The sequence below is a fragment of the Phyllobates terribilis genome, unplaced genomic scaffold, assembly GCF_046119375.1.
Source record: "Phyllobates terribilis strain yellow unplaced genomic scaffold, ASM4611937v1 Scaffold_4__5_contigs__length_816908805, whole genome shotgun sequence".
Taxonomy (NCBI): Eukaryota; Metazoa; Chordata; class Amphibia; order Anura; family Dendrobatidae; genus Phyllobates; species Phyllobates terribilis.
In genome coordinates this window covers 222,875,073-223,019,251 of record NW_027362764.1, presented here as the reverse complement: position 1 = coordinate 223,019,251, position 144,179 = coordinate 222,875,073, and positions in this window count along the sequence as shown.

Genomic DNA, 144,179 nt, shown 5'->3' with positions numbered 1-144,179 from the left:
ACAAGTAAATCACTAATAATACACAATAATATTGACAAAAATGGTGGTCCGTTGCTGGAAAAGTATCATAGTCTTTAGTAAGTGGGCAGTTCCTCACAGTTAGCATTTTATTGTGCATGTCTTGCCTTGTACTAACATCATTATATTTTGTAGCTCTGCTCTCCAATGCATATTTATTGCATATACTGTTGTGTTCAGGTTAGATAACTCTATAACTGCAGGGTAAATCATGGGGGAGAAACAGCACAACTGCCTTTGATCATCATGTAATTTGGGAAATGTAGAATTTTAAGGTTCCTTTACACATAAGTGTGTCAGCCAGAATCATAAATCATAAAAGTGCTAAAGTAAATAAGTATTTCCCAAATATATTGAAATGGATGGGATGTATGGACTGATTGTGGCGAGACTATGTTTCTTCGGTTGCATACATATTAAGTACAGCAGTGGCTTTTAGGCTGAAAATGAATTATGAGTCTTTGATACAGGAAAAATATATCTTTGTACCGTTTTAGCCAGTAGACAGAAAAATATTACAGTTTGAGAGTCCTCAGTGGTTGATACCTTTTAATGGCTAACTGAAAAGATGGTAATAGCTAGCAAGCTTTCCAGACTACTCAGGCCTCTTCATCAGGCTCAGTACTCAGACCTGAGTAATCGAAAAAGCTTGCTAGTTATTGCTTTTCGGTTAGCCATTATAAGGTATCATCCACTGAGGATTCTCAAATTTTAATATTTTTTATGAGTCTTTGGAAATGGTAACGAAGGGAAGGTAGGGTGATAAATAGCTATGGATGAGATAGCTGTAAACCTCCATACGTGCAGCCCTGTCTTATTCCACCATGTATTCCTGCAGACAGCTTTACACAGCATTTGATGACTTGCTTCCTTTAATGGATCTGAAATTGTAGAATAGCCCGGAGCTACAGACGTCTGTCCATGGCTCGTGAATTACATTAACACTTTGTAGAGCACATAGCTGAAATAACTCCAGAGCAGAGGAGCGAAAATAATAGTCTAAAGGTCTGACAAGTAATCATATGAAACATGGATATCAGGATGCCCTGGCCGACCTGAGCAGCAAGCTGAATTGGAAGCCTCCAGATTGAAGGTGTGATTAAATTGCTGGTGTATGCCGGAGCTGATTATACTCCAGCAGCTTTGTCACAATCAGCTGTGACATATCAGAGGAAGAAATACTAACTCGACGTGCACCATCCTGGAATTCTCCACAAGTGGGTACCGAAATTGCTTTTCGTGTCCATTGTACTGCTGATGAATTGCCAAACGTTTGCTGTATGATTGCTCTTTGAAAGACTTATGAGACTCACTTTTCCATTGATTTATTATTATTGGCTTCAAATCTGATTGACAAAAAATGTCATTTACTGAAAAAAATATGTTGTTTTGAAGCACTGTATGAAAAGTACGAATGCTGAAAATATTCAGTGGTACCAGTCGTTTTCTGTGGTCACCTTTGATCCCACTGTAGTCTAAGTCCCACTATGTAAGACTGTGTTCTGATCAAGTCAAAGCCCCATTTCTGGCTGTGATTGGGGTTTCAGTCAGTGCCACTGACTACAATTAGACATTATTATTAACAGCCTTCAACTCGCTCTCAAGCCATGGCGATTTGATGGATGAACACTCTGTATGAAGATCAATCTTGTGCAAGCCTAGATAGGTGCACCAGGGTCTTCTCCGCCACTATCTTGACTGTATCAAGCCATTAGGTTGCTGGACTTCCTCTTCGCCTTGTTCCTGGACTTCCTCTTCGCCTTGTTCCTGGACTTCCTCTTCGCCTTGTTCCTGGACTTCCTCTTCGCCTTGTTCCTGGACTTCCTCTTCGCCTTGTTCCTGGACTTCCTCTTCGCCTTGTTCCTGGATTTCCTCTTCGCCTTGTTCCTGGACTTCCTCTTCGCCTTGTTCCTTTTATTCTTCCGACCATGAAGTCCTTCTCCAGTGATTGCTCCACAGAGTCCTAAGCATGCAACTTTAGACTCCATTTTAATTTTTTTCTGGCAGCTTCCATCTTTTTAGCCCGATATAATAGCCAAGTATTAATCCTGTTTTTCAGTTATTCAGTCATAAGTACTTGGCAGAGTCAGGAATAAGGGCGCAGACATGGTATGATCCCAGCATGAGACTACCTGCATCATATCTGCAAGCTTCATTTTGTGGCTAGTTCTTAGACATGGTACCCTATATAGTTCTAAGCCTTGTTATACTCGACAAAAATAACCATTATTGTGGCACAACAACAATAGCCACTACAAACATAACCATTATTGTGTAGTTGGTAAGGATAATGAAAGAATGATGTACATACCTTTGAAATGAGATGGTGGAAGTCCAAATGAGGGTTTATGATAATCACCAGCAGCCAACTGCAGTTTGCTTGTGTTTATCCCCCTCCTTAAAATCTTGCACATCTGACACTTGGTACAGACAGCCTCAGGTGGAGCAATTTTAGTGCAGATTGACATGTTGTTAAGCTGATGTGTGTCTGCTGAGATAATTTCCTCGTTCATTTCCTCTGGCTTCTCATAATCATCTCCTGGATGTCTGTAATAATAGCAGGTGTGATAGGTAGACCACTTCTGCACCAAACTATATATAGTACTTTGTGCTGTAATATGAGGTTGCAGAAATTGACCAGCAGAACAGTCCTGTGTTTCTGAGAATGAGCCAGCATCTACGTAGGCCTCCACTATCACAATTCCTTATTGATTGAATATGACATGTTGGACACAACACTACTGCCCCCTGGAAAGACACCACTAGACTGGGAAGAATTTGATGGGCCTCATGTATTCCATAAAGGGGTCCTATGAGAAGTAATCAAACATGGCCACCATCACTTATTTTATGCTTGAAACCATCCTACACACACACTGGGATGGGGTGCAGCCTGAAGAACATGAGTTTCAACTGTGAGGCTGAGGACCAACATCCAGAGCAGACATGACTTATCTGCTCATTCAGCCTGACAGATTTACAATGGGACTTGGACTGGAAGGAAAAAAAGCTTCTTTGCTAGACTCAGTGCTCTGCTGTAAATAGCAGAACATGGAGGCTCACTGAGGAGAGCAGCTTTTTGTCTTCCTGATCTCAACTGTCAGGCTGAGGACCATCATTGTGATAAAGCTTAAGGCTACGTGCCCACGATGCAGAAATGCTGCATATTTTTTCCGCTTCTCCCTGGCAGGAAAAACGCATGCGGATTTTACATGCGTTTTTCCCGCCAGGTAGAAGCGTTTGTCAAGCGTTTTTGCATACATTTCTGCATGCAGGTTATCAAGCGCTTTTCCAAGCGATTTTAGCAGCACTTTTCTTGACAACTTGGTCACGCTATATAAATCCATGCAACCGGTATGAATTTATATACTGTGACCAAGTAATAGTTAAAAAAAAGAATAAAAATGGTAAAAAATAAAGATTATACTTACCTTCCGATGGCCCCCCTGTTTTCTCCGCCGCGTCCGGTGTGTTGTATTGGTCATGGTGGTGTGAAAGGACCTGTGATGACGTCATTGAGTCATGTGACTGGTCACGCGACCACCGACGTCATGGCAGGTCCTCACACCACCGCGACCCATACAACAGACCGAACGCATCGCTGAGGAGGCCGGGGGCCATCGGAAGGTGAGTATAATGTTTATTTTTTATTTTAAATTCTTTTTTTACAGGTACTATGGTACCCGGCTCTGGAGGAGAGTCTCCTCTTCTCCAGACCCAGGTACGATCCGCACATAGAATCGCATAATATCTGCATGTGTACAAATGTGCTGACACGGATATTATGCGTTTCAATGCAAGTCAATGGCGGCAATTACGCTGCGTGTCCGCAAAATTAATGGACATGCTGCGTATTTTTCCGCAATGATAATCCGCAGCAGAAATTTCCGCATCATGTGCACAGCACATGCGGATTATCATTGGGGACCATGGGGCACGTATTACCAAGCTTTTTTTAAGCGTTTACGCTGCGGAAATTCCGCGGCAAAAATGCTTGAAAAACGCATAGTGTGCACGCAGCCTAAATTATCTTTTCACTCAGCCTTACAAGTTTACAATGGGTCTTGGACTGGAGAAAAAAGGCTCCCTTGCTTATCACAGTGCTCTGCTGTAAACTGTAAACAGCAGAACAGGGAGGCCGATTGAGCAGAGCAGCTTCTGTCCTCCTGGTCCCTGTTGTTGTAAACCTGTCAGACTGAGTGAGCAGATAAGCTATGCTTATTCATGATGCTGCTCCTCAACTTGATAGTCAAGATTCATATCTCAAGCTGCATTTCTTCAGGCTGTAACCAATCCCATTACATGTTTAGGACAGGTTGCAGCATGATATAGGTAATGGCGGCAATCTTGGATTACTTCTCAGAATACAACTTTAAACTGCTCTGTTGAAAGAAAAGCTAAGTTGTGATTGTGTGGGATGGGCAACAAAGATGGGTACTGTAAACTGTTTTGGTTAATAAGGCCTGATAATAAGCATCACTTTGTGCACACCAAATAAAGACAGCATGGTCCTGTTTTTATCTTCCACTCTGTATATCTATACATTTGTTTCTTTGTATCTATCTCCTCGTAGTGTATGTAGTCCTTATGTAGTAGTAACACTTATCATACATTATTATATATTTCTCTAATGCTGTACATTGCACTGTTCTTTCCTGTAAAGAAGTATTCTTCATTCATCAAAAAATAGCAATACTGTGCACCAGCAGTTGTGCTCCATTAAAATACATTCCTCAACATTAAACCTGCAAAACTAAGAATGAAAAGTCATGTAATTATGGAAATCATAGGATCGATAGACATGTTAATGGTATGACAATGATGAAAAATGGAAACAAAATGTTCAAAACATGTTGATTTATTCAGTATTGAGTATGAACACTATGCACAAAAATGTGTCACGATTCCACACCTTAGTGTGTCTGGGATGCAGTTACTGATGGCTCAGCCGTCCAATCTGGTACAGGGGCGAGCTGAAGCTGTTAGTACTTTGATATGCCAGCTCAGTGTCCTGTCTGGTGCAGAGGCGTACTGAGCTGTCAGTACTTTGATATGCCAGCTCAGTGTCCTGTCTGGTGCAGGGGCGTACTGAGCTGTCAGTACTTTGATATGCCAGCTCAGTGTCCTGTCTGGTGCAGGGGCGTACTGAGCTGTCGGTGTTTTGATTGACAGCTCGGCCATCCAGTCTGAGACTGGGAGGTGCTGGCTATGTCCAGGTGTTCATTGTCCCAGGTGATTGCATGGCTACTCAACTGGGCTGTTAGTCCCAGACCTCTGCCAGATGTACATTCAACTTTTGTGAGGTTTGTCTTTCTGTGTCTTGCTTTTTGTTTGTTAATCTTTCATTGCCAGACCTTGGACCTCGTTCTGACCATCTGTCTGTTTAATCCCTTTATTCTGATCTGCTATCTTCCTGGTATTTTGACCTTGGACCGTTACATGACTACACTTTTGTCTCTTCCTTCTGTTTATGACTTACCCTCCTGGCTTTTGACCTCGGACTACTTGACTATCCCGAATCACAGCTTCTCCATAAGACTCAGTGTCTTATGTGCACTTACAAACCTTGTCATGCTATCAATGACGTTATTAATGGTTGTCTGATGAATGTTCTACCACGCTGAATGCACTTGGGCATGCAAGATCCGCTGATGGTAGCTTCCTTTGCAATTGCCAACCAATAATGACCCAGCCGTGCTTGATAAGAGAAGTCCGGAGATGCTGCAGGCCATGGTAACACGGGCCTTGATATACGTGCGGGCGGTGGTTCATGTGAGTGGTTGCCATTTGGCACAGACCTCATGGGAATGGGGCATTATCCCCCCTGTTTGCACTGAGCACTTTATCACTATCTCCACTGCCACATCTGAGGAGCAGTTTGCACGAGGCACCTTGCTGAGAATACCAACAAGATTCATCTAAGCTAAGTCTCTCTTATTAAGCATTCATATTATATTATGTGAATTTATAGGGTAAACATAGTAACATCGTTTTTAAGGTTGAAGGAAGACTAAGTCCATCTAGTTCAACCCATAGCCTAACTTGTTGATCCAGAGGAAGGCAAAAAAAAAACATGTGGCAAACACTAAGCTCCACATTGGGGAAAAAAATTCCTTCCCGACTCCATACGACAATCAGACTAGTTCCCTGGATCAACGCCCTATCAAGGAATCTAGTATTTATAACCTGTAATATTATACTTTTCAAGAAAGGCATCCATGCCCTTCTTAAATTTTAACAGTTAATCACTCATTACAACATCATGCGGCAGAGAGTTCCACTGCTCTTACAGTAAAGAATCCCCGTCTGTGATTATGATTAAACCTTCTTTCCTCCAGACGTAGAAGATGCCCCCTTGTCCCCGTCTCAGGCCTCAGAGTAAAAAGATCAGTAGAAAGGTCTTTGTACTGTCCCCTCATATACTTGTACATAGTAATAAGATCACCCCTAAGCCTTCTTTTTTCCACAGTAAATAACCCCAAGTGTAATAACCTGTCTTGGTATTGCAGACCCCCCAGTCCTCTAATAACCTTGGTCGCTCTTCTCTGCACCCGCTCTAGTTCAGCTATGTCTTTCTTATACACCGGAGACCAGAACTGTACACAGTATTCTAAGTGTGGTCGCACTAGTGACTTGTATAGAGGTAAAATTATGTTCTCCTCATGAGCATCTATGCCTCTTTTAATGCATCCCATTATTTTATTTGCCTTTGCAGCAGCAGCCTGACACTGGCCACTAAACGTGAGTTTGTCGTCCACCAATACACCCAGGTCTTTTTCAGTTACAGTTTTGCCCAGTGTTTTACAATTAAGCATATAATTATACATTTTATTTCCTCTGCCCAAGTGCATTACCTTACATTTATCCCCATTAAAGCTCATTTGCCATTTATCAGCCCAAGCTTCTAGTTTACATAGATCCTCCTGTAATATAAAATTGTCCTCCTCTGTATTGACTACCCTGCAGAGTTTAGTGTCATCTGCAAATATTGAAATATTACTCTGTATGCCCCCTACAAGGTCATTAATAAATATGTTAAAAAGAAGGGGGCCCAATACTGACCCCTGTGGTACCCCACTGTTAACTGAGACCCAGTCTGAGTGTTTTCCATTAATAACCACCCTTTGTTTCCTATCACTGAGCCAATTCTTAACCCACAAACATATATTTTCCCCTATCCCCATTGTTCTCATTTTATGTATCAACCTTATGTGTGGAACCGTATCAAAAGCTTTTGAAAAGTCCATATACACAACATCCACTGCATTTCCTTGGTCCAGTCCAGAACTTGCCTCCTCATAAAAACTGATCAGATTAGTTTGACAGGAACGGTCCCTCGTAAACCCATGTTGATATTGGGTCATGAGGTTATTCTTCTTCAGATACTCTATCATAGCATCTCTTAGGAAACCCTCCAGGGTTTTACCCACAGTAGAGGTTAAGCTTACCGGCCTATAATTTCCAAGTTCAGTTTTTGTCCCCTTTTTGAATATTGGCACATTTGCTATACGCCAGTCCTGTGGTACAGACCCTGTTATTATGGAATCTTTAAAGATTAAAAATAATGGTCTATCTATGACGTTACTTAATTCCTGCAGTACTCGCGGGTGTATCCCATCCGGGCCGGGGATTTGTCAGCTTTAGTGATTTTTAGACGCCGCCATACTTTCTGCTGGGTTAAGCAAGTGACATTTACTGGAGAATTTTTGTTATCACTAATCATGTTTTCTGTCATGCGATTTTCTTGTGTAAATACGGTTGAAAAAAAATCATTTAGCATATTGGCTTTTTCCTCATCCTCATCCACCATTTCACCCAGACTATTTTTAAGAGGGCCAACACTATCATTTTTTAGTTTTTTACTATTTATGTAGTTAAAGAATATTTTGGGGTTATTTTTACTTTCTCTTGCAATGATTCTCTCTGCCTCAATCTTTGCTGCCTTGATTTGTTTTTTACATAATTTATTTCATTTTCTATATTTATTTAATGCCTCATCATTACCTACTTGCTTTAGTTCTCTAAATGCTTTCTTTTTGTCATTTATTGCGCCCCTTACAGCTCTATTTAGCCCTAGTGGTTTCCTCCTATTTCTAGCATGTTTATTCCCAAGGGGTATATATTGTGCATAGGTCCTATTCAGGATGTTAATAAATGTCTCCCATTTGCTTTGTGTAGCTTTATGTCTCAGGATATCGTCCCAGTTTATTGCACTAAGATCATCTCTTAACTTTTGGAAATTAGCCTTCCTGAAGTTTAGTGTCCTTGTAACCCCTCTACTACACATCTTATTAAAGGTTACATGAAAACGTATTATTTTGTGATCTCTATTACCCAAGTGACCCCCAACTCGTATATTTCATATGCGGTCTGGCCTATTGGTTAATATTAGGTCTAGCAGTGCCCCCCTTCTTGTTGGGTCCTGAACCAGTTGTGAAAGGTAATTGTCTCTCATAGTAGTCAAAAACCTTTCCTTTGCTTGAACTACATGTTTCTGTTCCCCAATGTATTTCAGGGTAGTTGAAGTCTCCCATAATAATGACTTCTCCTTGAGTCGCTGCTTCATCTATTTGCTTTACGAGGATATTCTCCGCTACTTCCATTATTTTTGGAGACTTATAACAAACCCCTATCAGTAATTTATTATTTTTTTCCCCCTCCCCTTATCTCCACCCCCAGGAACTCTACATTTTCATTAGATTCACATATATCCTCCCGCAAGACAGGTTTTAAGGATGATTTTACATATAAACACACACCCCCCCCTCGCTTGTTTGTACGGTCATTTCTGAACAGACTATAGCCCTGTAAATTAACTGCCCAGTCATGGCTCTCGGCCAGCCATGTCTCAGATATCCCTACCATGTCATAATTATTTTACAACAAAATTAATTCTAATTCCTCCATTTTGTTGGTGAGGCTTCTGGCATTTTATGTATCTCTCTGTACCTCTATTCCTTCTTACTTTATTGACTGTTCTAACCCCACCCCCAATTTCTTTATTTGTGCCCAGATCATTATCTGCACTATCTTCCCCACCTATAAAATGAATACCCTCCCCCCAATCCCTAGTTTAAACACTCCTCCAACCTTCTAGCCATTTTCTCCCCCAGCACAGCTGCACCCTCCCCATTAAGGTGCAGCCGGTCCCTAGCGTAGAGTCTGTAGCCAACTGAGAAGTCGGCCCAGTTCTCCAGGAACCCAAATCCCTCCTTCCTACACCAGTTCTTGAGCCACTTATTTATCTCCCTAATCTCCTGTTGCCTCTCTGGCGTGGCACGTGGTACCGGTAGTATTTCAGAGAATACCACCTTGGAGGTCCTTGCTTTCAGCTTGCAGCCTAATTCCCTGAAATCATCTTTAAGGACCTTCCACCTACCTCTAACTTTGTCATTTGTGCCAATGTGCACCATGACCGCTGGGTCCTCACCAGCCCCTCCCAGTAATCTGTCAACCCGATCAGCGATGTGCCGGACTCGAGCGCCAGGTAGGCAGCATACTGTTCGACGATCCCTGTCTTTGTGACAGATTGCCCTATCTGTTCCTCTAATAATTGAGTCCCCCTCTACCAGCACCTGCCTGGCCTGCCCTACTCTCCTATTTCCCTCTTTACTCTAGCTGACACTCCTCCGGCTTTCAGGGGACATGCCTTGCTGCAGTAGTGCTACCCCTGTACCGTCACTCCCCTCATCTGCCAACTTTGCAAACTTATTGGGGTGTGCCAGATGAGGAGTAGCCTCCCTGGCACTCCTCCCTCTACCACCCCTTCTAACTGTCACCCAACTAGCGACCTCACTGTCCTGCAGCTCCCGACTACCACCCTCCCCCACATCTACCCCAGTGAGCTGCTGCTCAGTGAGCAGCAGACTCCTTTCCATGTTGTCTGCTGTATGTGGCTCCTGATGAGCCGATTAGCAGGAGAAACGTGCCCGCATCGAGCGATACATACCTGCATCTGTATTTGAACTTAGCGTTGTAGTTGTGGGGTTGGTCTATTTGCAATTCTGATCTTGTCCCAATGTATAGGAGGGTCCAAGGACACCTCCATACTTTATCTCTTGACTTTCTGGCTGACTAGTGAATCTTTTTATGCTTATTGTATTTGAAGATTGGTCTAATAAGTGACATCTATTTTCTGGTTTGGTGAGGGATGTAGGAATATTCCCTGCAATCATATTTGTTACTAATACACATATACTTGTTCTGTATTTACAGCCAGATTGAGATCTATATACAGTATTATTGATTGTTTGATGATTGATATCCTTTGAGTATCTGGGCCATTGAGATAACTGACTGTTAGGAAATAAATACCCATTCATTTCTAATGGTGGTGGCCCATTTGTCTTGGGGATTGAATGGTGATTACCCTCTTCCGTCCCCTTACACTGATAATTGACTCCCACCACTCTCACCTAATCAGGGACTTATAGGGTCCTTCACGGTGAGCCGACGAGGAGCGGGAGCGCCATTTGCGTTCAAGAGGGTGCCAACCTCCGCTGTGAGGTAGAGACAGATTAGGCGTCAGCTTAGGGCATTGCCCCTTCCCCATTTTATGAGAATCTCTTTTTGGGCTGAGAATACTTTACAGCCTTTTAACCATTTTTGGTGTTTTTTGTTTGTTTTTTTGAGGGTCAGGTACAAATGAATTTTTAATGATACTAATAAACATAAACTTTTAGGTGTATTTTTTCAGTGAAATTGGTAACACGGTTAGGCGACTTAGGCAGGAAAACATGCTGATTGAAGTTGCCTTGTTGAAAAATGGCTTCTGGGACACTAGAGAAATGGCCGTACCACTGGTTCAATGACCAAATCAATGTCACACCGAGCTGTTAGTGTATCTGGAATGAAGACTAGAGGGGTATATTATGCCACCTCAAACCATAATCCTGGAATTAGGACTGGTGTCAAGTTCCCTCATGCATGACTCTTTATGGCATTGCCATCGTCGTTTCCAGATGGACACCAGAGCCTGGAATGCAGACTGGAGTGGAGGTCTGACTTTTTCAGTGATGAGTCTCACTTTGGTCTTGGACCCAGTGATAGCCGGAGATCAGTCTGGAGACCACGTGGGCAACGCCATGAGGAAGCCTACACAAAAGAATGTCACACCAGTCCTATTCCCTGAGTTACTGTATGTGGCATTACATACGATGTTGAATTGATTTGGTGATTGAACACAGTTCCACCACCTGATCTGTCTGCAGAGTTCATTCAAAGACCATGTACATGGCTACCTAGAAAAACTGATACTTTAATGCTATCTTGAAGGCACAAAGTATTATTACTTGACAGCATTTTTTCCACACCCACTTAAAATTTTTGCACAGTATTTTGTATAATATATAGACTGTAACAAGGCACATAGTAACAACTCGAGGCTACATTGAAATACAAGTCTATGACAACATAGCTATCCAAACTGTGAAATTTAGACTGAGTTACCAAATACCCTTATGAATCTTCAGGATTATCGATAGACTGGAAAACGTGTTGAAAGTAAGATATAGGTGAAAATAAGGCAAAGTGTTTCTAAAATAGAGATGTGAATAAGATGGAATAGAAAATTGGTTACATTTACCAGACTGCAGAAAAACAAGATACACAGCATTTGGGAAGGGTTTACCCAGCTAGTTTGTTGATTTTTATATAAGTTGCAACTTTTTTAACTACTTTACATTTTTTTGCATTTAACACTTCTGTTAGCAGATATCTATCTATCTATCTACCTACCTATTTTATCTATGTGGGTATATTAATTACTAATTTTTGTACTATATCTGGTACTGCATTTTCCTTTGTGGCTGAACTAGAATACAATCTCACAAACTCGAGATTGCATAGTTGTTTTATTAGGTCAATGCTGAAAATAGTCTAATTAAAATGACATTGTTTCAGTGATATAACGCTCAGCGCTGACTATATTGTCTTTTTACTGATTTTTTTAAAAAACCTTGGAAATAAAAAGTTTTACCCACAAGAACTGAAAACTGATCTCCAAAGGTGGAAAAACTAGTTTTAGTGAGGTAACAGAGGGCACACATCAGTTACCACTGCTGTCATTTATCACAGAGTAATGCCCTTGGCTGAAAAAAGAAGATTAGAGGTACTTAAACCGGCAAGTAGCCATCAGGAGGATGTTGTAAAGAATATTAAGATCCTAGAAAGCATTCTCAGTACTAAGAAGGGAGCGTGGAAGAGCAGATTACAAAATGTGCACAATATATAAAAAGCTAACGTTAATCCAAATGTACATGAATAAGGTTCAATGACTGAATATGCTCAGAAAAAAGGAAAGATTAATCTCTTGGAAAGTTTCATCTTTTATTTGAAATCATAGAATCATGGAAAGTTAGAGTTGAAAGCAACCTCCAGGGTCATCGTATCCAACCCCCTGCTCAATGCAGGATTCACTAAATCATCTCAGACAGATGTCTGTCCAGCCTCTGTTTGAAGACGTCCATTGAAGGGGAACTCATCACCTCTCATGGCAGCCTGTTCCACTCATTGATCACCCTAACTGTCAAAAATTTTTTCTAATATCTAGTCTGTATCTTCTCTCTTTCAGTTTTATTCCATTGCTTCTTGTGTTTCCATGTGCAAATGAGAATAAGGATGATCCCTCTGTGTCATCCCTTCAGATATTTGTAGACAGCTATTAAGTTTCCTCTTAGCCTTCTTTTTTGCAAGCTAAACATTCCCTGATCTTTTAACCGTTCCTCGTAGGACATAGATTGCTGTCCGCTCACCATCCTGGTAGGTCTTCTCTGCACTAGCTCCAGTTTTCCAATGTCTTTTTTAAAATGTGGTGCCCAGAACTAGACACAGCATTCCAGATGAGGTCTGACCAAAGGGGAGTAGAGTGTTTCTTAATATAGCCCAGAACTGTGTTTGCCTTTTTTGCTGCCTCATCACACTGTTGACTCATGTGCAGTCTGTGATCTATTAGTATACCCAAGTCTTTTTCACATGTGCTGTTGCTTAAGGTACCGTCACACTTAGCGAAGCTACAGCGATCCCGACAACGATACGACCTGGCAGGGATCGTTGCTGTGTCGCTATGTGGTCGCTGGTGAGATGTCAAACAGTCAGATCTTCCCAACGACGCAGCAACGATACGGCGACCCGTAGCGACCTGTATAACGATGGAACGCAAATGCACGCCTATGTGTCTCAGTTCTGAGTCGTTAACGAGGTCGTTGGTAAGGTGTCAAACACAGCGATGCATGCTACCCAGCGGGACCTCAACGATTAAAAAATGGTCCAGGCCATTTCGACACGACCAGCGATCTCACAGCAGGGGCCTGGTCGCTGCTACGTGTCAAACGTAGCAAGATCGCTGCTGAGGTCGCTGTTGCGTCACAAAACTTGTGACTCAGCAGTGATCTCACTAGCGATCTCGCTTAGTGTGACGGGGGCTTTAGTTCTGTTCCTCCCATTCTGTAGATGTAATTTTCGTTTTTCTTGCCCAGATGTAGAATTTTGCATTTCTCCGTGTTAAATACCATTCTATTATTCTCTGCCCATTGTTCAAGCTTGTCTAGATCCTTCTGAATCCTTTCTCTGTCTCCTCTAATGTTAGCTATCCCTTCTAGCTTTGCATTGTCTGCAAATTTAATTAGTTTACCTTTAGTTCCCTTATCATTTACAAAAATGTTGAACAAAACTGGGGCCAGGACAGAGCCTTGTGGTACTCCAATTGAAAAACTCTTCCAATTTGATGTGCAACCATTATTGCCACTCTTTGAGTACAATCACTGAGCCAGTTATGAAACCACCTAACCGTAGCCTTGAAGAAGGCTGCAAACAGCCGAAACGCGTTGTGTATATAGTTTTTATTTGTTTTATATCAGTGTGAATAAAAATTTTACTTATAAGCAACCTGAAGTTCTTGCACCTTGATCTCACTCGGTCGCTAAGATAGAGACATGTCATTTTCCTTTTTTCATGACGCAGTTTGTAAAACCTTGTCGGAAAAAAAACTAAAAATATCAATGTGGTTCTCCCTTGGTAATCAATAGAAAGATTATTTGAAGAGTATTTGATGAGACTTTTGATGTGGCTTCTTTTTTTTTCGAATCCAACATATTGTTCCAGAGATGATATTATTTGGTGCAAATTTTTTATAATAATGTAAAATTATTTAATTTAGTAAATGCCATAAAGAAAATTAAAAACAAAACACCAGAATTGCATTTTTGCAGTCACCGTACTGAACTAAACACAATAAAAAACCATTGTACATATCCCAAAATGGAACCATGAAAGCTACAACTCAGCATGCAAAAAAATAAGCCCTCATACAGCTCCATCGCCGAAAAATAAAAAAGTTAAAGGTGTCAGAAAATGGCAACACAATTATTTTGTCCATTTTTTAAAAAGTTTTGTCATTTCTATATTTTCTCCTCACAGCTTAAATAAAATAAAAAGACTGTATAAGTTTATCACTGTAATCATGCTGATTTTGAGACTCATGTATGGATTTTTTTTACTATTTCACCGCACATCAATTTTTTTCCCCCTATTTTTCAGTACATTATATGGAAAAGTGAATGGTGTCATTCAAAACTACAACTTATCACACAAAAAAAGCCCTCATATGACTATGTCAAAGGGAAAAAAAAAGTTCTGACCCTTGGAAGATGGGAAGGAAAAAAAACAAAAATGGAAGGAAAAAGTCACTACCCCTTCCATCTCTAACTGCTTTATTTTATTTTTTGTACCTATTTCAATTTTGATGATGCTTCGTTAGAGACTCCCCACTGCATGCTGGGATACTCAAACGGGACATCATCAGGTGGCAAAGACTGCGATCACTGCCACAGTCTCTGTCCCCACTCTGAAATGAAACGTCATCAGTGACATTCGCTTCAGTTGCTGTGCTAGTACCTGCTGTACTGGGCATGCGTCAGTTGTCAATTCGGATGTATGCTCAGCACGAGCTCCCTTCTTATTGTGCAATATTCTCAGTGCACATTGACAGTGCGCTCTCTCGCTGGGTCTAATTAGATCTGACGAGCTGTCAGTGCGCATTGTAAGGAGATAACCTGGCAAGCAGAGACCACCACCACCCCTGAAAGTGACATCTGTTTTAGGGGCAAGCATGGTCACTAATTAGATCTGGCAAGGGAGCGCACTGTCAGTGTGCACTGAGAATAGGTAAAAAAAAATAAATGAATAAGGCAGTTAGAATAGAAAGGAAAGGGTAGGGAGTTTTTAATTAAACCATATTAGAAAAATTATTATATTATTAAATAAAATAGACATTTAGGATGAAAATTAATATTAGTTTAAGATCACTCCTCTACCTGCAAATTATGCCCACTAGAGGGCGTCACAGAGCATTGCAAAATGTAATTCACATGCTCATTTTACATATGAGATGTATAGCTACATAACAATTTACCTTTGTTTCAATTTGATATTTCATTACCTATTAACAAAATGCTTAAAGCATCAAAGTGTGGCCTGGCAGAGTATTCAGAAACATGTTTTAAGTTTAAGAGTTAATTATTTTGTATAATGATTTCAATCTTGGCCTTTAGGAGCAAAATGAAATGCTCAGCTCAGTCATGTTTAATGTAAGACATTGATTGTGCGAAGTTGGATCAAGCGGCAGGATAGAGGCGTTGTTTCAATACTAAATCATGCAAAGAACTAATTTGCAGAGTGAGAAATCCCCAGAGGACTGAACTAAATGTATAAATAAAACCGTAGCAGATTCACTGAACATGCAAAATAGTGAAAAGTAAATGTGATAAATAAGCAATAATGAGCACGTTCCATGCATGGCTCATCTTTGCAGCTTGCTTTGCCTTTACCACATTCGACTCTGTTCAAATTTCATTTTGCGAACACATCTGACGTGTATGTAAAGAGCTTTTCCAAACATATCAGTAGAGCCTCAGGCACCCAGTATATGACAAAAGTGTATCCTTTTAACATACTCTGGGCACACAGGAAAAAACTATACATCAGTTTTGGGTTTTAATGCATTGTATGCCACTTCCAGGCATATACAGTTGAATATGTATGCCGCAGATCTTAGCATTGATTTATTTCGGAATACTGGTAAAATAAAATACAAAAGTCATGAAGAAATGAACACAATATAAAGAAAAAGAAAAACGTACAGTATGTGTGAAGGACACATTGTTTTGCTAACGTGCTGCTTAGGATCGACATGATCTATAGCTGTGGTTTTAACATTGTAGCTCTCCAGAAGTGATCTCTGCAGGTTGGAAACCACTGCTGCAAAGTAATGTGACAACCCGAGATCTCTTCAGAAGCATGGAGATTTGCTGTTATTGTCTAATTCCAGCGCACCCAAAGTTAGGATGTATCCCTATCAACCTCAGAGCTTGTTAAAAAAAATAAAAAATAGTCATGGAGGAGATCATCTTTGCAAATTAAACATCATTGCAAATAGTTTTGATTAAAAAAAAATCATACCATTATGTGTTGCTGCTACTTTGCACACATTTGTTTGGCAGTTTGATGGATCTACTACTCTATTTACACCATCTACAAGGAAGAGGGTTTAAGAAAGACTCAGGTTAGTGCAGGCTCTACGATTGACTCTGAGCTGGTGGGAGGACACCAGCATCTATGACTTCTCCCATACACAGCACAGCATGCAACAATGGTTTTTGTTCTTCATTCCTTAGTTAGCACATCAAAGCAGCAGCATGGAGGAAATTAAACAGCAGTACTTTGCAGTGTAGATGTGAATTCAGCCATGATTGAGTTAAAAGACTTGTTGGAAAGCTTAGCACCATCTTTCTGTGTCTCTCACAATCTCTTTTCCCACTGTGTTTCCCACATGTGGTATTTTCAAACCAGAGGTATAGAGGAATTCAGTTGAATGGTTTATAAAACCAAGCATTTTTTAAATTAGGTCCCCTTCATATTCTATGAACTGCATAGTTCTACAGAAGTAACCAATAAATAGGACCCTTCTACACCACTGCTTTGGAAGTTCTGCACCAACCACTTATGGTATCCACTGTTTTATCGGTGACTATTATTTAGCTACCACTTCTATCTCCATCTTCCAGCACCAGTGATGTTGGCAGTGCACCATCAGAGTGATTGGAGTACCAGCAGCATTCTTCCTTTTATACCAGCTACTACATAATTTTGTGCCTATGCAGCGCAACCAAACAAGGTGAGCATTCAATTGCAATCACCTACCCCTTTCCTTTCAGGGTTCAAACATACTAACCCCATATAGCGCCTCCGTCTTTATCTTTTTTCCCCTTTCTCCTTTTTTCCTTCTTTTCTACATGACACTTCTACCTTCACAATACAGTATAATAGGAGTTGTGAACTGACACCTCACTGAGCTGGCGGTCACTCTTGTCTTGAGCAAGACAGATTGGAACTGTTTTTTTTTCAGAGTGAATGATGCATTCAGGAGGCAAGGGAGAGATGAAGAAGTGGCTAATAAGTGGAGAAAGAAGCAGCAATATATTACAAAGTCTCTCATATTCACCGGTACTATTTATTTATGTAAAGTTTGTTCCCATGTAAAAATAAAAAAAAATGTCATATGGAAATCAGCAGCATAGTAAAGCTGAATTTCTTCATTCAGGTACGAAGATGCACTATCTTCTGTTAATCAGAATCTTTAAGACACAAGATGCTAGATTACTTTTTTCTAGCACTGTGATAAGGATTAGCTTGTTTAGAGTTTAGGAACATATCAAGGTAAATGTATTGCTCATGTGTCTTTGTATTTTACGCATTGCTTCATTTATCAAGCCGCTGTAAGTGCCCCAGGGTAGACGCTCTGTAGCTGATAAGAAATGCAGAACTGCTGCTCTACAGTTTACTTACAGTGTGTTAAGTCTCAGACACTTAGATTTATAGTCAAGCTGCATTTTCCAGTTGGATGCATCTCCAGCTGACGATTTCTAAAAAATCCCCCGGCAATATCTAGATCACTTACTGCATGGCAAATGGTCTCTTACCTCAGCGTGGATGATCTTAATTGAAAAGACATGTGTTTGGCTTGAGAGCTGTTAGTATTTTCATGTTGCATGTATGATATTTCCTGTCCTGCAAAATAAAACACATTGTAACACGTGTAATTTTATTACTGAGTTCATCATAAACCTGAAATTCTGACACATTTCTATACTGTAAATTTCCTAACATGACACTTAAAACCAGATGAATCAGAAAATAATATCTAAAAAAAAAGTTGCTGTTTGAAGCCAGTGGAAGATAATTTAAAGTGGTGGTCTGGAACCTAAAATGTCCTTTCAAAATATCTCTTTTGACACCCTAATCACTTTTGTAATTAGGTTTTTTATTCAATACCCTACACATCCCCCTATCCTACTGGTCTCTAAATTAGTTGTTTTTTTTTTACTTCGCTTTACTTCACATTTCATTTGAGAGGAGTCTCAAATGGGAAGTCACAGCAGTCTAGGGCTGCACTTACTTCCCAACAGCTTCTATCGTTCCTCCAGGAATAGGAGGTCATCTTGGGGTAGTGCTGCAGCTCCTTACAACAGTCTCTTGTATCGCTGCCCTCTAACGATATCCAGGATTCACTGACAGACACTGAGGGAGAAGTGAGCGCAGCGCCGGCACTCTGCTTCTATCTCCGCCACCGCATCTTCTAACTTTGAAACAAGACATCAGTGAGTGATGGAAGCAGTGAGACACACCAGCATCCAGCATTGCCCCACAGCTTCTAGGACCACCCTCAAATGAATCGTCATCAGGGGACAGTGATAGAAACAGTTATACAAACAGAGTGTGAGCTCTGCACTCACCTCTGCCTTCCACAGCTTCTATTAGCACCAGGGAACTAGGACATGTTCAGAGGGTGGTGATGTAAGAAACATTTTATGTGCTGGACTACCCCTTTAAGGGCTCCGCACAGTATTATTTTTTATAGTTTGAACTGCATTAAAGCAGTCAGGCTATGTGAGTTTTTTTAGCAGGTTGAGTAGAAACTCTCCAAATCCTCCGCAAAAACTCCTCACAAACTTATAGGTTTTGCTCAGTTTCTGCTCCAAGACTCCGTGTACACATACCCTAAAAATACCTTAGGACATAATTATCCATCATGATTTAGAAAAACACTGTTAAAGATTTACTATTGTATCTGTAAAAGCAGCATCATAATCTTTTTTTTTTAATTATCATTATAAATAACAAATGTTGATAACATGCTTGACGCTTCCCAAAAGTGGCTAAAAAGGTGGTTGTGGTTTTCTTCAGGCTCAAAATTGTGTCAGATTTATTACTGACTTGCGATACTGATCTGAAGTATACAAGTCAATAGGTGGTATAAAAAGAGAGGAGAGTCTAATGTGCACCAAAGATGCTCCAAACCTATCAAACATCATGCACCACTGTAACAGATCTGATGCATATTTAGAAGGTCTCATCATTTAGACTAAGACTGTGTTCACATGGAATGTATTTACATCGGACCTCTTGTCCAGCAAGTCCAATGCATTTCACAGCCCCAGAGTAGTGGGTGTGATTTTCTGAAATCTCATCCACATTCTATGGAGAAAACCCAAATGTAAATTTATGCTACTGAAATCCTTCAAAGGCTGAAGCCGACTGTTAATGTGCACCATTTGCACAGTAGTAACCGTTGCAATATCTGCACAATTAATTGTGGGTGTTATTGTAAATTTGCGATGGGAATTCTGCTGTGGCAATTCTGTAGCAAATACATTATGTGTGATAATACTCTAAATATGAAGGTAATGATGCTAAATAATATCACACCACGGGGATAATGCACAAAATGGTGTGATGGTAAAGGAATAATGCGTATAGTTTCATCATGCACTCGACAGTGTCACATTACATGTATTATTCACATCAATGACAGCACGGAATATAGATTATACAAAATGTGATTCCACAGTGCGGAGATTAAAATCAAGGTGTTATTACAGAACCAAAATGTTTTCATCCTCCCATTTTATTATCCATAGTCATTACGACCTTCCCCTAACCTTTAAGTGAAGATGAACCCCTTTAATTGTCGTGCTCACTGGGGTGATCCAATCTATTATTTAGTATGTTGCCATCATACGGTAAATGAACTGAAAGCCAAATGATCTACTAAGTTAGCAATAATTAAAAGTATAGTTTAAGAGGACATTTTGTCATATTTTTCTTATTGATCTGGACACAAAATGTTATTATAATGGCTGCAAAGCAGAATATACATATTTTTTAGTTTACCTCTCTGTTGTGGAGATATTAGCAATCAAAGAATTGCCACCTAATGAGTTAACTTTTAAGGCCAAGTGGGTTTTATCAGACAGTTTTTAGTGGGGGCGTGTACTTCTTCACCCTCTATGATGCTGAACAATCATAAACAGGCAATGACAATCAGTGGGAAGAACACATCATAGCTTAGAGCAAGTTCCTCTGTGTGGTGTGTGAGGTGTAATCACACTTATGTCTGATGTGCTCAGGGCAACATGTAATCACTCTATAGTGAGATCAGGGCTGTCATTACATTTCACACAGGAGCAGTCTGTTCTGGGCTACTCCTATGTGAGATGTCATGAGACCTTGGTCTTCTCTCATTACAGATGGAGTACAAGTTGAGCACAACAGACATAACTGTTATACTGACAAATTTCCGGACAGGCAGTGTGGGGGGGGGGGGGTGACAGTATATCAGAGGTGACAGTGGATAAGGACAGTTATAAGAAGAGTTTGCAATATGACATAGCTAAACTCAGCTGTGCTGCCCCTCCCCCCACATGCACTTTATCTGAAAGGTGTAGTTATCTGTGCTTTGTAATCATGGAAGATGTTAGATGACTGACGAAGGATAAACACCGAAACACGTGTTGGGACCTGGCGCCATTCCAGCAGGAGGAGAGAAACATACAGTACAGACCAAAAGTTTGGTCACACCTTCTCATTTAAAGATTTTTCTGTATTTTCATGACTATGAAAATTGTACATTCACACTGAAGGCATCAAAACTATGAATTAACACATGTGGAATTATATACTTAACAAAAAAGTGTGAAACAACTGAAAATATGTCTTATATTCTAGGTTCTTCAAAGTAGCCACCTTTTGCTTTGATGGCTGCTTTGCACACTCTTGGCATTCTCTTGATGAACTTCAAGATGTAGTCACCGGAAATGGTTTTCACTTCACAGGTGTGCCCTGTCAGGTTTAATAAGTGGGATTTCTTGCCTTATAAAAGGGGTTGGGACCATCAGTTGTGTTGTGCAGAAGTCTGGTGGATACACAGCTAATAGTCCTACTGAATAGACTATTAGAATTTGTATTATGGCAAGAAAAAAGCAGCAAAGTAAAGAAAAACGAGTGGTCATCATTACTTTAAGAAATGTAGGTCAGTCAGTGCGAAAAATTGGGAAAACTTTGAAAGTGTCCCCAAGTGCAGTTGCAAAAACCATCAAGCGCTACAAAAAAACTGGCTCACATGAGGACCGCCCCAGAAAAGAAAGACCAAGAGTCACCTCTGCTTCTGAGGATAAGTTTATCCGAGTCACCAGCCTCAGAAATCGCAGGTTAACAGTGGCTCAGATTAGAGACCAGGTCAATGCCACACAGAGTTCTAGAAGCAGACACATCTCTACAACAACTGTTAAGAGGAGACTTTGTGCAGCAGGCCTTCATGGTAAAATAGCTGCTAGGAAACCACTGCTAAGGACAGGCAACAAGCAGAAGAGACTTGTTTGGGCTAAAGAACAGAAGGAATGGACATTAGACCAGTGGAAATCTGTGCTTTGGTCTGATGAGTCCAAATTTGAGATCTTTGGTTCCAACCACCGTGTCTTTGTGCAGCGCAGAAAAGGTGAACGGATGGACTCTACATGCCTGGTTCCCACTGTGAAGCATGGAGGAGGAGGTGTGATGGTGTAGGGGTGTTTTGCTGGTGACACTGTTGGGGATTTATTCAAAACTGAAGGCATGCGGAACCAGCATGGCTATCACAGCATCTTGTAGCGGCATGCTATTCCATGCCTCAAAAATCTTGTTGAAAGACATCCCAGAAGAGTGGAAGCTGTTATAGCTGCAAAGGGATGGCCAACTCAATATTAATGCCTATGGATTTAAAATGGGATGTCATTAAAGCTCCGTAGGTGTGATATGTGTTACGGGTCCGGGGGGTGGAACCTCTGTGCTACGGTGCAAGGAGGGACCCAGAGGGGCGTAACTAAGTATCAACCCGGACCGACCCTGGTCGTACGGCGGCTAACAACTCCGTGACCAGGGAGGGACCGAGCCGAGGGACCAGGTGGTACTCTGGGGACGACCTTGTAAGGGAGCAGGTGACTCCCACGGTACAGATGGCAGGGACTGACCGGAATTGCAGGTAGGCACAGCAGGCAGGCTGGCGAGCAGAAGCCTCCAGGTAGGCTATCAGGTAGACACGGCAAGTGACGGCAGGAGTCTCTAGGTGGGCTGGCAGGTGGTCACGGCAAGTGACGGCAGGAGTCTCTAGGTGGTCAGGGCAAGTGACGGCAGGAGTCTCTAGGTGGGCTGGCAGGTGGTCCCGGCAAGTGACTGCAAGAGTCTCTAGGTGGTCACGGCAAGTGACAAGCAGGTAACAGGCAGGTCACAGACATGTGCTCCCAGGTGAGCGGGCTGGCAGACACGGCAGGTAACAGGCAGGCAACAGGCAAGTGCTCCCAGGTGAGCGGGCTGGCAGGCACGGCAGGTAACAGGCAGGCAACAGGCAAGTGCTCCCAGGTGAGCGGACTGGCAGGCACGGCAGGTAACAGGCAGGCAACAGGCAAGTGCTCCCAGGTGAGCGGACTGGCAGGCACGGCAGGTAACAGGCAGGCAACAGGCAGGTAACAGGCTGGCGGGCAAGACTGGTAGTCAGGCTAGCAGCGGGACCTGAGGGCTGAAGCACAGGAAGACACAGTGCAAACAACTTTGCTCGGGCACCTCCATTTTGGAGGAGGTGCCTTATATATGGGAGGACCCTCGGCTATTGGCCGGGGACTCCTTAGGACGGCGCGCGTGGCCCCTTTAAGAGGGAGGGAGCGCGCGTGCGCCCTAAGCACAGTGCCCGGGGAGCTGCGCACGCCAGCAGCAGGAAGAAGAGCGCTGGTGAACGCAGAGCGGGGAGCGCGAGGAGCGAGGAGGTGAGTGGGACGGCGTCTCTGCCTGGCAGGGGGCAGATATGCCGATGCTATAGTACCCCCCCTTTACGCCCCCTCTTTTTTAGGCCAGAAAGGAATTTTTCAAGGAGAAGCGGGGCATGAATATTCTCCCTGGGTTCCCAAGTTCTCTCCTCTGGGCCAAACCCCTTCCAATCCACTAGAGAAAGGGTCTTTCCTCTTACCCTCTTAGTAGCCAGAATTTTCTCTACCTCAAAAATGTCCTCAGCGGAAACTGGAGCAGGGGGAGAACCTAGATTGGAAAAAGAGTTAAACACAACTGGTTTGAGGAGAGATACATGGAAGGAGTTGGGAATCCGTAACGTGGCCGGGAGTTTTAACTTGTAGGCCACTGGGTTGATTTGTTTGAGAACTTCAAATGGACCGATAAACCGAGGACCCAACTTATAGGAGGGTATTTTGAGTCGGACATGTTTGGAAGAGAGCCAGACTTTATCTCCCGGGCGGAATTGAGGCGGATCCAGACGTCTCTTGTCAGCATGTTTCTTCATCCGCTCGGAGGACTGAAGAAGTGCGTACCTAGTATTTTCCCAAATGGTGGAGAAATCGCTGACAAGAGCCTCCGCAGCAGGGTTGTCCAGCGAGGCGGAGATGGGAAACGGAATCCTGGGATGTTGACCGTGGACCACGAAGAATGGGGATTTAGAAGTAGATTCGCTCTCATGGTTGTTGTAGGAGAATTCGGCCCATGGTAGGAGCTCCACCCAATCGGTATGGTGATCGTTAACAAAGTGCCGGAGGTAGCTGGTAAGGATTTGGTTGATACGCTCCACTTGGCCATTGGACTGTGGATGGTAGGCGGAGGAGAAATCCAGGGTGACATCCAGTAGCTTACAGGTAGCTCTCCAGAAACGTGAGGTGAACTGAACTCCTCGATCCAATACAATGTGGAGGGGTAGGCCATGGAGACAGAAAATATGACAGAAAAAATCCTTGGCCAGCTCCGATGCAGACGGGAGACCAGGCAGAGGAATGAAGTGGGCCATCTTAGAGAAGCGGTCGGCGACCACCCAAATGACTGTACAACCGGCAGAAACAGGGAGATCAGTAATAAAGTCCATGGCAATGTGCTGCCACGGGGCAGCAGGTACGGGAAGAGGCAGGAGGCGACCGGCTGGAAGATGTCTGGGAACTTTGTTGCAGGCATAGGATGAACAGGCCGAGACGAAGTCTACCATATCCTTGCGCAGGGTAGGCCACCAGTAATGCCGAGTAATGAGTAGGAAGGTCTTCTTTTGGCCAGCATGGCCAGCTAGTTTAGATGATTGACCCCAGTGAAGAACATTCTCACGATCTGGTACCGCTACAAACGTCTTACCGGTGGAAGACGAGTCAGATCCAAGGGGGCCACATTCATCACTTTTGGAGGGGTCGATGATGTGCATAGGCTCCTCCTCTTGATCAGAGGACAAGAAGGATCGGGACAAGGTGTCGGCTTGAACATTCTTGTCCGCCGGGCGGAAATGTAGGACGAAGTCGAAGCGGGCGAAGAACAAAGACCACGGGGCCTGACGGGGATTGAATCTTTGGGCATTCTGGAGATATGCCAGGTTTTTGTGATCAGTATAGATGATCACCGGGTATAGAGCCCCTTCAAGCAGGTAACGCCACTCCTCCAGCGCCAGTTTGATGGCTAGCAGTTCTCGGTCTCCTATGGAGTAGTTGCGCTCAGACGAGGAGAAGAGTTTGGAGAAGAAGCCGCAGGTTACCATTCTCCCGGATGAAGATTTTTGGGTGAGCACCGCTCCGGCTCCGGAGGAGGAAGCATCAACCTCCAGGAAGAACTGTTTGTTGCTATCCGGACGGTGCAGCACTGGGGCAGAGGAGAAGGCTTGCTTTAAGGAAAGGAAGGCCTCCTCACCTTCGGGCGACCATTCCTTGGGATTTGCTCCCTTACGGGTGAGCGCAGATATGGGTGCAGTCCGGGAAGAGAAGTGCGGGATGAAGAGACGATAGTAGTTGGCGAAGCCCAGGAATCGCTGAATCGCCTTCAACTCCTCCGGATGGGGCCACTTTAGGACAGCAGAGAGCTTCTCGGGATCCATTCGTAGGCCTGTCTGGGAGATAACATAGCCCAGGAAAGGAAGAGAGGTCTGCTCGAAGAGGCACTTCTCGAACTTTGCAAAGAGGTGATTCTGCCTGAGCCTAAGCAGGACCTGACGAACATCCCTCTGGTGTGTTTGAAGATCCGGAGAAAAGACCAAGATGTCGTCCAGGTACACCACCACGCAAGAGTAAAGAAGATCACGGAAGATGTCGTTGACCAATTCTTGGAAGACGGCAGGAGCATTGCAGAGACCGAAGGGCATCACACGGTATTCATAGTGACCGTCCCGGGTATTGAATGCCGTCTTCCACTCGTCTCCTTGACGGATACGGACCAGGTTATACGCCCCACGTAGATCTAGCTTGGTAAAGATCCTAGCTCCCTTAAAACGGTCAAACAACTCAGAGATGAGCGGCAGGGGGTGTTTGTTCTTTACCGTGATTTGGTTGAGTCCTCTATAGTCAATACAGGGGCGTAATGAACCATCTTTCTTCTTAACGAAGAAGAATCCGGCTCCAGCCGGGGAGGTAGATTTCCGGATGAATCCCCTGGCCAGATTCTCCTCGATGTACTCCGACATGGCCCGGGTTTCGGCCGATGACAACGGGTAAATACGCCCACGGGGTGGAGTGGCGCCGGGTACCAGGTCGATCGGGCAATCATATGGCCTATGAGGTGGCAGTGTCTCTGCTTCCATTTTACCAAAGACATCTGCATAGGGCCAGTAAGGTGCCGGTAGACCGGGTAAATTAGCCGGGGTAGGTATAGGACGAGCCGGGCGAACCGGAACCAGGCAGGTCCTATGGCAGTCCTGCCCCCACCGGAGTACTTCACCGGATTGCCAGTTCAGCACGGGTTCATGTGTCTGGAGCCAGGGCAGACCTAGCAATAGGGAGTAAGAGAGTCCGGACAGCACATGGAAGGAGATCTTCTCAGAGTGCAGCATTCCCACCTGCAGGGTTATGGGTTCAGTGACGAGCAGGATGGTCACCGGAAGGAGTCTTCCATCCACGGAGGCAGCTGACAATGGTTCAGCCAGACGTTTGGTGGGAATCCGGTATCTCTCTACCAGGGACTGGGAAATGAGGTTTCCAGCAGCTCCAGAATCCAGGTCAGCAATTTCAAAGTGACGGTTCTCTCCCCAGGAGATAGAGACAGACAAAGTCAGGGACGGAGAGGGCTTACTTTTGCCTAGGATGACCTCTCCGAGCGGTCCTAGACACTGGAGTTTCCCGGCTTCTCTGGGCAGGAACGGATGAAGTGCTCCTTACTGCCACAATAGAAACAGCTCCCCTCGGCTCGGCGTGACTCTAGGCGAGATTTGACCATCTTGGTCTGGTCGATCTGCATAGGTTCGGGCGAGGGCGCCCGGGGAGTGACTGGTTGAGAGGCAGGTCTCTGGAGAGTAGGAGCAAGGCGGGGAAACTTTCTCTCCCGGGTAGTCTCTTTGGTACGTTCTTGGAAACGGATGTCAATCCGAGTAGCTAGTGACACTAGGTCATCCAGGGTGGTAGGAATGTCCCGACCGGCTAACTCGTCCTTAATCCGACCGGAAAGACCCTCCCAGAAGATGGACACCAGAACCTCGTTGTCCCAAGCAAGCTCAGAAGCGAGGGTACGGAACCGTATGGCATATTGGCCCACGGTGAGACTCTCTAGGCGGAGACGTAGCAGAGAGGAGGCTGAAGAGGATTTTCGTCCTGGTTCATCGAAGACTTTCCGGAAAGCAGCGAGGAAAGACGATAGGTCGGACACCAGGGGATCCCCTCTCTCCCAAAGGGGATTTAGCCATGCCAGTGCTTCCCCAGTGAGATGGGACATGATGGCCGGTCGGAGATGAACTGATGTGCCAAGAGTTCAAAGTGCAGGGTGCACTGGTTTATGAAACCCCGAGCTAAGACAGGGTTGCCAGCAAAACGTGGAGGTGCCGAGAGCCGGGGTTCATAGGCGGACGCCATAATAGGACTAGGTTGTGGTGCCGCGGAAGCAGGCACTGCCTGACCAGAGATGGACACAGACGGATCGAACAATGCACCTAGGCAAGAGTTAACAGACAGCAGGAAGGACAGGACCAACTCCTGTTGAGCCCTCTGACGTAAGACCTCCTGGTGCAGGTTGGAGATTGCGGGGGTCTGGTGGCCACCGGGTTCCATGGCCCGAGCAAACTGTTACGGGTCCGGGGGGTGGAACCTCTGTGCTACAGTGCAAGGAGGGACCCAGAGGGGCGTAACTAAGTATCAACCCGGACCAACCCTGGTCGTACGGCGGCTAACGACTCCGTGACCAGGGAGGGACCGAGCCGAGGGACCAGGTGCTACTCTGGGGACAACCTTGTAAGGAAACAGGTGACTCCCATGGTACAGATGGCAGGGACTGAACGGAATAGCAGGTAGGCACAGCAGGCAGGCTGGCGAGCAGAAGCCTCCAGGTAGGCTATCAGGTAGACACGGCAAGTGACGGCAGAAGTCTCTAGGTGGGCTGGCAGGTGGTCATGGCAAGTGATGGCAGGAGTCTCTAGGTGGTATGGGCAAGTGACGGCAGGAGTCTCTAGGTGGGCTGGCAGGTGGTCACGGCAAGTGACGGCAGGAGTCTCTAGGTGGTCACGGCAAGTGACAAGCAGGTAACAGGCAGGTCACAGACAAGTGCTCCCTGGTGAGCGGGCTGGCAGGCACAGCAGGTAACAGGCAGGCAACAGGCAAGTGCTCCCAGGTGAGCGGGCTGGCAGGCACGGCAGGTAACAGGCAGGCAACAGGCAAGTGCTCCCAGGTGAGCGGACTGGCAGGCACGGCAGGTAACAGGCAGGCAACAGGCAAGTGCTCCCAGGTGAGCGGACTGGCAGGCACGGCAGGTAACAGGCAGGCAACAGGCAGGTAACAGGCTGGCGAGCAAGACTGGTAGTCAGGCTAGCAGCGGGACCTGAGGGCTGAAGCAGAGGTCAGAAACACTGTGCAACAACTTTTGCTCGGGCACCTCCATTTTGGAGGAGGTGCCTTATTTATGGGAGGACCCTCGGCTATTGGCCGGGGACTCCTTAGGACGGCGCGCGTGGCCCCTTTAAGAGGGAGAGAGCGCGCCCTAAGCACAGTGCCCGGGGAGCTGCGCGCGCAGGCAGCAGGAAGAGGAGTGCTGGTGAACGCAGAGCGGGGAGCGCGGGGAACGAGGAGGTGAGTGGGACGGCGTCTCTGCCTAGCAGGGGGCAGAGACGCCGATGCTACAATATGCAGATGTCCCAATACTTATGATGGGTGTCATATTATGGAGCAAATATTTAAATTGTGTAAGCATATTATCTGTACACTAGATGTCTCCAAATTCCCTTGCATACTACACAAAATAGACATTATCAGATTTTTTTAGTCTTAGTTTTTACTTGACATTAATTCCATCATTAAAACAATATAGCACATGATGGAGTCATTTTATATGATTTATTTTCATAGATTTTTCTGTGTAACAGTAAAAAAGAGAAACATTTTGCAGTCCACATTTTTGTTATTTTTGTGTAAGGTTTATTGATTACAATAATAATCTTCCAACAGCAATGCAGCCATCCGTAAAGCCATGTGCATGCAATATGTCTTTGCGCTATAAGATTATTTGATTCTATATGTATAAATCATAGCTATCGATTTCAGCCAATTTCGCATTCCAAAACTCAAACGGTGCTCCTTCCCTTCCGATCCCTGACGTTTAACCAAACAGTAGTTTTCAACAACATATGGGGTATCACTCGTACTCAGGAGAAATCGCACAACACATTTTATGGTGCATTTTCTCCTGTTACCCTTGTGAAAATGAAAAATTTGGGGCTAAAGTAACATTTTTGTGGGAAAAAGTAAAATGTTAATTTTTTCCTTCCACATTCCATTAATTCCTGTGAAGCACCTGAAGGGTTAGTAAACTTCTTGAGTGTGGTTTTGAGCACCTTGAGGGGTATGGTTTTTAGAATGGTGTCACTTTTTTGTTTATTTTCTGTCATATAGGCCCCTCAAAGTAAAAAAAAAAAAGATGTTTCAAAAATTAAGCTGATGTAAAGTAGACTTGTGGGAAATGTTATTCATTAACTATTTTGTGGACATAACTCTCTGGTTTAAGAGCACAAAGATTAAAAGTTTGAAAATTGCAAAATTTTCCAAATTTTTGCCAAATTTGCAATATTTTCAGAAATAAATACAAGTTTTATCGAACAAATTTTACCACTATCGTGAAGTACAATATGTGACGAAAAACAATCTCAGAATCACTGGGATATATTTAAGCGTTCCAATGTCACATAAACAGGTTAAGGCCATGTTCACACATCCAGTATTTGGTCAGTATTTTAAATCATTATTTCTAAGCCAAAACCAGGAGTGGGTGGAAAATGCAGAAGTGGTGACATGTTTTTATTATACTTTTTTTTATCGATACTTTTCCACTTCAGTTGAAGTGTATTGCAGCGCAGAGACCCATCGGCCCATCAGAGGCCAGCAGCTGACGTCAGCGGGCACGTGACTGTTGGCCCATGGCATGGCCCTACCGTCACTTGCAGGCTAAAGTCAGCTGCTGGCTTCAAAAGAGACGCCTCACAGCGGGAGAGTGGAGGGAAGGTGAGTATAATTGTTTTATTTTTTTCTATTCATTAAAGAGCAGTGGCAGAATGGGAACATATACCAGGATGGGGGATATAATAATCAGGATAAGGGACATATATACCAGGATGGGGACCAGAATAAGGGACATATATGCCAGGATGGGGCCCAGGATAAGGGACATACAGTTAGGTCCATATATATTTGGACAGAGACAATATTTTTCTAATTTTGGTTCTAGACATTACCACAATGAATTTTAAACAAAACAATTCATATGCAGTTGAAGTTCAGACTTTCAGCTTTCATTTGAGGGTATCCACATTAAAATTGGATGAAGGGTTTGGGAGTTTCAGCTCCTTTACATGTCCCACCCTGTTTTTAAAGGGACCAAAAGTAATTGGACAATTGACTCCAAGGCTATTTCAGGGACAGGCGTGGGCAATCCCTTCGTTATGTCATTCTCAATTAAGCAGATAAAAGGCCTGGAGTTGATTTGAGGTGTGGTGCTTGCATTTGGAAGGTTTTGCTGTGAAGTAAACATGCGGTCAAAGGAGCTCTTCATGCAGGTGAAACAAGCCATCCTTAAGCTGCAAAAACAGAAAAAACCCATCCGAGAAATTGCTACAATATTAGGAATGGCAAAATCTACAGTTTGGTACATCCTGAGAAAGAAAGCACTGGTGAACTCACCAATGCAAAAAGACCTGGGCGCAGACGGAAGACAACAGTGGTGGATGATCGCAGAATAATCTCCATGGTGAAGAGAAACCCCTTCACAACAGCCAACCAAGTGAACAACACTCTCCAGGAGGTAGGCGTATCAATATCCAAATCTACCATAAAGAGAAGACTGCATGAAAGTAAATACAGAGGGTTCACTGCACGGTGCAAGCCACTCATAAGCATCAAGAATAAAAAGGCTAGACTGGACTTTGCTAAAAAAACATCTAAAAAAGCCAGCACAGTTCTGGAAGTACATTCTTTGGACAGATGAAACCAAGATCAACCTCTACCAGAATGATGGAAAGAGAAAAGTATGGTAAAGGAGTGGTACAGCTCATGATCCAAAGCATACCACATCATCTGTAAAACACGGCAGAGGCAGTGTGATGGCTTAGGCATGCATGGCTGCCAGTGGCACTGGGTCACTAGTGTTTATTGATGATGTGACACAGGACAGAAGCAGCCAAATGAATTCTGATGTATTCAGAGCCATACTGTGTGCTCAGATCCAGCCAAATGCAGCCAAACTGATTGGTCGTCGTTTCATACTACAGATGGACAATGACCCAAAACATAAAGCCAAAGCAACCCAGGAGTTTATTAAAGCAAAGAAGTGGAATACTCTTGAATGGCCAAGTCAGTCACCTGATCACAACCCAATTGAGCATGCATTTCACTTGTTAAAGACTAAACTTCAGACAGAAAGGCCCACAAACAAACAGCAACTGAAAACCACCGCAGTGAAGGCCTGGCAGAGCATCAAAAAGGAGGAAACACAGCGTCCGGTGATGTCCATGAGTTCAAGACTTCAGGCAGTCATTGCCAACAAAGGGTTTTCAACCAAGTACTAGAAATGAACATTTCATTTACAATTATTTAATCTGTCCAATTACTTTTGGTCCCTTTAAAAACAGGGTGGCACATGTTAAGGAGCTGAAACTCCTAAACCCTTCATCCAATTTTAATGTGGATACCCTCAAATGAAAGCTGAAAGTCTGAACTTCAACTGCATCTGAATTGTTTTGTTTAAAATTCATTGTGGTAATGTCTAGAACCAAAATTAGAAAAATGTTGTCTCTGTCCAAATATATATGGACCTAACTGTATATACCAGGATGGGGATATATATATACTGCTCAAAAAAATAAAGGGAACACTCAAATAACGCATCCTAGATCTGAATGAATGAAATATTCTCATTGAATACTTTGTTCTGTACAAAGTTGAATGTGCTGACATCAAAATCACAAAAAAATCATCAATGGAAATCAAATTTATTAACCAATGGAGGCCTGGATTTGGAGTCACCCCCAAAATTAAAGAGGAAAAACACACTACAGGCTGATCCAACTTTGATGTTATGTCCTTAAAACAAGTCAAAATGAGGCCCAGTATTGTGTGTGGCCTCAACGTGCCTGTATCACCTCCCTAAAATGCGTGGGCAGGCTCTTGATGAGGTTGCGGATGGTCTCCTGTGGGATCTCCTCCAGGATGACACATCAATGCGAGCTGTGGCAAGAAGGTTTGCTGTGTCTGTCAGCGTAGTGTCCAGAGGCTGGAGGCGCTACCAGGAGACAGGCCAGTACACCAGGAGACGTGGAGGGGGCCGTAGGAGGGCAACAACCCATCAGCAGGACCTCTACCTCCGCCTTTGTGCAAGGAGGAACAGGAGGAGCTCTGTCAGAGCCCTGCAAATGTGCATGTGTCTGCACAAACGGTTAGAAGCCAACTCCATGAGGGTGGTATGAGGGCCCGACGTCCACAGATGGGGGTTGTGCTCACAGCCCAACACCGTGCAGGACGGTTGGCATTTGCCACAGAACACCAGGATTGGCAAAGTCGCCACTGGCGCCCTGTGCTCTTCACAGATGAAAGCAGGTTCACACTGAGCACATGTGACAGAGTCTGGAGACTCCGTGGAGAGCGATCTGCTGCCTGCAACATCCTTCAGCATGTCCGGTTTGGCAGAGGGTCAGTAATGGTGTGGGGTGGCATTTCTTTGGAGGGCCGCACAGCCCTCCATGTGCACGCCAGAGGTAGCCTGACTGCCATTAGGTACCGAGATGAGATCCTCAGACCCCTTGTGAGACCATATGCTGGTGCAGTTGGCCCTGGGTTCCTCCTAATGCAGGACAATGCCAGACCTCATGTGGCTGGAGTGTGTCAGCAGTTCCTGCAAGATGAAGGCATTGAAGCTATGGACTGGCCCGCCCGTTCCCCAGACCTGAATCCGATTGAGACCATCTGGGACATCATGTCTCGCTCCATCCACCAACGTCACGTTGCACCACAGACTGTCCAGGAGTTGGCGGATGCTTTAGTCCAGGTCTGGGAGGAGATCCCACAGGAGACCATCCGCAACCTCATTAGGAGCATGCCCAGGCGTTTAAGGGAGGACATACAGGCACCTGGAAGCTACACACAATACTGAGCCTCATTTTGACTTGTTTTAAGGACATTACATCAAAGTTGGATCAGCCTGTAATGTGTTTTTCCACTTTCATTTTGGGGGTGACTCCAAATCCAGGCCTCCATTGGTTAATAAATTTGATTTCCATTGATGATTTTTGTGTGATTTTGTTGTCAGCACATTCAACTTTGTACAGAACAAAGTATTCAATGAGAATATTTCATTCATTCAGATCTAGGATGTGTTATTTGAGTGTTCCCTTTATTTTTTTGAGCAGTGTATATCAGAATGGGGCCAGGAAGGGGAATATATATACGAGGATAGATTATATGTATACTGTATATATACCAGGATGGTGCCAGGATGAGAAACATATATACCAGCATGGAAGATATATATACCAGGATCAGGGGGGGGCCCAGTCCAAATCATGCATCAGTGCCCATCAAACTCTGCTGACAGGTTCTCTTTAATATCAATGTTCGGTCCCCAAACACTTTACATATTTTTGACTGCACATTCCCAGGAAGATGAGCTGGCAAAATCTGTGAAATTTTTAGACTGCATAAAAGATATACGGTAATTAGCCAAAGATCAAGTGATTTGCTTATTGCTGGCAGCCTGCTGTTTTTTATGAATGCTCACTCCTGATTATTGGTACATGGAAAAACTTTTACTTACAGATCTACTGTAGTAAGACAGATATACTGTGATAAAATAATCCTATCTTCACATAGAAGTAAGGCAACATTGTTCAGGCACAGACTTCACTGTGAATTTGTACGACTTTCACAAAATAATGTTTTCACAAGTTCCATTGAAAAATCGTAGGTCAAGAAAAGCTACACAAACATATCAGCTGTATATCGGTCAAACTGACCAACCATATAGTATGCAGGTATCTGGCAACAGTTTACTCTCCTCACCCAAGAGAGGCTGAACCAAACCTTCATGTATTTGTATGTGGGGTTGGGAGATACAGTGACGTGACGAGCAAAAGGGTAACAATGTTTTGAACTTTTGACTTTCAGGCTCCATATCTCACCATCCACTACTGCTTCGAATGTGAGACAACTATCATTTTATAGACAATCATCTTTGCTATCTCATACATAAATTTGACTTGAAGCTATTTAGCATATGATTAGTTGAGCAGATTCTTGCCATGTCACCTCTTTGTTACTGTTCTGCTCCTAAAAACCTAAATTTTAATTCTTATTATTTTGTTAGTAATTTGTAAATCCACCTTTCACTTTCAATCCTTTTTGGCATGCTCTCAATCAGACTCAAGCATGTCTCTACCAAAATCTGATCCCAGGTCTCTTCTACACAATCCCAAAGTTGAAGCATACTGGTCAAGTCACTTGGGTATATATACAGCTTTTTCTTCAACTCTACTGTTATGGAGACCCTCTTTGTTTTAAGGAGAACTTTGGAATAGACTGCAAAGGGTCTTCACATTGCCAGTGAGATTCAAATTAAGATACTTCATCGATGAAGGGAGAGAGACAGAATACATGCGACATGCATTGCCAGCAGGTAGAGTCTTCTGGTGTGGCAACAAAGACTCACCATATTTATTAGCTAGACAAAAAAGGAAATACAATTGTTACATACAACTGAACAGGAAACCGAAATTAGACTATCAGTAATAAACACACTTCCCTTGGCCCAACGTAAAATCTTCTCAGGGAATTCACAGAAAACCAGTATCTTAGTCAGACATTCCACAATGTAAGTCTTAAACACTTAAGCAGACTTCAGACAAAGCAAAAATATAAATTGTTTTTCTAAATTAATAATGAATCTAGATATAAAAAAATTAACCATAACAATTCCTCCCTTTTTATTATTTTACAAAACAATTTATTCATCAGCTACTTCCCCATACTATAAAAGCCTGGAGGGAACGAATCCCGTTCACCGACAAATATCTTGCTTGTAAATCTCATCATATATGTTTATAGGAGAAGTGGCATTATATTTCGCAGGCCTGTGATGCTTAAACTTACGTGTTTTCTTGCATAGTCTCTTAATAGCAAATAAGGCATAGTATTAGAGGATATTGGACTATGGGTGCATATCTAACAGTTCTTAGGACGGTCATTAGAGTTCATGTCTTGGAGTAAGACTTAGTGATGCTTTATCAGTTTGTTATCCCAGTTCTCTTTAAGTACTTCATGGAGAGTTAGGGCAAGGGGTACAGTTGCTATCACCATAGTCCAAACAAACAGGGTCAAAATCTTTGCTGCTGCTGGGGTTCAAAACCTTTTTACAATGGCTGGCGTAGATCCAAGTGTCCTTGCCTTGAAGCTTGACAGAAGTGGCAGTGGTTAACAGCACTTGGAATGGTTCACTGTATCTGGGCTCCAGTGGTCTCCTCATATGTCTCTTTACTGCGACCCAGTCTCCTGGTACCAAAGTGTGAGTGCCGCAGAGGCAATTGGGGTCTGGGATAGAGGAAAGAACACGATTATGAGTAACAGTCAAATGTTTATGCAACTCCAGAACATATTCAGTGAGAGAACCATAGGAGGCCTGCAGCTGCTGTGGGAAATACAACCCTGTCTTAGGGACACTACCAAACAGTATTTCATGTGGGGACAGCTTCTCCCTCACCATTGGGGCGGTCCTCACTGAATACAATGCTATGGACAAACAATCTACCTAGGACAAGTGTGTTTCTTCCATGCACTTTTGGATTTTTAGTTTCAAGGTACCATTGAGGCGTTCCACCTTCCCACTACTTTGTGGATGATAGGGAACATGGAAAGTCTGTTCTATCCCAAGAGTGACCATGATTTGTTTCATTAGTTCCCCAATAAAGTGGGTTCCTCTATCACTTTCTATAGTTTCGTGCACCCAATATCTACAAACCACCTCACTGATCAATTTTTTAGCAGTAGTTTTTGTGTTTGCTTTAGTCACTGCCCAAGCTTCTGGCCACCCAGAGAAAAGGTCAATGCATACCAGGGCGTATTCATAATTTCCCACCTTAGGTAGTTGTATGTAGTCCACCTGCAGTCTCTGAAATGGGTAATCTGGTTTTGGTGTGCATTTCCGTGGGACTCGAATAGTCCTACCAGGGTTATGTTTTGCAAAAACTAGACATTCTTGAACATACTTTGCAGCCATATTCGGGAACTCTGAAGCACACCAGTTTTGTAGCACCACTGCACACATAACACCTTTTGAGTTATGCACTGGAGAATGTGCAAGGGCAGCCATCATGGGGAACAGGCAGCGTGGAAGGCAAATATGTTTCTTTACCTGCCATACCCCTGACACTGACTGTACGGCGCCCGCTTTGACCCATGCATTCTGCTCGTGGGGGGGAGCATGGGTCTGGAAGACCTGCAGTAGTTCGAGGTCCACGGCCACTGGGGCCGGTGCAGGGAATGTCTCCTTATTTTAAAGGGGGTTTCCTGCACTCCCTGACTCTGACTCTCCTGGGGTTCCCGCACTTGCGATAGCCAGTATCTCTGTCAGAGGTAATCGTGCTGCTTCCTTAGCCACCTGGTCAGCCAAGGCATTCCCTACTGCAAGGGGAGTTTGTTCCCCAGTGTGTGCTGACACTTTGACTATGGCTGCCCTTCGGGGAAGGGTGAGTGCTGTGAGTAGCTGCTCTACCGCTTGCGCATTCCTTATAGTTTTGCCAGCAGACGTCAAGAAATTACGGCTTTGCCAAATGGCGCCAAAGTCATGTGCAACACCATAAGCATATTGCGAGTCAGAAAACACATTCATTTCTTTACCTTTTCCCAGATTACACGCTGCAGCGAGTGCTTTAAGCTCTGCCTCTTGCGCAGAGCAGCTGGAGGGGAGTGGTTCTTGGTTCTGCCTTACCATTGTGGACTACTGCATACCCAGTGATGAATCGTCCTTGTTCACTGTCCCAAGCTCTGGAACCATCTACAAAATACTCAGCAGAGGGGTTAGTGAGTGGTACATCAGTAATATTTGCCAAGCCCTTTATTTCAGCTTCCATCAATGCCTGACAATCATGTTCATGTGCCATATCAAACTGAGCTTCCTCATCTGCTAATTTGAAAAACAGGGGCAAATCTTGGCTTATGTCTTGGCTTATGGTCTCTCCCTCTTCCCCATCCTGATACTTTCCTCCCTTTTCTAAATCCACTGGAAGTAGTGTAGCTGGATTTAGAACATTACAGCGTTTGATAGTTATATGAGGAGGTGTAAGGAGTGAGACTTCATATTTTGTCAACCTTGATGCTGAGCGGTGACGGGTCTGAGCCTGTTGAAGTATTTCAGATACAGCATGAGGAACTTGAAGTGTGAGGGGGCTTCCTAACACTATGTCCTCTGTCTTTTTAACAAGTTCTGAAGCAGCTGCCACAGCTCTAACAAAAGTAGGAGAACCCATAATGACTGGATCTAGGGTTACAGAGTAATACCCTAGAGGGAACTGCCTACCACCATGTTCTTGGGTAAGGACACCAGACGCATGTCCAGCCTGTTCGTGGCAGTACAAAGTAAAAAACTTGTCATAAGTAAGGGGTCACAGCCTTTCTGCAGAACTGTACATGACTAGTGTTCCTCATAGAGAACAGAGGCACCCTGGGTGTTGTCCCTGGGTGTGAAGACCCACAGGACCTGCAACAATTAACCCCAGGGGGATTCTGATGACCACAATGTCTGCAAGTCCATCCCATCGACCCAGCATAAGGCGGGGGTGATGAAGGTGATGCAGAATTTACATCAGGTACAGAGACTACAGGGGTCTGAGAGTTTTTCAAACTATCATAGATTATTACATAGACAGTTCCATGCCTGGTTTCCTCTGATTTATGTTCACTCATTGAGAGACGTTTTCCTACTTCTAACCACATCCTAGCCTGCTCTAGTTTGTTTTTATCTTTCAACCATCTTTCCCAATTGCAGATATATTTCTCCCATTTGTTCTCTTCCAGATTTCCCCACTTTCCCATACCAAATTTCCTCAATATTATTTCACATCCCTCTACTGCTTCTTTCCCCTTCAGTCTCTCCACGATCTCACATGCTGGAACTGGGGCCACGCCCTTTAGGTTAGTCAATTCCTTACTGTTGCCAGTCCCCATGACTGCAACCACTGTGCCAGAGTTACTGCAGAACTCTCTTCAGCACACCTATAGCCTTTCAGACTCTAAATTTGATCTCGTCCCAGTCGAACGGATCTGTTCCTGTCCCAGTCTCCTCTGAGCCTCGGAAGACAGATCTTCAAGGAAGTACTAACACCGATTTTCCAGCCCTGTGAGCTAGGGAGATTCTTACACACAACCAAACAAATAACAATACCAAGCCTACTGCTCCACTTACTATTCCAATTATTTCTGCATGATCATATAACATTTCCCAGTTCAAAGGTTTTCCTTCTACACCTTGTAAAGGCACTGCGTGACAATTATATCTGCAATAAGTGTTACTTTTTATACTATATGCTTCCCAGTCTGGGTATACAGGCTAAGCAAGAACTTCAGCTACTATGATTTTCCCTCTCTTGAGCTTACACAAAACAGAACACAGACACTGAGAACAACGATTCTGATTAATCAAAAACGACTTAACAATACGTCAATCATTCAATGCTCTGTGCACAATCGCTGATATTATTCCCCCTGCTGTATTCAGGCTAAAAACTGCATTCAGTTACCCCTTTCTTGAGGGTGCCCTTATAAATTTTCAGGGGAATTCTATACCCTCAGAGTACTACCTTACCGTGAAGGATTCCTCTGTTATAGGCAATCACACTTCCCTGATCCTCTTACGGACTGATTTTCCTCTCCACCACATGTGAAGGAACACACCTAACAGGATCCCTTATCAAGCAGAGACCGTAGTCCCTTATTAGTCAATCAAAAATCATTCAGTCCTACATTCAAGGATCCTCATAGTTTACAATATCATACCAGACATTTATGGCATAGACAAAACAAACAACATAAAACAATCCTCTGACTCCTGAAATATACAGAAGAACTGCGGAGGTGCCTAATCCCGACAAGCTGGGGAAGGTTGGTTACTCGTCACTTCATTCAATTATCATTCAATCATCATTCAGTCATCAATTATACATCTAAAAACCACATTGAAACATATAAGACAACAAATTCAATCACTGGCAAGGGTTCAAAAAATCATTGCCTTGTTAGGACCACCAATTACCGGTCGTGGAGCCCTATAGGTAGCACTGAATTATTAGTAATACAAGGGATTACATACCGTGGATGATATTCAGTAATTCCCAGAGAGATCCTTATTGATGGGTCTATAGGAGGTTTGGTTATGACAATCCCAGGTTTCAGGCACCATGTACTGTTATGGAGACCCTCTTTGTTTTAAGGAGAACTTTGGAATAGACAGCAAAGGGTCTTAACATTGCCAGTGAGATTCAAATTAAAATACTTCATCGATGAAGGGAGAGAGACAGAATACATACAACATGCATTGCCAGCAGGTAGAGTCTTCTGGTGTGGCAACAAAGACTCACCATATTTATTAGCTAGACAAAACGGAGATACAATTGTTACATACAACTGAACAGGAAACCGAAATTAGACTATCAGTAATAAACACACTTCCCTTGGCCCAACGTAAAATCTTCTCAGGGAATTCACAGGAAACCAGTATCTTAGTCAGACATTCCACAATGTAAGTCTTAAACACTTAAGCAGACTTCAGACAAAGCAAAAAAATAAATTGTTTTTCTAAATTAATAATGAATCTAGATATAAAAAAAATTAACCATAACACTACCTACAAGTGTTTGATTGGGTTGAGGTCTGGGTACTGTGGGGGTCAATCCAGTACCTCTACTTCATTGTCATTGAACCATTTCTTCACCAATCTCAGAGTATGCTTTGGGTCATTGTCCTGATGGAACACTATGTCTTCCTTTTCATACCCATAGTACTCAAGTATATGAAGTAACTCGTCTTGTACGATACTCACATATAGCTCAGCATTGAGACCACCAACGATCCTGGGCAAGTATCCATCACCTTTGGCTGTGAAACAAACTCATATCATCAGGCTTCCTCCACTGAACTTGACAGTTCCTTCAATTTCTCGATCTGTTAGGCCCTTTTTCAATTGTTTCTTCCAGACCCATTTGCACCCAACAAAGCCTAGTCTATTTACTTTCGTCTCATCGCTCCAAATCACCCGTTTCCAATTTTTTACTGTCCACTTTTCGTACTTATTTGCAAACTCGAGCAGACGCTTCTTATGACAATGTTGAAGTCGATGCTACTTCACCTTTTTCTGGGCCACCATTCCAGACTTGTGTAACGTGAGTCGCACAGTGCTTGCATGGACATCTGGGATCTCACTATTAAGAAGCATATGAGCCACCTCCACTGCCGTGTTTGTTGCTCCACAACTGATAGACCTTGTGATGAGCCGACTTGTTGACTCCAGTATATTGCCTGGACGTCCACCTCTTGGCTTTAGAATGGATGGACAGACTTCATTTCGTATTCTTCCAATTATCATGGCACTCACATGATGCAGTTTAGCAACGTTCTTGGCCGAGAGACCGCTATCGATGAGCTGGATGATGCTGTTTCTGTTTTCTTGGAAAATATTTTTAATGGCTGCTCCTAAATTTGAATCAGTGACCTTTCGCTTGGGAATCAACAACAATGAGCTATTAGGGAATGTGAAAATAGGTTGTAATTTGCAGTATACAGGAAGAATAAGATTTTTCTACCACCAGGAGCAAAACAGTAACAATGCAGTGACATGACAAGAATCTGCATAACTAATCATATGCTAAATAGTTGCAAGTCAAACTTATGTATGAGATAGCCAAGATGATTGTCTATAAAATGATGGTAGTCTCACGTTGGAAGCAGTAGTGGATGGTGAGGTATGGAACCTGAAAGTCAAAAGTTCAAAACATTGTTACTCTTTTGCTCATCACTGTATTTAAAACAGATGTGACCACAGCTTTCACAATACAACATGTGCACATTATATTATAGGTACTGTATATTAGAACTGATGAGGCCGGTGTTCTTACTTTCAAAATCCATGTCAAGAAGGTTGACTGCATGATCCTTTTTTAAAGTGTGCATGTCTAATACTAAAATGTCAGTTTTATGAGTCAACTTGTAGCTGGACTCTTAAAATAGTAATTTTAATTTGAGGATTTCACAACTATTCTGATGTAGATTTTCAAAGTCAAAAATACCCCAGCCTCATCAGAGAGCTATTTAATAACAATTATAAGAGAGCTATTTAATTATGTATGCAGCTCATATTGTGAAATCTGGTGATAGATCTGATGTAATGTGCATGGCCAGACTAACACTATTGATTTTTGTCAGTCCTTTTAACTGAGTTAGACCATTAATTGCTATTAGTTACTGGGCTTTATGTAATTATATAAGAAACATAAGACAGATGTATGAAAAATTTGATCTGACATTTTGGACCGTCACCTAACTGGTTTGTTGTCAGATTCAGTTATTGGTAATAATTGTGAAGTTGCTTGTGCCGAACAACAGATGTGCGCTCTATCAATAGAAGTTCAGACTATAGCTGAAGGAAGAAGCCCAGGTCGACAAAGTGGGTGAGTCAAAGATGAGCCTGTGTGTAGATTAAAACACAGCATACAAGGGAACTGCCTAATATATTTAGAGCACCAGAATAGCTCTATGTACGGAACTTATAATATTACTAATGTACAACGCCCTCTTTTATGTGAATGATCTCTGTTCTGCCCATCTTGTAAAGTAATACTTCTTCCAGTGCAGCAGCTTTTCCAAGCTTTTTTCAGCTGTCCATTTTCATTCTGGACTTTTCTTCTCAAACCTGGACGAGATAAAAGAAATGGAGAGTCCCTTTTATCCTACACATTCTCCTGCAGAGACCAGTCACTCATAGCCATCTTGGGTGGATCATAGGTTTTTCCCCAGTTCACAAACTGCAAAAGTCACTGTAGGTCTTTCCCTGCTACTTTTTTACAAAGTGTTAGGCTGTGTGCCCACTATGCGTTTTTTAAGCGTTTCCGCAGCGGCAATCCCTTCGCAGAAACGCTTAAAAAGCGCTTGGTAGAAGGCCTGCAATGTTCCCCAATGATAATCTGCAGCCGCGGAAATTTCTGCTGCGGATTATCATTGCGGAAAAATCTGCAGCACTACCAATTATTTTGCGTAAGCGTGGCATTTTTGCCGCCATTGACTTGCACTGAATCACTTAATATCTGCATGACTACATGTGCACATGCGGATATTAAGCGATTCAATGTGCGGAGAAGAGGAGACCCGGGTACCATAGTACCTGTATAAAAAAAGAATTTAAAATTAAAAAAAACATTATACTTACCTTCTGATGGCCCCCAGTCTCCTTAGTGATGCGTCCTGGCTCCCCGGCGGCTCGCAATGGTCTAAAAGGACCTTCCATGACGTAATTTAGTCATGTGACGGGTCACACGACCGCTGACGTCGGCGGTCGCGTGACCTGTCACATGACTAAATGACGTCATGGAAGGTCCTTTTACACCGCCGCGAGCTACCGGGGAGACCGGAGAAGGAGACCGAGGGCCATCGGAAGGTGAATATAATGTTTTTTTTTTATTTTTTACCATTTTTATTCTTTTTTTTAACTAACTTGGTCACGCTATATAAAATCCATGCCGGTTGCATGGATTTATATAGTGTGACCAAGTTGTCAAGCACTTTTTCAAATGATGCTAAAATCGCTTGGAAAGCGCTTCACAACCCGCATGAGAAATCGCATGTGCAAAACGCGTGACAAATGCTTGTCCCTGGCTGAAAAAATGCATGTAAAATCCGCATGCGTTTTTTCTACCAGGGAGATGCAGAAACGCTCAGGAAAAATCCGGAGCATTTCTGCATTGTGGGCACATAGCCTTACTCATGGAATATTCTCAGCAATTGCAGGCTGCTTTGCCAGCCGAAGACAAATTTTTAACCTAGTTCCTGATTGACAACCTGCCCTGGTGGGTCTTGGTGTGCAGCAGCCCCCCGACTCATAAACACACATTGCTCATTTCTTTGCAGGCCGGGAGGGGATGGGTATTTGAACCCATGCAGTCTAATAAAGCATGGTGTAATTTTAACGTCTTTTTTTTCTGTTTTATATTAAAGGGATGTAGTCACTTTCTTAAATTGCTTTAATTAGTCAGACAGCATAAAAACAAGTAAGTTTGCAATTGATTTGCTTTTTCTAACTGCTGTCATACTCCTGCATTGAAAGCTTTTGTCTTTTATAGTGCAGAACCCATTTACATGGAGTTTGGCCTCTTGAGCCAGGCAGTGTACCCAGTAGCTACATATCAAGAAAGAGGTTAACTCTTAACATACCAGCCACCTCTCTCCAGCACATTCTTTACAGCCATTTCTGCTAACCAACCTCCCTCTCTTGCATAATCACCAGACCGAAGCTTTCAGGGCAGGTCTAATCAAGGCTCTCTTAGAACAAGCCACTGATAGCTGAATTTGTTCCAGCAGAAGTTGTGCTTGGCTATATACCTGTAGTTCTACCAGTACTATAGTTTTACTCTTCACCAAATCTGTCACTCAGGGAGCAGACACACTCTGCTATAAACCAGGAAGTAAGGAAACGACAACGGTCTTAGCTGTTCAAGAGACAACTTGAGAATAACCTTTAATACCAAACCTTGGCTAAAGTTTCAATGTTCTCGATGTGAAGATGCTGTTTAAAAGGTTCACACCACCTAATTATCAAATTCTGTTTTGTAAGATGTTTGCTTATTACAATAAATCCTGTTTTTAAAGGGAATAATCTAATTTAATGAGTTTTTATTAGATCAAATAGGAGGTATCAGTTTGAATATGAAAGTAGTAATTAGCAGCACACTGAATAAATATTTTATCACAAGCAGTAGCTTTCCATGGTCAGTGGCAGATTGGCAAGATTGACAGTGATTTGGGGGGCACATATTTGATAGAATGTAGATATTACTTGGCCAATCAATAAATTATTCAATCAATCCTCCCAAAAACATGGTGTAAGGCAATGACTAATACTGTCTCACAAAGGGAGTTTACATATGATTAGTGATGAGCGAACGTGCTTGCCACTGCTCGGTACTTGCCCAAGCATCACGATGCTCGACAAGCTCGGTGCTCTGCAAGTATTTCCGGGTAGCTCGGGCGGGAACTCAGGTCCTCTCCCTGCATGTTTGGCGCTCTTTAGAGAGCCAATGAACATGCAGGGATTGCCTGCCACGCACTGTAATGCCGTAGCCATGTTGGTAGTGGGCATTACAGTGATTAGCTGGTCGCACAGAATCATCAGGTCTATATAAGACCTAGCGCCGCGATGCTCATCACAGTCTACCCTGGAAACAGGCAGAGTGGGGAGAGCTGCTGAGTCAGGGAGAGATTTGCTTGTTTATTGTTAGTATAGGTATTCCACAACATATATATATATATATATATATATATATATATATATATATATATATATATATATCCATCTGAATTAACAGTTCAGTGGTGATAGCAGGAGTTAGGCGAGCAGGCAGGGTATGTGGCAGACTGCAGTGCATATAGTGCAAGAGGGTCCATTGAACGTCCTGTTAGTATAGGCATTCCACAACATATATATATATATATATATATATGTAAAAAGAATACACATATATGTGTAGGTGTTTCAGCCCAGAAGTGACATGTTCTGTCCAGAGTTATAGGCTTGTAGCCCAAGAGAGGCATGTAGGCAGAGTAGTACCCATCAGATGGGAGGTCACCTTGCAGCGGTTGATGGGCACACATGAATTGGCCAATTTATGCGCTAAAAGCCTCCATTTTTTGTAAGTAAAGCTCATTGAACACACAGTTTAAATCAAATGTTTTTATTGTCTTTATGTATCTTGGCCATAATGGAGTGCTGCTGCGCTTTCTTTTTATATATATATATATATACATATATATATCCATCTGAACCAACAGACCTTCTGACGGCTAATCCAGCTGCATATAATCAGTGTTAGGCAGGAGTTAGGCAGGCAGTGTATGTGGCAGACTGCAGTGCATATAGTGCAAGAGGGTCCATTGAACGTCCTGTCTGCTGCTGCTGTAATAATTACAGATATTTGTAGACATAGCCCCAGATATCAGGGGCCAGGGCATTTCTTTTTTAATCTTAATCCTCGTTATTTGCTTAAAACGCAATCCAGAGTACACCATTTTTCTGCTCCATTTGCTTGTTAGCACTGCAGAATAAAGCCAGATCTGCTCCATATTTCAGTGATAAAAATCCAGAAATTTGAACTGAACATGGAAAATATTGGCCTCCTTTTCCATTCTGTTGCAGTGTGTCGGTCAAGCTATTCACACTAGGTGTCTGTGAAGAATAGTATTAGTAAATTACAGGCCTGCTATTTAAAGCCGTGGTTCTCTGTCAAACATATTGTAACATACCTGGTGGCATTCTTCCATCCCCCACTATGCAAGATCGCAAACTTGATCACCAGTCCAGTCTGCTAGCCTGGCTTCTTTCCATGCTGTCTGCTTGCCTCTGTTCTGGCTGCTTAAGGGCGGCGCCTGATCTCTTCCTGCTTCTTGTAGCTGCTGTGGGCACACCCCTAATGCGTCCTCAGCCTATTGCTGTCCGTCACTGGATATTTAAACCAGCTTCGCCTGGAAGCTGGTGCCTGAGCAACGTGTTAATTCAGTGTGCTCTTTCACTCTGAATGTGCCAGGTCCTATTCTGTGCTTTCTTGCCTGCCTGTCTGCCTTCCTGGAGGCTGTATTTCCAGGCCTGTCTGAACACGCTCCTAGCGTGATCGTCCCGACCTCTGGGGGCCGCATACCCAGACTCGCTCCTGTATCTCGCTGCAGTAACAGTTCCTGTCTGAACTGTCTCCTAACCTGCTTCCTGTTTTTCTCTATGTCCGTACCTTGCCTTTCTCCTGCATTGTCTGAACCAGCATTTGGCTTTACCTTGGCTCGTTCCTGTATTTGTTGCAGTAACAGTTCCTGTCTGAACTGTCTCCTAACCTGCTTCCTGTTTTTCTCTATGTCCGTACCTTCCCTTTCTCCTGCATTGTCTGAACCAGCACTTGGCTTTACCTTGGCTCGTTCCTGTATTTTGTTGCAGTAACAGTTCCTGTCTGAACTGTCTCCTAACCTGCTTCCTGTTACTGTAGCGTCGGCGTCCCTGCCCCCTGCTAGGCAGGGACGCCGTTCCCCTCACCTCTCCGCTCCGTGCCCGGCGGCTTCCTCCCGCTCTGCTGGCAGCACGCGCTGCTTCCCGGCCTCTGTGCTTAGGGCGCGCGCGCTCCCCCTCTCTTAAAGGGGCCGCGCGCGCCGTCCTAGGGAGTCCCCGGCCAATGGCCGGAGGACCTCTCCATATATAAGGCACCTCCTCCAAAATGGAGGTGTCCGAGCAATGTTGTTGCAAAGCCTTCACTCTGCTTCAGCCCTCAGGTCCCGTTACCAGTTACCTGCCAGTCACCTGCCAGATTCCTGCTTGTTACCTGCCAGTCACCTGCCAGATTCCTGCCTGTTACCTGCCAGTTTCCTGCTAGATACCTGCCTGATATCCGCTTACCTGCTTGCAAGCCTGCGGTCCGACGGTCTGCCTTCCGACACCTGTCAGTCTGTCTATGGACCAGCCTGCTCGCTCACCTGGGAGCACTCACCTGCTACCTGCCTGCTAGCCTACCTGGAGGCTCTGCCGTCACTTGCCGTGACCACCTGCCTGTCCAGAGACTCTTGCCCGCTCACCTGGGAGCGCTCACCTGTTACCTGCCTGCTAGCCTAACTGGAGGCTCTGTCGTCACTTGCCGTGACGACCTGCCTGTCCAGAGACTCTTGCCCGCTCACCTGGGAGTGCTCACCTGCTACCTGCCTGCTAGCCTACCTGGAGGCTCTGCCGTCACTTGCCGTGACCACCTGCCTGTCCAGAGACTCTTGCCCGCTCACCTGGGAGCGTTCACCTGCTACCTGCCTGCTAGCCTACCTGGAGGCTCTGCCGTCACTTGCCGTGACCACCTGCCTGTCCAGAGACTCTTGCCCACTCACCTGGGAGCGTCCACCTGCTATCTGTCTGCTAGTCTACCTGGAGGTTCTGCCGTCACTTGCCGTGACCACCTGCCTGTCCAGAGACTCTCGCCCGCTCACCTGGGAGCGCTCACCAGCCACCTGTCTGCTGCCCTTCTACTCAGAGACTGTCCCTGTCACTTGCCGTGACTACCTGCCCTTCTACCCAGAAACTGTCCCTGTTACTTGCCGTGACTACCTGCCCTTCTACCCAGAGACTGTCCCTGTCACTTGCCGTGAGTACCTGCCCGTCTTCCCTGGAAGCCACCCGCTTCCTTACAAGGACTGCCCCCTTGTATAGTTGCTCAGAGGTTCCACCTCCCAGACCCGTTACAGTTTTTCTCTATGTCAGTACCTTCCCTTTCTCCTGCATTGTCTGAACCAGCACTTGGCTTTACCTTGGCTCGTTCCCGTATTTGTTGCAGTAACAGTTCCTGTCTGAACTGTCTCCTAACCTGTTTCCTCTATGTCCGTACCTTCCCTTTTTCTGCAGAGTCTGAACCTGCTCCTAACTCCTACTCGTTGTCGCTGTACTTCCGTGAGTTTAGAGTCCACTCGCTACTTCATTGCAAGTATCTTGTGTGTATCTGGTTCTGCCTTTCCCTTCCAATCTGTTCCGTGTGAACAGAGCCCTGTCCCCTCTGCTCTGCCTTGCTCGCCGCTCCGGCGGTTTCTGCCCGCTCTGCCTTGTTCGCCGCTCCGGCGGTTTCTGCCCGCTCTGCCTTGTTCGCCGCTCCGACGGTTTCTGCCCGCTCTGCCTTGCTCGCCGCTCCGGCGGTTTCTGCCCGCTCTGCCTTGTTCGCCGCTCCGGCGGTTCTTGCCTGTTCTGCCTTGCTCACTGCTCCGGCGGTTCTTGCCTGTTCTGCCTTGCTCACCGCTCCGGCGGTTCTTGCCTGCTCTGCCTTGCTCTCCGCTCCGGCGGTTCTTGCCTGCTCTGCCTTGCTCATCGCTCCGGCGGTTCTTGCCTGCTCTGCCTTGCTCACCGCTCCCGCGGTTTCTGCCTGCTCTGCCTTTGCTCACCGCTCCTGCGGTTCTTGCCTGCTCTGCCTTGCTCACCGCTCCGGCGGTTTCTGCCTGCTCTGCCTTTGCTCACCGCTCCAGGCAGCCTCGCTCTGCTCTGCCTTTGCTCACCGCTCCAGGTGGCCTCGCTCTGCTCTGCCTTTGCTCACCGCTCCAGGCGGTCTTGCTCTGCTCTTGCTCACCGCTCCGGCGGTCTCGCCCCGCTCTGCTCTTGCTCACCGCTCCGGCGGCCTCGCTCTGCTCTGTTTGTCTACCGCATCTGCGGTTCTGTTCCTGAGTCCCTGTCTGTATTGGACATTATCCCGTCTGTGCTCCAACCTGTTAGTGCCTCCCTGTCTGCACTCTAGCCGTGCTTGCCTGTACCCCCTGCCTGCATACCCGCCTGCCTGCATGCCAGTCGTGCCTGCCTATACCCACCAGTCAGTGTGCCAGCTGAACCTGCCTGTTCCAGTATTCCCCGGTGTGGGTCAACAGCCGTGTCCGGGGTCTGACCTGGAGTAGCACCTGGTCCCTCTGCTCGGTTCCTCCCTGGTGCACTGGCGTCGTATGCCGTCGTGCGACCTTGGTCGGATCGGGCAGATACTTATTTACGCCCCTCCAGGCACTCTCTGGTTCATGGTCCAGTGGGATCACTAAACACGCACACACCAGTCAGTCCGGGCGTGTGCATAACACATATCACCTATAAGAGTGTTCCAAAATCAGCCATTTCTTCCATTTTCATTTCGTTGCAGTGTGTCAGTCAAGCATTCACACTAGGTCTCTTTGTAGAATAATATTAGTAAATTACAGGCCTGCTATTTAAAACCGTGGTTCTCTGTCAGACATATCACCTATAAAAGTGTTCCAAAATCAGTCATTTCTTCCATTTTCATTTTGTTAGGCTGCGTGCCCACTAAGCGTTTTTCAAGCGTTTTTGCTGCAGAATTTCCCAGCGAAAACGCTTAAAAAACTCTTGGCAATACGTGCCCCATGGTCTCCAATGATAATCCGCATGTGCTGTGCACATGCAGCAGAAATTTCCGCTGAGGATTATCATTGCGGAAAAATATGCAGCATATCCATTAATTTTGCGGACACACAGCGTAATTGCCGCCATTGACTTGCATTTAATCACTTAATATCCGCATGACTACATGTGCACATACGGATATTAAGTGATTCAATGTGCGGATGGTACCCGGGTCTGGAGAAGAGGAGACTCTCCTCCAGACCCGGGTACCATAAGTACCTGTAAAAAAATAATTTAAAATAAAAAAAACATTATACTCACCTTCCGATGTCCCCCGGTCTCCATAGCGATGCGTCCTCGCTCCCCGGCAGCTCGCGATGGTCTAAAAGGACATGCCATGACGTCATTTAGTCATGTGACTGGTCACGAGACCGCTGACGTCGGCAAAAGTATTGCAGTTGAGGGTTCAAAGTTGAGGGCCGCTGACAAATAGCATATCTGTGAACAATGTTGTCAGAGTATTACGCCACTTTTGCCGACTGACAGAAAAAAAAATACAAAAAACAAGCTAAAATGGAAAAAATGTTAAGAAACATTCTTTCCAGGGTAATGACTTCTATATAAGGCCAAATAAATAAAAAAAAATAAAGTTATGGACTGTGGAAGATATTTATGTGACCAGAATGAACAGCAGCAGCACCTGTTCCTACTGTAAATGCAATCTGATAGTGTTATCGATAGAGAATAGAATAGGTTTTAAAAATTTTTGGGCAGCACCAGCAGCACGCAGTATAAGGCAATAATACCTGGCTGGATCGACTTAATACGCTATCCATACTGCGATACCTCACCCGTAAAAGAATTTCAGATAAGACAGTTAATATTCTAGAACATAGAATCTATTTGAATTGTCCTTCCCATTATTAAGGAGTGTGTCTCCTATACTGTTATTGCATATGCAACAATTTCAAGGGCTGCCAAAAATTAGGACGCACTCCAATACACATTTCAAGAGAAGTAAAAAAAAAAATAAATAAAAACACAGTAGGATCTTTCTTTAGTATAAAAAAACAGACTCGCCATTGTAACCTCAATGTAATCACATTGTTCAGCTCCTGCACCTCCTCCTTCAGTTCAGCCTCCATCTCCAAAATGACCACATCAGTCACAAGCTGGAAGCACTGCAGCACTGCCTTGGCCAAGCGGCAACAGGCTGTGCTGAGGATAATATGCTTAATGATTAGGTGACAAAGCGCCCACCGCTGCAGAGTTGTTGAAAGCTGTAACACAGCAGCCTGATCTGTGTCTCTTACCGCTGAACATACAGCCAGGCATGGTTATGTGTGACAATGGGTGGAACCTGGTGGTGGAGAAATGACAGCCGGAGTAGATACGGTTTCCCTCTATGCCAGTCCTTTCACCTAGCTAAAGAATATGGCTGTGGTGAAATACAACTCTCACCGAGAAGCAGTGTCAGACTGAAAAACATTGGGCCCACCAGAGGATTTGATTCTGAGGGTCCACCTTTCCCCCCACTTAAGAGCCCCATAGCATCTGCAAAGTTTACGCTATCATGAACTCTCCTGATGGAGAAGCCAGGGCCCACCCAAGGATTATCTGATAAAACCCTGCCAAGAAGAAGCCCTAGCTAAGAGAAGTGTGTGGGAAGGTTCCTGGACTCGCTATGGCTGCTTTTTTACTGTGGACTGGCTCCAGCAATCTATAAAATTGTAATCTATGATCCCTTCACTGGCTCCCCATTGGCCAGAGACTTCAGTTCAAAACCATAACCATGACATGCAAACCTATCCACAACCTGTCTGCTCCATATACAGTATCTGTGACCTAGCCTCCCGATACATACCTGCACGCAACCTCCTATCCTCACAAGTTCTCCTTCTCTATTCCCGTCTTCTCTCTTCTTCCCACAATCGCATGCAAGATTTTTCCCGTGCATCCCTACTACTCTTGAACTGTGTACCCCAACATATCATACTCTCGCCTACTGTTGAAACCTTTAAAAGGAAGCTGAAGACCCACCTCTTCCGACAAGCCTACAATCTGCAGTAACCCTCGCTCCACCATTCCGCTGCATGACCAGCTGTACCCTCACCTACTGTATCCTCTCCATCCCTTATAGAGTGTTTGTGCGCCCTCACGGGCAGGGTCCTCTTTGCTGTTTTACCAGTCAGTGACTTCTTTTCATATGTAAAGCGCAATGGAATAAATGGCGTTATAATAATATATAATAATAATTTTGCTATTTGTACTCTGGGTCAATTGATGGCACTTTCCTGGTGACTGCCCCTAAATTGATGTGTTTTGGCAGCTTTTGGTCCCGTTTGAAGGTGTTGTGTATATGTTTGGTTTTGGCACCTATTGAATCCAATGGCGTTTGGCAATGTTCGGCGAATATTCGACAATTACATTGGCGAATATTGCAAAAACGGCAATTGTAATCCAAAACGAATATTGAAATATCTGCTCATCTCTAATCAGAAACACCCTTAAAAAAAATTATGTGGGTGTTGCATCACGGTCTCCCTGGTGATATGGTGGTGGAGGAAGATGAGAAGGAGGAAGGTGACATAAAATAGGATAATTCCTGAAGGGTATACCCATGACTGGGTGTGAAGGGTTGCATGGGAATATGACGTGCCCAGGGGATGGGGACGACTCGGTACTTTGCCTGGTTTTGGGGATGTCGCGGTGGTCGGCTCCCGGGCCCGTACCCTGGGGTCACTCTTGAAAAAGGGGATTGGAACTTGACTGTAGAGCCATGGGCACCATCCGTGCCACAGCTCCTGCTGGTGCGGCAACTGCTCCTGCCCGAGCAGCACCGGACGAAGTCACTCCTGCACGGGCGTTGTCGAGGACCGCGGCGTTCTGCTGATCATCCGCCATCGCTGCACCCCCCTAGTAAACCGTAGCCTACCTCCTGTTTCTTTAATCGGGTAGGCCGCAGCTCCGCAGACGACGGTCTCCTTCCAGGACCTGACGCTTCCTGGTGCTGCGTCAGAGCGCGAGGCGGGGTTTGAGCTTCGCGCGCTTCCAGCAGTCACGCCTCTCCGATTCCCGCGGTTACGCCCCTCTTCTTCCCGCACGGCGACTCGAAAATGGCGGACAATTGCGGGAAACAGCGGCAATTGGCGGGAAAACTTCACCACGGTATGCGACACAGATCTTTAAGGCGCACAGTACCCGGTGGCAACGGGCACGCAATCCTGTTCGTGACACCAGGAAGAGTATGACGCGCCCAGGGGATGGGGATGACTCGGTACCCGGGCCTTTGCCTGGTTTTGGGGATGTCGCGGTGGTCGGCTCCCGGGCCCGTACCCTGGGGTCACTCTTGAAAAAGGGGATTGGAACTTGGATAGAAATGAAAAATAAAGTAAATAGTTTGTGACGCCACCTGTGGTACCTGGTAATGATTACCAGCGCTGCTTCAGACCTCCGGGGGTGTTGGGATGGCAGCTGAGGTGTTTCTGCTCCCCACAGGTGGAGCGGCCCCCGGGGCTGGGATGGTGTGAAGGGATGCAGGAGAGATGGGACCCAGCCGGGTCAGAGGAAGAACAGACACAGACACCGGGGCTAGTTTCAGTGCCTTTACTGCAGATGGTAGTCAGGTACGGTCCGGGGTACTTGTAGGTGGTGTGCACTTCTGGACTTGCTCCCCAGAGAGCGGGTGTAAGGCCTCCTTTCTGTATCTTCCTGTCTCTCTCCCTGGAGCTTCTGACCTGCCTGGAACAGGGTCTAGCTCCCTTGATGTTTCTCTCACCCATCTTGCTTGGTGGCGAGGGCTTTCCCACTGGTTACCACGATCCCTGGACGCTGGGGCCTTCGTGGTACCTAGTCCTCTGAATGTGCGGTATTCACGGGTGGACTGAGGGATATGAAATCCTCCTCAGTATGCCGGATTCCCTACTGGGCATAGAGATCCCAATAGGCTCGGGCCCGGTGCCCGGCTTGCATCAGGGGACGAACCCTCTGTGGTTCCTCTGTCCCTCATGGCTCTTCTCCTCTCCTTGCCTTCTAGCCCACTCTAGGCTCTCACTGGCCAGACTAGCCCACAGCTTGGGCCTAGCCTGGCTTTTAGCCACACAGACTTCAGCTTGTCTGGTGCTGCAGCATCGTGTCACACTCACTGCTTCCCACTGACTGACTTCCTGAACTCCACCCTCCAGTATATATATACCTGAAGGGGCTCCATCTAGTGGACTTGGGTGGGGGTGTCTGCATGTATTGAGGCCACTGGGGAGAATCCGTCTGTGCAACACCCAGGAGTTCTGTGACAGCCTGCAGCCGCAGAGCGTCACAAATAGACTCCCCCAAAAAATATCATCTGGTGGTGTTGAGAAGTCTGGGCCAATTCAGCCCTTGTTCATTTTTATAAGAGTCAGCCTGTCAGCATTTTCAGTTGACAGGCGGAAAAGCCTATCAGTTTTATCAGTTATAATGCCCTCGGCGGCACTAAAAACTATCTCTGACAAAACACTAACGGCCAGGACCTCCAAGGCGTAGAAAGACAATTCATGCCACGTGTCCAGCTTGCAGCTTCCAAAACTTTTCCCTCCTTGTCAGATTGCCCTGTGTATCAGGGCCTGGGCGCTGGGAGGGTCTGAGAAAACTGTCCCAGACCTTTGATATCATTCTCCTGCCTCTGCCGCATCTGGTTTGTGTCTTCCTCGCTTGTACTCCTTGGTTGTCCAATGAACTGTCTGACTGTGACCTCTGCCGCCAGCGTTGACAGATTGGAATTTTTTTTGTTATAATTCTTCAACACGAGCCTGAACGTAATATTTCCAAAAATGAACTCCTTCGGTTTCCTCCCTCTACTAACCTACCTATACCTGACTTTGCAATTTCTTTAGGTGCTGCCACCACAACTCCCACTCGGCCTGCTATCTTGGAGTCATATTTGACACACAACTTTCCTTTATTCAACGTGGAAAATCACTCACTCGCTCATATCACCTGCACCTTAAAAAATTCTCCAGAAGTCGACCTTTTCTCACTTTTGATACTGCAAAAACTCTTACTGTCGCTCTTATTTACTAGTGCAACTCTCTTCTAATCGGTCTCCCTCTAAACAAACTGACTGTAGTAGCCAGGGTCTTCTTTCTATCAAGCCGCTTCACCAACGCCACTACCCTGTGCCAGTCATTGCACGGGTTAGGTTAAACAATCACTACAGAATGCAATACAAACTCATCTCTCTCACCCACCAAGCTGTCCACAGTTCTGCACCGGCCTATATCTCTTCCCTCATTTCTGTGTATCACCCCTCCTGTGCACTTCCTGTTCTGCAACTGATCTAAGACAGACATCCTCCTTAATCAAAACCTCACACCTCCGTCTCCAAGAATTCTCTCGTGCAGTACCAGTTTTCTGTAATGCCCAAAATGGGTACAACACGATGGTCACGGTAAAGGCAGGGGAAGATAAAGTTGGCCTTGTGTGCCAGACTGCCAACAGCCAAGACTTCCCTGTTCTCACCAAGAGTATGACTGTCTATGTTCTCTCCCTCATTATCACCCAATCCGCGTTGAGATGAGATGACGCTGGGCTGGGTAGCATCACCCTGTACAGTTCCTTGCTCTGCCTGCAATGCCTCCTGTTTAATTGTGAGCAGCTAGCGTTTCAGTAGACAGAGAAGCGGGATGGTGACGCTAATTATGGCATTATCGCCGCTCACCATCTTGGTGGAGTCCTCAAAGTTTTGGAAGAGGGCACAGAATTCAGAAATCCATGCCCACTCATCAGCTCTTATGTGCGGCGGCTGACCTGAATGCCGACGGACGTGTTGAAGCTGGTACTGAACAACTGCTCTCTGCTGCTCAAAATTATTTCAAACATCTGCAACGTTGATTTCCAACGCATAGTCACATCGCACACCAGTCGGTGAGCTGGAAGCTGCAAACGCTGCTGAAGCCCTGCCAGGGTGGCAGAAGCTGTAGCTGACTTTCTGAAATGGGCACACATGCGGCGTACTTTGACAAGCATAGTTAGGTTTTGAGAAATCGCTGAACCACGAGGTTAAGCACATGGGCCAGGCATAGTACGTGTGTGAGCTCACCTCGCCTCAGAGCCGCCACCAGGTTCCGGCCATTGTTTCACACGACCATGCCTGGCTGTAGGGTCAGCGGTGTAAGCCACAGATCTGCCTGCTCTTTCAGAGCTGTCTACAACTCTTCAGCATTGTGCGGTTTGTCACCTAAGCATATTAACTTCAGCACAGCCTGTTGCCGCTTAACCGAGGCAGTGCTGCCAGCTTGCGACTAATATGGTAATTTCGGAGATGGAGGCTGAAGAGGAGGAGGAGGTGTAGGAGCTGTAGAATGTGGGGGCAACCCTGATTGACTCAGGGCCCGCAATCCTCGGCGTTGGGAGGACATGTTCCGTCCAAAGGTCCGACTGAGTCCCGGCTTCTACTATATTAACCCAGTGTGCCGTCAGTGAGATGTACCGTCCCTGCCCACAAGCACTTGGACTTTCCCAGTAACTGCGTTGTTGAGGGCACAGCTAATGTTGTGGGACACATGCTTGTGTAATGCGGGGATGGCACACCGGGAGAAATAGTGGCGGCTGGGGACCGAGTACCAAGGGACGGCCGCCGCCATCAGGTTGCGCAAAGCTTCTGTCTCCACAAACCTAAAAGGCAACATTTTGAGCTCAAGCATTCGCAAAATGTGTGAATTTAGTAGTGTGGCCTGTGGGGAGTTGGCTGCGTATTTGTGCTTGCGTTCCAAGGACTGGGGTAGGGACAACTGAATGCTGCGCTAGGTCAAGGACGTGGACGTGCTTGCTGATGGTGTTAGTTGAGAGTGTTCAACGACACGTGCAGGGCGGGAGGCATCTTGGCATGTGCCATGGACAGGGGATTGGCGTGCACGCACAACAGCGGAAGAAGCAGTGTTATCACCCGCAGACTCTGTTTCTGAACTCTGGGGTTCGGCCCACTTAGTCGGGTGCTTTGCTGCCATGTGCCTGATCATGCTTGTGGTGGTTAGGCTGCTAGTTTTGCTACCCCTGCTGATGCTGGCCTGGCAGGTGGTGCAAATGGCCTTTTTGGGGTTATCTGCAAAGTCTTTAAAAAGCAACCAGACTTGGGAAGTCCTAACAGTTGTACTGGCAACTTCCGTCGTGTTGGCATTACAAGGAACGCTTTCCCGCCTTGTGTCTGCGGCCACCACACTGCTTCTTCCTGCCTGTTGGGGTGCTATGCCTCTCTCCCCCTGTGTGCTGCTGTCCTCGATCGGTATGTCCCCCTGCCAGGTTGGGGGTCAGTTACTATATCATCCACCACCTCATCTTCCACTTCTGTACCCTGGTCCTCCTCCTGACTTTCTGGCAATTGTGTCCCATCATCATCTTCCACCTCTTGCGACAATAATTGCACTTTCCCACCGTTGCCTTTGTGTGACCGCGGCTGCTCCAATATTTGGGCATTGCTACACACGTTCTCCTCTTGACGAGGAACGCTTTCCCGCTTTGTGTCTGCGGCCACCACACTGCTTCTTCCTGCTTGTTGGGGTGCTATGCCTCCCTCCCCCTGTGTGCTGCTGTCCTCGATCTGTGTGTCCCCCTGCCAGGTTGGGTCAGTTACTATATCATCCACCACCTCGTCTTCCACTTCTGTACTTTGGTCCTCCTCCTGACTTTCTGGCAATTGTGTCCCATCATCATCTTCCACCTCTTGCGACAGTAATTACACTTTCCCACCGTTGCCTTCATGTGACCGCGGCTGCTCCAAAATTTGGCATCGCTACATGCATTCTCCTCTTGACATGCTTGAAGCTGGCCGGGCAAGCGGCCCGAATCTACAAATGGAAAAGTGAACAGCTCTACTGAGTGTCCAATTGTGGGATCAGTTGTCTCTGGGCACTCGGCATGATGGGAGAAGGAGGATTAGGGTGAGGAATATGTGGTCCAGACTCATAGCTACTGAGACTTGACCGTGTGGAAGACAGGGTGGTGGTGGTACTGGTGGCAAAGTGACTGGATGCATTACCTGCTATCCAACCAACAACATTTTGACACTGCTCTGGGTTCAATAGTAGTGTACTGCGGTCCCCTAGTAATTGGGACAGGAAGGTCGAGCGACAATATGTGGGTGTTTGTTGTGGCACAATTTCAGCTTGCCCATGGCCACTTTCCCGTCCCGCAATGATAATGGAAGAAATGGCTGATTTCGGAACACTCTTATAGGTGATACGTCTGACAGAGAACCACAGTTTTAAATAGCAGGCCTGTAATTTACTAATATTATTCTACACAGAGACCTAGTGTGAATAGCTTTACCGACATACTGCAACGAAATGGAAGGCAGAAATGGCTGATTTTGGAACATAAGTGATATGTCTGACAGAGAACCATGGTTTTAAATAGCAGGCCTGTAATTTTTTAACACTATTCTTCACAGAGACCTAGTGTGAATAGCTTCACCAACGCACTGCAATAGAATGGAAATGGTGGCCAATATTTTCCATGTTCAGTTCAAATTTCTGGATTTTTATTGCTGAAATATGGAACAGATCTGGCTGTATTCTGCAGTGCTAACAAGCAAATGTAGCAGAAAAATTGTGTACTCTGGATTGCTTTTTTAGCAAATAACCAGGATTAAGATAAAAAAAAATTGCCCTGGCCCCTGATATCTGGGGCTATATCTACAAATATCTGTAATTATTACAGCAGCAGACAGGACATTCAATGGACCCTCTTGCACTATATGCACTGCAGTCTGCCACATACACAGCCTGCCTGCCTAACTCCTGCCCAACACTGATTATATGCAGCTAGATTAGTCCTCAGAAGGACTGTTGGTTCAGATGGATATATATATTTATATGTTATGAAATACCTATACTAACAGGACGTTCAATGGACCCTCTTGCACTATATGCAGTGCAGTCTGCCACATACCCTGCCTGCCTACCTCCTGCTATCACCACTGAATATATGCAGCTGGATTAGTCCTCAGAAGAACTGTTAGTTCAGATGGATATATATATGTTGTGGAATACCTATACTAACTATAAACAAGCTAATCTCTCCCTGACGACTCAGCAGAACCTCTCCCTACTCTGCCTGATTCCGTGGTAGACTGTGACGAGCATTACGGTGCTAGGTCTTATATAGACCTGATGACGCTGTGCGGCCAGCCAATCACTGTAATGCCACAACCAACATAGCTACGGCATTACAGTGCGTGGCAGGGAATCCCTGCATGTTCATTTGCTCTCTAAAGAGTGTCAAACATGCAGGGCGGGGACCCGAGTTCCTGCCCGAGCAACCCGGAAATACCGGCCGAGCGCCGGGCTTGTCGAGCACCATGATGCTTGTTCGCTCATCACTAACTCCTTCCCTTCCGAACCTTGCCGTGCGCCCAAATAGTGGTTTTCCCCCACATATGGGGTATCGGCTTTCTCAGGAGAAATTGCTCAGCAAATGGTATGGTGCAATTTCTCCTGTTAACCTTATGAAAATGCAAAACTGGGCACTGAAATACATTTTTGTGCAAAAAATGTGAACATTTTATTTCTACGGCTCAATTTATAAACTTCTGTGAAGCACCTAGGGGTTCAAAGTGCTCACCACACATCTAGATAAGTTCCCTGAGGGGTCTAGTTTCCAAAATGGTGTCACTTGTGGAGGGTTTCCACTGTTTAGGCACATCAGGGGCTCTGCAAACGTGACATTGCGTCTGCTAATTATTCAAGCAAATTTTACGTTCAAAAAGTCAAATGGCTCTCCTCCCCTTCCTAACCTTGCGTGCACCCGTACAGTGGTTTTTCCCCACATATGGGGTATCGACGTGCTCAGGAGAAATTGCACAATAAATTTTGAGGTCCATTTTTTTCTGTTACCATTGTGAAAATAAAAAAAAAATTGGGGTCCAAAGTAACATTTTTGTGAAAAAAGTTAAATATTCACTTTCTTCTATATTACAAAAATTCCTGTGAAAAACCTAAAGGGTTAATAAACTTGTTGAATGTGGTTTTGAGCACCTTGAGGGGTGCAGTTTTTATAATAGTGTCAATTTGGGGTATTTTCTGTCATAAAGGCCCTCTAAAGTCACTTCAATTGTGATGTGGTCCCTCAAAAAATGGTTTTGTAAATTTTGATGGAAAAATGAGAAATCGCTGGTCAACTTTTAACCCTTATAACTTCCTAAAAAAAAATAAAATTGGTTCCAAAATTGTGCTGATGTAAAGTAGAAATGTGGGAAATGTTATTTATTAACTATTTTGAGTGACATATCTCTCTGATTTAAGAGGATGAAAATTCAAAGTTTTAAAATTCTCAGAATCATTCTCAGAATCAGGGGGATTCGTTGAAGCGTTCCAGAGTAATTACCTCATAAAGTGACAGTGGTCAGAATTATAAAAATTGGCCTGGTCATTAACGTGCAAACCACCTTCAGGAGTAAAGGGGTTAATAGATCAATATATAGGAGAACTAAAAGAAAACTGTCTGAAGGCCAGTGTAGACTCATTGGATCGAATTTTAGAGAAATATACTTTATGAAATAAAGATTTCAGACATAATCATCACAGCCATAGGTATAATTACAGGGCTTATCAGAATAATAAATCCCCTTAACAAACAGTACACATTGCTACAAAATATCATTCAACAAATAAGAGGGGTTCAGTTGAAAAACAACAAACCTCTGGATGAAGTAAACTGGTAAAGAACGAAAAAGGCTTGCTAGAAAAAAGTGTCTGTACCCACATAAAAAGAAACTTAAAGTGCACCTGTCATCAGGATTGCACTCAGTAAACTACATACACTGTCAGGTGGGCGACATTACACTGATTAAAATGATACCTTGGTTGATGAAATCCGTCCTGTGGTTCTAGTGTAATCTTTCCTTTCAGTTTGGAGATAATGATATGCTCATGCTTCGGGGCAGCATGTGGGGTGGCGCTCTATCTGGTGCTCTGCTTATATATTCATCTGTATGCTCTTATGACAGCTCACTGTACCTTCACTGACCTGCCTCCTATTTTACATAATGCATCTAGTAGTGCGGGGCTAGGTAAAACAGGAGGCAGGTCAGTGAAGGCACAGTGACCTGTCATAAAATCATACAGATGAATATATAAGCAGAGCACCAGATAGAGCGCCACCCCACAGGCCAACCCGAAGCACGAGCATATCATTATCTCCAAACTGAAAGTAAAGATTACACAAGAACCACAGGATGGATTTCATCAACAAAGGTATCATATTAATCAGTGTAATGTTGCCCACCTGACAGTGTATGTAGTTTACTGAGCACAATCCTGCTGACAGGTGCGCTTCAAATCTAGAGGAAGTATAAGGAAGAGATCAATGGAAAGTCCCCACGCAAAAAAAAAAATTAAGGGGAATTGAGTGAAGGTTATAGTCTGAATGATCACAGCACACTGAGGATCTGTTACACTGTCCAGTTATATTCTTCAATCTGCTTAGTATATCTATATTATTACTTATTGAAGTTGGGCTTTGACCAAAGCCTTCAACAGCCTGCAGTGATGTAAGAAAAAGCTCAGTAACTTTTTGTGGTACATATTGTTGGGTTCGTCTAGCAAACAAAATAATTTATTTTAGTCAGAATATGATCTCACTGACCTGTTTCTCTGAATCACAGTGCAACTGTAAACTGATTTGGGCTAAGGTGGTGCATGCGTCTGTGTTTGTAACGAACAACGCAAGGATGTAACCAAGATGGCATCTATGTGCTTTCCATTTACATCACTGATCAACTCATTGTAATAAGACCAAAGTCAGACGTGACTTGACTTATTTTTGTGGACAATTGCAATGGCGGCCATATCATTAGTGCAATCTGTGCAGCCGTACAGAGGCCAAGAAGTATGGGGGCCCATTTCCACCTCCAAAACAGGTGAAATTGTGCATCATGAGGAACTATTGGGCCCATACACTGTTCTTGCTCACAGGCCTTTTTATGTCTGTGTCCGCCAGTGGACTGTTGGTAAGTAAAAACAAAAGGACCAGTGAAAACAGCCATAGGTTTAATGTGTGGGTGTATGTAGATATGTTACACATTAAAAAATAAATACCACATTTACTGTATGTGAAAATCAGATGTGTGTACTCAGTCTAGCAGACAGAGAGATGCCAAGCTGAGTATATGCCCTGGGTGCTGTCTGTGGGCTGTGTCTACTAATTAAAAAAGAATGAATGTTTAATATCTTGGCATCAAACAAAATGGATGTCCCAAGGCCATTGCCCACTTTGCCCATCCTTTAATTCATCCTGAGTTGTAAACACAATTATAGCACATATTAAACTATGTTGAAACATACGATTTCCTGCGGTAGGAGAAAAATACCGTAGAAATTATTTTCCATTGGAAAAATGATTGATGTTCTGGTAGATATTTGTTGTGTGTCCATTTCCCTACAAACGTTCCAAATCCCAAATCCCTAACTATGGCCAGCGTCACATGCTGCATAGTGTGTTTTCATAATTATCCAACATTTTTGCAATATAATAATTATTTTTGGAATGTTTTTAATTATCTCTCAGATTCCCTTTGCTTATTATAAAATGGAATTTCCTGCAATGAATTTGCAGACATCTGCCCCCACAAAATGTTAATTAATATCAATTTGTTTCACAACACAGATTATTTATCTCTATTTAGGAATGCATAGATTCGCAAGGTGTAAATATTAACTTTCAGAAATAGTCTTCTGTTTCCTTTCTTCAAAGTCTTTGTCTCACTATCCACTTCTACATATTGAATCTTTGTGTATTGTTTTCTTTGCAAGAACAGATGAAAATCCAGCTGGTAGAAGAAAATAATATGTGGAAATCGGAACATTTTTGGAGTCACAGTTTGAATTTATTTGAAGACTAAATTAAATAATGTCTCGTGATTGCTGCCAATACCATGAATGAACATGAGACCTCCACGCACCATATGGCAAGGAGGGGGGAGTGATCTGAGTTTCAAAATGAAATAGGCTTTTGACTTTTTAGTGATATGTCTAGCCTTCGTCGAGACATGCTTTCATGGACTGCCGAGTGAGCACTTTTTAACCCTACAGATTAGAGGTTTCTAAGGCAACTGCATGCGACTGAAACGCATATATTCACTATAGGGTCAATGCTGATAAATATTTAGCAATGTTCAAACCAAATGGGTTTTTTATTCATGTTGCTTCGAAGCATGTTCTATGAGCGTCCACTTATGACAATGATAAAGAATATTTCTGGAAGTAATTACGCAATTAAAGTCAGTCTCCCCACGGCTTTGAATAGACTGACTCGTTCCATGCAAAACACACACATACACAAAAAAAAAACAAATAAAGTAGCACTCCAGTGATTTTTTAAATTTATTCTGTAACAAGTCCCTTCGTATATATAATTATGCTTGTATTGTTTTATTTTCTTGTACCTTTTTAGATCAATAAGGAAATGTCGTCACTAGTGATGATCGAGCCTGCTCATTTAACCCTTTCGCCAAGCACGCTTGTGCTTTCCGACCTTCTGCAGCCAGATTCAGAGCGACTGTCTGTTACATCTGACACACCCTTGACACATGCAGAAGCAGGGACTCGAACTTAATATACGAGCACGCCGAAGATACTCGGAAAGCACCTGAGTGTTCTCGGCAAAAGGGTTAAACGAACACGCTCACTCATCACTAGTCGTCACACTATAGAAATCAGAGGATGGATAGACATGATAATGATATGCAAATGAAAAAGTGGAAACTAAATTTTCAAAACAACTTGATTTATTCAGTATCGAGTATGAGCACTGGCGCAGAAATACAGTCACTTATACACCTTAACTGCTATCAATGAGGTTATTAATCATTATCTAAGGTCAATGTCCAGCAATCATTGAATCCAAGAAAAAAGTGGACTCAGCAATGAGGAAAATAGACCTCCATTGCTTTGCTATACGATAATCTTTGAGAGCAGTGTCATGAAGTCAATGGAACACCTGTAGATGAAGGTCAAGCCTGGAGCCTAATGTTATGCAAATCCCTTCTGATGGTTTGTTTAAACACTGACACCTTAGGCTAGGTATGTGACATCCAATTCCACTTGAAGTACCGAATGGATCAATTGTGGAACCAGTGGTACAGTCATTTCTCAAAAGTATCCCAGGACCTGATTTTCAACTCGACAATGTTGCTCATGCTACTTTGAGCAGCCCGCGTGGCCTTAACTTGCTGCCACGGCTTGCAGCATCTTCAGACTTGTCTCCCATCGAGAACATCTGGGACATCATTGGTCATCAATTGTAAAGGGAGCTGCCAGCAGTAGATCTTGATGATTTGCGAGCACAAGTACATTCAGCGTGGCAGAACATTCCGCAGACTACCATTAATAACCTCATTGACAGGAATATAATTGTGTTAATTTCTGCGCATTGTGCTCATACTCGATACTGAATAAATTGAGATGTTTTGAATATTTTAATTCTATTTTTCATCATTTCCATACCATTAACATGTCTATCCATCCTGTGATTTCTATAATTCCACAACTTTTCCTTATTAGTGTTGAAATTGCAATGTTGAGGGGTGTATATGTAAATTAATGGATTCCTTCTCCTTAATTAGGTCAAGTGATCTCATAGTGACCCCAAGGGAATTACTGTACATGTCTTTAGGTACTCTGGAGTGGAAGGTCACTATTTCACCAGAATTGCCAGTATGATGAAACTGCATGTACTGTACAAATGAAGTTCTCCATGATGGGTTTTAAATTTCTATCACAGATACTGATAATGATTGCATGGCCCCTGTAACACAGTTATAATTTACAAGATTAGATTCAGTCTCCCTAACTGTATACTTATAGTACATTAGCTTGCTTAGAAGAATATTGAGGGGAGCATAATCAGTGTCCTCTCAGCAGATAGAGATGGAACTGGCTCCAGCTGTTCATGTGATGCATCATAAGATTGATAGCAGAGTATATAGGAATAGAACTCAGGATAAAATCTGGGAATCAAGATGAAGTCTGATTACAAGCAAAGAGGAGACTGGACTACAGGGAAGTGAGTACACCATGTATAAGAGAAGTGAGTGCAGATTGCAATAAGCAATCTAGTAGGGTACTGCTTGTCTGTTTCTTTAAAGGGAATCATATCAGCAGGATTTCAGACCTCAAACTCTTTATATCTATATGTAGCTCTTTCAAATACAAGTACAACAATACTTTTACCTAGACTGTCCAACAATTGATTACTGAGAAATCAGCATTTGAATTGATATACGATAAAGGATGGTATAGATTCTGAATATTTTGTCGCTACAGCTCTATTTACCACACAAGCCTCCTCCTTCTTGACTGACAGATCCTTTGTCTGAAGTCACACAATATACAGGGTTGTCCAAAAGTAGGTGGACAGAAAGTGTAATAAGGTTATGAAGGGGGAGATTTATCAAACATGGTGTAAAGTGAAACTGGCTCAGTTGCCCTTAGCAACCAATCATATTCCACTTTTCATTCCTCACAGACTCTTTGGAAAATGAAAGGTGGAATCTGATTGGTTGCTAAGGGCAACTGAGACAGTTTCACAGATCTAGTTTTCACAGATGGATCTCCCCCAAATCTGTTTTCTTTTCAGATAATTCAGATAACACATAATGGCAAATAATTTAAATACAGATCAAAGAAAATGGATTTTAACAGAGTATTGGAAATCTCAAAATGCTGAAACTGTTAGAGCAAATTGGGTTGAAACATTTGGTACTCAAGCCCCAAAGAGAAAAACCATTTACCGCATTCGTGACAAATTCAATGCCACTGGCTCAATCCTTAATGCTCCAAAAACTGGTCGACCCAAAACAGTCTGTACAGAAGATAATAAACAACTTGTTGCTGAAACATTTGTTCAAAATCCCAAAAAGTCCACCAGAAGAGCCTCTTTGGAATTGGGAATTTCACGAGCTTCTATCATGCGAATCCTGAAATCTATTGGGTGGAAAGCTTATCGTCCACGTCTAATTCATGGTTTATTGGAGGATGATCCAGACAGGCGGCTGCAATTTAGTGAGATTATGCTTAACGAAATTGAAGAAAATCCAGTAATTTTAGATAACATTATGTGGAGTGATGAAGCTTCTTTCAAATTATCCGGCCATATTAACAGACATAACTGTATTTACTGGTATAATCAGAACATGCATTTAACATTAGAACAACAACTAAATGAGCCTGGTGTCAATGTTTGGGGTGATATTTCAAGTTTTGGTGTTTTAGGACCAATATTTTTTGATGGAACAGTCACAGGAGATAAGTATCTCGAAATTCTAATGAATCAAGTTGTTCCCCAGTTACAGCAACAGCCTAATTCAAATGATCTTTATTTCCAACAAGATGGGGCCCCTCCACATTATTCAAGAGTAGTCCGCGAGTATCTTGATGAAACATTTCCTAATAAATGGATTGGCCGAAGAGGCCCACTTGATTGGCCGGCACGTTCACCAGACTTGACCCCAATGGATTTTTTCTTTTGGGGAGTACTCAAGGACAAAGTTTATAGTTGAAAACCAAAAAGTGTCAGTGATTTGAAAAATTACATAAGAGATGCATTTCAAGAAATTAATACCCAAAGAGACTTGTGCAAAAAAGTTTGTCGAGGCGTAAGAGGCGACTTCAAAGCTGTGCAAATTGTAATGGAAAACAGTTTGAGCACCTGCGTTGATAAAATTAAGGGCTTTTGTATTATTGTTCAGAATAAAATTTAATTGTCAATGTTATGCTTGTGTTAGTAAATATAATTTTATATATAAATCAAAATAAATGTTATTATTTTCTGGCCGCCTACTTTTGGACCACCCTGTATAGGCTGTCAGTCAAGCAGGAGGTGGCGGCGCTGGGTAAGGAATGGAGCTGGAGTTACAGAGGCTTCAGATCTTTAGCCTCATTTGTATATCAATTGAAGCACTGATTTCTCAGTAACAGAGGAGCAGACTGGCTATGTAGAAGTATTGTTGGACTTGTCTTTGAAAGAACTACATGGGCGTATAAATAGTTTGAGGAGTGAAATCCTTCTGACAGATTCCCTTAAACTTTATGAGACTGAGCTTCAAGATGTCATTCCAATGTAAAGAAATGATATGAAATAATTAAAGACATAATTAAAGACGCTTTACTTGATATGCCGTTTCTTCATCTATCATGTAATAAGATTAAAGGTTTACTTTTTCAGCTCTTAAAGGGCTTGAATGAGATTACAGAATCATGGCTACCTTTTTGGTTGAGACAGTAACACTTTTGTTCATGGATTGAGTTTTGTTTTGCAATTCATCCTTATATTCTTATGAAGCTGTAATGACAGACACTTCTTATTAACAATAGTACTGCTATATTCTTAATATCATACAACCTCTAACTGTAAAGTAACTCTGGTATGCCTTTCACTTCTCCTACCTGTTGGAGCTCAGATTATTTTTTATAAATAACAGAGCTGCTTCAATCTGATGCTTGCTATCCTCATCCTTACTCAGGGCTCCCCGATCTCACTAACACTGGTACCTTTTTGGTCATCCCTCCACACTGAAATGTAGCTGAGGAGTACAGGAGATTGGCTATAAGACTTTGTGGCTGACAATGAAAGGTGCAACTGACAGGACTAAAAATATGGCATACCAAAAATCTGTGGATGTCAATGTGGTGGAGGGGAACTGCAGAGGACTCAAGATGTGGCTGGCAGGAGTGCTGAGGCCTCAAGGTGCGGGTACTGATTAAACTAAGGAGTGACAAAAACTGGAGATGCCACGTACTACTTATGCGATGGACTCTAATCCTCCCATTATTTTTCTGGATTTCTGTAGGACTGAAGATTAAGCTGACTCCTGACTGACTTCAGGATAGTGGAAAAGTACCATATTGACCTGAATTTCTGTATTTCTAGTCTTCAGAGTCCTTTTCTGGAATAAGATAAATTGCAATCATTCTAATTGGAACATTGTCCTATAAAGACTATGATTGACTTTCTGGGGTTATACATTCAATTCTTAACCATAGTAGTATGGTTGATCGATCTATTTAGAGCTAGCAGATCATTTTTTTATTCTATTTTTCTTTCACAATAAGAAAAAGTTCTGGGAGGCCAGTTACGTTCTATATGAAATTGTCTACATCCTCCATACTATAAGCGCCAAGCACTGCAGGTCAGGGATCTATGTATGACTTCACTGTCAACAAAGTGATGAACATGTAGGATGTCTTTATATAGATGTTACTAAATTTGTAATTTCATGTGTTGTCTGATATTGTTCTGTGACCTGAGAGTACTGCCAGTAAACTTGTCATCAGACGGATAATTAAAGGGCATCTGTCAGTAGGATCAAACGTCCTAAGCCATCTATATGGGCACGCAGGTCATAGAAAATTTAATAAAATGATACCTTAATATCTGCAAACTAATCTCTTATTTCAGAGAAATCCACATTTTTCTTAATATGTAAATGAATGGTTAAGATCTATGGGTATAACAAAGATTTCCCTGAGAATCTGCCTCCATAGCTTATTTATAATGAAAGGGGGCGTTACCAGTGTGAGATGTGTAATAACTGACAGTCTGCTCTCCTGATCTACAAGTCTCAAACTGGTAATGCCCCCTTTAATATAAAATAAGCTCTGGAAGCAGATTTTCATGGAGATCTGTGCCCGGCCCATAGATCTTAACAGCTCATTTACATATTAAGAAAAATGTGAATTTCTCTGAAATAAGATATTAGTTCACAAATATGAAGGTATTATTTTATTCAGCTTTCTATAACTCGTATGTCCATGTAGATGGCTTAGGAGGGTTGATTGACACATGCCCTTTAAAATTAGAGTGCTTGAGCCCCAATGCAATATCTGTAACAGAACCCTACCTACTACTGTGGCGCAGGAATTCCAGTGGTGCTCAGTAAGTCAATGTGTCCACTGTGAAGAGAAAGAAAAGCGGCACTCACCACATCCTGGAATTTTAAAGTCCTTTAATCCAAGAAACAGGACATCCATGCAGTGTACAGGGTGTGTGCGGGAGAGAGGTGGATGACAGCCGTTTCACACTTACACAGCACTTCTACGGGTCTGGGACACATCTACCTACTATTGAGCATTCATGTATTATACTATTATTTGACTATGCCTCTGACGCTTGCATATTGGTGCCCCTCCTGCCACATAGCATTTTGGCCAATACTGCTCTAATTGATTTATTTTGGCAAAAAATCAACAAAAAAGGCAACAACATGATAAATACTGCTCTTATTCCAGCACAAACTTGGATAACCGTTAGTTAACAGCAAGAAGTTATTAGTTATGTCTGTGAATATCCATGTGAATTAACTTCAGCTATGCATAAAAAGCTGCAATATGTTAATTGTCTCTGAACTTACTTTTCCTTGAAAGTCAAGGCAATATCATCTACTACAGAAAGCATCTGTTTTGCGCTATATGGATTATAAATATACAAAATGTATTTTTGGTAGTTGCTAAACATTGAGATTTCCACCTGTTCATATCCCACCTGGGATCCTTCACTGCAGTTGTGTGCAGCTGCACTATACCCACTGGTAAAATCAGTTACTGTACATTATTTTGTTATTTGCCTTAACTAATGAAGTTTTTGCCTTTGGGAGCCTTGACTGCTTCTTGCTTGATGCTAGTCTCAGACTCTTATTTTATTACTTTTATACTTTCCTATGCATCATTGCATTATGCTCTCAGATATGTGCCTCAGCTTGTTATAAATCTGCGTCTAATACAGTTTCATTGTCTTATTTATCACATTAGACTTCTTTTTTGGACAGGATAACTTTTTCTAGCAATAAAACACTTGACTGTAATTTTGCAATTTTTAGTTTGTAGTTAAGAAATTAATTCATAGCTGTATAAAATTTTGGGTGACTGTGTGAAGGCACGAAGAAAAACAAATAAATAATATCTCTAGTGTGCTAGTATAGAAATTAGTATAGAAATTGTTCCTTTTCTTAAATAGTAACCGGAGACCTTTAGGAAATTCATAATATTCCTTGATTGCTATGCTGCTCTTCACCAGAATAAAAGCCGCTGCTTATGAAAACCTAAGATAGAAACAAAATGAGCATATACAGTTATATGAAAAAGTTTGGGCACCCCTATTAATCTTAAGCTTAATGTTTTCTTAAAATTGGTGTTTTTGCAACAGCTGTTTCAGTTTGATATATGTAATAACTGTTGGACACAGTAATGATTCTGCCTTGAAATGAGGTTGATTGTACTAACAGAAAATGTGCAATCTGCATTCAAACAAAATTTGACAGGTGCAGAAGTATGGGCACCCTTATCATTTTCTTGTTTTAAATACTCCTACCTACTTTTTACTGACTTACTAAAGCACTTTTTTTGGTTTTGTAACCTCATTGAGCTTTGAACTTCATAGCCATGTGTATGCAATCATGAGAAAAGCTACTTAAAGTGGCCACTTGCAAGTTGTTCTCCTGTTTGAATCTCCTCTGAAGAGTGGCATCATGGGCTCCTCAAAACAGCTGTCAAATGATCTGAAAACAAAGATTATTCAACATAGTTGTTCAGGGGAAGGATAGAAAAAGCTGTCTCAGAGATTTAACCTGTCAGTTTCCACTGTGAGGAACATAGTAAGGAAATGGAAGAACACAGGGACAGTTCTTGTTAAGGCCAGAAGTGGCAGGCCAAGAAAAACATCAGAAAGGTAGAGAAGAAGAATGGTGAGATCAGTCAAGGACAATCCTCAGACCACCTCCAGAGAGCTGCAGCATCAACTTGCTGCAGATGGTGTCACTGTGCATCGGTCAACTATACAACGCACTTTGCACAAGGAGAAGCTGTATGGGAGAGTGATGCGAAAGAAGCCGTTTCTGCAAGCACGCCACAAACAGAGTCGGCTGAGGTATGCAAAAGCACATTTGGAAAAGCCAATTTCTTTTTGGAAGAAGGTCCTGTGGACTGATGAAACCAAGATTGAGTTGTTTGGTCATACAAAAACGCGTTATGCATGGCGGCAAAAAAACACAGCATTCCAAGAAAAACACTTGCTATCCACAATAAAATTTGGTGGAGGTTCCATCATGCTTTGGGGCGGTGTGGCCAATGCCGGCACCGGGAATCTTGTTAAAGTTGAGGGACGCATGGATTCCACTCAGTATCAGCAGATTCTTGACAATAATGTTCAAGAATCAGTGATAAAGTTGAAGTTACGCAGGGGATGGATCTTTCAGCAAGACAATGATCCAAAACACCGCTCCAAATCTACTCAGGCATTCATGCAGAGGAACAATTATAATGTTCTGGAATGGCCATCCCAGTCCCCAGACCTGAATATTATTGAACATCTGTGGGATCATTTGAAGAGGGCTGTCCATGCTCGGCGACCATCAAACTTAACTGAACTGGAATTGTTTTGTAAAGAGGAATGGTCAAAAATACCTTCATCCAGGATCCAGGAACTCATTAAAAGCTACAGGAAGCGACTAGAGGCTGTTATTTTTGCAAAAGGAGGATCTACTAAATATTAATGTCACTTTTCTGGTGAGGTGCCCATACTTATGCACCTGTCAAATTTTGTTTGAATGCAGATTGCACATTTTCTGTTAGTACAATAAACCTCATTTCAAGTCAGAAACATTACTGTGTCCAACAGTTATTACATATATCAAACTGAAATAGCTGTTGCAAAAACACCAATTTTTATAAAACATTAAGCTTAAGCTTAATAGGGGTGCCCAAACTTTTTCATATAACTGTACCTTGCTGTAAGTAAGTAAAAAGCAATGGTACATATAAATAATATATGGTACTTAGTAAACACTGGTTTTGATCAAAAAAGCGTAAAAGCCATCCCATCAGCGTCAAGGTGTACCCAATCGGGACGGTCCTGCAGGGTATATGCTTATTTTGTTTCTATCTTAGGTTTTGTCTGCTAAATAGCCACAGTGTGAACATGCGCCTATATGTTTCATGTATACCGACAGGGTCGGGCTGGGCTGGGGGGCAGGGGGCATATGCCCCCCAGGCCGGTCACTAAGAAGCTGATTAAGGCCTACGTTGTTGTAGTTGCGCAGGCCAGCCACATCACAGTGGAGCAGACATGCCCACACTGTACCCTGTGTGCGGTTGTCTGCTGAAGTGGAGGGAGCTAATGGCTGCTGGAGAGGAGCTTGTGGGCGGGAAAGAGAGGAGACATCTGTGACTACTAGCTTCTGCTCTGTGCGGTGATGAGATGGACGCTGCTCACCTCCTGATAACTCCAGGGCTGGTTCTATATTGTCAGCTGCCGCTCTCCTGATGCTCACATATTTATTGCAGGAGTCTCTGAACTTTCAGGGTCGCTCTGTCAGTGCCGGCTCATCGGCTCCAGCATCAAACCACCGCAGGAAAGTTCAGCCTGCTGCAATAAATCTCCCTATGCTGAGAATGACCAGAGACACTGTATAGAATCCAGCACTGGACTGATTTACCCTGATCCTGGCTACTGGACATCACATGTTACTGTATGTATATGGCCCTGTATATATAGTACTGTATATACTGTAATATGGATGTGCTGTAACCAGGTTCAGGATTGAGCAATCCAGTGCATGTACCATTTTATATCTGTGCACATAGTATACTACGTGTAGTATACAGGATGATACATGACCGGTGTATGATACTGTGACTACAGACATCGCGTTATACACTATACACACTGTCACATATACTGTATATATGCACATAGATATTTATATATAACAATGTGTATACTGTATAGCATCTGATGTATGTATAATAGTGTATCATATGCCTGTCATATACTGTATATGGTATACTATGAGTACAGACATCAGATGTTATATACAGGATACTATGTGATGATATATAATATACTATGAGTACAGGGATCAGATTTTATACCAGTCACATAGCATCCTGTATACTGTATATGTGTGTTACGCTCACGCCCGGACTGACTGGCGTGAGCGTGATTAGTGATCCCACTGTACCATGAACCAAGGAGTGCCTGGAGGGGCGTAACTAAGTATCAACCCGATCCGACCAAGGTCGCACGGCGGCTTAGTCGACTCCGTGAACCAAGGAGGAACCGAGCAGAGGGACCAGGTGCTACTCCAGGTCAGACCCCAGTCACAGTTGTTGACCCACACCGGGGAATGCAGGAACAGGCAGGCTAGACTGGGATACAGGCAGGTGGGTATTGGCAGGCACGGCTGGTATGCAGACAGGTGGATACTGGTAAGCACGGCCGGTATGCAGACAGGTGGGTACTGGCAAGTACGGCTGGTATGCAGACAGGTGGGCACTGGCAAGCACAGCTGCTATGCAGACAGGTGGGCACTGGCAAGCACGGCTGGAGTGCAGACAGGGGGTGCTAGCAGGTTGGAGCGCAGGCTGGATAGGGTCCAGTACAGACTGGGAGACAGGTTCAGAGCCGCAGATGCGGTAGTCAAGCAGAGTAAAGCGAAACCGCCGGAGCGGAGGACAAGGCTGAGCAGAGAGGAACTGCTGGTGCGTTGAGCAAGCAGAGTGGAGCGAAAACCGCAGGTGCGGAGGGCAAGGCAGAGCAGAGCGGAACCGCCGGAGCGGTGGACAAGGCAGAGCAGAGAGGAACCGCCGGAGCGGTGGACAAGGCAGAGCAGAGCGAAACCACAGGTGCGGTGGACGAGGCTGAGCAGAGCGAAACCGCAGGTGCGGTGGACAAGGCAGAGCAGAGCGGAACCGCCGGAGATGTGGGCAAGGCAGAGCAGAGAGAAGCCACCGGAGCGGTGGGTAAGGCAGAGCAGAGGGAAGCCGCCGGAGCGGTGGGCAGGTCAAAGCAGAGAGAAACCGCTGGCACGGTGAGAAAGCAGAGCCGAACAGGGCTGAAGGTGCAGGCAGAGAGGACAGGGCTCTGTTCACATGGAACAGACTGGAAAACACAGGAAGATGGCTAGAACACAGGAGGAAGATACGGAAGAAGGGAAAAGGGACAAGCAGAACCAGATACACACAGGGTACTTACTATGAAGTAGCGAGTGGACACAAAACTCACAAACAGAAGTACAGAGACAATGAGTAGGAATTAGGTGCAGGTTCAGATACTGCAGGAAAAGGGAAGTGACGGACATAGAGACAAACAGGCAACAGGCTAGGATACAGTTCAGACAGGAACTGCTACTGCAATGTGATACAAGAACGAGCCTGGGTATACAGCCCCCAGAGTGGCGGAAACAGACTAGAAGTCACAGGTAACAGGCCTGGGTATACAGCCCCCAGAGTGGCGGAAACAGACTAGAAGTCAGAGATAACAGGTCTGGGTATGCAGCCCCCAGAGTGGCGGAAACAGACAAGATACAGGACAGGACCTGGCAATTCGGTTGCAAAGACAAACTGAATGAAGGTGTTGCTCAGGCACCTCCTTCTGGGTGGAGGGGGTTTAAATATCCAGTGACTCACAGCAATAGGCTGGAGACGCATTAGGGGTGCGCCCACAGCAGCTATAAGAATCAGGAAGTAACCGGGCCGCCGCCCTAAGCAGTCAGTCAAGAGACATGCACACAGCATGAACTGGAGCAAAGTTTGCAGGCTGGACTGACAGGTAAGATTGCGGTCTTGCATAGTGGGAGGTGGTGCACTATGCAAGCACGCCGCCAGGGATGTTACAGTACCCCCCCTTTATGCCCTCTCTTCTTCAAGCCTGCAAGGGTCTTCAGCAGAGAATTTGGAGGCCAATCCTTCTCTTCAAGAGGATTACCTCTTCTGTCCATTAGAGGAAACGAAACTGATCTCATCATCTTGTTGACTAGGATGCTTCCTCCTATCAAGCCATCCTCAGCAACAGATGAAGTGGGTGAAGTACCAGGAACAGCACACAGGAAAGCTTTCTCTCCATTTGTTATCAGGTAGCACCCTGGTGGATTTAGGAGACAACTGGAGGTCCTCCGCCTGGTTGAAGGGGTGCAGAGACTCGGGGGTAACCACAGCCTTGACGTACACTTTGCCAAGCTTACTGGATGAAGTGGGTGGCGTACCAGGTACCGGGTGTAGGAAAGTCTCTCTCCGTTTATCAGGTAGCACCCCGGAGGATTCAGGAGACAACTGGAGGTCCTCCGCCTGGTTGGAGGGGTGCAGAGACTCGGGAGTAAACACTGCTTCGATGTACACTTTGCCAAGCTTACTGGATGAAGTGGGCGGCGTACCAGGTACCGGGTGTAGGAAAGTCTCTCTCCCTTTGTTATCAGGTAGCACCCCGGAGGATTCAGGAGACAACTGGAGGTCCTCCGCCTGGTTGGAGGGGTGCAGAGACTCGGGGGTAAACACCGCCTTAATGGACGTAGGACCAGATTTATTAGAGACGGAGGGTCCTTGCTTTAGGACCATCTTCAGACTGGTTTCAGAGATGACAAGTCTGTAAGGAGGGACGGTACCTGAAGCCAGATCATTGGTACAATCGTCGAGACTGTGTTGGGACATCGCCTCCGCTTCTCTTCCTTCGGAGAGTTCAGCGCACAGCAAGTCAGCGACTAGCAGATCTGGTGAAGAAGAAGAAGAAACTGCTGACTGTCCTGAAGATATGGGGACTGGACACCCCTTGCACCTTAGCAGTCCCCCAGGATACACCATGCAGGATCTCCAGACCTGAGCGGGCACTAGATCTCTCGGCTCTGGACGACCTGTGTGTAAGCCAGTCAGCACCTGGAATGTGAACTTCTTCATGTGTAATGCTCCAATCTGGAGCTTAATTTGTACAGACATATTTTGACTGTTTCTGAGTAGGGCTCGTCCTTCTGCTGACAATGCCCAAACCGGCTTCTGGAGTTGTCGGATGGGAATCAGACACGACTCTTCAAGGCTTTAAGCCCGAAACTTCCGGTTAATCAGAGGCCTTCACTTGTCACGGAGACAGTCATGGTCATCTGTGGAGAGGAAACACTAATGCCAAGGGCAGCCTCTCCTACAGGCCTAATGTCTTGGGATTCTCCAACCTTCACTGGACAAAGACCGTCAGGGGGTCCCAAACCACCGCAGCGGGACCGCAATCCGAATTTGTGACTCACATATCATATACTTTTACCCTTTCCATATTGTGGAGTTCAGTTGTGAGTTGCTTGAGCGAGCAGGTTTAAAAAACACACACATAAAAATAGACATTCCTAGGTAACTCTGTCATACCCTTATACTATATACAGCACAGTGTACCTTGCTTTACTACACTTCTAAAAACGTATCCTCTGCCTAAGGCCTCATTCACACGTCAGTGTTTCCGGTACATGTGGTGAAAGTTTTCACATGTACTGGAGACACTGACACATGCAGACCCATTCAAATGAATGTCATGTCAGTGTGTTTCCATGGACTTTGTGTCCATGTGCAACCACACGCTGACATGTTCGGTTTTTGCACCCTGTTCAGGCCGCAAAACGTCCTGCACACATGCACACTGATGACACACAGATGACATCCCTGTGTCATCAGTGTGACACATACCGGCGCCTGGAATCAGCAGCACGGTTAGAGCTGTTCCCCGACACAAGGTGCTGGAGGCAACTTTCATCACTGTCCCCTGCTTGCACTGATATCAGCGGGAGCAAGTGACAATGTTGAGAGTAGTATTCTGCAGGGAAAAAAAGGGAGGAATGCCAGCTTCTGAAGTGCAACAGACAAAACTTTGTTCCATAAAAACAGATTCCATGATTAAAACAGGATTAGCTTGCGCGTTTCGAATGCTCCAACCAGCGTTCTTTTTCAAAGCTACATATAAAAGTGCTCACAATCTTTTTATACAAACAATAACCAATAACATCTCACAAAAATATCACGTGACCTGGAACAATTTGCATACATGAATAATTATTCAACAAACATGTCACATGGTTCAAAACAATTTACATACATGATTATTTATACGAAAAAAACAAAAAAGCAAGAAAAAAAAATTCTCTCAATACAATGTTTTTGGAGCAAACTGGGTTATTCTTTAATAATGAAACATTATTTCTCTTCGCATGTTTAGTCCATTTGGATGACATGTTTTTAGGTGGAACATTCAATATGCCTCCCGATCTAATAGGCGTTTTTTAATATCACCTCCTCTAGGATTGGCAAAGATTTTTCCAATACCATACACTCGAAGCTGAGAAATGTCTTTGATATGGGTTTGAATAAAATGTCTGTAAGCATAAGAAACATTTCTATTAGACTCATTCACATTGAATATATCTGTATATATGCTATATGTTCTGCTATACGTTTTTTCAACTTTCTCACAGTACACCCCACGTATACTTTACTGCATGCTTTACATTCAATTATATTTGTAACATAGTTACTATTGCAATTTATATAGCTTTGAACGTCAAACTGATGCGTATTCTCCCTATTGGAGAAGTTTTTTGTAATTTGAACCAAATTACACATGCCGCAACGACTTTGTCCACATCTAAAAAATCCTCTGCAGTTTAGCCATGTACACACGTGGTCAAAATTGTTGGTACCCCTCATTTAATGAAAGAAAAACCCACAATGGTCACAGAAATAACTTGAATCTGACAAAAGTAATAATAAATTAAAAGTCTATGAAAATGAACTAATGAAAATCAGACATTGCTTTTCAACCCTGCTTCCACAGAATTTAAAAAAAAATTAAACTCATGAAATAGGCCTGGACAGAAATGAATTAACTTAATATTTTGTTGAACAACCTTTTGAGGCAATCACTGCAATCAAACGATTCCTGTAACTGTCAATGAGACTTCTGAACCTCTCGACAGGTATTTTGGCCCACTCCTCAAGAGCAAACTGCTCCAGTTGTCTCGTGTTTGAAGGTTGCCTTTTCCAGGCGGCATGTTTCAACTCTTTCCAAAGATGCTCAATAGGATTTGGGTCAGGGCTCATAGAAGGCCACTTCAGAATAGTCCAATGTTTTCCTCTTAGCCATTCTTGGGTGTTTTTAGCTGTGTGTTTTGGGTCATTATCCTGTTGCAATACCCATGAACTGCGACTGAGACCAAGCTTTCTGACACTGGGCAGTACATTTCTCTCTAGAATCCCTTGATAGTCTTGAGATTTCATTGTACCCTGCACAGATTCAAGACACCCTGTGCCAGATGCTGCAAAGCAGCCCCAGAACATAACAGAGCCTCCTCCATGTTTCACAGTAGGGACAGTGTTCTTTTCTTGATATGCTTCATTTTTCTGTCTGTGAACATAGAGCTGATGTGCCTTGCCAAAAACTTACATTTTTGTCTCATCTGTCCATAGGACATTCTCCCAGAAGCTTTGTAGCTTGTCAACATGTAGTTTGACAAATTCCAGTCTGGCTTTTTTATGATTTTTTTTCAACAATGGTGTTCTCCTTGGTCATCTCCCATAAAGTCCACTTTGGATCAAACAATGACGGAGATTAAATAATCCAGTGTCCCATGCAGTAATCCATCTGACTGACATTTGTTCAACGGTGTGATCAGTGGCTTGAAGCTACCGCACACACTGAGGAGAATGACTCGATGCTGCCAGTGGGCCCCTGAACTGTGCTGCACTCACTGAGTGACAGGACACTGCTCACTGTGCTCAACGCAGATCAGGGGCCCGCTTGCAGCATCGAGTCATTCTCCTCCGTTCCTCAGCGTGTGCGGTCACCTCAAGCCACCGATCACGCTGATGAAGAAATCTCGCCCAGATCGCATGGGACACTGGATTATTTCATCTTCGGACAGGTGAGGGATATTGTGATTTTTTAATTTTTGGTTTGTTTACAGGGGATAATGGCTTCAGGGAATTAGGTGTAAACGTGAGTGTAATGTGTTTTTTATTTTATTATTTTTACACCTATTGGAGACAGCGAGGGCAGAATACTACTTTCAACATTGTCACTTGCTCGTGCTGATATCAGTGCAAGAAGGGGACAATGATGAGACTTGCTTTCAGAACCTGGCGCTTGGGAACAGCACGGACTGTACTGCTGATTCCCAGGTGCCGGTACGTGTGGTTCTAATGTGGCACACGGTTGTCACACAGTTGTCACATGTATGCCACACAAGGACACACAGAGACGGATATCTCCAGTACTGTTTTTTCCAATACCAGAAATATCAGGATGTGTGAAAGAAGCCTAAAACTAGTCATACATAAGCCTAGGTACAGCTGACCTACTACAGAGCATGGCTTTGCAGAGCGCTACCTCTCAATTCCTTTTCTGTGTTTATTTAACGCGTGCTCATTTGCCTGATATTTAGATTGTAACAAGGACAACCACCTTAATGTATGTGCACAGGTTGCGTTTGTGCTGCGTTTTCGCCTCATTTTTGCTGCAGAAAACCGCAGTGTTTTACAGTATCAACAAAGTGAATGAGATTTCTGAATTCTCAAGCACACGCTGCTTATTTTTTAATTGCAGATTTGAAGTAGTTTCAAATCTGTCACACGTCCATCCTTTCAGTGTTTTTCACCCATTCCAATGAGTGGGGAAAACAGCTGCATCAAAAAAGTGTGTATTTTATTCAGCGTTTTTCCTGCCAATGGACACGTTTTTGGCACTAAAATGTCTGCAGCAAATACTTAATGTGTACAATACAGACCAAAAGTTTGGACACACCTTCTCATTTAAAGATTTTCCTGTATTTTCATGATTATAAAAATTGTACATTCACACTGAAGGCATCAAAACTATGAATTAACACATGTGGAATTATAAACATAACAAAAAAGTGTGAAAAAAATGAAAATATGTCTTATATTCTAGGTTCTTCAAAGTAGCCACCTTTTACTTTGATGATTGCTTTGCACACTCTTGGCATTCTCTTGATGAGCTTCAAGAGGCAGTCACCAGAAATGGTCTTCCAACAACCTTGAAGGAGTTCCCAGAGATGTTTAGCACTTGTTGGCCCTTTTGCCTTCACTCTGCGGTCTGGTGACTGTGGAGGCCAGGTCATCTGGCGTAGCACCCCATCACTCTCCTGCTTGGTCAAATAGCCCTTACACAGCCTGGAGGTGTGTTTGGGGCCATTGTCCTGTTGAAAAATAAATGATGGTCCAAATAAATGCAAACCGGATGGAATAGCATGCCGCTGCAAGATGCTGTGGTAGCCATGCTGGTTCAGTATGCCTTCAATTTTGAATAAATCCCCAACAGTGTCACCAGCAAAGCACCCCCACACCATCACACCTCCTCCTCCATGCTTCACGGTGGGAACCAGGCATGTAGAGTCCATCCGTTCACCTTTTCTGCATCGCACAAAGACACGGTGGTTGGAACCAAAGATTTCAAATTTGGACTCATCAGACCAAAGCACAGATTTCCACTGGTCTAATGTCCATTCCTTGTGTTCTTTAGCCCAAACAAGTCTCTTCTGCTTGTTGCCTGTCCTTAGCAGTGGTTTCCTAGCAGCTATTTTACCATGAAGGCCAGCTGCACAAAGTCTACTCTTGACAGTTGTTGAAGAGATGTGTCTGCTGCTAGAACTCTGTGTGGCATTGACCTGGTCTCTAATCTGAGCTGCTGTTAACCTGCGATTTCTGAGGCTGGTGACTCGGGTAAACTTATCCTCAGAAGCATAGGTGACTCTTGGTCTTCCTTTCCTGGGGCGGTCCTCATGTGAGCCAGTTTCTTTGTAGCGCTTGATGGTTTTTGCAACTGCACTTGGGGACACTTTCAAAGTTTTCCCAATTTTTTGTGCTGACTGACCTTCATTTCTTAAAGTAATGATGGCCACTCGTTTTTCTTTACTTAGAATTTGTATTATGGCAAGAAAAAAGCAACTAACAGTCTATTCAGTAGGACTATCAGCTGTGTATCCACCTGACTTCTGCACAACACAACTGATGGTCCCAACCCCATTTATAAAGCAAGAAATCCCACTTATTAAACCTGATAGGGCACACCTGTGAAGTGAAAACCATTTCCGGTGACTACCTTTTGAAGCTCATCAAGAGAATGCCAAGAGTGTGCAAAGCAGTCATCAAAGCAAAAGATGGCTACTTTGAAGAACCTAGAATATAAGACATATTTTCAGTTGTTTCACACTTTTTTGTTAAGTATATAATTCCACATGTGTTAACTCATAGTTTTGATGCCCTCAGTGTGAATGTACAATTTTAATAGTCCTGAAAATACAGAAAAATCTTTAAATGAGAAGGTGTGTCCAAACTTTTGGTCTGTACTGTATACCCTTAGGTTATGTGCACACGTTTAGGATTAGCACAATCTTTATAGACTGGTTACTCTTAAGATGTCATGGTGTTTTTCATGATAACATCTTAAGAATAACCAGTCTATAAAGATTGTCTTCCTTTAAAGTCCTTACAAGTTCATATTATACCTGATGAAGGCCGTTGCTGGCAGAAACGCGTTGCTTGTTCTTAATATAGTGTCTGAATAAATCTGATTTTGAGAAAAAAAATTCATCTGTAACGATCCTTATCCTCTGGAAGCGCCGAAAAAGGGAAATCTTCTCTCCATTACAATATCCAACATGCAAGCCTTATACCAGGGCTGACATAGTTCCCGCATTTCTGCTGCAGACCAGAGGATTGCAAAGAGCTGATCCACTATACGGATCATTTGAGTGAAAATACAAGACATCTAAAGGGTGAGTGCAAAAAAACAAATATTGTTGTGGCAAATGCACATATTCATCTACACGTAGTCACAAGCAAGAATAGAAGGAAAGGCAGCACTCACCCAGTCTTCTTTAAAACGTTCCTTTATTTTTGTGTGCGGAGCATTTCAACGTGCAGCATTGGACTGAGACCCCGAAGGGTATGCGGGGGAGAGGAAAAAAGGGACAACGGCCATTTCACTGCCTTCTGGCGTTTCAACGGGTCCAAAGACTTTGAACCCGTTGAAGAGCCGGAAGGCAGCGAAACGGCCATTGTCCCTTTTTTCCTCTCCCCCGCATACCCTTCGGGGTCTCAGTCCAATGCTGCACGTTGAAATGCTCCGCACACAAAAATAAAGGAACGTTTTAAAGAAGACTGGGTGAGTGCTGCCTTTCCTTCTATTCTTGCTTGTGATTGAAATATTTCTTGGATGTGCACCACCGTTTAAGTCTTGAAGCACACAGTCTGAATTATGCCCTGGTGATTGATCCTCTGAAAAAACAGCGTGGTGCCGGAATGTTTCTCTTGCATTTGAACTCATCTACACTTAGACTCTGTGCCCCTTGTCTCCCCTTTTATCTTTCTTTATATCACTGAGAATACTTGGTAAAAATATCATGGCAAAGCTGGGACAACCGGAAATGCTAATGAAAGGTGTTGTTTGACTATGACTATTACTATATCTGCTGGCCCTTTTGGATCATTATTCAATTCTATAATTAAATCAATTAAAAATATGGGGGTCATTAATCCAAATGTTACGATACCGGTGAGGTGTAAAGAGAAGGATATGACCAACCATAGCCCAATAGATTTCACAAGAATTTGTCGCTCTATACTCCAGTAGGTCATGATCAAGATTAATGTATAAAGAACATGTCTTGGTAAATTTCCAATTTTGTCCTTTGAGAAATTTTATAGTATTACTTTTATTTCTAATGCACAAATACAATGTAGGTATTTCAATGTTTAGGCTATGCAAGTGCCCTTTATTAATTCCCAGATATAGAAAAAATGAACATGCTTAGAGCTACATGAATCATGGTAAACTTTTAACATTTGCTCTGATTTTCACTCCTAATGATATTTTAATGCTTTTACCTTGGGGTTAAAAGCAAATATCTTTAGAATGAAGCCTGTTTTGATCTAAGCAAAGTTATGCACTTATTTTTATCAAATGATGCCCTGAAAAAATATTTATTCATTAAATTTGCAGAATTTTCAAAACATGTCACCAAGAAGCAAATATAAAGAGAGATAAAAGAGCATAAATGATGGTTTTATAGGAGATTGCAATTTGGGGGTAGCATCTATGTTCAGAAATGACGATTATATTTATATAGTTTGAGATATTTTTCTTTACCCCCAGTAGAAAACAGAGTAAAAAATCTATACATGTAACTTTATGGGTAAAGCTATGGTTATTAGACTTACATTTATCTTACTCTCGTAATTTCTGAGTCTTTTTGTCCACCTGCTTTTTGAGAATTGACTACAAGCTCCCAATAAGGTTGAGACCTGGGGAGTTTCCTGGTTCTGAACCCAAAATTTCAATGTTTTGTTCACCAAGTAACTTAGTTTTCACTTTTGCCTGGTGACATTGTCTCCATCATGCTGGAAAAAGCACTGATCATCACCAAATTTCCCCTGGATGGTTGGGAAAAGTTGTTCTTGCAGGATGTTTAGATCCCATTCTTTATTCATGGCAGTGTTCTTAGGCAAAACTGCACACCATGGATGAAACACCCTACAGATAAATGGTCTCAGGATTCTTTACTGTGGACATGACACAGAACTCATGGTAGTGCTCAACTCTATTTCCCCAGACAATCATTCTTTCAGATGTCCCAAACAGTCTGAAGGGGGCTTCATCAGAGAAAATAACTACCCCAATCTTCTGTGGTCCACATCCTGTAAAGTTATTTTCTCTTTTATTCCCACTAATTGTACTGTGTTCATGAGACAGGTGTCGATGTCACACAGGTTCTAGGTCACTAAAGCTGTCCCTTATGGCAAAGTTTCTGACATTTATGAGGCTATGGCAGTTGTGGGGACGCTGTGGCAGACACTGTTATGACTAGCTATTACATCTATGGAAACATGGTGTCTGTCACTGTCAGGTTGATTAATAACATTGTAATGGGGTAGTTATGGCTGGTACTGATGGAGATAATGTCAGATTTTTTTTGTGGCCATTATTTCTTTCACGGTTAGTATGTTGGCTACCATTGTTTTTTTGGATTGCTTCACATTATAATTTTGGGTTCATATTTCCAGATGCATTGGTATAGACATATAAACCTATTTTAAAAGAATAGATTTTGCCCAGTTTTATAAATACTGTCTTGCTTCTAAGACTTCGGGCGTAATATATAGGAGTAAAACGCATGGGAAAGCAATCTATGTGTCTTATATCATATTTAAAACATGTAACAGCTAATTTCCCAATCTCTCTGAAATTACACTGTTTTATCCTGGAAGAAAGTACTTTCATTAGTTGGTTATGTATAATGCAAAGCCTTGGATCACTGATCTACTTACTATTCTATTTTGACCTTCAAAGTTAAAATATTTAACTACACATGAGAAGCTTATTAGAAGAGACCTTTGTGTGTGGATAGGTAGGGACGGCCAGTCACATCTGCGCTCTCCTCTTTTAGTTGACACAATATATTTTATTAGTTGTTAGTGGCCTTTTGCCGGCGTGCATTGTTTGCATTAAATATGCATAGCAGCAGCTGACTGTACAATGTTCTCTCACACTGAATTAGAAATAGAAAACTGCATTCTTGGAAGAAGAAGGATATCAGCCGGACTAATTTGTTTAAAATAACATTTGTTCTTCATATGCAGTATATTAATTGTGCTTGGCTAGAAGTCTGAAAGAATAAAACAAAGAACAGGCTTTTCTACGTTTTATTGTTTTTGAAATTGGAAGCCACTATTAGAGCCCTTTTTTATTTATTTTTCATGAGTATGTAGGAAATCATATGGGTTTTACTTATTCTTTGTTGAGAACGTTATATCACTGCATATTAACATTTAATATTGGAAAAGTTTCTTTTGTCAAGTTAGACTTATGATTTAAAAAATGTCAGACAATATTTTGAACTATTATTATTATTAAGATTGCATGATCATGAATGAAATTAGCAATTAAATCTTAAATGTATTTATTTAAACGGGTTTTCCCCTTTCATCATTTTTTTTTATAAATTTGTCCTGGTTGAGACAATCATAATAAAATCGGTAGGCACTCACCCTCCCTTCCAGTGCTGCCTCTTTGTCACTGCTCCAGTTTTTGCTGTGGTGATGTGACATCTACAGCACTGCAGCCAATCACTAAGCTCAGCGCCTTGTGCAGTCTATATCAACAGAGCTGCTGAGCTCAGTGATTACCTGCAGCATGGAAGACGTAATGTCACTGCTGCAGCCTGTACACAATTAAAAGAGCGACAGCAAAGAGGTAGTGCTGGTCTCCAAGAAGATCACCTACTGATTTTATTATTTTTCTCATGGCCAAGACAAATTTGTAAAGAAGGTTCATAGGGGAAAACCCTTTTATGGACACAGCCATTTCAGGATCAAGGACCAGACAGAATTTTTCTTTTTCTTATCTCAGCTTTCGAGACCATATACATTTTCATTATGTGTTTATTCTTTATGTTCTTGATTGTGTGTAACATCATCATACAATACTGTTTATTTTTTAGTTTTATTCCTTTATAATTATGTCATAATAAAGTTTTCTTTATGCCTTAACTGTGTTCTATTGTGATCATGTCACAATATTGTAAAGATATTATTTGGGTGTGTTCTATTGCGATGTAAACACAATGTTTGAGTTCTAGCATGGTGATATCAAAATAATGTTTGTTTTTCTTTATAGTTAAGTCTATTGTCATGAAGTCATATTTCTAGGCAAAATTCCATTGTGATGACGTCACAATACTGTTTTTAGGCATTGTGAAAATGTCACTGTGGCTTTTACTTTAAACATGTTGTGTCACAATAGTGTAGCTCTTTGTTCCTAGGCAATGTTTTATTGTTCAACTCCATGTATGTTTGTTCCCAACTAAGACAGAGTACCATTGTGATGACTTCTAGGATAAGGTCATGTGCCGACGTAGCGTTTTTGCGGCGTTTTTACGACCGCGCTTGTAAAACAGTCTGCCATGCAAAGCAATGTGAATTCGGATGTGCTGTGCACATGATGCGCTAATTAGCGCGCCGAATTTGCATTGCATTGCAAAACGCATCATGACCATTTCTACCGCGATTCCGCTGCAAATTCGCGGCCATTGAGGAACATTGAAATGCAGCAAACCCGCAGGTATATGTGGATTTGCTGCATTTCAAGTAAATTCAATGGCCGCGAATTTGCGGCATAATCGCGGTGCATGTGATACCCGGGATGATGAGCAGGCTACAACTCCTCTTCATCCCGGCTACCACGCTGTGAAAAAAAGAAATAAAAAAGTTAAAAATAAAAAAAACACCTGTATACTCACCTCTCCGGTCTCCTCCCGGACGCGTCCTCTCTCCTCAGCGTCCTGCGGTGTACTTGCAGGACCTGCGGTGACGTCATTTAGTCAGCTGATGGTCAGCGGTCAGGTGATGGTCGCGTGACCATCAGCTGACTAAATGATGTCACCGCAGGTCCTGCCAGTACACCGCGGGATGCCGACGAGAGAGGATCGTCGCCGGGAGCCGTTGGGAGGAGACCGGACAGGTGAATATGCAGGTTTTTTTAATTTTTAACTTTTTAATTCTTTTTTTTTTTTACTACAGATGCTGCATTTAAAGCATCTAAGTTGGTCACACAATATACAGTACAGACCAAAAGTTTGAACACACCTTCTCATTTAAAGATTTTTCTGTATTTTCATGACTATGAAAATTGTACATTCACACTGAAGGCATCAAAACTATGAATTAACACATGTGGAATTATATGCTTAACAAAAAAGTGTGAAACAACTGAAAATATGTCTCATATTCTAGGTTCTTCAAAGTAGCCACCTTTTGCTTTGATTACTGCTTTGCACACTCTTGGCATTCTCTTGATGAGCTTCAAGTGATTGTCAACGGAAATGGTCTTCCAACAATCTTGAAGGAGTTCCCAGAGATGCTTAGCACTTGTTGGCCCTTTTGCCTTCACTCTGCGGTCCAGCTCACCCCAAACCATCTCGATTGGGTTCAGGTCTGGTGACTGTGGAGGCCAGGTCATCTGGCGTAGCACCCCATCACTCTCCTTCTTGGTCAAATAGCCCTTACACAGCCTGGAGGTGTGTTTGGGGTCATTGTCCTGTTGAAAAATAAATGATGGTCCAACTAAACGCAAACCGGATGGAATAGCATGCCGCTGCAAGATGCTGTGGTAGCCATGCTGGTTCAGTATGCCTTCAATTTTGAATAAATCCCCAACAGTGTCACCAGCAAAGCACTCCCACACCATCACATCTCCTCCTCCATGCTGCACGGTGGGAACCAGGCATGTAGAGTCCATCCGTTCACCTTTTCTGCGTCACACAAAGACATGGTGGTTGGAACCAAAGATCTCAAATTTGGACTCATCAGACCAAAGCACAGATTTCCACTGGTCTAATGTTCATTCCTTGTGTTCTTTAGCCCAAACAAGTCTCTTCTGCTTGTTGCCTGTCCTTAGCAGTGGTTTCCTAGCAGCTATTTTACCATGAAGGCCTGCTGCACAAAGTCTCCTCTTAACAGTTGTTGAAGAGAGGTGTCTGCTGCTAGAACTCTGTGTGGCATTGACCTGGTCTCTAATCTGAGCTGCTGTTAACCTACGATTTCTGAGGCTGGTGACTTGGATAAACTTATCCTCAAAAGCAGAGGTGACTCTTGGTCTTCCTTTCCTGGGGTGGTCCTCATGTGAGCCAGTTTCTTTGTAGAGCTTGATGGTTTTTGCAACTACACTTGGGGACACTTTCAAAGTTTGCCCAATTTTTCAGACTGACTGACCTTCATTTCTTAAAGTAATGATGGCCACTTGTTTTTCTTTACTTAGCTGCTTATTTCTTGCCATAATACAAATTCTACCAGTCTATTCAGTAGGACTATCAGCTGTGACTTCTGCACAACACAACTGATGGTCCCAACCCCATTTATAAGGCAAGAAATCCCACTTATTAAACCTGACAGGGCACACCTGTGAAGTGAAAACCATTTCCGGTGACTACCTCTTGAAGCTCATCAAGAGAATGCCAAGAGTGTACAAAGCAGTCATCAAAGCAAAAGGTGGCTACTTTGAAGAACCTAGAATATAAGACATATTTTCAGTTGTTTCACACTTTTTGTTAAGTATATAATTCCACATGTGTTAATTCATAGTTTTGATGCCTTCAGTGTGAATGTACAATTTTCATAGTCATGAAAATACCAAAAAATCTTTAAATGAGAAGGTGTGTCCAAACTTTTGGTCTGTACTGTAAATCCATGCCGGTTGCATGGATTTATATTGTGTGACCAACTTGTCAAGCACTTTCCAAGTGATGTTCAAAATCGCTTGGAAAACTGCTTGAAAAAACGCATGTAAAAAAGCTGAAAAAACGCTTCTCTCTGGCAGAAAAAACTCATGTAAATCTGCATGCGTTTTTTTCTGCCAGAGAGAGGCAAAAACGCTCTGCATCAAATCTGCTATGTGGGCACATAGCCTTAGTCTTAGGTTGGACAATGACTTGTGCAGTACATTCTATTGATGCCCCCTGCCACGAACATCACTCGCTTGCTGCACACATGACTTGCATGTGACTGCAAAGCGGAACTCTGCTTCTCACACTCACTCGTCCACTCACCTATGGCATTTGGCTAATAGTAAGTTATGCTTACCCAATAGCCAGTTCACACATCCCCACCACACTTTTTGCCACTACTTGCCATTTTATTAGGCCAGCAAGACACCTGCCTATACATACACACTTGTACACATGCAGACTCAGCTTTCCAGCACCAGACAGTTACTTTTATAGCACCCTGGAATACACAATATAACAGAGCCAGGCTATACTTTCCCTCTTCGAGGTTGTGGGTACATTTAGAGCAGCAAAGAAGAAACTTACTGCATTTTCGATTTAATATACAAAAGTGACAAAAACAGATTAAATAACAAAGAGGCACATACAAAAGGCAAAACACTACAATAATAAAAGAGGGGAGGGAAATAAAAAAGCTTTCACAGATTAGATCAGTGAGCGATCTTTGTGGAGCTGTCAGAGTGGAAATTTGGACAGATCGACAATTGTCGTTGTTTCCCCTGGGTATGACCATGGGAGATATTATACAGGGTCACATCCAGGCCACTCGCCCCTCCTCTTGGTTAGGTGAGAAGAGAATGGCTAATTATATGGAAGGAAAGATTTTATTTATTAATTTATGTCATATTTTCCCATAGGACCCTACTAATGGAATAATATGACCACCATGTTTCCGAACATATTTTTGCCATCCTAGACACACATAATATGATTATGATATATCCATATTTCAGTTTGATATTACATATCAGCAGTTTCCCAAAGCTAAAAATCATGGTGCTTGAACCCACAGAAGCGATTATGTTCCTTGATGACAGATCTATCTGTGGATTATGCTGACATCATATTATTCTAGATATGGCATTGAAATTCTGCATTTCCATTGTGCCCTGTGATGTTCATGGTATGGGCTAGAAATGACCAGTTTACATTAGGGGAATTATCTCCACTGCTTATTAGCTCTTCCCGAGACTGTCAGCTCTTTGTTAATTTAATTATCTACTCACAGATGCTTTGAGGTGTGGAGTGATTTTCATTTATTTAACCAATAACACTGCCTTGTACAGTATTTTAGTGTACCTAAATAATACTCAGTGATTGGGGGTGCAAACTTCTAGGCTATAAGAGTCAAAATAAGGATTTTAAGGGCAGATGGTCGTACTGATGCAATATGCCACTTGGGTGATTCTGAAATATTACTGCTGTATCCATCAATGGAATGTACCGTATTTTCTGTAACGTATTTGCTGTATTTTTTCTGTTGCTAACTACCTGATTGTTCTGCCATGAGCCGATCTCTCCAGGCTCAGAATGGTCACAGAGCAATTCCTTCTCTTCCTCTCTGCTCTGTTGAAGGGGCATCACTGCCGATGTTACGTTGATTGAAATCTGGATCCTGCTGCCTAACTAAGAGTCTTGTGTTTTACATGGTATGAGCAGTATAGTGAGATAAGTTTGCTTGCTACACTGATACTCAGCGTAGGCGCTGGAATTCAGAGTCACTTGAAAACTATTTGCACTGCTGACACATGAGTTCACACAATGTAAATTGCACTAACTCAGTAGGCCTGCGGTGAGTTAGGCAGTGGGGGGATTTAAAATTTATCATCAATTTTACCATGGCATGTTTTAAGGCGAGTTTGTAACAGAGTGTCCCCCCCCCCCAGCCTGATTTCATGGACCATACTGGAGTCAGGCCTATATTAGAATTTTCTGTCCTACATCTTGTGGGGGTATGTGTGTCTTTGTTCCTCTCTGCATGGGGCTTCCCTTAAATACACAACTCTGCAGACCAGCTAGAGACTGGAGTTATAGAAGATCCCTCATTCTTCCAGTTACCTGTAGTACATGTTTAAGGGGGTGGGGTGTGTGTATCTCTGCCCAACCTGGGGGCTGATCCCAAGAGAAGGAGAACAATAAGCCACATGTGTTTTAGTTAGTTGATGCTGTGCTATGTGAAAGGCTAGGATCTGTTGCTGAGGCCAGATCCTAGTGCCGTGTATGGACTATTGAAGATCCGTTGGACTATTGGACATTGGGGATCAGTTGCCACGTGGGATTGTGATCTCTCGCCACCCTGCTGGATTTGAGGACTTAGTCTGAGACTGTTGTTGGATTGTACTTGGCGTTGGATTACCGGGTGGTGCCCCCAGATTTGTCCCTTTCTGTGTTACTGACTCTAAGGAGCTACAGCTACGTTTGGTGTTATATTCTCCCAGTATCAATAAAGGTTGTTGGATTGTTTATCGGCTTGTTGTCTCTCCCTGCTCCGTCTCACACACTGTCACAGTGTTACCTTCTTATTTGACGTCAGTCTACACTTTCTCACAATTTCTAATATTTACAGGTCAATGACTGAACTGTCCACCCAACAGTGGTGACAAAAGACTTCAGTTAGTCAGTGAGAAAATCTGAAGATGCATGATATGTGTCAGTGTGAAATGAGATCATTGGGTCAATTGGGAAAATACATTATTATAGTGACATATAAGGAGTGAGAGTTTTTACAGTGAAAGGTACATAAGAGCTAAACAGAAGAAAACGCATCTGTTATTCAGTAAACCCATCACCTTGCTGATGTGAAATCAGCCTCAAAGGCTTCATGAAATCTCTGGAACAGATGGAAGCAATTTCCCATCAAAATAGACTTTTTATTTTCAAATATCCAAATTATGCTGCCATGAAAGAAGGAGATTTTATTGTCATTACATGTGTGCTTACTCTTTCATTTTGAACTAGTTCTTTATTAGTAATGTATGCCGGTAATAAAAGGGATTCACCTGGTTTAAATAAATCTCGATCTATAAACTTTAACCTGTTTTTAAGCCTTCATTTTGTGCTACACCTACGGATTCAAACATCCTTAACTTTCCTTGAATTGCATTAAGTTATACAGTTTGTTACAATACTAATTTAATACAATCTTTCGATTGTTGAAACCAGAAGTTTACATAGACTATATAAAAAGACACATATCCATGTTTTTCTCAATAACTGACATGAAATCAGAATAAACCTTTCCCGTTTTACGTCAATTAGGATTACCATAATTTTTAATATTTGTCAAATGCCATAATAATGAGAGAGAATGTTTTAAGGCTATGTGCATACTGTGCGTTTTTATCCGTTTTCGCTGTGTTTTTTCCGCACAGAAATGCACCAAAAACGATATGTAATCCGTGTGCCAGCCAATCCAATGACAATCCTGATGTGCTGTGCACATGATGAGGAATTTTCCTGACAGGATTGTCATTGCGTTTAAATCCGCAGCATGTCAATTCTTTTTAGCGTTTCTGCAGCGTTTTCCGCCCATTAAGTTCAATTGAACCGCAGCAAACCCGCAGGTATAAATATATTTGCGGATTTGCTGCGGATGTTTGCTGCATATTTGATTGACTCAATTCAATTCAATGAGTCAAATACGCCGCAAAAACGCACAAAGAATGGTACCCGGGCCGGTGAAGAAGACTACTCCTCCCATCATCCGACCGCCGCTCCCGTTGATAACAGGGGGAGCATGCGTGACTGAGGGGAAAAGTAGTCTCCTAAGCCGGCGTCTGTGCGCGGTGTTTAAAAAAAAAGTAAAATCTACATTAAAATAAAAACACCTTATTCTCACCTGTCCGCCGTCCTCCCAATGTTCCCCAGTGACCTGATCACAAAGGACAACATCTGCAAGAAGTTGTATGTTCTCCCCGTGTTTGCGTGGGTTTCCTCCGGGTTCTCAGGTTTCCTCCCACACTCCAAAGACATACTGATAGGTAATGTAGATTGTGAGCCCCAATGGGGACAGTGCCCATAATGTCTGTAAAAATTGTCTGAATTGTAAAGCATTGCGGAATATGTTGGCGCTATATAAATAAAAAGATTATTATTATTATTATTAATACACTGACGGGAGCACGATCGCTCCCAGCAGTGTACATCGCTGCGCTGCCGGGACTGAGTTCACCAGAGTTCATCAGCTGAAGATCTGCTGAGAGCTACGGGACCTCTCTTTACGGCACCAGTGCTGTATGGGACTTTTCCCACGCAACACTCATGCAGTAAATGAGGTCACCGGGGCCTCATTTTGATCTTCAGCTGATGAACTCAGGTGAACTTAGCCCCAGCAGTGCAGCAATGTACACTGACAGGGATGATTACACTCCTGTCAATGTACAGTGCTGTCTTCTATAGCAGTCACATCAGTGATTGATGTGGCTGCTGTAGAAGTGACCTGAATCGCCATGGGACACTAGGATTATGACATGACGGCGGACAGATGAGGTATTTGGTTGTTTTCTTATTTTTGCTTTTTTACAGGAGATGAAGGATTCGGGGATTGGGCATTAAGTGATTATACAGTGTTTTTTATTTTGAAATAAATTATTAAAATCATGTGAAATTTTATTTAAATAAAAGATTTTATTCTGGCATTGTCTTTATTGAAAAACCGTCAAAAACCTTACTATGGTGTTGTTACGCACACGCCCGGGCTGACTGGCGTGTGCGTGATTTAGTAATTCCACTGTGCCATGAACCGGAGAGTGCCTGGAGGGGCGTAACTAAGTATCAACCCGATCTGACCAAGGTCGCACGACGGCTAACGACGCCGTGCACCAGGGAGGAACCGAGCAGAGGGACCAGATGCTACTCCAGGCCAGACCCCGGACACGGCTGTTGACCCACACCGGGGAATACAGGAACAGGCAGGTTAGGCTGGCACACAGACAGGTGGGTATTGGCAGGCACGGCTGGCATGCAGACAGGGGGGCACTGGCAGGCACAGCTGGAGTGCAGACAGGAGGATACTGGCAGGCATGGCTGGTATGCAGACAGGAAGGTACTGACAAGTACGGCTGGCGTGCAGACGGGGAGGTACTAGCAGGTTGGAGCACAGGCTGGATAGGGTCCAGTACAGACTGGGATTCAGGAACAGAACCGCAGATGCGGTAGACAAGCAGAGCAGAGAGGAACCGCCGGAGCGGTGGGCAAGGTGGAGCAGAGCAGGCAGGAACCGCCGGAGCGGTGAGCAAGGCAGAGCAGGCAGGAACCGCCGGAGCGGTGAGCAAGGCAGAGCAGGCAGGAACCGCTGGAGCGGTGAGCAAGGCAGAGCAGGCAGGAACCGCCGGAGCGGTGAGCAAGGCAGAGCAGGCAGGAACCGCCGGAGCGGTGAGCAAGGCAGAGCAGGCAGGAACCGCTGGAGCGGTGAGCAAGGCAGAGCAGGCAGGAACCGCCGGAGCGGTGAGCACGGCAGAGCAGGCAGGAACCGCCGGAGCGGTGAGCAAGGCAGAGCAGAGGGGACAGGGCTCTGTTCACATGGAACACACTGGAAGGGAAAGGCAGAACCAGATACACACAAGATACTTGCAATGAAGTAGCGAGTGGACTCTAAACTCACAAACGGAAGTACAGCGACAATGAGTAGGAGTTAGGTGCAGGTTCAGACTCTGCAGATAAAGGGAAGGTACGGACATAGAGAAAAACAGGTAACAGGCTAGGAGAGTGTTCAAACAGGAACTGACACTGCAGCGAGATACAGGAGCGGGTCTGGGTATGCGGCCCCCAGAATGGCAGACAAACAGGCTAGAAGACACAGATAACAGGTCTGGGTATGCGGCCCCCAGAAGGTGGGACGAACAGGCTAGGAGCGTGTTCAGATGGGCCTGGGAATACAGCCTCCAGGAAGGTGGACAGGCAGGAAAAACAGAACAGGACCTGGCACATCAGAGGCAAGAAGCCCTCTGAGGATAAGAGTTTCTCAGGCACCTCCTACTGGGTGGAGGGGGTTTAAATATCCAGTGACTTACAGCAATAGGCTGGAGACGCATTAGGGGTGCGCCCACAGCAGCTATAAGAATCAGGAAGTAACCGGGCCGCCGCCCTAAGCAGACAGTCAAGGGACATGCACACAGCATGCACTGGAGCAGGAATAGCAGACTGGACAGACAGGTAAGATTGCGGTCTTGCATAGTGGGAGGTGGTGCACTATGCAAGTACGCCGCCAGGGATGTAACAGGTGTTAGTAATGGGGGAGTCTTACAGACAGCCTCCATTAGTAACCTGGGCTTCATGTCAGCCGCCAATACAAGGCTGACATGATCTCTAACCTTATTACTCCACACGCCACCGCTACACGGCAGTGGGAAAAGCAGTGGCTAAGCTCCAGATTTGATGCATCTTATGGATGCGCCATTTCTGGGGTGGCTGAGAGCTGGTATTATTAGCTGCAGAGGGGGCCAGTATCCATGGCCCCTTCCCTGGCTATTAATATCATCTCGCAGCTGTCTGTTTAGCCTTTTCTGGTTACATTTTATAGGGGGACCCTATATCAATTTTTTATGGTGTTCCTCTGTAATCTAAACAACCAATTAGCAACCATAGGGCAGGATACACCTCAGAATCAGAAATCACCAGATACAGCCTTGAGGGTTCTCTAAAACTTAACTTTTACTTCTTATCATAAAATATTGGCCTCAATTGCCATAAACCCAACTTAACCAAAATGACCCTACTAACCTCAGGACATTTAAGAGCTATATATAACAGGCATAATAAACTCTTATATCTATAAATGTCATATCTCTTCACATGTAATGTCCGGACGGTTAGATAATATTCATAATCATAAACAGGTGCTCAAAAATAACAAAGAAAGAAAATGTGTGGATCTCACCCATTTCGCTGGTATGCATTTCTCTGGGATAGTTGTCCATGTTCATAAGTTCTTTTTCCTGGAATATTCTACCCTGTCGTGCCCCGGTAATGGCTCTTTACAAGGACAGTACCCAAGTATACCTTCAACTTAGTCCCATAAAAACACTCCGGATGCGTTTCTTTCTCCTTTCGGAGAAGTCATCAGGGGAGTATGTTAGGCATTTGGGAAGGCACGGGTATTATATAGAAAATAAGTGACTCCGTGCATAAAAAGTGCAAAAGTGCTTAAAAACGCCAAAAGAGATTCCTCACAGTGGTGAGTGATCTCTCATAGTGGTGCAGAATGCTGCCACCACTCTTTCCAGCAAAAGTAATAGGGAAATAACCCACACCTATATCTACACTGTTTAAATAGGCTTGTAATCCCTTTTTTTTCTCCTTTCTCTGTCGGCATCCCACCTCACTTCCTGGGCGGGGCCTCAATTTCCATACTCAGTTACTCTGTTTATGAAGATATACACATTTCTCCTTTCCCTTATCCTAAACAAATACAAATCACTTTCCAGATAATGTGCATTATCGCTATTTTTGGCAACTCAAAACAGCTTTCCATATTTCCCGGTGGTCATGTGCTCCAAGTCATGTGATTTCCACCGTGACATCATATCCGGTCATGTGATACACAACAGTCACATGACCCCGCTACTTGCCACACCTTTCTGCAAGGTCCTCAAAGACCGTGCCATTTCCTGGTGGTCATGTGCTCCATGTCATGTGATTTCCACCGTGACATCATATCCGGTCACGTCATCCACCACAGTCACATGACCACGCTACTTGCCATACCTTTCTGCAAGGTCCTCAAAAGGTCCTCAAAGACCGTGCCGTTTTCAGGCCCACATCGCGCGACCTCATGACGAAGTCATATCACGCGAACACCATACACAACGTGATCAAACAGTCATGTGTCATCACGCGATGGCACGGTACCACCGTATCATGCATATACTTAACAACCCTCCACGATACTTTCCATCATTCTCCACCACATTTTTACCAAATGGGCCAGTGCCTATTATATGGCAGTAGCCCAGAAAAACAAATCCCCTTAGTCCAAAATATGCCCTACTCAAATTAAAGATCACTTTATCATTCCCCAATATGAAATCTGGAGGGGGGCATAAAAGAGGAGGGGGGTGAAGGCTGGAGGGGGAGGGGGCAGGTAACAGAAATTGAGACCCCACCCAGGAAATGAGGTGGGATACCGAGAGAGAAAGGAGAAAAAAAGAGGGAATACAAGCTCGATCTTCGTGGGGCATACAATTTGGTCCGGATTCACCAGGGAGACGAGTGGAAGATGGCATTCAACACCCGGGATGGTCAGTGTGAATACCGTGTGATACCCTTCGGTCTCTGTAATGCTCCAGCCGTCTTCCAGGAGTTGGTGAACGACATCTTCCGAGATCTCCTGTATTCTTGCGTGGTGGTGTACCTGGACGATATCTTGGTTTTCTCTCCGGATCTGCCCTCACACCGGAGGGATGTTCGTCAGGTTCTGCTGAGGCTCCGGAAGAATCGCCTGTATGCTAAATACGAGAAATGCCTCTTTGAGCAGACTTCTCTGCCGTTCCTGGGTTATATTATCTCCGAGACTGGTGTCCACCGTCTTAAAGTGGCCCCGACCGGAGGGGTTGAAGGCGTTTCAACAATTCCTGGGCTTCGCAAACTATTACCGCCTCTTCATTCCTCATTTCTCCTCCCGGACTGCTCCCATCTCTGCGCTCACCCGTAAAGGAGCAAATCCCAGGGAATGGACTTCCGAAGTGGAGAAGGCCTTCATCTCCCTTAAACAAGCCTTTTCCTCCGCTCCTATGCTATACCGTTCGGATTGCAACAAGCAGTTCTTCCTGGAGGTTGATGCCTCCTCCTCTGGGGCCGGAGCAGTGCTCACCCAGAAATCCTCGTCTGGACATATGGTGACCTGCGGATTCTTCTCCAAGCTCTTCTCCTCATCCGAATGCAACTACTCTATAGGAGATCGAGAACTGCTGGCCGTCAAGTTAGCGCTGGAGGAGTGGCGCTATTTTCTTGAGGGGGCTCTGCACCCGGTGGTCATCTACACTGACCATAAGAACCTCGCTTATTTGCAACGCCCAAAGACTAAATCCGCGCCAGGCCAGGTGTTCTCTATTCTTTGCCCGATTCTGCTTCACTCTGCACTACCGCCTGGCGGACAAGAATATTAAAGCTGATGCTCTATCCCGCTCTTTCCTGTCTACCGACCAAGAGGAGGAGCCTCTACATATCATTGACCCCTCCAAAGTAATGACTGTTGCTCCGTTTGACCTGTCTCATCTTCCACCCGGTAAGACCTTTGTAGCAGTTCCGGATTGGAAGAAGGTTCTGCTCTGGGGCCATTCATCCAAACTAGCCGGTCATGCTGGCCAGAGGAAGACCTTTCTGCTCATTGCCCGACATTACTGGTGGCCTTCCCTGTGCAAGGATGTTGCGGACTTTGTCGCGGCTTGTTCCTCTTGTGCCCGTAACAAGGTTCCCAGGCACCTTCCAGCCAGCCGTCTCCTTCCTCTTCCCGTGCCTTCCGCTCTGTGGCAACACATTGCAATGGACTTCATCACGGATCTTCCTGTTTCTGCCGGTTGTACTGTCATTTGGGTGGTCGCCAACCGCTTTTCTAAGATGGCCCACTTCATCCCTTTGCCTGGTCTTCCATCTGCATCTGTGCTGGCTAAGGACTTCATCCATCACATCTTCCGTCTTCACAGCCTACCCCTCCACATTGTCTCGGATCGCGGAGTTCAATTCACTTCGCGCTTCTAGAGAGCCACGTGCAAGCTGCTGGATGTCTCTTTGGATTTCTCTTCTGCTTATCATCCTCAGTCCAATGATCAAGTGGAACGTATCAATCAGATCCTTACCAGCTTTCTTCGGCACTTTGTCAACGCTCACCATAGTGATTGGGTTGAGCTCCGGCCCTGGGCCAAATTCTCCTATAACAACCATGAGACCGAGTCTTCTAAATCCCTGTTTTTTGGGGTCTACGGTCGAAACCCCCGGATTCAGTTTCCTGTCTCCTCTTCAGTGGACAATCCTGCCGCGGAGTCTCTCATCATCGAATTTTCGGCTATTTGGGAAGAAACTAGATCTGCACTTCTTCTGTCCTCCGAGGGGATGAAGAAACATGCTGATAAGAGACATCTGGATCTGCCTCAATTCTGTCCGGGAGACAGGTCTGGCTTTCCTCTAAATATGTCCATCTCAAGATACCTTCTTATAAATTGGGTCCGCGGTTCATCGGTTCGTTCGAGGTAATCCCGTGGCTTACAAGCTTAAACTCCCAGTCACCTTACGGATTCCTAACTCCTTTCATGTATCTCTCCTCAAACCAGTTGTTCTTAATTCTTTCTCTGACGATCCAGGTACCACTCCAGCTCCAGTCTCCGCTGTGGACGTCTTTGAGGTAGAGAACATTTTGGCCACCAAGAGGGTAAGAGGAAAGACTTTCTTTCTTGTGGATTGGAAGGGGTTTGGCCCACAGGAGAGGTCTTGGGAACCCAGGGAGAACATTCATGCCCCTCATCTTCTTAAAAAATTTCTTGCGGGCCTAAAGAAGAGGGGGCTTAAAGGGGGGGTACTGTAGCATCGGCGTCTCTGCCTCCTGCTAGGCAGAGACGCCGTTCCCCTCACTGCCGGGGTCCCAGTCCAGCTTCTTCCTGCTCCCCTCCTGCTGCTGCTGTGGCGAGCACCGCGCACACCTTCCTGGGCACTGTGCTTAGGGCGCACACGCTCCCTCCCTCTTAAAGGGGCCGCGCGCACCATCCTAAAGAGTCCCCGACCAATGGCTGGAGAACTTCCCGTTTATAAGGCACCTCCTCCAAAATGGAGGTGCCTGTGCAAGGTTGTTGTTTTGTGTGCTAACACTTTCCTCATCCCTCAGGTCCCGCTGCCTGTCAGTCATGCCCGCCAGTCTGTCTAACAGTCCAGCCCTGCCTACCCGGAGCACCTGTCAGTTACCTGCCGTGCCCGCCAGTCTGCCTAGAAGTAGCGGAGAATATCCTCGTAAAGCAAATAGATGAAGCAGCGACTCAAGGAGAAGTCATTATTATGGGAGACTTCAACTACCCTGAAATACATTCGGGGACAGAAACATGTAGTTCAAGCAAAGGAAATAGGTTTTTGACTACTATGAGAGACAATTACCTTTCACAACTGGTTCAGGACCCAACAAGAAGGGGGGCACTGCTAGACCTAATATTAACCAACAAGCCAGACCGCATATCAAATATACGAGTTGGGGGTCACTTGGGTAATAGTGATCACAAAATAATACGTTTTCATGTAACCTTTAATAAGATGTGTAGTAGAGGGGTTACAAGGACACTAAACTTCAGGAAGGCAAATTTCCAACGGTTGAGAGATGATCTTAGTGCAATAAACTGGGATGATATCCTGAGACATAAAGCTACACAAAGCAAATGGGAGACATTCATTAACATCCTGAATAGGACCTGTGCACAATATATACCCCTTGGGAATAAACATGCTAGAAATAGGAGGAAACCACTATGGCTAAATAGAGCTGTAAGGGGCGCAATAAGTGACAAAAAGAAAGCATTTAGAGAACTAAAGCAAGTAGGTAGTGATGAGGCATTAAATAAATATAGAAAATTAAATAAATTATGTAAAAACAAAGATTGAGGCAGAGAGAATCATTGCCAGAGAAAGTAAAAATAACCCCAAAATATTCTTTAACTACATAAATAGTAAAAAACTAAAAAATGATAGCGTTGGCCCCCTTAAAAATAGTCTGGGTGAAATGGTGGATGAGGATGAGGAAAAAGCCAATATGCTAAATGATTTTTTTTCAACCGTATTTACACAAGAAAATCACATGACAGAAAACATGATTAGTGATAACAAAAATTCTCCAGTAAATGTCACTTGCTTAACCCAGCAGGAAGTACGGCGGCATCTAAAAATCACTAAAGTTGACAAATCCCCGGGCCCGGATGGGATACACCCGCGAGTACTGCAGGAATTAAGTAATGTCATAGATAGACCATTATTTTTAATCTTTAAAGATTCCATAATAACAGGGTCTGTACCACAGGACTGGCGTATAGCAAATGCGGTGCCAATATTCAAAAAGGGGACAAAAACTGAACTTGGAAATTATAGGCCGGTAAGCTTACCCTCCACTGTGGGTAAAATCCTGGAGGGTTTCCTAAGAGATGCTATGATAGAGTATCTGAAGAAGAATAACCTCATGACCCAATATCAACATGGGTTTACGAGGGACCGTTCCTGTCAAACTAATCTGATCAGTTTTTATGAGGAGGCAAGTTCTGGACTGGACCAAGGAAATGCAGTAGATGTTGTGTATATGGACTTTTCAAAAGCTTTTGATACGGTTCCACACAAAAGGTTGATACATAAAATGAGAACAATGGGGATAGGGGAAAATATATGTATGTGGGTTAAGAATTGGCTCAGTGATAGGAAACAAAGGGTGGTTATTAATGGAAAACACTCAGACTGGGTCTCAGTTAACAGTGGGATACCACAGGGGTCAGTATTGAGCCCCCTTCTTTTTAACATATTTATTAATGACCTTGTAGGGGGCATACAGAGTAGTATTTCAATATTTGCAGATGACACTAAACTCTGCAGGGTAATCAATACAGAGGAGGACAATTTTATATTACAGGAGGATCTATGTAAACTAGAAGCTTGGGCTGATAAATAGTGTTGAGCCACCCCCGTAGTGTTCGGGTTCGGTTCGGTTCGTCGAACACCGGGATGTTCGAGGAACTGTTCGTCGAACTGTTCGTCGAACACCTTAGAACACCGTCGAACACCGTTAAAACCAATGGCAGGCAAACAAAAACACATAGAAACACATAGAAAACACCTGCAAAGGTGTCCAAAAGCTGACAAACTGCTCAGAAGACACTCTCTTTAAAAAAGCCGGCCGGCAAATTCAGCAGCGGCATACACCGGTACCCGACAATTTAGACAAGAAGGAATAGAGCATCACACATAGATTAGATAGATAGAAACATGTCAGTCACACATATAAGAAGCACAGTGACAGTGTTGGTTACTGCACTTGTCATTTAGTGTAAAGGATTTATTAAAAAAAATATTAGTGTTTTCATGCACCGTCTCTTTAAAAAAGCCAGCCGGCAATTCAGCATCTGTACCCGACAATTTAGAACAGAAAGAATAGAGCTTCACACATAGATTAGATAGATAGAAACATGTCAGTCACATATATAATAAGTACAGTGATAGTGTTGCTTACTGTACTTGTCATTTAGTGTAAAGGATTTATTTAAAAAAATAATAGTGTTTTCATGCACTGTCTCTTTAAAAAAGCCGGCCGGCAATTCAGCAGCGGTACCCGACAATTTAGAACAGAAAGATAGAGCATCACACATAGATTAGATAGATAGAAACATGTCAGTCACATATATATGAAGTACAGTGATAGTGTTGGTTACTGTACTTGTCATTTAGTATTAAAATAAAGGATTTATTATTAAAAAAATTGGCGTGGGGTTCCCCTTAATTTTAGGCTCTAGCGGAGGTTAAGCAGACGGCTGGGGCAGATGTTTGAAGCCTGGGAAGGGGGTAATACCCACGGAGCTTCCCAGGCTACTAATATCAGCCCCCAGCTGAATACATAGCCTTTACTAGCTATTAAAATGGGGGACCCCCCCAAAAAAATGACGTGGGGTCCCCCCTAATTTAATAGCTAGCAAAGGCTAGGCAGACAGCTGGGGGCTGATATTAATAGCCCAGGAAGGGAGCCATGAATATTGGCCCCCTCCCAGGCTAGAAACACCAGCCGTCAGCCGCCCCAGAAATGGCGCATTCATAGGATGCGCCAATTCTGGCACTTAGCCTCGCTCTTCCACGCTGCCCTGGTGCGGTGGCAGGGGGTAATAGGGTTGGGGTTGATGTCAGCTTATAATGCCAGCTGACATCAAGCCCAGGTTAGTAATGGAGAGGCGTCTATAAGACACCCCCATTACTAACCCCATAGTCAAAGTAAAAAAAAACACAAACACCCAGAATAAAGTCCTTTAATTGAAATAAAGACACAATCCTTTATTGTTCTAAATTAAACCATACTTACCATCACGCCCATTCCAGCTGAAGCCAACGATCTCCTGCAATAAAAGAAAAATAATAAAGCAACCTCATCCTTACCTTTCCATGGTTCCCACGACAGCTTCAGCTCTGCTACATCGAGATGACAGGCTGGACCGCAGCAGAACGCTGCCATCCAGCCTGTCATCCCGCAGACACTGAGAAGCGCAGGCTTGCTTGCGCTGCTCAGCGTCTCTCTGTGACGACATCCAGAGGAGCCGAGTTCCTGTCCAATGAACTCGGCTCACCTCATGCACGTCACTGACAGCGTGGGAAAATTCTCACGCTGAAGCGCTGATTGCAGGAGAATTTTCCCACGCTGTCAGTGACGTGCAGGAGGTGAGCTGAGTTCATTGGACATGAGCTCACCTCATGCACATCACTGACAGCGTGGGAGAATTCTCCTGCACTCAGCACTTCAGCGTGAGAATTTTCCCATGCTGTCAGTGACGTGCATGAGGTGAGCCGAGTTCATTGGACATGACCTCGGCTCATCTGGATGCCGTCACAGCGAGACAGTGAGGAGCGCAAGCAAGCCTGCGCTTCTCAGTGTCTGCGGGATGACAGACTGGATGGCAGCGTTCTGCTGCGGTCCAGCCAGTCATCTCGATGTAGCACAGCTGAAGCTGTCGTGGGAACCATGGAAAGGTAAGGATGAGGTTGGTTTATTATTTTTCTTTTATTGCAGGAGATCGTTGGCTTCAGCTGGAATGGGTGTGATGGTAAGTATGGTTTAATTTAGAACAATAAAGAATTGTGTCTTTATTTCAATTAAAGGACTTTATTCTGGGTGTTGTGTTTTTTTTAAATACTTTACTAGAAATTCATGGCGGTCATGTCTAATACTGGCGTGACCCCATGAATTTTGGGCTTGGGGCCAGCTGATAATACCAAGCTGGCCCTAACCCCATTATTACCCAGTGAGCCACCGCACCAGGGCCCTGGATGAGTTGGGTACAGCGCCAGAAGATGGCGCTTCTATGAACGCGCCATTTTCCGGGGTGGCTGCGGACTGCAATTTGTTGCGTGGGGGGGCCCAGAAAGCTTGGGCCTCCCTGCGCTGCAGATTCCAGCCCCCAGCTGCCTAGTTGTACCTGGCTGGACACAAATATAGGGCGAAGCCCCACGTACTTTTTTTTTAATTATTTCATGAAATTCATGAAATAATTAAGAAAAAAAGGCCTTCCCTATATTGTTGTGTCCGGCCAGGTACAAATAGTCAGCTGGTGGTTGGGGGCAGCCCGTTCCTGCCTGCTGTACCTGGCTGGACACAAATATAATGCGAAGCCCCACTTCAATTTTTTTTAATTATTTCAGGAAATTCATGAAATAATTTAAAAAAAATTGACGTGGGGCTTCGCACTATATTTGTGTCCAGCCAGGTACAGCAGGCAGGAACGGGCTGCCCCCAACCACCAGCTGCCTATTTGTACCTGGCCGGACACAACAATATAGGGAAGCCCTTTTTTTGTGTCCAGCCAGGTACAACTAGGCAGCTGGGGGCTGGAATCCGCAGCGCAGGGAGGCCCAAGCTTTCTGGGCCACCCCCGCTGCAAATTGCAGTCCGCAGCCACCCCGGAAAATGGTGCGTTCATAGAAGCGCCATCTTCTGGCGCTGTACCCAACTCATCCAGGGCCCTGATGCGGTGGCTCACTGGGTAATAAAGGGGTTAGGGCCAGCTTGGCATTATCAGCTGGCCCTAAGCCCGAAATTCATGGGGTCACGCCAATATTAGACATGACCACCATGAATTTCTAGTAAAGTATTTAAAAAAAACACAACACCCAGAAAAAAGTCCTTTAATTGAAATAAACACACAATTCTTTATTGTTCTAAATTAAACCATACTTACCATCACGCCCATTCCAGCTGAAGCCAACGATCTCCTGCAATAAAAGAAAAATAATAAAGCAACATCATCCTTACCTTTAAATGGTTCCCATGACAGCTTCAGCTCTGCTACATCGAGATGACAGGCTGGACCGCAGCAGAACGCTGCCATCCAGCCTGTCATCCCGCAGACACTGAGAAGCGCAGGCTTGCTTGCGCTCCACAGTGTCTCTCTGTGAGGGCATCCAGATGAGCCGAGTTAATGTCCAATGAACTCGGCTCACCTCATGCACGTCACTGACAGCGTGGGAAAATTCTCCTGCACTCAGCGCTTCAGCGTGGGAGAATTCTCACACTGAAGCGCTGAGTGCAGGAGAATTCTCCCACGCTGTCAGTGACGTGCAGGAGGTGAGCTGAGTTCATTGGACATGAGCTCACCTTATGCACGTCACTGACAGCGTGGGAAAATTCTCCTGCACTCAGCGCTTCAGCGTGGGAGAATTCTCACGCTGAAGCGCTGAGTGCAGGAGAATTCTCCCACGCTGTCAGTGACGTGCAGGAGGTGAGCTGAGTTCATTGGACATGAGCTCACCTTATGCACGTCACTGACAGCGTGGGAGAATTCTCCTGCACTCACCGCTTCAGCGTGAGAATTTTCCCACGCTGTCAGTGACGTGCATGAGGTGAGCCGAGTTCATTGGACATGAACTCGGCTCATCTGGATGTCGTCACAGAGAGACGCTGAGCAGCGCAAGCAAGCCTGCGCTTCTCAGTGTCTGCGGGATGAGAGGCTGGATGGCAGCATTCTGCTGCGGTCCAGCCTGTCATCTCGATGTAGCAGAGCTGAAGCTGTCGTGGGAACCATGGAAAGGTAAGGATGAGGTTGCTTTATTATTTTTCTTTTATTGCAGGAGATCGTTGGCTTCAGCTGGAATGGGCGTGACGGTAAGTATGGTTTAATTTAGAACAATAAAGGATTGTGTCTTTATTTCAATTAAAGGACTTTATTCTGGGTGTTTGTGTTTTTTTTACTTTGACTATGGGGTTAGTAATGGGGGTGTCTTATAGACGCCTCTCCATTACTAACCTGGGCTTGATGTCAGCTGGCATTATAAGCTGACATCAACCCCAACCCTATTACCCCACTGCCACCGCTACAGGGCAGCGTGGAAGAGCGAGGCTAAGTGCCAGAATTGGCGCATCCTATGAATGCGCCATTTCTGGGGCGGCTGACGGCTGGTGTTTCTAGCCTGGGAGGGGGCCAATATTCATGGCTCCCTTCCTGGGCTATTAATATCAGCCCCCAGCTGTCTGCCTAGCCTTTGCTAGCTATTAAATTAGGGGGGACCCCACGTCATTTTTTTTGGGGGGTCCCCCATTTTAATAGCTAGTAAAGGCTATGTATTCAGCTGGGGGCTGATATTAGTAGCCTGGGAAGCTCCGTGGGTATTACCCCCTTCCCAGGCTTCAAACATCTGCCCCAGCCGTCTACTTAACCTCCGCTAGAGCCTAAAATTAAGGGGAACCCCATGCCAATTTTTTTAATAATAAATCCTTTATTTTAATACTAAATGACAAGTACAGTAACCAACACTATCACTGTACTTCATATATATGTGACTGACATGTTTCTATCTATCTAATCTATGTGTGGAGCTCTATTCTGTCTGTTATAAATTGTCGGGTACAGATGCTTAATTGCCGGCCGGCTTTTTTAAAGAGACGGTGCATGAAAACACTATTATTTTTTTTGATAAATCCTTTACGCTAAATGACAAGTACAGTAAGCAGCACTGTCACTGTACTTCGTATATATGTGACTGACATGTTTCTATCTATCTAATCTATGTGTGAAGCTCTATTCTTTCTATTCTAAATTGTCGGGAACCGGTATATACCGCTGCTGAATTGCCGGCTTTTCATGTTTCACTGTTGGCACTGTTCCCATCGATTTGGGCAATCACTGTAATGCCACAACCACCATGGCTGTGGCATTACAGTGAGTGGCAGACAATCCCTGCATGATTGGTGCTCTAAATAGCGCCAGACATGCAGGACACGCTTTTGGTGCACGAACAGTTATCGAACATAACCTCGAACAGCCGAATTTTTTGCAAATCGTTCGGGTTCGTCGAACAACTCGAACACCGCCCAAAACAGCTCGAATTTGAGATTGGCGAACAGTTCTAGTCGAACACCGCTCATCTCTACTGATAAATGGCAAATGAGCTTTAATGGGGATAAATGTAAGGTAATGCACTTGGGCAGAGGAAATAAAATGTATAATTATATGCTTAATTGTAAAACACTGGGCAAAACTGTAACTGAAAAAGACCTGGTTGTATTGGTGGACGACAAGCTCACGTTTAGTGGCCAGTGTCAGGCTGCTGCTGCAAAGGCAAATAAAATAATGGGATGCATTAAAAGAGGCATAGGTGCTCAGAAGGAGAACATAATTTTACCTCTATACAAGTCATTAGTGCGACCACACTTAGAATACTGTGTACAGTTCTGGTCTCTGGTGTATAAGAAAGACATAGCTGAACTAGAGCGGGTGCAGAGAAGAGCGACCAAGGTTATTAGAGGACTGGGGGGTCTGCAATACCAAGACAGGTTATTACACTTGGGGTTATTTACTGTGGAAAAAAGAAGGCTTAGGGGTGATCTTATTACTATGTACAAGTATATGAGAGGACAGTATAAAGACCTTTCTACTGATCTTTTTACTCTGAGGCCTGAGACGGGGACAAGGGGGCATCTTCTACGTCTGGAGGAAAGAAGGTTTAATCATAATCACAGACGGGGATTCTTTACTGTAAGAGCAGTGAGACTATGGAACTCTCTGCCGCATGATGTTGTAATGAGTGATTCACTGTTAAAATTTAAGAAGGGCATGGATGCCTTTCTTGAAAAGTATAATATTACAGGTTATAAATACTAGATTCCTTGATAGGGCATTGATCCAGGGAACTAGTCTGATTGTCGTATGGAGTCAGGAAGGAATTTTTTTCCCCAATGTGGAGCTTAGTGTTTGCCATATGGGTTTTTTTCGCCTTCGTCTGGATCAACAAGTTAGGCTATGGGTTGAACTAGATGGACTTAGTCTTCCTTCAACCTTAAAAACTATGTTACTATGTTACTATGTTACCTGGAGCACCTGCCAGTTACCTGCCGTGCCCGCCAGCCTGCCTACCTGGAGCACCTGCCAGTTACCTGCCGTGCCCACCAACTTGCCTAGCCGGAGCACCTGTCTGGCTATCCGCCGTACCTGCCTGATTGCCTACCCAGAGCACCTGTCTGGCTATCTGCCGTGGTCACCAGCTTGCATACCCGGAGCACCTGTCTGGCTATCTGCCGTACCTGCCTGTTTATCTACCCAGTTCACCCGCCAGCCTTCCTGCTGTGCTCTTCCACTGTATCGGTCAGCTCCTGTCATCTGACCAGTGGGAGTCACCTGCTCTCAAACAAGGTCGGTCCCAGAGTGGCACCTGGTTCACCTGCCCCGGCCCTCCCTGGTTCACGGAGTCGACTAAGCCGCCGTGTGACCGGGGTCGGTCCGAGTAGGCACTTAGTTACGCCCCTCTGGTCCCTCCTTGCACCAAAGCACAGAGGTTCCACCACCCGGACCCGTAACACTCCTATTAGTCAGTTGTAGGGAATGCTGTCATACTGTGAAGACTGTGCACATATATTGCAAAATTACCCATCACAGCATGACCCACCTATATTTACAATGGTATTTAAAAATCATATCTATAAATGCCAAGTAAACATTTTCATGATCACAATTTTGGAGAAATTCAAGGAAGGACAATTCAGATATATTGTGTTTTCAGCATACATAGAGTAGATAAACAACATTCATCCAAAGACATACTGACAGGAATTTAGATTGTTAATGTATGTGAAGCGCTGCAGAATATGTTGGTGCTATATAAGTAAAATAAAAAAAATATATATACATTTAAATAATCAGTGCTAATTTTTCTGGTCTTTACCAAGAGAAGAGAATTCTCTGGGGAAAGGTGTCTTTAGGCTGCTCTGCATTATTAAACTGTGAGCAACACCCCGTTAGTAAAGACCATAAAATTAGTACTAAATGAAAAGGCCAAAATTTATGGAACGGTATGGAAGGTAAAAAATGTAACCAAAATGAATACTCACAGGAGCAGTGGGAATAAAATAAGAGCATAAACTGTCCACGAAACCAGGTGACAGGTCCTCTTTAATTGCAATTGGAGACTTCAATGACTTTATATGGCCACTCTTGGACTCCTTTGTTACACCACAAGTCAGAGAATCCTTCTGATTTATAATAACACACAGGGAAGTCTTGTTTTATACAAATTTGCTCTTCTGAGGATAGCATTAACAAGTAAATCAGTCATCACTACAGTAACCTGTATCTGAGCAGTTTAATCGTCCTTCCTCAGCTACTTGGAATATCAATTTCTACTGTCTACACTCCCCTAAATGCCTTCAAAACTCAATAAGTTTTAAATCAATTTTTCAGATTCATCTGTAATATGAAGTGCACCATGGACTGGAGTGTGCACATGGCATTCACCAGGGGTAACAAATTTTGGTTGCTAAAATTAAAAAATTTAAGAAAAATCATCTTGTTCAATGTACAAATGCAGCTCAGTATTCAAGCATCTTACTGCCCAGCCAAAGCTCAAGAATTAAGTAAGCTCCAACACCAATTACATGTACTAAACTCAAATAAATATGAGCTGGCACTAAGGAGACTTAAAGCCTCCTGCTACAGCTGCGACAATTATGAAGGAGGATTTCTAGCTTGTTATCTCAAAAAGTATCAGCTAACAATGGATCTATTATATGTATAATAGTGGATCTCATGGTTGGGACACAAAAATTTAGTTAAAGGCTTCATCCTCCACAAGTTTAACTACTTATTCCAGGTGCCACCGCTTGGGAAACGCTTGGTAAACCTTCCCCCATGGTCTCCAATGCAATTCCGCACTTTCAATGCCCATGCTGCGTATTTTTCCGCAGCGGTTATGCTGCGCTCAAAAATACGCAGCATGTCCATTAATTTTGCGGACACGCAGCGTAATCGCCGCCATTGATTTGCATTAGAACGCGTCAATTCCGCAAGACTGCATCTGTACTTGCGTAATTGGCACGTTCTAATGTGCGGATGGTACCCAAGTCTGGAGGAGAGGAGACTCTCATCCAGACCTGGGTACCATAGAATCTGTAAAAAAAAGAATTTAAAATAAAAAATAAAGTTTATACTCACCTTCCGATGTCCTCCCGGTGTTTTGTCCACGCCGTCCGGTCTCTTGCAATGCTCGCGCTGTTGTGAAGGACCTGCCATGACGTCACTGAGTCATGTGACCCATCACATGACTCAATGACGTCACCGCAGGTCCTTCACACCACCGCGAGCATTGCAAGAGACCGGACGCAGCAGAGATGACACCGGGAAGACACTGGAAGGTGAGTATAATCTTTTTTTATTTTTTACCATTCTTATTCTTTTTTTTAACTATTACTTGGTCACACTATATAAATCCATGCCGGTTGCATGTATTTATATTGTGTGACTAACTTGTCAAGCACTTTTCCAAGTGATGCTCAAAATCGCTTGGAAAACTGCTTGAAAAAAATGCATGCGAAAACGCATGTAAAAACACTGAAAAAACGCTTCTCTCTGGCAGAAAAAATGTATGTAAATCTGCAAGCGTTTTTTTCTGCCAGAGAGAGGCAAAAACGCCCTGCATCAAATCTGCTACGTGGGCACATAGCCTAACACCACCTCTGCTGACAGGACAAAGCGGGAACTGCAGGTTGGTAACAAATCAACTCCTTGTTTATTCAACTCCAGACTACCAAGAGTTAATCGAGTCTCCTATTGTTTAGGAATTGAAGGACAGGTCCCAACAAAATGTCCCTTTTTCCAACAACAAAAAACATATGCCTTTTTTCCAGCGAATCTCCGGGGAGATGTATGATGTAGAGACTCCCCCTAATTGCATGGGTTCCTCCACCTCCTCCAGTACTGGTTCACCTCCAGACCGCTCCCCCGGCAGAGGTACACAACCCCGACAAGAAGGCCCCGGAGAAGGTGGTCTCACTCGTCTATCCCGTAGGTGTCTATCAAGACATATGTCCAATGACATGGCAGCTTCCAAGGACTGAAGAGTTTCATATACTGCCAAGGCATCTTTCAAACTCTCAGCAAGCCCCTCTCAAAATTGACTTCTAAGGGCTGAGTCATTCCATTTGGAATCCGTTCTACGGAATTCCGAACTGTACGTCTCCACTGACCGATTTCCCTGCTGAAGGTTACGTAGCCTAGACTCAGCCAAAGCGGCTCGGTCAGGGTCATCATAGATGAGGGCCAGAGCCCCAAAAAACCACTCCACAAACCGAGTCCTGCGGTAAGGAAAATGCCCACGACTGAGGATCTCCCTGCAATAGAGAGATCACAATACCAACCCATTGCTCCTCATTTCCGGAGGAGTAAGGACGAAGTTTAAAATACAATTTGCATGCCTCCGTAAATACAAAAAAACTTGTCTCTACCTCCTGAAAACCTGTCCAGGAGGGCAACCTTGGGTTCATGCTGGGCAGGCATACCTGCAGAGACCCCCCACATTGGCAACCTGTAACTGCTGCTGCTGCTGCTAAACCTTACAGCGGAGGTAATTCACCTCCAGAGACAGATGGCAGAACTGCTCTGCAACTGAACCCATACCAAGGGAGAAAGGAAAATAAAAAAAAAAAGGTCCACGCCCAAAAAAATCTCTAAGAAGATGTCTGTAATGCCAAACGTAGAGATCTCCTACAACCAACTGCAGGGTGACTTTCTTTCACTTCTGACACACCAGTGACATCAGTTGTCAGTTGCTCAGTAGGATGTTGTCACTTTCGGGCACAGTACTGGTCTCTGCTTTTCCTGCATGTAGGGTTTTATCCTTACAATGCACAGTGCGCTCTCTTGCCGGCTCATCACTTCTTACTAGAACAGGTGGAAGCGCATTATTACTGTCCACTGAGAAGAATATTTCATAGAGACAAGATCCTACTGAGCATAAGTTCAAATTGACAACCGATGCATGCTCAGTAGAGCAGGGACTAGCCCAGCCCCTGAAATAGACGTCACTGATGATGCTTCATTTCAGGGTGGAGGCAGAGAGTGCGCCAGTGATGGCTTATTTGAGGATCCCAGCATGCATTTCAGGTTTCAAACGAAGCATCATCAAACAGGAAGTAAAAAAAATCATAAAGAAGTTAGATACAGTAGTGAGAGAACGATAGGCATTTTTAAATAAAGTGTATTACAAAAGTGATTAGATTATTACATTAAATAAAAAGACATTTAGGATTCAAATAAATATTAGCTTCGGACCATCCCTTTAAGCCCCTTTTCTTAAAGTCCAATTCTGTTATTTTCAAATACATCTCGGATGTTATTAGGCCACACTTATGCTCTGAAATGTTATAACTTACAAAGACTCTTTTACTATATAGCCATGTTATCCAGAACAGTTGACTGAGAAAGCTAGACCATTAGGCGTAGGTCCCATTATAGGAAAACCGTTCCCCTATCCCACTTAGATCAGCTTTACCCTCTCATCCTGACTGCTCAAAAATGCTTAAGTTTCCCAATGACCAAACTAGAGAAACCCTTAATACAGTATTTTAGGTAAGTATAGAAACGGACTTAGTCCCATCCCATCGCCACAAACATGTATTGGGGACTTAGCAAACAATATGAATTGGAAAAGGATTAATTTAGGAAGCATTTTAAGAATCTCTTTACACCGCTAGACTCAAGTCTTACAAATGACCCCCTTTAAGAATTAAAATATCTTACCTCACATTTCTAACTATTCACTGCTTAAAGAAGCAATAATGTCTTACATGCAAAAAGGAGATATGCATAGAAACTAAAGATGATCATATCTTTTGAAACCACAAGTACTCCAATTGCCCTGAAAAAATCATGTATAACACTCTCAGGTCTCTGGGCTGTATGATTTCAAGTTCGTTAATGCAAATACAGCATTAGTAATGTCAAACTGACCTTAACATACACTACTGTGCAAAAGTCTTAGGCAAAGGTGGAAAAAAGGTGCAAAGTAAGAATGCTTTCAAAAATAGAAGTGGTAATAGTTTATTTAACAAAATACAAAGTGGATGAACAAAAGAGAAATCTTTATCTTCACAATAGCATCAATTCTTCAAGACACACGTGCACATAGTTTATGAATAACTCGACATGGAGGTTAATCCAAACATCTTGGAGAACTAACCACAAATCTGTGGATGTAGGCTTGTGCAAATCCTGTCTCTTTATGTAATCCCAGACAGACTGGATGATGTTGAGATCAGGGCTCTCTGAGGGCCATATAATCACTTCTAGGACTCCTTGATCTTCTTTACCCCGAAGATAGTTCTTACTTACATTGGCTGTATGTTTGGGGGCATTGTCCTGCTTAAAAATCTGCCTGTATTTATCAGCATTGAGGACAACATTAATCCTAACTAAATCCCCAACTCAATGTGCTGAAATGCAGGCCCAAATATATAATGAAACTCCTAGTTGTATGAAGAAGTATACCGCACTCCTAATTTGTGCAGTGGTGCCCAAGAAGGGTTCCAACCTGTAGATAATGTAGCTAAATACTTGGCACTTAAAAAAATGGCGCTCCCAGCTACGTGCATCGCATATACAGTTGTGCTCAAAAGTTTACATACCCCGGCAGAATTTTTTTTATTCTTGGCCTTGTTTCAGAGAATATGAATGATAACAAAAAAACTTTTTCTCTACTCATGGTTATTGGTTGGGTGAAGCCATTTATTGTCAAACTACAGTGTTTTCTCTTTTTAAATCTTAATGACAACCAAAACGATCCAATTGACCCTGATCAAAAGTTCACATACTCTGGTTATTTTGGCCTGAAAACATGCACAGAATTTGACACAAATGGGTTTGAATGGCTACTAAAGGTAACATCCTCACCTGTGACCTGTTTGCTTGTAATCAGTGTGTGTGCATAAAAGCTGAGTGAGTTTCTGGGATCCAGACAGACTCTTGCATCTGTGGCGCCCTGCTGCGCATTGGTGCCACAGAACCCAGAAGGGTGCATGGATGGACTTCTCCACAAGAGGCCCTCACACATTCACACACCTCCACCCTACCACCTCAGACCAGCAGAGGGAGCCCGTTAGGGATATATATAGGGAAGGTGGAGCCAGGCAGCTCAGTTGACTTAGTTGTTAAGCTCAGACAGAAGTGAGTCTATGAGCTGAGACCGTGCCGACGCTCAGAGAGCAGTGAAGACGCAGCACGCCAGCTGCCGAGTAGTGATGGCACCGAGTGTGGTCGACGGCGAGGAGAAAAAGGAGAGTGGAGCTAAGGGGGCAGAGGAGCATAGTAAGCTCACCCCGTTATACAAACCGGACACCGGGTCCGAGCCTACAGGGACCCTTTACAGCCAGTAGGGATAACCGGAATCCCAGGAGGACTACAAGTCCCTGGCAAACCTGAAGCTAGACACCTAGGACCAGGAACCACGAAGGCCCCGACGTCCAGGAAAAGTGGTTACCAACCAGAGGTCCTACTTCAGAGCAACAGGTGAAGTAAAAGCAGGACACATAGTCTAGGCTCAGTTGCAGGCTGGCCAGGAACATACACAGAAACAGACACGGATCAGGAGGCCCTATACTCGCTCACTGGGGTGAAGTCCAAAAGTGCGCCCTTCACCTGGAGTACCCTGGACCATACCTAACAACAGCACCAGTAAAGGTAATGAAGCAAATCCCCTGTCTCTGTCTGTTACTACAGCTGCGCCATCGCTCCCCCTGCACCACAATGCCCAGAGCAACCTGCATCGTTTTCACTGCCCTGAGGCCTGCTCCACCTGTGGGGAGCCGTTCCATCTCAAGCTGCCCTAAAGGCCCCGTCACACTAAGCGATGCAGCAGCGATCCCGACAACGATACGACCTGTCAGGGATCGTTGCTACATCGCTAATACATCGCTGGTGAGCTGTCAAACAGGCAGGCTCACCAGCGATGAGGGGAGCAGCGATATCGTGGAAAGAATCGTTCCACGATGTCCTGCTCCCGTTTCCAGCCTGCTGCTTAAGCAGGAGCAGGCTGGTAACTATGGTAAATATCGGGTTACTAAGTGCGCGTGTGCCCCTAGTAACCCAATGTTTACCATGGATACCTCTCTGCTACCGTGCGCTGGAGCCTCCGCTCACCGTAGCAGAGTGGTATCCATGGTAAACAGCGGGTTACTAAGTGCGCGCGTGCCCCTAGTAACCCGATATTTACCATGGTTACCAGCCAGATCGTTGGTCCCGCTGGTCACACACAGCGATGTGTGCTGGCCAGCGGGAGGCCAACGACCAAAAAATGGTCCAGGACACTTTGCAACGATCAGCGACCTCACAGCAGGGGCCTGATCGCTGCAAAGTGTCACACATAGTGACATCGCTGGTGAGGTCGCTGGTGAGTCACCAAAACCGTGACACAGCAGCGATCTCGCTAGCGATATCGCTTAGTGTGACGGGGCCTTAACACCTCAGAGGACTGTGGCAGCGCTGGTGATCCTCACCAGACACCAACAGGTGGCGTCATGACAAATCCCCTATAAGCATCCCCTTTTATCACTGACCGCCCTGGGTCACGGACCGGGCCAGCCACCGTGATCTCCCCCAAAAGCAGCCATAAGGCCAGGCTGCCAAGTACCCCACGGCCCTGGGGGCGAGTCAGATCTTGGCATCATGAACAGGATCGCGTGCCTGTTGCCACCGGGTACTGTGCGCCTTAAGAGGCTGTAACCCTTACTGTGGTGAAGTTTTCCTGCCATTCCAGAGGTTTTCCCTCCATATCCGCCATTTTTCCTGTTGCCGCACGGGAAGAAGAGGGGCGTAACCACTGGAAGCGCGCGAAACCCAGGAATGCCCCGCCCCTGACGTCGAATCAGGAAGCGTCAGGTCCTGGAAGGAGCCAGAGGACGCTCTGACGTCAGACTCGAGCGACGCAAGGTCCTGGAAGAAGACCGTCGCCCGCGGAGCTGCGGCCTACCTGGTAAAAGAAGGTAGGCTCCGGTTTACTAGGGGGGCGCAACCATGGCCGACAACCAGCAAGCTGCCGGAGCGCCGGTTAGCCCTCGTGAGGCCCAACCTGCATCCGGCACCGCACAGGCCGGAGCGGCCGCTCCACCAGCGGAGGTCGTAACTTCGTTGATACCTATGGCCCTGCGGCATACTGGATATGTATTCTATGACTGGCAAGCAGAGAGCCGCTGTAGTGCTAGGACAATTGACTGGTGCCGCTGAGCGAGAAGTTGAAACCTGGACAGCCGCAGATCAAGAATCAGTGTCCATCATCTTTAAAAGATTGCAAACAGCGTTTGAAAACCGCACTGAGACAGATCTCCGGATGAGGTTCTACCAGTGTGTCCAGAAACCCGAGGACAGTATCCGGGACTATGCCTGGCGCTTACAGGAGGCCCTGCAGGCCCTGAAACAGGTTAGTCCAGCCAGCATCCATGAGGAAAATAAAATGCTAACGGAACAATTCATCCGGGGGTTGAAGTCCCAGGAAGAGAGCAGAACTGTACGGTGGTGGGCCTTAGACCATCCAGATGTCACCTTTGACACCCTTAAGGACATGGCTATATAGGGCCTGCAGCCCCTGGAAACAACAGACACTGCTATCCAGCGTTACCAGGGTGGGGCCACCCCATTGCCCGCAGCACCCACTGCTCCTCCATTGACGGCTGAAACAAGGATGCAAACAGTGCCCCCTAGCGAGCTGGACAGCTTACTTTCTGAAGTGCGCCAGTTAAGTAAAACCCTGGCCACTGTCATGAGCACCCTGCAGCTACAGACGGAGCCTGAGCCGGAAGGACGGATCCTGCTAGCCGATAGCCCTGAGGATGTCCCCTGGATGAGAAGAAGAAGGAGGACAACGCCACCCCGTAGGAGTACAACGCCACCCCGGAGGAGGACAACGCCACTCCGTGGGAGGACCAATGACCAATGGTGCCCTCCAGAAGACTTCACCTGCTACCGCTGCAATAAAGCAGGCCACACCACGCGGAACTGCCCTTTAAAAGAGGAAACCCTGGGGCCGAGGGCCGACACCCAGGAGTAGACCAACCAGGCCCATCAAACTGGTACCGCCGGTTCGTGGGAGGAAGACCTTTCCTGTCCATTGTGCTGGACGGCATCGCGACACCTGCCCTGCTGGACACAGGATCTCAGGTAACCATCATGCCTGATGTCCTCTACAAAAGGTTCTGGTCCATAGACGAACTTCACCCGCCAAATCCAAACCTTTCCGTGTATGCCTCTAATGGCCTCCCCTTAACCTAGTCGGGGTTAAGGATATGGCAGTAAAGGTGGGAAGAGTGGAACTGAAGGACCAGGGACTAATTGTAGTAGAGACTAATCCTGATGATACAGACTTGTATATGGTACTTGGCACAAATATTGTTAGTAACTGTTTGGGAGAAGTGTTGTTCTTGCTCCAACAAATGTCTGACACCGCCAGACCAGGGCAGAGGAGAGTGCTCCAGAAAGAGATCCGAGCCCTTATGTACCAGCAACAGGTAAAGCTAACAGGTGGTGAAATCGGTAATGTACGGGTGACAGACCCGATACCCATTGTGATCCCCCCGATGAGTGAGATGCTGATTTGGTGTAGAGCAGCAATAGGTCTCAAAGGACGGAGCTACCAGGCGGTAGTAGATCCCCTTAGCTTGGAACATAGACCTACACTCTTGACTGCCAGAGGGGTGCTGGATGTATGCAATGGGAGGGTGCCCTCCTAAACTATGGGGAGGACTAGATTAGATTGCCACGCTACGCCACTGTTGCCAAACTGTACACAGTAGATAACAACTCCATACACACGGCGGAGTCCTTAACTTCACCAGACGAAGTGGAGGATAATGATCCGGGAACCCAGGTGGAGGATTGGTGTCAACAGCCCCATGTTGGGACAGACACCACTCCTACTCATCAGAAGCAGGGTGTACACCGGGTGGTTCAGGAATACGAGCAGGTATTCAGTAAACACCCACTTGACTTTGGGAGGATTAAAGGGGTACAACACCATAGACCCACAGGTGACCATCCACCCATCAAAGAACGCTAGAAGTCCATACCACCAGCACACTACCAGAAGGCGAAGGAGATGTTGCACGACATGAAGAAGGCAGGGGTAGTAAGGGATAGCTGTAGTCCCTGGGCAGCTCCCCTGGTCCTAGTCAGGAAAAAGGACGGAAGCATGAGAATGTGTGTAGATTACAGACAGGTAAATCGCATAACACACAAGGATGCATACCCTTTGCCCCCTATAGAGGAATCCCTGGCTGCATTAAAGTCTGCAACTTACTTCTCCATCCTTGGCCTCACTAGTGGGTACTGGCAAGTAACTGTTGCTGAGGAGGATCGGGAGAAGATGGCCTTTACTACCCCGATAGGACTCTGCGAGTTCAACAGTATGCTGTTTGGACTCTGCAATGCCCCCGGAACATTCCAGAGATTGATGGAGTGCTGCCTGGGACACCGCAACTTCGAGACTGTGCTGCTATACCTGGATGACGTGATAGTGTACTCCAAAACGTACGAGGACCATTTGAAGCACCTGGCAGAGGTATTTGAGTCGCTATCCCGGTACGGGGTGAAGCTGAAGCCCTCCAAGTGCCACCTGCTCAAGCGAAAGGTACAGTACCTGGGGTACATCGTCAGTCCAGAAGGGGTAGCACCGGACCCGTAGAAGGTCACTGCCATCCAGAAATGGCCGGAGCTGAAGAGCCTCAAGGAGGTACGTCAGTTCCTGGGACTAGTCGGGTATTACCGGAGGTTTGTGAAGGACTATACCAAGAAAGCGGCGCCTTTGCAAGATCTCCTGGTAGGACAGTCCGGGAGAGGCAGAAACCCCCCGTTCCAGTGGGGTAAGGAGCAAGCTGAGTCCTTTGAGGTGATGAAGGAGATCCTGACCAGCGAAGAGATCCTAGCCTACCCTGACTACAGCCAACCGTTCCTGCTGTACACTGATGCCAGCAATGAGGGATTAGGAGCTGTGTTAAGTCAGAAGCAGAATGGCCGAGAGAAGGTGATCGCCTATGCAAGCAGGAAGCTCCGCCCGACCGAGAGGAACCCAGAGAACTATAGCAGCTTCAAGTTGGAGTTCCTGGCCCTGGTCTTGGCCATCACCAAGCGGTTCAAGCACTAACTAGCCTCCAGTAAGTTCACTGCCTACACTGATAATAACCCCTTGACTCATCTAGAAACAGCCAAGTTAGGAGCCATGGAACAACGATGGATGGCTCGGCTGTCAAACTACCAGTTCACCATTAAGTACCGGGCAGGCCGAAAGAATGCCAATGCCGATGCCCTGTCCAGGATGCCTCACCAGTCAAACACTGAAGAAGTGGATGACCTGGAGGAGATTGAGCTACCTGCCTTCCACCGTAATGGAATGGTCCACGAGCAACGAACCTCCAGAAGGCATCGCGGTAGGTCGTTAAACCCTTTGCCTCACCACAGCTGGAAGGAGACCCAGGACAGCGACCCGGTTGTCAGCCGTATCAAAGAACTGATAACCCAGGAAGGTTCCTCCCTGGAGAAGGACGCGTCTCCACAAGCCAAGCAACTGTGGAATGAGAGAAGCCGGCTGTTCATCTATAGGGAGAAGCTGTGCCAAAGGTACGTCAAACCGAGGACCCATGAGATGGTATGGCAGATCGTAGTGCCTAGGACGGACATCCAGATGGTGTTGGAGGCCTACCACAATCAAGGGGGGCACTTTGGCTGGAAGAAGCTAGAAACCCTGCTGAAAGGTCGGTTTTATTGGGTTGGAATGCGCAGTTCTATAGAGAGATGGTGCTGGGATTGTGGACCCTGTAGCCTCAGAAGAAAAGACTACAGCAGCCAGAAGGCACCCCTATAACTCATCAAGACAACTCGACCCTTGGAGATCGTGGCCCTGGATCATGTCAAGCTGTCACCCAGCAGGTCAGGATATTCCTATGCCCTGACCATGGTGGATCACTACTCCTGGTTCCTGGTGGTCGCCCCCGTCAAGGATCTGACGGCAGAAACTGTGGCGAAGATGTTTCAGGCGTACTTCTGCAGGCCCCATGGATACCCGGAGCAGGTGCTGACAGATCAAGGCACTGCCTTCGAAGCCGAATTGTTCAAGGAGTTTTGCCATCTGTACGGGTGTAAGAAGATCCGGACTACACCGTACCACCCCCAATCCAATGGGTTATGTGAAAAGATGAATAACATCGTCATCGACCGTACCACCCCCAATCCAATGGGTTATGTGAAAAGATAAATAACATCGTCATCGACCTGTTGAAGACCTTACCGCTAGAAGAAATAAACCAGTGGCCAGACAAGCTACCTGACCTGGTAGATCTGTACAACCACATACCTGTGAGTTCCACCAATTGTACTCCAGCATATCTCATGCGAGCAAGACCCGGAAAGTTGCCCATGGACCTGGAGCTTGGTGTAGTAGAACAGAAGCAAATATGTCCACTGGAGACTGGGACACGACGCGAAAGGAACAGTACAGGAGAGTACAAGCCTGTGTCGAAGACAGTCTGAATAGGGTAAGAGACAAGCAGGAAGCACAGTACAACAAGAGTGCACCAGCAGAACCCTTAGCACCTGGAGAAGTCGTGCTAAAGAGAAAAAGGAGAAACCACAAACTTGATGACCAGTGGGAGAGGGAACCCTACACTGTGTTAAATTCAAGAATTGATAACAGGAAGACCTGTTTAATTACCAAGGACGGAGGAAGAACGACTGCAAGGGTATCTAGAGACCATCTGAAGTTGTGTCCAGGTCTGCTAAAGCCCCAGGAAGAAGTGCCTCTCGTCGTACCGGAGGAGCCTAAAGAAGCAGTGATACATACTGAATTAGGAGATTTCGCGGCAGATTGGCCTCAATTGGATGGAGCAGTAATAATTCCTGTGATCCACTTCTTCCAACAACCAGAAGACCCTCCACAGCAAGTAGAGCCTATAAATGCCCCAGAAGAGCCTGCTCAGGAAGAATCCCCGGAAGAAGGATCCTCGGTTGGAGCAGAGCAAGAAGGCCCAACCAATAGTACACTTGCCAGTCCCGTAGAGAGGTTAAGGCAGCCTTGTGGTTCCTCCACACCTAGAACTGACAGAATGGGAGGTAGTACAAACACCAGTACCACACGCATCCCAGTACTACGTAGGTCAACAAGTAGCACACAAGGTCAGACCCCTGTCAGATATAGGGAATAGAAAGGAAAACTCTGATGGTATAAATAGTTGCCCCTGGGGTATGTTATTTTTGTGTTATTTTCATGTATTTAATTATTGATGTGTTTTCCTTACAATGGACAATTTAGGTGACATGGACACTTAGCATTGGGTTTAGTTACCCGTAAGGGTATATAAATATAAAAGACTCTGTGGCTGAGGACTGTGAGCAGCCCAAAAACTGTTCATGTACATAATTGCACTCCCTGGAGTGCCTTGTAAGTAACCACTGAACAAAAACCCGTTTGGCGTGGCCGAAGATGTGGTCCATCACCTGGATCACTTATGCCCTGCAGCCACGCCCAGGGCCTACGTTGAGGGTTTTCGGATGGGTCCCTCATGCTACTCATCCACTTTCGGTGAAAAGGACACCAGGTTACGGGACTTGCTGTAATCATATTGTTATTATTGTAATTGTTATTATTATTGTTTAACCTGTTTTTCAAAAAAAAAATGCTTCAGTCCAGGAGTACTGAGTTTTACTAGGGGGGAATGTGGCGCCCTGCTGCGCATTGGTGCCACAGAACCCAGAAGGGTGCATGGATGGACTTCTCCACAAGAGGCCCTCACACATTTACACACCTCCACCCTACCACCTCAGACCAGCAGAGGGAGCCTGTTAGGGATATATATAGGGACGGTGGAGCCAGGCAGCTCAGTTGAGTTAGCTGTTAAGATCAGACAGAAGTGAGTCTGTGAGCTGAAAGCGTGCCGACGCTCAGAGAGCGGTGAAGACGCAGCACGCCAGCTGCCGAGTAGTGAGGGCCCCAAGTGTGGCCGACGGCGAGGAGAAAAAGGAGAGTGGAGCTAAGGGGGCAGAGGAGCATAGTAAGCTCACCCCGTTATACAAACCGGACACCGGGTCCGAGCCTACAGGGACCCTTTACACCCAGTAGGGATAACCAGAATCCCAGGAGGACTACAAGTCCCTGGCAAACCTGAAGCTAGACACCTACAGGACCAGGAACCACGAAGGCCCCGACGTCCAGGAAAAGTGGTTACCAACCAGAGGTCCTACTTCAGAGCAACAGGTGAAGTAAAAGCAGGACACATAGTCTAGGCTCAGTTGCAGGCTGGCCAGGAACATACACAGAAACAGACACGGATCAGGAGGCCCTATACCCGCTCACTGGGGTGAAGTCAAAAAGTGCGCCCTTCACCTGGAGTACCCTGGACCGTATCTAACAACAGCACCAGTAAAGGTAATGAAGCAAATCCCCTGTCTCTGTCCGTTACTACAGCTGCGCCATCGCTCCCCCTGCACCAAAACGCCCGGCGCAACCTGCATCGTTTTCACTGCCCTGAGGCCTGCTCCACCTGTGGGGAGCCGTTCCATCTCAAGCTGCCCTAACACCTGCCTCAGAGGACTGTGGCAGCGCTGGTGATCCTCACCAGACACCACAGGTGGCGTCACAACAAATCCCCTATAAACATCCCCTTTTTGCACTGACCGCCCTGGGTCACGGACTGGGCCAGCCACCGTGATCTCCCCCAAAAGCAGCCATAAGGCCCGGCTGCCGAGTACCGCACGGCCCTGGGGGCGAGTCAGATCTTTCATCTAGCCACTGACGTTTCTGGATTGTGAGTCATGGGGAAAGCAAAATAAATGTCAACGGATCTACGGGAAAAGGTAGTTGAACTGTATAACACAGGAAAGGGATACAAAAAAATATCCAAGGAATTGATAATGCCAGTCAGCAACGTTCAAACTGTAATTAACAAATGGAAAATCAGGGGCTCTGTAAAAACCAAACCACGGTCAGGTAGACCAACAAAAATTTCGGCCACAACTGCCAGGAAAATTGTTTGGGATGCAAAGAAAAACCCACAAATAACATCAGCTGAAATTCAGGACTCTCTGAAAACTAGCGGTGTCGCTGTTTCAAGATACACAATAAGGAGACACTTGAAGAAAAATGGGTTGCATGGTCGAGTTGCCAGAAGAAAGCCATTACTGTGCAAATGCCACAAATTATCTCGCCTACAATACGCCAAACAGCACAGAGACAAGCCTCAAAACTTCTGGTAGGCTATGTGCCCACGATGCAGAAATGATCAAGATTTTTTCCGGAGCGTTTCTGCATCTCCCTTTCAGAAAAAAACGCATGCGCATTGTACATGCATTTTCCTGCCAGGGACATGCGGATGTGAAGCGTTCTTCACTGGCATTTTCACATGTGGGTGTCAAGCGCTTTCCAAGTGATTTTAGCATCACTTGGAAAGTGCTTGACAACTCGGTCACACTATATAAATCCATGCAAACAGCATGGATTTATATAGTGTGACCCGAGAGAATGTCAAAAAAATAAAAATAAACCTATACTTACCTTCCGATGGCCCCTGTAGTCTTGCTGCGCTCCTGTGCTGGCTGCCGGCAGATCGCGGTACGCTGTACTGAAGGACCTGCCGTCACATGACTGTGACGTCACCGCAGGTCCTTCAGTCCTGCGCGATCTATCGGCAAGCACAGGGAAGGAGACTGGGGGCCGTCGGAAGGTAAATATAATCTTTATTTTTTATTTTATTCTTTTTTTTACAGCTTTTAATAGTACCTGGATGTGGAGGAGAGTCTCCTCTCCTCCACACCCGGGTACCATCCGTACATTAGAATGCGCCAATTACGCAAGTACAGATGCAGTCTTGCGGAATTGACGCATTCTAATGCAAGTCAATGGCGGCGAAAACGCAGCACTTCTGCAAAATAATTGGTAGTGCTGCGTTTTTTTCCGCAATGATAATCCGCAGCGGAAATTTCCACAGCATGTGCACAGCACATGCAGATTATCATTGGGGGACATGGCAGTCCTTCTACCATGCATTTTTTAAGCGTTTTTGCCGCTGCGGAAACGCTTAAAAAATGCATCGTGGGCACACAGCCGTACAAGGTAATTTGGAGTGATGAGAGGTCAACAAGGTCTATGATGAAAGGAACATCATTCCTACAGTAAAGCACGGAGGTGGATCACTGATGTTTTGGGGATGTATGAGCTACAAAGCCACGGGAAATTTGTTAAAAGTTGAAGGAAAGATGAATGCAGCATGCTATCAGCAAATACTGGAGGCAAATTTGCACTCATCAGCCCAGAAGCTGCACATGGGACTTACTTGGACGTTCCAACATGAGAACGATCCAAAACACAAGGCCAAGTCGACCGGTCATTGGCTACAGGAGAACAAAGTGAAAGTTCTGAAGTGGACATCTAAGTCTCCTGACCTTAGTATCATTGTGCCACTCTGGGGAGATCTCAAGTGCTCAGTTCATGCTAGACAGCCCAGGAATTTACAGGAACTGGAGGCTTTTTGCCAAGAAGAATGGGCACCTTTACCATCTGAGAAAATAAAGAACCTCATCCACAACTATCACAAAAGACTTGAAGCTGTCATTGATGTTAGAGGGGGCAATACACGGTATTAAGAACTGGGGTATGTGAATTTTTGATCAGGGTCATTTGGATGTTTTTGGTTGTCATTAAGATTTAAAAAGAGAAAACATAGTAGTTTGACAATAAGTGGCTTCACCCAACCAATAACTATGAGTGGAGAAAAAGTTTTTTTGTTATCATTCATATTCTCTGAAACAAGGCCAAGAAAGGAAAAATTCTGCAGTAAACTTTTGAGCACAACTGTATTAGCGCTACTGAGGCAGTGTCTCCCTTTTCCCGTGGTAATCAGTTCTGATGAAGGTCCAAGTGTAGGACCGAAATGTTAATTATAAAGATTACCAAATAAAAAATCTTTCGGTCACTGCAAACCCTTTTGAGTGCCAAGTGTTCATCTGTATAATTAACCTCCACCATGCTTCACTGCTCCCTGCAGACACTGATTATTGTCTGTCTAGCCCTTCAGTAAACAAACTACCTTCTGTTGCAGACAAATATTTCACAATTGTACTTATCAGTCCAGAGCATCTCCTGACATTTTTCTGCACCTAAGTTCCTATATTGTCGGGAATAGTTGATTCGCTTAACCTTGCTTCCATGTAGAAGCATTTCAGCCACAATTTTTAAATGAAGACACTTTTGACCAGACTGCTTCAAACAGTAGATGGTTATACATGGGTTCAGCTTGTTGTTTCCAGTTCTGAGATGGTGGCCCTGATGGACATATTCCAATTTTGAAGGGAAGTGATAAGGATAATAACACTGTTCTATATATTTTCAAAAGTTGTCAGGTTCAGTTATGAAATGTGCCATTTCTTAATAATTTTGATCTTCTGAATGTAAATCTGACAATTAAAAATTTTAGTTGGCTCTTGTTTCTATGATATCAAAGAGGTCTCCTTTTACTGCTACAGATAATTAATGCATAAAAGTTTCAGTAATTTGGAACATTATTATTTTTGCAAATATAAAATGCAGAATATTTTGTTCTGCCAATTTTCTGATATTTATTTAGAGGAAACTTAGCAAAATTCAAATAACTAAAACATGTCTAATCACTATTGCGAATTATAAACAGTTATAGAAATTGTGCTACAAAATTTAGTTCTCATTCAGTGACATCTCATTTTTGCTTGTCTCTTGTACTCTTAGTAACAACTAGTGTGGGATATAAAAATCCAAACCACCACAAAGAGTAACTAAGGTTTAAAATATATTATATTTATTGATATTCTTTAAAATTAAAGATATAAAAGCAGTGGATAACCCATACCACAGATGTAGGGTGTTAAACCATGAATCATTACAAGAGGTGTATATACATGCTACTACTTGGCAATATATTTAGGAGGTAAATGATACTGAATATGCATAGAGAAATATCCTATTTAACAGGTGAACAGATCAATCCACATAAAAAGATATACACATGCATAATAAATAAGAGCCAACATTACCTTAAGCCAATGTTTGTATGAATGAAAGCATGGTAAACACCCACCGCTCCGACGATCGTTTCGACAACTTTTTCAAGGAGCGCTGCATATGGTGTGTGCATGTGTTAATTTATATAGGAGTGATGAGAATGAGTTAATCCCCCACAGCTGTGTGAAAGGAACTGCAGAGCCATGTGGCGCGCATGCCTGATGACTGCTTCCTGTCAGGCAACTTCCTTCCACGGACAGTGACCAGCAAGCACTCAGCTGCTATGCAACGTGCGTGCCAGTGGTCACATGATCCGTGTGGGGAAGTGCCAGAAGTCAAAGACATCATGCATGCGCGATCTCTCTTCTAAAGCATCGGTAAGTATTGTAACTACATTGAGGTGAATGAGTGAAGAGACTGAATGAATACTTGCATCGGGTCATCTCTTACAATTGTCCAACAGTAATCTGCAAACATTGATGGATTCCATTTTCCTTAATATCTTTTCTCCACAGCCGTAATATCTTGGTGAAATCTCTCACCGTGCTCATTGCTCACAGCTCCGCAGTTTGGTGAAATGAGTCTAGATGCGAATGTAAGAAATTAATCTTTAAGGACATGTTACAGCCAAGATCCTTATATGTTTTGGTGAGATGATTTTCCACTAACTCTTCATAGTTATCTGCTCTTGAGTTTCCCAAAAAATTTATTACCAGTAATGCGAATTCTGCCCATTCAGCTTTTTCATTGCCCAACGACAAACGGAGAAACTCCTCATCTTGACGAAGCTTACAAATCTGAGGTCCAATAATGACTCTTTCCTTTATTTTTGCTTCACTCAACCTGGTTCTTCATTAGGCCAAGCTTGACATGCAATGGTGGTACCAAAATCTTGTGTGGGTCAACAAGTGCTGGATGCAGGACATTTTTACTCCCTGGAGCTGAAGTCAATAAAAGAGGCCAGTCTCTTTTATTGTAATGATATTCTTTTGCACAACTATCCCACTCACACAGAAAGCAGCAGTACTTTGTGTATCCACCCTGAAGATCAAGTAAGAGGGCAACCACTTTTAAGCCACCGCAGAAGGGCCACAAATGTTGTTTATAGTTCATGCACATCAAAAGCTGTTTTATGTATTGATAGGTTTCTTTCATGTAGACTGTATAACCAACTCGAATTGAAGGTAACTCATTGCCATTATGCAGCAGGACAGCATTTAGGCTTGTTTTGGATGAATCGGTGAATAGCCTCCATTGCTCTGGATTATGACTTATCTTCATAGTTTCCATTAAACTGTTGATGTTGTTGCATGCCACAAGATCGCTATCCATGAAGAAGTATTGGACAAGTTATTTATCACGGTTGTGGAACAAAGAAATCCGTACATCGCCACTAGGAGATTTCACTGCTTTGGCCTGGAACTTAAGGGCTTAGCCTTACTCTTGGGCAGATCCAAATATCTAACAAGATTGTTGAGTTCACTTTCTGTTATAAGTAGTGATGGGTAAATCCAAGCAGTAAAGTTCAGGGTCTGTACCGAATACCTAGTGTCCATGCACAGACCCTGAACTGTTTGGCTTCACAGGTGATAGGTCGCCTCCCCCTCTTTGATGCGGGCTTTGGCGCTGAGCTTACATCCTTTCAGGCACATGACAGCTGAATCACAATCCGCCCGCGGCTGTTAACATGTTAAATGCCTCTGTCTATCTCTGACAGCAGCATTTAACATGCCCGCGCTGGAGGCGTGTCGCTAACTCTGCCCATCAGCACCGCTGTCACATGATCATAGGGGTGCCAATGGTTAGGCATGATAACCGAGGACTGCAAAAGACCCCCATGCTTGTCTTTGCTGATCTGCTGTGAGTGCCGCCAAGTGGCCGGTATTCATAGCAGATGATCATTTCTGCTACACATAGCACAAGTCTCCTAAGGAGACTATTGAAGCAAGTGAAAAGCAAAAAAAGTCTTTAAAAAATATAACAGTTCAAATCTGCCCTATTCAACATAAAATAATAAAAAATACACATTCAGAAATGCCTGATCTATGAAAATATAAAAGGATTTATTCGATCTGTAAACGGCATAACGGATGATCAAAATATTATATCTACCCCAAAATAGTATCAATAAAAATGTCAACTCGGCGTTTAAAAAATAAGCCCTCACCCAGCCCCAGATCCCGAAAAATAGAGACGCTATGGGTCTCGGAAAATGGTGTCATTTTTTTATTTTTTACAAACTTTGGACTTTTTTTCACCACTTAAATAAAAAAGAACCTATACATGGTTGGTATCTACAAACTCGTAATGACCTGGAGTATCATGATGGCCAGTTTTAGCATTTACTGAACATGGTAAATAAAAAAAAAAAACAATTGTGGAATTGCACTTTTTTTGCAGTTACACCGCATTTGGAATTTTTTTCCCGTTTCCAGTACACTATATGATAAAATCAATGGGGTCGTTCAAAAGTACAACTCTTCCCACAAAAAGCAAGCCCTTACACGGCGGTATTGACAGAAAAATGAAAAAGTTATGGCTCTGGGAAAAAGGGGAACAAAAATCAAAAATGGAAAAATGGAAAATCACAAGGTGGTGAAGGGGTTAAAAGAATCTAGAATTAAAATAAAAAATAACAATCTAGAACCAGGAGGTGGAGATCCAAGTGGAGGAGGTGGAGAAGGTAGACGTGGCGGTGTAGGTGGAAGAGGCAAGGTAGGAGTAATCCAACAGGTTTTTTTTTAAGGGAACTGACTTAAAAGAACATGGAAGTAAAAAAAAATAACAATCTAGAACCAGAAGGTGGAGGTCCAAGTGGAGGCGGAGGTGGAGTAGGTGGATGTGGCACTGTAGGTGGAAGAGGTGGACGAGGAGGTAGACAACACTGTTGTTTATTTTTTATTATTTGTGGAGGCCCCAAAATTAAATGAATAGCAAATAGAGGTGAACAATGGCTGGGTGCAGCTGGTATAGTTGTATAGTCAGGCAAAGGTATAGACAAGTCCTGTGGGATCCACGCCTGGTTCATTTTAATGAATGTTAGCTTCCCCATGTTGGCAGTGGACAGGCAGATGCACCTGTCTGTGACCACACCCCCTGCCGTACTAAACACAGTATAATTGCCGCAGGGAAAGCTAGCACCTCCAAAGAGTATAGGGCAAGCTCAGGTCATGTGTCCAATTTGGATACCCAGAGGTTAAATGGGGCAGATCCATCACTTAGTACGTGGACACGTGTGAACATGTACTCTTCCACCATGTTGTTGTAATGCTAATACAGATCGTATCAGATGGTGGTTCCGGATGTTGTGGCGTCCTAAGAAAGATTTGCCACATTTCGGCCATGCTAACCTTGCCTTCTGAGGTTGTAGAGGTGCACCAACTGTGTTGGCGACTTCCTCCTCCTCTCCCTTCTTCTTCCACTGAGCCCCAGCTGTCAGGTAGGAACGTCGTCAGTATGTGTTTGTATTCACGCATTTTGCGACACCCCCACCCAAGTAACGGAAATAATGATGGTGCCTTGTCCTTGTAGCGAAATCCAGCAGGGTGGCCACCCAGTAATCAGCACTGGTAACAATATGGGCAATCCTTGCGCAGGCACAGCAGCATGTATTGGCTCATGTGTGCCAGGCTGTCCAGAGCCAACGACACACTGTCCTCGGTGGGAGGTGTATTGTCTGGGTCCTCTGTATCCCCCCAGCCACGCTCGAGTGATGCCCGTTAGCTGATTTGAGTGCCACCATGCTGTGAACATGGTTCCTCCTCCTCATCCTTTAAAACTCTTCCCTGGCTGGACAGTAGTGTACCTGGCAGCTGTTGCTACAGGAACCCACCCTCCGAGCCATGTGTGAACGACAGGCCTGATAATGGTGTGAATGGTCCCTTTTCCTTCTGCTCCTCTTCCTCCTGTGCCACCACCTCATCCATCATCGCCTGAAGTGTTTTTTCCAGCAGGCATAGAAGTGGTATAGTAACGCACATGATGGTGTCACCAGCACTGGTCATGTTGGTGGAGTATTCGAAGCAGTGCAACACGGCACACACATCCCGCATGGAGGCCCACTCATTAGTGGTGAAGTGGTGTTGTTTTGCAAAGCGACTCAGCAGGGAGTACTGCAGCTGAAACTCCATCATTGCCGGCTACTGTTAGCACGGTCTCTCCAGCATATACAAGGTGGAGTTCCACCTTGTTGGTATGTTGCATATGAGGCTGCAGCACAGATAGGCGAGCAGCAGCAGGATGAGAACGTCACACACAGTGCTTGCACTTTCAGCAGCAGTTCTGACGTACAGTATGTGTGTAATTTTTCAGGACGCTCTGCACCACTAAATTCCGCACATGCGCCAGGCAAGGGATGTGGTGCGTCAAACTGGCTAGGCCCAGAGCTGCTACGAAATTTTGCACGTTATCACACACCACCAGGCTGGGCTTGAGGTTCATTGGCACCAACCACTCATCTGTCAGCTGTGTGATCCCCGTCCATAGCTCCTGCGCATTGTGTCATTTGTCCCCCAAACATGAATTTCAGAACAGCCTGCTGTCGTTTCCCCTTGGCTGTGCTGAAGTTGTTCATGCAGGCCTTACTGTGACTGAATGAGGAGGCGGTGGAGGAAGCGGAGTTGGAGGAGGATGCAACCTGGACAGGGAAACATCCAGTAATCCTAGGTAGTGGTAACACATGCGCTAGAACGCCTTTCCAAGCCACCTCTACATTTACCTGCAGTTAGGGAGATGTAACGTCCCTGGCTGTGCTTACTGGTCTATGTATTTGTGGTTATGTGGACCTTGTCATTGATCGCATTGCGCAGTGCCCACCTGATTTGGTCTGTAACATGTGTGCAGGGCAGAGATGGCCCTTTTGGAAAAATAGTGGTGGTTGGGAACAATTTACTGCAGGACAGCCACTGCCTGCAGTTTTTTAAAACTGTCTGTCTCCACTAGCCAGAATGGCAGCATTTCGAAGGCCAGGAACTTGGAAATGTTGTCATTCAGGAGCATGGCTTGTGGGTGGGTAGGGGGTATTTCCTCTTTCTCTTGAGGGTTTGGATGATGGAGAGCTGAACACTTCCATGGACGGTGTGGAGAAGCTCGGTGTCACTGATGTTGGTTGTGGTGGTGGTGCGGTCACATCCTCTCTATGCGGCGTGGCAGGTGGCCCTGTTGATCGTGAGCGGGAAGAAGAGGCTTACACCGCAGCAGAAGAGGGAACAGGAGGAGGCTCAGATCTGTCATGCTTTTTAAGGTGTGTACTCCACTGCACCTAGTGCTTGGAATTCAGATTCCTCATCATGCAGGTGGTGCTCAGGTTCAGAACATTTATGCCTCATTCCAAGCTCTGATGGCACAGCGTGCAAACCACCCATCGCTTTTCGTCAGCACATTGCCTGAAGAAATGCCCCGCCAGGGAACTCCTTTGAGCTGGCTTTGGTGTGCTCATCTTCCAACCTAACAAGTGGTTGGGCATCAGTGCCCTCAGTCTCTTCCACTTCTGCGGCAGGTCCAGGTGGATGGGCCACGGAAACCCTTCCAGCAGACTCATCAAAAAGCAGAAGAGACTGCTGCATGACTTGGGGCTCAGACTGCTTGGCTGATTTGCAAAGGGGTGAAGTGGAAGCGGGATGACCATGGTCCTGAGGTGCCATCTGTGCACTTTCCACAGGCAATCGGGTGGATAAGGTGAAGGAACTGAAGGCACACTCAGCCATCCAATCTAACACCGCCTCAATGTATTCTGGCCTCACCATTCGTGCAGCGGTACTCAGCTCTGCAAAATGATGCAGAATGTCCTGTCGTCTGTGTACACCAGAGGAAGGTGTTTAATTTGGGCACGTAGAAGGCACAGAATGACCTCTCCCTGCAGTAGCTACACAACCACCACCACAAACATCTTCACCCGCACCATCACGGGCCATGTCCATGTCCCCTATTTGATGCTCTCCTCATTTTTTAAAGTGGTGTTTACACACGCTACTCCCACAGACATGGGTGCAGAGTAGAATAATTTGTTTTTATGCACACTACTCCTACAGGGCAGTTATTTTGAGAGCATGATTCTCATTTGGTCTGACATGCTATGTGAGCTGTAAGGTCTTTTATAGACAGGTGTGTGCCTTTATAAATCAAGTCCTATCAGTTTAATTAAACACAGCTGGACTCCAATGAAGGAGTAGAACCATCTCAAGGAGGATCACAAGAAGATGGAGAGCATGTAACTTAAATATGAGTGGTGTCTGAGCAAAGGGTCTGAATACTTATGACCATGTGATATTTCAGTTTTTCTTTTTTAATAAATTTGCAAAAATGTCTAAAAATTTCTACATTTCTGTTTATTTTAAGGCAAGATGGGGTGCAGAGTGTACTTTAATGAGAAAAAATGAACTTTTTAGAATTAACCAAAAGGCTGAAAAGAGTTAAAACTTTAAAGGGGTCTGAATACTTTCTGTACCCACAATATACCCATATGAACTAACAATCCTTCTGAGGACTAATCCAGCTGCATATATTAATCCTGATAGCAGGAGTTAGGCAGGCAGGCAGGGTTTGTGGCAGTTGATAAAGCACAAGAGGGTCCATTGCACGTTCTGTCTGCTCCTGCTGTTACAGATATCCGTAGACATAGCCCCAGATCTTTTCCATCATCAGACGTGATCCCATATTACAGCGATAAAAATACAGAAATTTAGTGAACATGGAAAATATTATCCTTCATTTACTGTTTACAGCAGTGTGTCAGTGAAGCTATTCACACGTGGTCGCTGTGAATAATAGAAAACTACAATTCCGCTATTTAAAACCGTTGGCGTCCGTCAGACGTACCACATATAACTGCGGTACAAATCCAGCCATTTGTAGCAACCGTGGAAAATATTGCCTTGCATTTACAGTTTGTAGCAGTGTGTCAGTGAAGTTATTCATATGTGGTCGCTGTGAATAATAGGAAACTACAAGACCGCTATTTAAAACCATGGGCAACCGTCAGACGTATCACATATAACTGCGGTACAAATCCAGCCATTTGTAGCGAGCGTGGAAGATATTGTCTTCCATTTCCAGTTTGTAGCAGTGTGTCAGTGAAGCTATTTACACGTGGTCACTGTGAATAATAGGAAACTACAAACCCACTATTTAAAACCGTGGGCGTCCATCAGACGTATCACATATAACTGCGGTACAAATCCAGCCATTTGTAGCGAGTGTGGAAAATATTATCTTCCATTTACAGTGTGCAGCAGTGTGTCAGTGAAGCTATTCACACGTGGTCGCTGTGAATAATAGGAAACTACAAGCCCGCTATTGAAAACCATGGGCATCTGTCAGACGTATCACATATAACTGCGGTACAAATCCAGCCATTTGAAGCGAGCATGGAAAATATTGTCTTCCATTTACAGTTTGTAGCAGTGTGTCAGTGAAGCTATTCACACGTGGTCGCTGTGAATAATAGGAAACTACAAGCCCGCTATTTAAAACTGTGGGTGTCAGTCTAAACATATCATATATAACTGCGGTACAAATCCAGCCATTTGTAGGAACCGTGGAAAATATTGGCTTCCATTTACAGTTTGCAGCAGTGTGTGAGTGAAGCTATTCCCATGTGGTCACTGTGAATAATAGGAAACTACAAGACCACTATTTAAAACCGTGGGTGTCCATCAGACGTATCAAATATAACTGCGGTACAAATCCAGCCATTTGTAGTGAGCGTGGAAAATATTGTCTTCCATTTACAGTTTGTAGCAGTGTGTCAGTGAAGCTATTCTTATGTGGTCGCTGTGAATAATAGGAAACTACAAGCCCACTATTTAAAACCGTGGGCATACGTCAGACGTATTCCATATAACTGAGGTTCAAGTCCAGCCATTTGTACCGAGTGTGGAAAATCTTGTCTTCCATTTACAGTTTGTAGTAGTGTGTCAGTGAAGCTATTCACACATGGTCGCTGTGAATAATAGGAAACTACAATTTCGCTATTTAAAACCATTTGCGCCCGTCAGACGCATCACATAAAATAGCGGTACAAATCCAGCCATTTGTAGCGACCGTGGAAAATATTGTCTTCCATTTAAAATGGGCAAGCGTGTGGCAAGGGACAGGGAAATGGACGTGATGCTGATGGAGCATACAGAGGCTGAGGCCGTGGGCAAGCTGAAATTGTGCCACAACAAACACCCACATCTTGTCACCCGACCTTACTGTCCTAATTGCTAGAGGACCGCAGCACACCACTATTGAACCCAGAGCAGTGTCAAAAGGTTGTTGGTTGGATAGCAGATAATGCTTCCAGTCACTTTACCACTACCACCACCACCCTGTCTTCCACACGGTCAAGTCTCAGTAGCCGTGAGTCTGGACCGCATATTCCTCACCCTGATCCTCCTTCCTCCCACCATGCCGAGTGCCCCGAGACAACTGATCCCAGACTTGGACAATCCGAAGAGATGTTCACTTTTCTATTTACAGATTCGGGCCTCTTGCCCTACCAGCTTCAAGTGGGGCAAAAGGAGAATGCGTGTAGCGATGCTCAAATGTTTGAGCTGCCATGGTCACATGAAGTTGACGGTGGGAAAGTGCAATTACTGTCACAAGAGGAGGATGATGATTATGAGACACAATTGCCAGAAAGTCAGGAGGACCAGGGTGTGGAAGTGGAAGACGAGGTGATGGACGATGAAGTCACTGACCCAAACTGGCAAGGTGACATGCAGAGCGAGGACAGCGGCACACAGAGGGAGGGAGGTGTAGCACCACAACAGGCAGGAACAACAGTGTGGTGGCCGCAGACACAATCCGGGCAACCGCTCCCCGGAACACCAACACCGCGGAAGATGCCAGTACAACTGTTAGGTCTTCCTGAGTCTGGTTCTTTTTAAAAGACTCTGCAGATAACCCCAAAAAGATTATTTTCACCATCTGCCAGGCCAGTATCAGTAGGGTTAGCAAAACTAGCAGTCTGATCAGCACCAGCATGATCAGGCACATGGCAGCAAAGCACCCTGCTAAGTGGGCCAAACGCCAGAGTCCAGCAACAGTGTCTGTGGGTAACACAACTGCTTGTTCCGCTGTTGTGCATGCACACCAATCCCCTGTCTATGGCGCATGCGAAGTTGCTTCCTGCCCTGCACCTGTCGTTGCACACTCTCAACTAGCACCATCAGCAACCATGTCCACGTCCTTGTCCCAGCACAGAGTTTAGTTGTTACTACCCCAGTCCTTGGAATGCCGCACAGGCCACACTACTAAATTCACACATTTCAGAAGGAAGCTTTCTGCAAACTGATGGCGGCAGCTGTCCCTCGGTACTCGGTCCCCAGCCACCACTATTTCTCCCGGTGTGCCGTCCCCGCATTACGCAAGCACGTGTCCCAGAACATTAGCCGTGCCCTCAACAACGCAGTTACTGGGAAGGTCCACCTAACCACGGACACGTGGACAAGTGCTTGTGGGCAGGGACGGTACATCTTGCTGACGGCACACTGGGTTTAATATAGTGAAAGCCGGGACCCAGTCAGACCTTGGGACGGAACACGTCCTCCCGACGCCAAGGATTGCGGGCCCTGGGTCAATCAGGTTTACCCCCACATTCTACAGCTCTTGCACCTCCTCCTCCTCTTCAGCCTCCATCTCCAAAATGCCCACATCAGTCAGAAGCTGAAAGCACTGCAGCACTGCCTCGGCTAAGCGGAAACAGGCTGTGCTGAAGCTAATATGCTTAGGTAAGAAACCGCACACCGCTGAGTTGTGAACAGCTCTGAAAGAGCAGGCAGATCTGTGGCTGTCACTGCTGAACCTCCAGCCAGCCATGGTCGTATGTGACAATGGCTGGAACCTGATGGCTGCTCTGAAGCGAGGCAGGGTCACACACATACCATACCTGGTCCATGTGCTTAACCTTGTGGTTCAATGAGATCTGCCGGATCTGCTTGTCAAAGTACGCCGCATGTGTGCCCATTTTAGAAAGTCAGCTACAGCTTCCGCCGCCCTTGCAGTGCTTCAGCAGCGTTTGGAACTTCCAGCTCACCGAGTCATGTGCGATGTCCCCACGCATTGGAACTCAACCTTGCAGATGTTGGGAAGGATTTGTGAGCAGCATAGAGCAGTTGTTCAGTACCAGCTTCAAAACGTCCGTCGGTATTCAGGTCAGCCTCTGCACATAAGAGCTGAGGAGTGGGCATGGATGTCAGAGATCTGTGCCGTCCTCCAAAACTTTGAGGACTCCACCAAAGATGGTGAGTGGTGATGACGCCATAATTAGCGTCAACATCCCGCTTCTCTGTCTCTGAAACGATCGCTGCTCACAATTAAAGAGGAGGCATTGCAGGCGAAGCACAATGAGATGGAGCAAGGGACTATACAGGGTGATTCCACACAGCCCAGCCTCATCTCATCCCAACGTGTATTGGGTGCCAATGAGGAAGAGGAGAAGGAAGAACAGGAGCTAGTTTCCTGCACTATAGACGGTACTACCTGCACAAATGTCATACTGTCTTTTCAGTGTGGATTGCCTGAGGAGAGGGAGGAGGAGGGCATGGTCAGTCATTCTCTTGGTGAGGACACGGAAGTCTTGCCTGTTAGCAGTCTTGCACACGTGGCTGAGTTTATGATACGCTGCCTTTCCCATGACCCTTGCGTTCTTCAAATTTTTGGTGACCGTCTTTACTGGTTGGTCACACTTCTAGACCCATACTACAAGGAGAACTTTCTATCTCTTATTCCCGCAGTGGACAGGTCTACTAAAATGGGGCAGTACCAGAAGGCCCTTGTTGCGGAATTATTAAAAAAAATCCCATCTAAAAACGCTGGCAGCAGTGATCGCACTTCCTTGGACAACCAAGGAGTACAGGCAAGAGAGAACCAGCAAAGGCAGAGGAAGACTGGTTCTGGGACAGTTTTCTCAGACCCTCCCATCGCACAGGCCCTGATGTGCGGGGTAGTCTCACAAGGAGGAAAAATTTTTCAAACATGCTGAAGGAGTACCTTGCCGACCGTACCAACATCCTCCATGATTCCTCTGTGCCTTATAATTATTGGGTATCCAAGCTGGACACATGGCATGAACTGGCTCTCTACGCCTTGGAGTTCCTGGCCTGAACAGCGCAACATAAACTCAAATACAGTGTCTTTTTTTTAGGAGGTCTATTCCTTTGCACCTCTTGACACCCAGACATGGGTATACGCTTCCTGATTTTGTCTATTTACTGTTGTCCTCCTCTTTCTCCTTATCCTCATCCTCCACCACCATATTTACCATATCATCATATCTACGTCTCTTGGAAGGGGCATTGGAGTGCCTCCAAATTTTTGGCAGCGCTTGCATTCACTGCATAGGCAATAACAGTTTGGAGACCCACTTCCTAATAATGGGAACATTTTTTCGTGAGGCCCTCCTCTATGTCTCTTGCAAGGGGCATTGCAGTGCCTCCAAAGTTTTGGCAGCCCTTGCATTCACTGCATAGGCAACAACAGTATGGGAGACGCACTTCCTAATAATGAGAAAAAATATTTATTAAGGCCCTCCTCTATGTCTCTCCCAAGGGGCATTGGAGTGCGTCTACATTTTTGGCAGCCATTGCAGTCACTGCATACACAAGATCAGTATGGGAGACCTGCTCCTTTATAATCAGAATATTTTGTTACTGAGACCCACCTCTATTTGTCTTCAAATTGATATTGGGGATTTTCCCAAATTTAGGCAACCGTTGTACTTACTGCATATGCAATAACTGTATAGCAGAACCTCTCCTTTCTAATGGGAACTTGTTGTTACGGAGGCCCACCTCTATGTGTCTTCAAATTGATATCAGGGTATTTCCCAAATTTAGGCAGCCGTTGTACTCACTGCATAAGCAATAACTGTATAGCAGAACTGCTCCTTTCTAATGGGAACATTTTATTACTGAGGCCCACCTCTATGTGTCTTCAAATTGATATTGGGGTATTTCCCAAATTTAGGCAGCTGTTGTACTCACTGCATATGCAATAACTGTATAGCAGAACCACTCCTTTCTAATGGGAACATGTTGTTACGGAGGCCCTTCTCTATGTGTCTTTAAATTGGTATTGGGGTTTTTCACAAATTTAGGCAGCCCTTGCAGTCACTGCATGGGCATTACCACTATAGGAGACCCACTCCTTTATAATGGGAATTTTTTTTTACTGAGGTCCCCCTCTATGTCTTTTCAAAGGGGTATTGGGGTGCCTCCAAATATTTGGCAGCCTTTGCAGTCACTGCATATGCAATAACAGTATAGGAGACCCACTCTTTAATAGTGGGAACAACAAAGCATAGCTGGCTGATGGCTCTTTAACAATAGTGACTGCCGACTGCTGGCCCTTTAAGAATAGTAAGGGCCGCCTGATGGCCCTATTAAAAATAGTGTTTGTGACTTTCATGGTCCCTCCTTCATAAATGAAACAGGATGTGTCTGATCATGTCTCGCACACCACATGAGAAGATAAGGTAGTAAAATGTTAAAAGGATATTTACCAGTAAATGTATTTTTTATTTTTCACCGTTGAAAGCATTGCAAAATTGCAAAAATGCATCAAAAACACTACGTGTGAACATAGCCCAAGGTGTGGAGGAGCATTTTTGTTTTTAGTTATTTATTTTACCTTATATACAAGTCATTACCCTGGAAAGGATGTTCCTTAACATTTTTTTCCCAGGAAAATCCATTTTGGTTTTGTTTTTGTATGTTTTATTGTGAGTCCATAAAAGTGGCATAATACTCTGACAACATTGTTCACAGCAGTGACCTGGGAGTCAGAGATGCTTCCAGGGGTCTTCCCCGTGCTGTTCCCATGTCATTTGAGCACTGTTCCCATCAATTTGGGCAGTTTTAGGCCCCCTGCAAACCTCCGGGGGAAGGGGGGCAGCCAGAAAAATGCTCGAGTGTCCCATAGACTTACATTGGGCTCGTTGCTCAGGTCGAGCACTCAAGCATTCCAATTTGATCGACTCGAGCAACAAGCGCCAGAGCATTTTAGTGCTCGCTCATCACTAATCCTCACCTTTCTGCTGTTAATCAGCACTTCCTTGCTGCTGTGCTCAGACAGTTGCTAGTGATAGCGTGTTATACCTATTCAGGCTTGGGATTCTAGTAGTCGGCTAGAATTACCTTGGAGTGCCTTTGTGGATTGTTGCCGTGCTTTCTTGTCATCTGGGAGCTAAGTGTATTCCCCTGTTTGTTTCCCCTGTGTGTACTTTAGTTGGTAGTGTGGCTGACTCAGTGCTCACCCTTCTCACTCCCTACCTAGGGCCTAACCTTAGGATCAGCTAGGGCCAGGTTTCTTGCTCGGCGATAGGTGCAGAACCTATTTAGGGTCTATAGGGGAGTCAGGGTTTGTTGTTTAGATCTGTGTAGGAGTTCTCCACTCTCCCTTTGTCACGGGTGTGTTGCCACGAAGATCGTCACGAGTACACAGCCTGACTTCTCGCAGCTGACTTGTTGGTGCTTTGTGTTTTCTCGGCAGTGAAGGAGTTAATTCTCTCTCTCTCTGGGCTAGCTGAGGTCCAGCCTCGCCCAGCTGCAATCAATGCTTCGTTAGTGAGACTCCTTTATATTCCTGCAGGTCTGTTTGTGAGGTGTCGGTGAAAGCTTTTCATTCTGACCTACAGAGCGGATCGTGGTGTTTGGAGTTGCTGAGATAAGTGTATTTGAAAGTGTTATTTCCCTTTCCTCGCTTTATCATTTATCTCCTTTCCCGTTGGTGTTCCCTCTGTTGTAGTTTTGTTGAAGTTGTATGCAAGGTGGTTTTGGTTTTTCCCTTGTACTGTCTCGTTCGTCTAAATACTGTGTGTGGGCATATTATTGCTGGTTCCCTATTGTTGTGATCGGGGTCCTTCTCAGGACTAGATTACTGTGGTGCAGGGATCCTCAGGAGGTAGGGGTTACGCTGGCGGCCTGGACCTCTGTACCTTTAACAGTACCTCCAGGATGAGGGATTAGTCAGGGCCCCAGCTTAGGGTCAGCTTAGGCCCCCTACCTCCAGTATTCTGTGACAGTGTGACATTTTCACCGACCATCTTAGTTTTTCTCCAGCTACCATGGATCCAGTAGCCGGTCTAGCTCAGCAGTTGCAGAGTTTGTCCATGGGGCTGGCGGACGTTAGGTCCAAGGTTTTGCATCCTCTGGAGCAAGCCGGACCAGAACCTAAAGTAGCTCTCCCTGACAGGTTCACTGGGGGGCGGGACAAGTTTTTTGTTTTCCGGGAGGCATGCAAATTGTACTTTCGGCTGCGGCCTCGGTCATCGGGCAGTGAAGAACAAAGGGTGGGAATTGTCATCTCGCTCCTACAAGGGGACCCACAATCTTGGGCGTTCTCTCTTCCCCCTAGCTCCCCAGTTCTCCAGTCAGTGGATAGGTTTTTCGCTGCTTTGGGACTCGTGTATGATGACCCAGATCGGATCTCCCTTGCTGAGTCTAAGTTACGTAGGATTCAGCAGGGAGATCGTCCGGCGGAGGAATTCTGTTCGGAGTTCCGTAGGTGGGCCACGGACACCCAGTGGAATGACCCGGCTCTTAGGAGCCAGTTTTGTCATGGTTTATCCGACAAATTACAGGATGTGTTGGCACAGTATGACTCTCCCGCGTCACTGGAAGCCGCTATGGCCCTTGCTATTCGCGTTGACAGACGGCTTCGGGAGAGGTGCGGGATAACTCTACCCTCTGTAATGTCTCCACCTCTTACAAGGTCCCCTCATATGGTGGTTCCCCTGGTCAGTCCGGAGGAGCCTATGCAATTAGGAGGGACATCATTTCGGGGAAGGGGACCGGTGGTGCGCCATAAGACAGGAAGGTGTTTCCTCTGCGGGAAAAAGGGACATTTTATTGGGGGGTGTCCATCCCGTCCCTTGCTGAGTAAAGAGTCGTCGAAAAAACTGTTGATCCCAGGTTGTGTGGTGGACGGCAATCTGGGAGTAGGTATTTCGTCCCTAGGTTCGTCTCAGTTTCTCGTACCGGCGGAGGTGGTGGTGGGTACGAGAACTGAGAGGATATCTGTTCTTCTGGATAGTGGGGCCGGGGCTAATCTGGTTGATGCTCGGTTTGCCCGGGTTCAAGGTATGCGATTGAGTGAGTTGGCTAAACCCATCCCCATATTCTCGATCGATGCCAGGCCTCTCGGTCAGGGAAGTTTTTTGCAAGCTGTGCATGGCGTAAAACTTCAAGTGGGGGCAATACATAAAGAACTGTTGTCTTGCTATGTGTTGGAGGGTCTTCCCACTCCTATAGTGTTGGGCCTTCCTTGGTTAGCTAAGCATAACCCTGTTATTAATTGGCAAACCAGAGAGATAAGCCAATGGAGTAAATTCTGTAATAAAAACTGCATGAACACGGTCATCGGTGCGGTTACTCCTTGGGTCTTACCTCCATTTCTGGCAGACTTTGAGGATGTATTCTCGGAGAATGGGTGTCAGGAACTACCTCCTCATCGCGAGTATGACTGTTCTGTAAAACTGCTCCCTGAGGCCAAGTTACCTAAAGCTAGGTTGTATAACCTTTCTGGTCCTGAGAGGCAGGCCATGAAGGATTATATTTCTGAAAGTCTGGCTAAGGGGCATATTAGACCTTCATCTTCACCGGTGGCCGCGGGGTTCTTCTTTGTTAAGAAGAAAGATGGAGGCCTACGCCCTTGCCTGGATTTCCGTGAACTTAATCGGATTACGGTCCGAGATCCGTATCCGCTCCCACTTATTCCCGATCTCTTTAATCAGATCGTGGGCGCCAAATGGTTCTCTAAGTTGGATCTCAGGGGGGCGTACAATTTGATTAGGATGAAGGAGGGGGATGAGTGGAAGACGGCTTTTAACACTCCGGAGGGGCATTATGAGAACCTTGTCATGCCATTCGGTCTGACTAATGCCCCGGCGGTGTTTCAACACTTTGTTAATGATATTTTTCGCCACCTGGTGGGACAGTTTGTTGTCATATATCTGGATGATATCTTAATTTACTCGCCGGATCTGGTGTCTCATCAGGAGCACGTTAGACAGGTGTTACAGATCTTGCGGGATAATAAACTGTATGCCAAGTGGGAAAAGTGTGTGTTCGCCGTACAGGAACTCCAGTTTTTAGGCTTCCTGGTTTCTGCGTCCGGTTTTCGTATGGACCCTGGGAAAGTGCGGGCAGTTCTTGAGTGGGATCGGCCGGAGAATCTTAAGGCACTACAACGTTTCCTGGGGTTTGCTAACTATTACCGGAAGTTCATTCGTAATTTCTCGTCCGTGGTTAAGCCTCTCACAGACATGACTAAAAAGGGGACGGATTTTTCTAGGTGGTCTGACAAGGCTTGTCAAGCATTCTCCTCCTTGAAAAAATGTTTTGCCTCGGCACCCATACTCATTCAACCTGATGCGTCTCAGCCATTCTTTGTTGAGGTAGACGCTTCCGAGGTAGGGGTGGGAGCAGTATTGTCACAGGGTTCGTCCCCTGGTAAGTGGCATCCGTGCGCCTTTTTCTCTAAAAAATTGTCGTCCGCTGAGAGGAATTACGATGTCGGCAATAGGGAACTCCTGGCCATTAAGTTAGCTTTTGAGGAGTGGCGCCATTTTTTGGAGGGGGCAGTTCATCCGGTCACCGTCATCACCGATCACAAGAACCTGCTATATCTGGAGTCCGCTAAACGTCTGAATCCCAGACAAGCTAGGTGGTCATTGTTTTTTACCAGGTTTAATTTCGTCGTTACATATCGTCCTGGGTCTAAAAATGTAAAGGCGGATGCCTTATCTCGTAGTTTCCCTGGGGCCGGGAATACGGACGACCCGATTCCTGTTCTTCAGGAGGGGGTGGTGGTTTCGGCAGTATGCTCTGAGCTGGAGGAGGAGATATTGGAGGCTCAGGGGGACGCCCCTGTTGGACCTCCGGGGAGACTGTTCGTTCCAGATCAGTTGCGACAAAAGGTGATCGAGGCACACCATAACTCAGTTTTTGCAGGACACCCGGGGAGTAAAGCAACTGTGGATCTCCTCTCGCGTCGGTTTTGGTGGCCTAACTTACATAAAGAGGTGGTAACTTTTGTCGCGTCCTGTGGGGTTTGTGCGCGCTCTAAGACCTCACATACCCGTCCGTCTGGGGCCCTCTTACCTTTGAAGATCCCGGAGCGTCCTTGGACTCATCTGTCTATGGACTTTATTACGGACCTCCCTCCGTCTTCGGGTAAAACGGTCATACTCGTTGTAGTGGACAGGTTCAGCAAGATGGCACATTTTATCGCTCTTCCGGCTCTCCCTAATGCTAAAACTCTTGCGCAGGTGTTCATTGGGGAGATTGTGAGGCTTCACGGGGTACCCTCCGAGGTGGTGTCTGATCGGGGGTCTCAGTTTGTGTCCAAGTTCTGGAAGGCGTTTTGTGCACGGCGGGGGATGCATTTGTCATTCTCGTCGGCTTTTCATCCTCAGACCAATGGTCAGACGGAACGTATGAACCAGAGCTTGGAGACATATCTTCGGTGTTTTGTGTCTGAGAACCAGGAGGACTGGGCTTTTTTCCTACCTCTGGCAGAGTTTGCTCTCAATAATAGGCGAAGCGAGTCCACGGGTAAGTCCCCGTTTTTTGGGGCATATGGTTTTCACCCCCAGTTTTGTACTTTCAGTAGGGGGGGCTCTTCGGGGGTTCCGGAGGAGGAACGATTTTCCTCATCTCTCGCTTCAGTATGGAGAGGGGTGCTGAAGAATCTGAATACTATGGGGAACCGATACAAACGTATGGCTGATAGGAGGAGAGTGTCTGGTCCGGACCTAAGTGTGAACGATCAGGTATGGTTGTCTACCAGGAATATTAAACTTAAGGTTCCCTCCTGGAAACTGGGTCCCAGGTTCATCGGGCCGTACAGAATCAGTTCTGTTATTAATCCGGTGGCATTCCGTCTTGACCTCCCCCCTACGTTTAAAATTCACAACGTGTTTCACAGATCATTGCTTAAGAGGTATGTGGCGCCGGTGGTACCGTCACCTTTACCTCCCCCTCCTGTGGTTGTCAATGGTAACTTGGAGTTCCAGGTATCGAGGGTCATTGATTCACGCTTTAATCGCCGGTCCCTTCAGTACTTGGTTCATTGGAAGGGGTATGGTCCTGAGGAGAGGATGTGGGTTCCTGCGTCGGATATTAACGCAGACCGATTAGTTCGGGCCTTCCACACGACTCACCCGGATAAACCTGGCCCTGAGGGTCCGGAGGCCCCTCGTAGAAGGGGGGGTACTGTCACGGGTGTGTTGCCACGAAGATCGTCACGAGTACACAGCCTGACTTCTCGCAGCTGACTTGTTGGTGCTTTGTGTTTTCTCGGCAGTGAAGGAGTTAATTCTCTCTCTCTCTGGGCTAGCTGAGGTCCAGCCTCGCCCAGCTGCAATCAATGCTTCGTTAGTGAGACTCCTTTATATTCCTGCAGGTCTGTTTGTGAGGTGTCGGTGAAAGCTTTTCATTCTGACCTACAGAGCGGATCGTGGTGTTTGGAGTTGCTGAGATAAGTGTATTTGAAAGTGTTATTTCCCTTTCCTCGCTTTATCATTTATCTCCTTTCCCGTTGGTGTTCCCTCTGTTGTAGTTTTGTTGAAGTTGTATGCAAGGTGGTTTTGGTTTTTCCCTTGTACTGTCTCGTTCGTCTAAATACTGTGTGTGGGCATATTATTGCTGGTTCCCTATTGTTGTGATCGGGGTCCTTCTCAGGACTAGATTACTGTGGTGCAGGGATCCTCAGGAGGTAGGGGTTACGCTGGCGGCCTGGACCTCTGTACCTTTAACAGTACCTCCAGGATGAGGGATTAGTCAGGGCCCCAGCTTAGGGTCAGCTTAGGCCCCCTACCTCCAGTATTCTGTGACAGTGTGACACCCTTTCCCTAGTTGTAGGGCTCCCTCCCCTTTTTCCGTCATTATGAACTGGGTTCGCTCCATATCTAGTGTGACACTTACTCCCACAGACACGGGTGCAGAGTAAAAAAAAATTGGTTAGGCACACTAGTCAACAAACACACATGCAAAGTAGAAAAAAATGGTTAAGCACAATAGTCCTACAGATGCGTGCACAGTAGATAAAAGTGGTTAGGCCTAATACTCCCACACAAACATGTGCACAGTAGAAAAAATTGGTTAGACACACTACTCCCACAGACACAAGTGCAAAGTAGAAAAAATTGGTTAGGCACACTACTCCTGCAAACACAGGTGCATAGTACACACTGAGAGGCTTTTTGGAAAACTGCACACACAAAACCTAATACTGTCCCTAAGTCCAGCTGTGTCCTGTTCTTATGCTAAGCACAGCAGAACGGCGGTGGCATCTGTGATCCGGCATTTATACAGTCCAGGTCACGTGCTGCGCTGCAGTCTTTCAACAAACTTTATTCAGCATCTGAACCCGAACAGTAAACAGGACTTCTGGTAAAAAGTCCGGTTTACTAGGTGTCCAGTACGAACCCCGAACTTTACCATATGTATTTGCTTATCCCTAATCATATTTATTTTCAGCACCACAAAATTGAGTTCAACTGTTTTGAGCCAATTTGGCTGTAGAACCAATACAGCTATTTTAATCTATAATTTGTAAATATTGTGCAGCTTAATTAATAAGTTATTATGTTTGTTTTAGTATATATTATATTTTCTAGTAGTCTGCAAATATTATCAATGCTGCCATGTTATTTTTCTGTGTCAACCTTTCCTAAAAAGGCATACTTGTTCAGTCTTTGTCTAATTGTACTGCCATGTACTTGAATATTTAACAAGCTTACTGAGGCCTTTAGAGTCTCAGCTGTAGGTCTTGGGTCTTTGCAGTTTGAGCATTACACTGTTTGACCTTGGGGTAAATTTGCTGTGACGGACACTCTTGGAATGATTGTCAACTGTCTTTAATGTTTACCACTTGTGAATAAGCTCTCTCACTGTAGAATGATGGACTCCAACATGTTTGGAAATGATATTCAAAACCCTTCATAGATTGATGGGCAGCAAAAACTGTTTCAATGAGATCATTTTTGATGTCTTTCCTTCCTGGTATTGTGTTAACATATGCATGAGTGCTCAAGACTAACAAACTGAAAAAACTTCTGCTTTTATAGTGGTAGTTAAATCTTATAGACTCAGCAGAGGAAATACCCTATAATAGGTATGAAATATACAATAATGTCTAGTGACACATAATTGCA